General features: G+C 58.3%; 7 protein-coding genes across 13 annotated transcripts in view; 5 read left to right on the forward strand and 2 right to left on the reverse strand.

The window, feature by feature from the left end:
- Window positions 1–2,362: 2,362 nt before the first annotated feature.
- Window positions 2,363–4,986, forward strand: LOC129784636 (cytochrome b-c1 complex subunit 10). The gene is made up of 3 exons (XM_055806824.1): window positions 2,363–2,467; window positions 3,154–3,288; window positions 4,717–4,986. Exons 1-2 carry the CDS (start codon window positions 2,418–2,420, stop codon window positions 3,272–3,274), a joined length of 171 nt encoding a protein of 56 aa, XP_055662799.1. The 5' UTR covers window positions 2,363–2,417; the 3' UTR covers window positions 3,275–3,288; window positions 4,717–4,986.
- Window positions 4,987–10,202: 5,216 nt separating this feature from the next.
- Window positions 10,203–28,423, forward strand: MBD3 (methyl-CpG binding domain protein 3). Of its 5 annotated transcripts, none has more exons than XM_055806822.1 (9): window positions 10,456–10,690; window positions 11,743–11,890; window positions 15,333–15,389; window positions 18,112–18,271; window positions 20,020–20,157; window positions 22,639–22,729; window positions 23,223–23,400; window positions 24,664–24,861; window positions 26,502–28,423. In XM_055806822.1, the coding sequence occupies exons 4-8, from the start codon at window positions 18,170–18,172 to the stop codon at window positions 24,854–24,856; spliced, it is 702 nt and encodes a 233-aa protein (XP_055662797.1). In that variant the 5' UTR covers window positions 10,456–10,690; window positions 11,743–11,890; window positions 15,333–15,389; window positions 18,112–18,169; the 3' UTR covers window positions 24,857–24,861; window positions 26,502–28,423. The 5 variants fall into 5 exon arrangements, with proteins under 5 accessions (XP_055662794.1, XP_055662797.1, XP_055662796.1 ...); XM_055806821.1 differs by having other exon boundaries at window positions 11,743–11,857; XM_055806819.1 differs by lacking the exons at window positions 10,456–10,690; window positions 11,743–11,890 and adding an exon at window positions 10,203–10,273.
- Window positions 28,424–36,528: 8,105 nt separating this feature from the next.
- MEX3D (mex-3 RNA binding family member D) lies at window positions 36,529–46,913 on the forward strand. The gene is made up of 2 exons (XM_055806448.1): window positions 36,529–37,171; window positions 45,480–46,913. Exons 1-2 carry the CDS (start codon window positions 36,661–36,663, stop codon window positions 46,745–46,747), a joined length of 1,779 nt encoding a protein of 592 aa, XP_055662423.1. The 5' UTR covers window positions 36,529–36,660; the 3' UTR covers window positions 46,748–46,913.
- Window positions 46,914–47,057: 144 nt separating this feature from the next.
- On the forward strand, window positions 47,058–64,185 carry LOC101912519 (unconventional myosin-Vb-like; the record flags this gene model as incomplete). Its single annotated transcript, XM_055805172.1, has 35 exons — window positions 47,058–47,223; window positions 51,154–51,263; window positions 51,689–51,851; window positions 51,959–52,103; window positions 52,239–52,395; window positions 52,586–52,726; window positions 52,960–53,041; window positions 53,255–53,362; window positions 53,521–53,633; window positions 53,733–53,998; window positions 54,159–54,240; window positions 54,491–54,631; window positions 54,706–54,828; window positions 55,195–55,278; window positions 56,149–56,246; window positions 56,392–56,478; window positions 56,560–56,671; window positions 56,912–57,123; window positions 57,301–57,457; window positions 57,536–57,775; window positions 58,543–58,752; window positions 58,926–59,019; window positions 59,179–59,306; window positions 59,842–60,075; window positions 60,158–60,255; window positions 60,872–61,058; window positions 61,276–61,369; window positions 61,555–61,710; window positions 61,882–62,033; window positions 62,321–62,410; window positions 62,615–62,765; window positions 63,207–63,477; window positions 63,558–63,732; window positions 63,834–63,914; window positions 64,027–64,185. Coding segments are annotated over 35 exons (5,067 nt in total), but the record flags the coding sequence as incomplete, so codon positions are not given.
- A 6,984-nt stretch (window positions 64,186–71,169) lies between these two features.
- On the reverse strand, window positions 71,170–108,032 carry LOC101912697 (protein unc-13 homolog A). The gene is given in 44 exon segments (XM_055806628.1): window positions 71,170–72,997; window positions 73,272–73,431; window positions 73,508–73,600; window positions 76,120–76,267; window positions 76,401–76,481; window positions 76,679–76,735; window positions 77,957–77,986; window positions 79,006–79,044; window positions 82,558–82,681; window positions 82,821–82,973; window positions 83,129–83,217; window positions 83,502–83,579; window positions 83,864–83,947; window positions 84,485–84,628; window positions 84,762–84,858; window positions 84,946–85,072; window positions 85,321–85,406; window positions 85,610–85,743; window positions 86,072–86,206; window positions 86,360–86,449; window positions 86,587–86,655; window positions 89,346–89,496; window positions 89,746–89,909; window positions 90,014–90,129; window positions 90,578–90,747; window positions 91,121–91,262; window positions 91,527–91,754; window positions 92,024–92,243; window positions 92,555–92,602; window positions 92,604–92,627; window positions 92,943–92,948; window positions 94,266–94,344; window positions 95,227–95,276; window positions 96,254–96,347; window positions 97,902–98,510; window positions 100,640–100,850; window positions 101,420–101,455; window positions 102,119–102,173; window positions 102,265–102,338; window positions 102,504–102,627; window positions 102,802–102,919; window positions 103,129–103,228; window positions 103,572–103,601; window positions 107,921–108,032. Coding segments are annotated over 44 exon segments (5,178 nt in total). The 5' UTR covers window positions 107,943–108,032; the 3' UTR covers window positions 71,170–72,708.
- A 21,846-nt stretch (window positions 108,033–129,878) lies between these two features.
- On the reverse strand, window positions 129,879–131,702 carry LOC114013062 (uncharacterized). Its single transcript, XM_055805173.1, has 3 exons — window positions 131,685–131,702; window positions 130,146–131,044; window positions 129,879–130,057 (listed from the first exon to the last, which is right to left on the reverse strand). Exons 1-3 carry the CDS (start codon window positions 131,700–131,702, stop codon window positions 130,015–130,017), a joined length of 960 nt encoding a protein of 319 aa, XP_055661148.1. The 3' UTR covers window positions 129,879–130,014.
- Window positions 131,703–131,712: 10 nt separating this feature from the next.
- Window positions 131,713–134,255, forward strand: part of NFIC (nuclear factor I C) — a 42,791-nt gene continuing 40,248 nt past the window's right edge. For all 3 annotated transcript variants that reach the window (XM_055805110.1, XM_055805112.1, XM_055805113.1), the window contains exon 1: window positions 131,713–132,114. In XM_055805110.1, the coding sequence (XP_055661085.1) occupies window positions 132,112–132,114 (3 nt within the window). In that variant the 5' untranslated portion in view covers window positions 131,713–132,111. The remainder of the gene's footprint in view (window positions 132,115–134,255) is intronic.

Here is a 134,255-nt window from a genome sequence, read left to right on the forward strand (position 1 = left end):
TGACCCCCCTGCACGTGGCCTCTGGTGAGGGTCTCCAGCGCGCTGCCCATCACCGTGGGATTTGGGCACTTACCCCTGCTGTGCTCAGTGGGGTCCTTTACTGCCTCTGGGTGCTGCTCTCGTGGGGCAGGGTGCCTTTTAGCCCGGGTTACACGTGGCAGGGATCTCTTCTTAATTTTTATTGCTGGAAAAATGTGCGTTGAGAGTGCGGCCCCTGCCTGGCTGGAAGGAGGGGGTGTTGCAGCACGGCGGCTTGGGCAGCATCCAGTGAGGGTGGTACTGGCAGGGCGCAATTTGGAAATCGGGTCAAACTCACCCAGCCTGTACCAGGAGCCCAGCACAGACTGGTAATGCGGGAGACAACGTGGCAGAGCATTGACGAGGGTTTAAACCTTGCAAGAAGAGGCTGGATCCAGTACCAGGAGACAGCCCAGCCTCGTAGGTGCTCACCCTCCCAGACTCATCCATGGGGGGAGGCTCTGCCATGGCGGGGATGAATCATGTGGGATCTCCATCACCTTCTGCCAAGGGCTCAGCCCTGGCCACAGCATCTTCAAACCACTGCTGTGGGGCTGAATCATGTGGGGTCTCTCTCCATCACCTTCTGCCGAGGGCTCAGCCTTGGCCACAGCATCTTCACACCACTGTTGTGGGGCTGAATCATGTGGGATCTCTCGCCATCACCCTCTGCCGAGGGCTCAGCCTCGGCCACAGCATCTTCAAACCACTGCTGCGCTGTGCTGCCCGGCCAGGCTCTCCCTGCTCTCAGCCTCCAAGCTTCACCGCGCAGGTGTTGCCCCCCTCATCGGCAGGTATTCCCCCCCAAATCATCATAGCATCAGCCCTCGTGGTGGCTGGGTTAGCCCTCCACCAGCAGCTCGCTCAGTGCGTTAGAGACAAACTTTCAGGGGGAACCAGAGCTGCATCCAGGAGCACCGAGCCCTCGCGGATCCTCTGGGAGACCCTGGTTCTGAAGAGGAGATGCTGCCTGGGAGCATCCCTCCTTTCTCACTTTTGTTGCCTGTGCTGCTGCAACTTGGGACTTGTCCACATAGGGCTGAGCTGGAAAACCAGTCCAATAACTGGGCAGTGGCTCTGGCCACCAGTTGAATCTCCCTAAACCCTGGCTGCCCTTCTCTTGGCAGCGAGCAGCTCTGAGGCCGGGCACTGCCCTTCCCGAGCTGCACCGAGTTCATGGAATGAGGGTCCTTTCGATTCTGTGTCTCCTGGTCTGGGCTGACCCTCATCCTCTTCACCTTCGCTGCCTTGATTTAAAGAATCAATTAGCAATATTCGAGTGAGCAGAGGTTATCTTTATTCGGCAGCGCTGGGTGCATGGGGGATCACTCCACCAAAGTCATGCACCGCGAGGGGATTTTTCAGTCCCCTCTTTATACAAGCAACTCATACATATTCATTAATTTTCCATGAATTCATTTACATATTCATTACAATTCCAGGAACTCATTTACATAGCTCACTAAACTAGTGACCATGATTTAATTCCTTGTCTTTGCCACGTTGTATAAACAACAGGAACTTAGGACCAGATAGCCTTTTTAAAGGTGACAAATCCAAGGACTTAGCAATTAGTACATCCCTCATGTTAGCAAGAAGGGCCCTTGGATGTTTCCCAACTTTCAGATAAACGTAAGTACATCATCCTATAGATAAGTGGTACATCATTCATCATTCACCCTCCCTTGCGCCTCGGTGGCAGTGGCAGCCCAGCCGCAGGCAGCCCAGCGCTGCAGGATCCCGTGTCCCCCGGGATTTTCTGGAGGTTCACGAGGGGCTGAGTGGCCCCGGAGCGAGGCCTGGGGAATGTTGTGGGATTGGTGGTGGGTTTAGGACCCTCTGCTGAAAAAGCTGGCTCAAAACCCCCGGCCCTGCTGGGAGAGGCTGGGCCGCAGCCGGGAGGGTTCGCAGAGATACTGGGGGGCTCAGCGTGGGGGATGAGGGGCAGCCCCAGTGCCATGCGGGGCCAGTCCCACCCTCTGGGCTCCTGTCCCCCCTCCACCATGTGGACAGCCTGTCTGAGGGCTCCTGTCCCCCCACCACCATGGGGACAGCCTGTCTGAAGGTTCATGTCCCCTCTTCAGTGTAGGGACAGCCCGTCTGAAGGCTCCTGTCACCCCACCACCATGGGGACAGCCCCTCTGAGGGTTCCTGTCCCCCCTCCAGCACGGAGACAGCCCGTCTGAAGGTTCATGTCCCCTCTCCACCATGGGGACAGCCTGTCCCGGCTCCGGCCGGGGCCGCACGCCTGCGGGCCGAGGCGCGGGCGGGGCCGTTGCCATGGCAACGCCGCCCGGCTCAGGCAGCGCCGCGGGCACCCGGCCCAGCTCCCGGGGTCCTTCGAGGCGCGGTGGCGCGGCCGCGCGTGCGCAGCGGGGGGTGACTTTGAGGGCGGCGGGATGCTGAGCAAGCTGGTGGGGCCGCGCTACGTGCAGCTGCTGCAGAACTGGTGAGGCCCGGGCCGGGCTGCGCCCCCCGCTGCGGCCTGCGCTGTCCCGTCCCCTCCCCCGGCCGCGGCCTGCAGCCCGCGCTGTGTCGTGTGTGTCGTCGCGTCCCCACTTCCCCGCCCGGTGCTGCTGTCCTGTCGTGTGTCGGCCCCCCCCCCCCCCCGCCCGGCGCTGTCGTGTTGTCTTCGAGCCCCCCCCCCCTCCCCGGAGCTGTCCGTCTCCCCCTGCCCTGTCCCCAGCCCCCCGCGCACTGAAGGGACATCCCGAGCTCCTTGCCACCCCCTGCGGCTGGTGCCCCCCACCCGTGTCCCCGTGAGGGCCGCTGGCCCCGGGCTGGGGGGGGGCGCAGGGGTCCTCCCCCGTGCTCCGGCTGCTTGAGTGTGGCAGGCCAGGGCAGCCTGCAGGCCGAGTGAGGGGACACGGGCTGTCACAGTGGGATAGTTAAATAAGTGTCTTTTCTTACCTTGGCAATGCCCTTTTAAATAAAAGCATATTAGCCTCTTCCTGTTAAGTGTCTTGACCACTCTGGGCACTAATACTTTTCTCTGTGTGAGATTCAAGACATCTGCCGGGCATTTTTCTCGATGGCAATGACTTTCCCCGGTACCTCCTTCAGCACTTGCCCAACCTTTCCCAGTGGAGAATTAATGTCGTTTACCTGCACGTGTGTGTGTCTCTCTCTTTTTAGGACTCCCACCCTCATTACGTGGGGTGGTGTAGCTGGTACTGGTTTAATATGGTTCACAGACTGGAAGCTGGTTCTTCAGTATGTTCCCTACATCAGTGGCAAGTTTAAAACTGAAGACTAAGCTTCCCTCTAATGGTAAGTTTTGTTTGTGCATCTCTTTGCTTAAGCGGTAGCATGACATTAATGTGTCCTCTTTGGCCAGGGCACAATCTTATTGTTGGTCCAAACCAGACCTGCTCAGTTTGATTGTTCAGGGCATTTTTTAGGGATTTGTTTTGTTGTTTTTTTTTCATCTGGCCTTACAGAGCACCAGGAGGATGCAAGAATATGTTTTTCAAGTGATTATTTTGCAAGCAATGGATTTTTCACAACTTTAATAGGTTCTTGAAGTTAAATCAGGTGTTCTGCAGTAATTTGGAACTTGGCCGGTCTGTTTACTTCTGTTCCCTTCCGTTCCTAGGTAGAACAGCTTCAAGCTCATGACTAGTTTTGTTGCTAGGCAAATTCAGACTCCTTTCTGTTCTTTGTAACTGTTATCAAAAGTTGAACGTTCAGAGCTGGTTGCTGTGTACCACAAATTAATTGGAAAATTGGCTTTCTCACAGTTTTTTTCCCCCCTTCTTTAATTGCATATGAAATGTGCTGTTCTGAATCTTCTATAAGACTGACCATCCACAGAGCTAGAGCAGCTGTTGGACAATACCTTGCTGGGCTTCTAAATGCGTATCTGTGTGGTAGGCAGGCTTAAAACTTTTTTATTCCTTGCCACAGATAGAAGGCAGTTTGGAAGATTTTTGCTTTGCATTAAAGGCTGCTGATGGGTAAAAGGTCCGGAGGAAACTGCATACATTTCAATACTTGTTTTTTCTGGTCAAAATAACAGTTACATTTAAATGCTGATAAAGTAAGATACTCGCCTTCAAGCTACACGGGATTTTATAGGGAAATTAGTGTGTCTGGAAGTCACAGAGCAAATTGTTAGTACTTTTGTAAGTCTCTTTTTCCAGAGATACTTGCTGCAGTTTAAACAATTTACTGTGTCTTCCCCATTTTCAAAATACATATCACACAGATCATTTGTGTAACCAAAGGATGAAAGAAACCTTTTGTGAAAGTCAGCTGCACTTGTAGCATCTGGAATGACTGTAGATGTTTACAGACCAGTCAGTGGAAAAGCTTTTGAGTTATGTAGAGGCAATTAAATTCTCTAGTAAGGGCTTTCTGTACTTAAAAATTGTCTTAGCCAGTAGTAAGTTGGATCAGGGATACATTCCTGAGAGCACAGCTTGTGTTCTGTGTTTTGAAGCAAGAGCTTTGTTGTGTCATTGTGCATAAATCATCTGGGAAGAGGCGTAGAGAAAAAGGATGTTTCTTTGGTGGCCTGTGATTTCTTCCAAAGAGACTATGGGCCTGCATGCCTGCGTTCTGCTGCGCCTGTACTAGCTTCTGTCACAGAAACTTCTTGCCTGGATACTGGAGGCTTTTGAAATCTGCCTGTTAGTGTTGGCTGCTGTAGCACTTTGCAGGAAGCACTGCTTAATGATTGCTTTGTGTTTATTGTAGGAAATTTATTGCTGGATAGAATGTTTTGGAGCCATCCGTCCGCTGAGATCCTGCTTTGAGGTGAACTTGAAATGCCCAGTACAGATTCTGCAACAGGTTGTGGTGTCCCCCTCTCTCCCATGAACAGCTGTGACCGCTTGATTGTGAACGAATTTAATTTTACTGACCAGCCTGTCTAGTACTTTTCCTCTGATCACTTTCACAGCAGATCTTTGTCCTAATGGGAGTTACTTATAAACCTGATGTACAAAATAAACCAAGTCAATGATATTTTGGGGGTTTTTGTGTTACCTTCGTAGTTCACATTCTTTAGACTAGACTCCTGGTTTGGGTTATGTCTTTTTTTGGATGTGTGCCTGAAGGAAGGCCTGCTGCGTGTTTGCGTCTTCCTGGGCAGGTTTCTCAGGCATCAGCCAGTGGCTGCTGGATTTGATGAGCCTTTTGTTTGTCCTCAGATCCTTGTTGCTCATCGCTGTTAATACTGCTGTAGTTCTTCATCTGTTCTTGGGGACGTGTTGATTTTAAGCTAATCGTTCCTAGATCGGTAGCAACTGTGGGCTCAAGTGTGCAACCAGTATCGCGGAATTTCGTGGTAATGCACATTCCTGAGGTTTGTTTCTTTTTAACATCAATCTGTGGACCACGTAAACTGTCTGATTGGGTACACACCATTTTAAAGCAGTGTGCGCTGTCTGAAGAATGGCTAGCTTTTCTGACTTAATCTAGGGCTCAAGGAAGGCAGTCTGCAAACCCTGGGAGGTTTTCTGTCTACCAGGGTGAAAACCAGTGGTTTAGAGAGCTGCTCAGTTACTTTCTTAATGTGGGTTTTGAGTAGGAAAAGAGTATGTATCAATACTTTATAGGTGTAGTTATATTTGCCAATGTAAATTGGTGATGAAACAACCCACTACCAATACCCTTTAGATGAAAAAGTTTTTAGCTGTTAGGAAAAGGAAGTACAAGGATTATTTTTGATCTGGTCTCTGCATCTAAGTCACGGCAGATTACTTGGATTTAGGGGGGAGGGTGCATCCCTTTCTGCAAAGACCAGAATTTGCAAATAAACCTCTCTCTGTGTAAGAACAGGATCACTTGTTTTCTCTCTGTTTAGTGCCAAACTTCACCTTGTTATAATTTTCTGGTTGTAATAAAAGGTTTGAATCTCTTTAGGGAAAAATCTCAGTTGTAGCAGCTGTGGTGCTCGGGTGTCACCTTCAGGGCTGAAGGTTTCTGAGTGATGTTTCTATGGAAAACTCATGGAAAACTCTTGTAAAACCTGCCTAAACAGTGGCACTGTGCAGGATGCTTGAACTACTTTTTAGCAAAATAATTTCTTTAGCATTGCTTCAACAGCACCACCAATAATTAATTGGGGAGGGCAGGGAATATAATTTTCACGTGCAAAACTCACCTTGCTGCCCTGCTGTGTCCCATAAGATGGGACAAAAGCTTATGGCTGAATGGGATAAGCGTGCCGTTTCCTCAGGCTGTCCCACTGCCCTGCTGCAGCAGTGGTCCTGAACTCCTGGCTGACTCCCAGGAAGTTTTTCTCGGTGGCAATGCTTGACAGCAACAGCCTTACGCTATTTATAGCGATATTGATCCATTTTCAGCCAAAGTACGCCTTGGAAGTGGTCATTATATTAGCTTGCGCTTGCATGTCATCAGGGTTGCGAGTTCAGAATCGAACAATTAGAGTCTCTGCTCTTACTTTCCTGTTTAACATGTCTAGACAGGATGGGCATATTATGCTGCTGCCTTTAGAAATGACCTAGTTTTGGCTTGTTCCTGTGGGGTGGGAGAGCCTCTCTGCTCGCATGGCTGAGAGCTTTTCAGGCCTTGAGCCGAGGGTCTGTCTGTGTTGCCTGTTCCTCTAGGGACCCTGATCTCATCTGGCTGCAGTCCTCGTTAGTGAGAGTTACCTTTAGTGAAGCCCCAGCGATAACATCGTGCACGGCAGATAAGATTAGAAGATACTTAAAGGAGAAAAACATGCCTAAAATACCAACCTGCACAGGCAGGCACTGCAAGAACCGTACAGGCTTTAGATTTGTTTGCCCTTTGGCGATTGTTTAGCTGCTTGTGTTTTCTGCAGCATTTCAAATGATAGCTTTGTCTCTAACGCTAGGATTAGTGTATAACTGATTTAATTTCTAGTATTTCTCCTTCCACAAGACCAAGCACACTTCAGAAATATGCTATTACAAGTATCTTGTGCATTCTTGGGCAAATTTCTGTTAAAATTCAGATAACTACTGTTCAAGCATCATGAGTGATCTTTCTCATTTTTAATATTGTAGCATTGCCTCTTTTCTGACAGTTAAATATTTTTCAGAATGAGCTAACCAAATGTCACATACATTTGTTAAAAGACAATGACCCGACAGAGAAGCTTCTCCTGCAAAACCTGGCGAGTTCCACTGGAGGGCACAGTGGCAGCTGAGCTCACAGGGCTTTGGATTTGCAGAAATCAAAAAGCATCTTCAACTCTGGGTTAACGATGTAACTTCAAACCCAACTCCAAGAAAAGGAAAGCTCGCATTCCTGCCTGCCGTTCTGGGGCGTCTGTCCATGCTGGTACCTCCACTGTACTTTCATCAGGAGGGGTATGAGTGGAGATGGGACAGGGCAGTTGTCATTGCAACCACCTCAGCACTGTCCATCTGCTACATTCAGCCCTTGTCTGTCTCTTCTCCTGGACCAGCCTCAGATTATGCCCCTCTCCAGGGGCTGGTAGGTCGGGAACTCCCCAGTGAATCCTGCTCTGGAATAGGCTCCTCTCTTGGGCCTGGGATATGTGGCTGCGGAGTGGGAAGCTTTCAGCTGGTTACCTGCAGGGCTAAATTGGGGTGTTTCTCCTGTCAGGATATCCTGTGGCATGCTTCCATGGCTGACGACAACTGACCTGGGTGATTTTTGGATTATCTACTAGTTCTGGAACAACTTGGGCTTTCTGGCAGCTGTATGCGCTTTCAGCTGGTGGCAGTGTCTGCAAGTACCTTCGTGTCTGTACCTTGGGCTCAAGGGAGAGTTCCTACTCAAACATTTCATGTGGTCGTAGGCGAGTAAATGTTTTCCTTCTATAAGCTGTTGCTGAGCCAATTATCAGTGAAAACTGATTTTCGAACTCCTGCTACCCTGAGCTTGAGGTTCAGTGGATGTTTAAGAGGTCACCTTCTCCATTCCTACCCCACAACGGGATCCGCTCCCCAGCTTTTCCAGTTTATTCTTATTATTCTGCCATTGAGGCACATTTCACGGTCCCTCTACATCATCTGTTTCTGTGCTTGACTTCTCAGTTCATATATCTGGAAAAAAAGAAATTCGCCTCCCCTCCTGCAATACAAGCCCAGTAATTCTTTCCCTTTTATGTATTTGAAGGCTATTATGAGATCTCAGCTGTTTTCTTGAGACTAAACAACCCTTTTCCGTCAGGTAATTTTGTAGACAGCCGATGATTTTCATCACTCTCCTCTTGGCTTGCTTCCAGTCACTCCCTGTCTTTCTCAGAATGCAGCATCCCAATGTGAATGGTGTCTTGCACGATCTCATTTCTTAGTGAAAGGTTTGCTCTTTTGGGGGGCTTTAATTTTTATTTAGCAAAAGAGGATAAAAAAAAAAATAGTGGTTCGTGTGAAAGAGAGGGCTACCAGGTTTCCATCCCTGGTGGCTTGGAGCAGGGGGGTGAGATATGGGCAGGACTCTGCTTCTGCTTTTGCTCCCAGGTGTAGTTGCCAGTGGGATTGAGGGGAACCCCGCAGCATGTGGGGGGTGCTGCAGTCTCGTCCTTACTGAGGTCTGCGCCCAGTTTGGCTGTTTGCTGTGCTCAACAAGAGCTAACTGCATCCCTCTCTGCCTCGCTTTGCCTTTATAGGCTCATTTTTAATCAAGCTGTATTTCACTAGAAGTTTTTGGCTAAAATAGTATGAGTTTGGCTGGGTTACAAGGTGTTGGTTTTGGGTTTTTTTTTTGGGGGGGGGGGGTGGTTTTTTGGTTTTACAAAAAGGGAAAGTGGATTTACAAAAAATAACGTGCTTTTGAGCAATACTGGCAATTGGAACTTTTCTGACCTGTGTGTTCGAGATTGCAGGATATAACAGTGGTAGCAGAGCAAAGTATTTCATAAGTGTGAGCCCAGGAGACCAAGTTAAACACAAACCATCAAAACCAAAACAGAAAACAAGCGAGAGAGATGGAGTGCCTTCAGGGCAACAGAAAACTGTATTGATTAAATTAAAGACAAAATTCCCACCATCTCATATCTTAAATATAAAAATCTTCCTGTACAAAGCAAATGTAACCCAGCACCTACAGGCACACCCAGCTCTTGGAAGTAGTTTTCAATTTGCACCCCAGAGTCTGTCCAACTTGCACCCTGTGCGTGGGGGCTCTGGGTTTTCTCCCACCCACGACACGTTGGCGTATCTTTCCTCGCACTCCCTGCTGTTTTCCAAATTTTGGAGCTTGGGACAAATGAGCAAGCCCTGTTTTAAAGAAAAAAATAAACCCGAACAAGTAAATACACCAACAGCTTATCACACAGGTGAGGGCCGGAGGAAGCAGCGGAGGTTCAAATGGACTAAAGAAAAAGTTGGAAAAGCGGAGCGGTGCCTGTGGCCAGGATCCCTGGCATCGCTGCTGTTTGGAAGCCTGATGGTGATCGCTTTGGCACTGTTGGTCGGTGCAGGGTTCTTAAAAAAAATAATTACTATTATGTCATTCCTTCGTTGGGGGAAATTACAGACTCTGACATGCTTTGGCCACTCTGGTGTTTTCCAGCACGTGGGTTCGGAGAGGGTGAGCGATGCCAGTCACTCCGGGTGCTGTGGTGGGGTTTGGCCATCCGCCGTAGGTTGTGGTTTGCATTTTTTCTTGGAAAAACTTGTCATTGCTTTGTCTTTGCATCATCTCCTCCGGAGCAGGTTTCCCTCTTTCTTGCTGGACTTCCTTTTGGACACTGTTCCAGGAGAGAGGGTTCCGTGCACTGCGTGGAGCCACTGCTGTGGAGGAGGCCCCGCGAGGGGCCGTGGTGCGGAGCCCACCGGCCCGGGGGAAGGTAACACCGGGCGAGGCCTGGCTCTGCCAGTGGCCCCTCCGTGGGGCCACATGCCCATGGGGCCGTGTGCCCTGGGGGGGTCCCTTCCATGGGGCCATGTGCCTGTGGGATCCCTCTGTGGGGCCGTGTGCCCATACGGTTACCTCTGGGGGGCCACGCAGCCAGGGGTCCCTTCTGGGGCTGTGCCCCTTCCGGGGGGCCATGCGCCTGGGGTCCCCCCTCTGGGGCCGTACAGCCCTGGTGTCCCCGTGGGCTCATGTGCGCCCGTGTGCCCCCCTCCGTGTGCCCCCCTCCGTGGGGCCGTGTGCCCGGGGGTGCCGCCTCCAGCCGTGCCCCGGTGCCCCTGGAGCGGGCCGGGCTGCCGCGCCGGTGCAGGGCTGCAGGGGGCGCCAGCGGAGCCGCGGGCCGAGCCGCCGCCAGTCCGGCCGGGGCGGGCGCGGGGAAGATGCCCAAAGCGGCGCTGCCGGGACACCGGGGGGGGCCGCGGCGCCCGGCGCTGGAGTAAGGCGGGGGCCGAGGGGGAGGGGGGCGCCGCGGCTGGCTTCCCGCCGAGCGGGGCGGTGGGGAGGGACTATATTGCCGCGGCGCGCGCGGGCGGAGGGATCCAGCGGAGGCGGAGCGGTGGCAGGGGCGGGAGCGGAACCGTGGGGGCGGGCGGAGCTCAGCGGCCGCCTTCGGCGCGGGGAGGTGGGAGTACCGCGGCGGAGCGCGGAGCCAGGGCCCGGCGGAGGCCGCGCTCGGCGAGGGCGGCGGGCGGGAGCGGGACGAGCCGCGGCCCCGGCGCCGCCTCCCGGGGCGGGGGGGAGCGGGGAGCAGCCGCCGGCGGGAGGAGAGCGCGGCGGCCGGGAAGAGCCGGCGGAGGCGACCGGAGCCCGGAGGGAGCGGCGGGCCGGGCCGCGCCGCGATGGAGCGGAAGAGGTGGGAGCGCCGGGCCGGGCCGCGCTGCCCCCGGGGGTCCGGGCCGCGCTGCCGGGGGGCGGGGCGGGAGGCCGCGGCGGGGGGTCGCTGGGCCCTGCCTGTCGCTACAGGTGGACGTGCTGGGGGGGCTGCTGAGGGGACACTGGGGCTGGGGAGGGAGCACAGCTGGGGGGTACTGAAGCCCGGGGGTCTGCTGCAGGGGGGGGGCACTGCTGAGGGGACACTGGGGCTGGGGAGGGGGCACGGCTGGGGGTTACTGAAGCCCGGGGGTCTACTGCTGGGGGGGACACTGCTGAGGGGACACTGGGGCTCGAAGGGGGCATAGCTGGGGGGGCACTGAGGTCCGGGGGTCTACTGCTGGGGGGGGAGGGCACGGCTGAGGGGACACTGGGGCTGGGGCGGGGGGCAGTGGGGCTCAATGGAGACACTGCTGGGGGGACACTGAGTCTCGGGGGGGACACTGCTGGGGGGCGGCACTGAGGCTCGGGGGTCTGTTGCTGGGGGGGCCACTGCTGACGGGACACTGGGGCTGGGGGGAGGGGGGGAACCACTGGGGCCCGGTGGGGGCACTGCTGGGGGGACACTGAGGCCCGGGGGGGCACTGCTGGGGGTGCACCACCGTGGGGGGCTCTGCGCTACCCCCCGTCGGCCCAGCTGTCAGCCACCCAGTGTGGAGGGGCAGCGGCCTTTGGGGGGACCCCTGCTCATCCGCTTCGGGGGGCTGCTGCCAGGCCAGCACAGGTGGGTTATTTTAACGGCAGCCGGGCGAGGTGTGTGTGAAGTAGCCCCAGGCGCGAGTGGCCGCCCCGTGGCTCCGTCCACTGCTTTTTCTGTCCGTTGAGGAATTTGGGGGAGCATCAGAATTTGGGGGAGCATCAAAAAGAAGCACCTGCCCGCGGTGGTGGCTGTTGCTGTAGGTGGGAGTCGAGGGGCTGGGCTCAGGATGCGCTATCCTGAAAGAATTGCTGGTGGGGGAAGCATGTGGCTGGGGAGCCACTTGCTCTGCCTGCAGGATTGCTATTAATACCCGTGTGTGTCTCATATGGCTGTAGGTGGGCCATATGGATCCTTCCTGCACCCATAAGAAGCAGCCTCAGTGCACCCGTGAGCTGATGTGTGAAACTTAGGTCCGTCGGGAGCTGCAGGAGCGTCGCAGAAGTTATCCAGGTGTCCTTATCTGGCCTTTCTAGTCAGCAAAACGTATGCGATCAACTCCTGCGCGTGTTAGATTGCATGGGTTTTTTTTAAAAAAAATCAGATTATGGTGGTGAGGCAAGCGTGCCATGCTGGGTGGCGGGTGAACCAGCAAACATCATCCTGCAGAGTGTAAAGCTGGAGGTGCTGGCTCCGTCACTGCAGCTAGGAGTCTGCAGGGAGAAGAAAAGACCACCAGCAGCAACTAGAGGAGGTGCAGCTGAAAGCTTTAAAGATGTCTGTTTTGCCAAGAACTTACTTCATTTGTAAAGTTGTGGTCTTGGAGCTGAACTTAAAAAAGAGGGGGAGAGGGGATGTTTTTTAGCATATTTGTTGTTCCTGAGTTATAATGGATTTTCCCTTTATATCAATTTGGACAGAGATCAAAGGTGTAATAGGGCCCTGCTGCACTAATTTTTGGTTACTGTTGCATTTTGCTGTACCTTAGAGCAGAAAAAATGTGTGTGGCAATTTATTAATCCCTCTGCTATTTCTGCCTGTTGTTTACCTGGATGATTTTTTTTGTCTGGCTACCCTGAATGTACAGATGCAGTAAGTGCTTGTGGAAAATTGCATGCATGGTTTGGAAACGAGCGCTCATGTCTGCAATAACCAGCCTTGAGAATTAATGCTGAGCCGAGGTGGTCAGCAGCGGGGTGGCGGTTACTGCTTTTTTCCAAACCGTTGTTTAGGGCTGCTGTGCTCGTTGTTTGGAGATTTCCTTCTGTAACCCTGAGTACTAGCAGCACGTGCTTTCTGCGTGAATGTTTCTGTCGAGTTCTGCTTTGGGGGTGGCAAGACAAATGGGGTTGTGCCGAGTATGTTCAGCCCGTGAGATTTGAGGCTGTGCGAGCCGATCACTGGCTGGAAATTAAACCCTCCTTGAGGTGTAAGTCTCTGGGCAGATTTTTAGGAACAGGCCTATAACCTTGTGCTTACCAGCTGTTGATTGTGCAGAAGTTTTTCAGCTGGAGTGTGTTCTCTCATCTGCCTTTGGCTTGTTGGGAAGCCCAGGAGTGCGGTGGGGCTTGTGGGCCAAATTCGGAGCGAGCAGGAAACATGCAGGGATGCAGGATTTCAGGAGGGGAAGTGTATCAAGGATGTTGTTGAAGTGGTGGGTCATCTTTGAGAGAGTTTTAGCTACAAAGGCTCTCTTCAAACTCAGTGTTCTCAGCTAGGGGAAGGAGAATTTAGTGCTGCTTTGTGTGGCTTTTCTTCCTAGTGTTTTTCTGCTGAAGGTTTGATGGCGAAGTGTCTGAGAAGTTTGGGATTGCTGCTCATCTCTACTTCAAGGAGTTGCTGATAATTGCTGTTCTGGAAGACTTGACTAATCTCTTGGGTGAAGCTTATTTTGTTGTGAATTTCTTACCTATGTAGCACCTACCTAAAAAGTTGAAGAAAGTGTTTTTAACACAATCAAAGTGTATTTTGGTCTATATACTTTTTTTTTTTCAAAAAAAAAAATTGTGAAGGAGAATGCTTTTACTGGGCCTGTACTTTGGTCCTTTTTGGTTGTTCTGTTTTACCTGCAGCACCCCCAGGGAAGTTGTTATGATACTCGAGATGAGCCTTATAAAAATGTCTGGTTATATTTGGGCTGGTTCCTGTGTTATGGGACTGCCACTCAGGTTCTTGTTTGGGGGTGAGGTGCTTCTGGAAATCTGAGAGAGTTTGTGTGTATCAAAGTTCTTTGTTCTGGTGGGTTTTGTGTGGTCGGAGCCCAAGTTGCTGAACAAAGACAACCCCATTGCCCTGTGGGGCAGGGAGCATCCCTTACACGCCACTGCTGGCAGCGGTGTGGGGCCTCCATGTGCATGTAAATATTGCTTGGGACAGCTGTGCTGGCAAGGGACAGCTCGATTCCCCACGGCTGCTCCATGCAGGGCACCCGTTTACGGAGGGATGGGGAGATGCTGCTGTTCAGATTTGTGAAGTTGTGGGGTGGGTTATGGCAACTGGAGATGTCGCCTGGTCTTGCTTGTTCACACCAATGCTTTTTATGTGCTCTGGTGAAAGCTGCGAGTGTCTGTGCTGGCCTGTCCCGGGATAACAGAATTGTTGGAGTGTGGGACCACTGAGGCAGGACTTGGCGCAGATGCTGCAGGAAGGGGGGACCAGCAGTGGCAGTCTGTCAGGTGTCCCAGAGTACACATCTCTCCGTAGGAAGCAGTGTTGTGCGCATACAGTACCCAAAGGGCCCCCCACGCTGCACTTTGCCTGGAGTAGAGATGGGGAGAGAAGTGCAGTGGGGGGGAGGCTGGGGTGGGCTGTGACTCCCCAGCTCTGTGCAGGAGGAAGCACGATTGAAAGAGGGAAGGAAAAAACATTTTGCATTATACCCATCACCCCTCCACCGAGGAGATGAGGCTTTGAGTATATGCTGTTGATCACCCTTTTTACCTAGGCTGTTCCTCTCTCCATTTTTTGTAAAAGGCAGGCGACATCTGGGTTTGTTCATGGCTTTTTTTTTTTTTTTTTTTTGTCTTTTGTCCTTTGCTTTCTAAGTTGTGCAGATCCTGTGTAGGCTAAACGGGGAGAGCGGAGGGGAGGAGACTTGTGTAATGAGGGAGGAGGGGAGAGGGCCTGGGCTTGCGGTCGGTCTCCCCTTAAGAATATAAGGCAGGAAACAAAGGCTGAGCTGCACATGGAGAGCAGCAGGCACCTGGCAGCTCCTGGCCTTTCAATAGGCTGCCAAGCATTCAGCTTAGTCTGCGCCCAAAAAGTCTGTGAATAATAAATGAGGGTGGCTTGGGTCTGCTCATACCACCCCTCAGTCCTCTTCGGTTCGTTTTGTTAGGCGGGCTGTGCCAGCAGATAATGTGTTGGAGCTTTTGATGGACGAGCATGTAAAATCGTTTGCAACTTTGCAGTTGCCTTGCTTTTCGTAACGTGTTGAAGTGTGAAAGACCTTAATTCAGGAACCAAGTACAAGGCGATCGCAGTATCAGCGTTGTTCAGAAGAGGTTGGCTTTTGCAGCTTCATACCAAGGTGTGTCTCTTCAAAGTCTTTGCATATCAAAAACACGAGTGCAGAGCAAAGCTTTTGCTCTGGAGTGGAAGGGGGTAAATTTTCTATTTTGTGACATTTAAAGGGCATGTAAGCGTTTGAACAATGTTCAGAATCCGTAAGTGCTGGTTTACTGTTTCTGTGCCTTGTGGTGTGCAGCAGGCAATCGCAGCTGCTCAAGTTTTGTGGGTTTTTGGCTGCCCCCACCCTGCCCTTTGACCCTCTCCGGTGTCTGTAGGTGCCCTCAGTGGTGGTGTCCTACCAAGCACGCTGCTGCCGGCGGGGACCCCAGGAGCTCCAGAGCACACCGGCTGCTTCCTTTCTGCTTGTGTTTACTGAGCAACTTTACTGTCTGCTTTGAGTTCTAGCTTTGTTCCCCATTGTTCCAGAAATTATGCCTTTTTCAAGACATAATAAAAATTTTTCTTCTGAACATTTCAGTGCTTTTCCTTTGGGCCAAGCTTCCCCAGGAAGAGACAGGACTCTGAGTCATTTCAGGTGGGTTTTTTCAGATGTATGTGGACTTTGAGCAGCTTTTCAGATTTGTTGCAAAAATTACTAGAACACATACTAAACCAAAAAGCTGAAGGGCTATGTTCATTTAATATACTGTCTCTGAGCATGTCTGGCTCTGTTCTGAAAGTTACACTGTGCTTCTGAGTGCACGATTCACTGTAATGTATTGTTTTTAAAACTATTAAGACACTAAACCATAAACTGGAGCTGCAGATCTTGGAAGAGGAAGCAGTGTCACGTTGTTCATATAGCAGGGTTTTCTCCTGATGGCAGCGATGGCTCTGGCCTGAAAGCTGCTGGAGTTGGTTATTATTACTTTTTCTGGACAGAGGCATATAACTCCCTTTACATTTTTAAAAAGTGGTTTCAGATTTGAGTCTGGATCCAGTCTCTGTTCCTCTCTGCTTATTCCTACTCTGTGTGTCATCTTCTGGCCTGAGTATTTGTGCAGTTCTGCAGTGAACTGGTCCAGCTGAGGAATAACCAGTAATAAAGTGTTTCTTCCTCTTCTCCCTACCTTCTAAAGATGGATTATTCTCCCCATCTGGGTAACTGTACATTTGCATGAATGCTTTCATGCTTGAGCAGCGGTGGTGGCAGGGAGCAGATACACGGCAGGATAAGCAGCTTGGGAGCAACTGCGGCCAGGAGCTTCCTGAGCAGATGCTGTATGGGGGGTGATCACAACCTTTTGGTTATTAAGTCCTTTGAGAGACTTTTTCAGTTTTAGTATTATTTGTATTAACCTTGGCTTTCAGGTTTTTTGAGAGCATTTAATACTTTGGTTCTCTCTGTTGTTTTGGGGTTTTTGTAATTTTTTTTATTTTTTTTTTTTTGCATATACAGTCTGACTTGAACTAATTGGTCTACCAATGTCCCGTGCTAGAAATTGTATGCTTATGCTGTTTTTTCAGACCTTTCCCCTAATAAAGGCTTTGGGGAAGCAGCTAATGTGTGGAAAAGAGGCTTTTTCCTTTGAGTTTTTTTTTTCCATTGAGAAGACCCCAGAGAGACCGTTGGTATCTTACCAATGGGAACACCACCCCTGTGGCAGAGCAGAGTCTATGCTGCTGAGATAGTAATGCTTCTTTCCTCTCATCCTGTGAGGACTTTACTATTTCAAGTTATTCCTGGCCTTCAAGTAGAAACCTTGCAACAAATAGCCTGCATTTCTGACTTCAGGAGTGACAGAAGGTAACCTTAATTACAGAGCTCCAGCTGTCCTTAGAAAGCATCTGAACCTCATTGGCATTGATTTGTCTCTGGCAGGTCTAAGTTGCATTGATATAATTTCTCTCCTCAGTAGAAAAACCAGGGAGAGACTCTAATATGTAGGTGTTGCTTCCAGTCACCTGAAGTTCAATGCTTGGCATTTTGTGAAGTTACGAGTTGAGTTGTTGAACTTGCAGGTACCACCACGGCGTACGGTGGGTACCTGTCAGTGAGGTCTCCCTGGGAAGTGGCCTTACCTCTTCTCAGTGGTGGTACACCGAGAGCGGAGGGTGTTTGTAGGCGAGGGAGGAGATCACCCTGCTGCCATGCAGTATGGCTGAAAAAAATATTCAAACGCTACTAACAGCTCTTTAAAAGAAGAAAATGGATAAATAGGAGTGGGGTGGTAACTGGCATTTCTGGTTTTAAAATGCCTTTCACCCAACTAACCTGTGCTTGGTGTGTGGAGTAAGCTTCTCCTAGATGGGTACCAAGACTGAATATGCAAGTAGCAAGATGCAGAAAAACAGAAATGAGAGAAATTAAGGGAATAAAAAGAGGTTTTAGCATAACATTTAGCATTGTTATGATGCTAAATGAGAATGTGAAGAATACTTCATGCTTACAGTTCTATACTGCAGTCATCACACATTAATTTATTTTTGCTTTATGCATAAAAAAATAAAGAGCTTACCTAGCAGTGCTTTTTGAAGTAGTGCAAAAGGTCATGTTCTATTATTAAAAAAAAAAAAAAAAAACCAAACACAAAACCAGCAACAGTGAGGAGCTGGAGTAACTGTGCCTCCTTGCCAGGTTGTAGTCTTTCCTGTGAAACCAGGTGTTTAAAAAGAATCTCTCTTCCATTTTGCCGCTAACGGAAAGTTTTCCAAGGTTTTGACCTCTATCTTTGCATCGCTGGAGCTTTGTAATTCTTTGCTTTGCAGCTTGTCAGCAGTTAACATCAGTTGTTCCTCCTCGCTCCTGTGTAATCCTGAAGTGTTCAGAATGCTTCCAAAGACTTGTGGTCAGCCCTGAATGTACTGTTCAGGGCAGAGGGGGAAGGAGTCCAAGATGTTTGTGGTGCTACTCAAACTTAACACCCCTGGGAGAAGAAGTTAGACTTGAAATGGGCATTTATTTTTTGAGACAACTGAGTGATAAGTGCATCAGTGCTGGTATCTCCCGTGGCACTTACTGTGTGAATTATGCTATGTTTGTTTATACCTGGTCTGAATCTTTCTTTTCATGTATAAAAACATTTTAACATGACCTGCACTTAAGTTGCCTCTTCCACAGTAATCGTGAGAAGGAGTTATATGAAAGCAGTAATATCCATTTAGAGTTTAATGTGAGCTTTATTCTGGGAAGTTCAGCTTGTGTTGTTTTTCATGAAGGAAATAAAATTTGCCTCTCCTGAGTTGCAGCGAGTGCTGGTATTGAAGTCCCAGAGGGTTTTAATTTTCCTCCTTGTTTCTCTTCTGTGTTTTTTCAGCCCAAGTGGTAAAAAGTTCCGAAGTAAGCCCCAGCTGGCACGCTACCTGGGGAGCTCGATGGACCTGAGCACTTTTGACTTCCGCACAGGAAAAATGTTGATGAATAAAATGAACAAGAACAGGCAGAGGATGCGCTATGACTGTTCCAACCAAGCCAAAGTAAGATTAAGAGGCAGTGGCAGCTTTCTCCTTTCTGTCTTCTATTGTTCTGGCCTGACTGCCTCTCAGAACAGTATCTGTGATAGCGTGAAAATTAAGCATTTTGTAATTAATGTGTGTAACTCGAGTTGTATGAGATAACATCTCTGTTACGAGGTGTTGGACAAATACTGCAATTCACTGATTCTTCCAGGGTACTGACACCGTGGAAGAATATTGCGGAACTGCTAAATCTTCTGTACAGAAGGGCTGGAGGGAGGGCTGGCATCTTTCTCTCTTCCCCTTCCTGGAGTGTGAGATCACCTTCTCCAGCAGGATCTCCTCCAGAGCCCCAGATCTCCAGCTGACTCCTGTGTCTGTGCAGTGGCTCCGCTCTGTGCTAGCGTTTGCTCTGGGCGAGAGGAGTGGTGTGGGGCAGCAGGGATGAGGAGATAACGCAGCCTCCTGCGAGCAGCTCCCTGGAACTCTCCATAGGCCATGCTGGTCTCTGCTTTGGAATTGAGCTAAGGAGGGCATGCATTGCGGGCAAAAAGCTGAAGCGGCAAGAGGGTGGCAAGGCCTGTTTGTAGAACAAAATAAGAGTCCAATTGCCACCTGGTAATTTTGATTGCTCAGGTTTAGTCAGGATTACAGTGACATTGGTATACTGCTTGTCTGGATAGATGGGCTCAAGGCATTCTTGAGTATCTTCCTTGGATGCTAAAAGCTTTTTCAGAACCCAAAAGCTTATTCCTGTGCACCTAAACGTTAAATGTGGAAAACAGCCTAATGCTTGTTTTCTAAATATGTCAACCAGTCAAGAATCATCATCATCAGAGTGATTAGAGCATTTTCTTATAGCGCTAGGAGCTGTGGTGGTATTTTAAAAGAAGCATGCCTTCGCTGCAGAGACCAGCAGCTAACACACATCTCACAGGCTAAAAATTCTGGCCAGGCCTTCTAATAAATGTATGAATAGTTATCATTGGCTTATAAATGGATTAGCACACAGATGGTTCAGAATATTTGTCCTGAATACATCTTTTCTACATCTCATGAATAAATATGTTAAGCAGATGCGGTGTCTGCATCCTCAAGAACAAAGTGTGTCCTACAGCCATTTCAAGATTTGCATGTTAGATCTTGGGAATGCGGAACAGTCTTCCTATGTTTCCACTAACATAAAACGCAGTCATGTAGTGAAAAATTGATTGTTATAAGCTCCATTTAAAAACTTGAGGTTTGTTAAGAACTGAAGGTAGAAAAAGTGATCAAGGTTCCACCTGTATTGATTTGCTTGTTGGTGTCCACAACTGGATTTAAACAGAATGGTTCAGAAACTCTGGATTCACAAAACGCTTTCTAAATCAGACTTCATGATTTTTTTGATTATTACAAATATCATGTCAAAATCCTTTGTTCTAGTGTTCTACAAGTGGCTCATCAACGTGCAAACTCAGTGTTCTGACTTCTAAATTCTGTCAAATTTGTGTTAAAACCTGTGTGTATAAACTAGAAAGAGAGGAGGCTAGCATTTTAAGTAGAATGTGAAAGAGTGGAAAATGTTTGATTTTGATAGGTCTAAGGCAAGATTTGAATGTAGTTATGCATTTTTAGCAGTCTATCTCACATGGCTTGAGATCAGACAAGTTTTCAAGTCCATGTTCTCTGCTCTTCCCTGCTGTATATCTTTATGGCTGTAGTAGTATTTCAAAAACTTGAAAATATTTTTTGTGGGCTCTCCCCCTCCTTTTGTTTGAAATTTTTAGGGCAAGCCTGATTTGAACACAGCACTGCCTGTTAGGCAGACAGCCTCCATATTCAAACAACCCGTCACAAAGATCACAAACCATCCCAGCAATAAGGTGAAGAGTGACCCTCAGAAAGCTGTGGACCAGCCCCGGCAGGTAAGGCGTGCAGCTTAGTAACTTCTCCAGGACCACCAAACTCCAGATTTTGCTGCTGGGAGGGTCCCAAAATAAACTGCTTTAATTTGTGATGCTGAACAGATAGTCCGTGGCAATCTGAAGTCTCTCATATTTCAGAAACAATAACTTACAGCGCTCCCAGCTTTTACAATTGAGCCAGACCCCATTTCCAATATATAGTCGATGTGCTGTCTGCACTGTGGTTTACAACTAGACTCCAGCCTTCGTTTAGATTACAATTCTGTTGCAGTTAAGCCTTCATTTCCTTAATGCTGAAATCAAGTGTTATCGTACAAATTTAGACAGACATCATAACTACTTTAGGGGACACTCACATTGTGATTAGAATCACTATCAAATGTTCCAGTTGTATAGGAATTCTGTGTTTCAAGAAATTCCTGTTCCTGTACAGACCACATACAATGTGGTGTTTGTGATGTAGTGCAAGGGATTGTGACCCCTGCGTGGGCCTTTTTTTTTAGATGCGTGTATCATTAGTAGTTAACTCTACGTGTATGAATAAGGTCATAAATCCACTTGGGATGTTGTTACAATACAAAATCAAAGTGGTTTTCTTATCATACTGTGATGCTGTGTCCTGTGCAAAGCTCACACCAAAGGGTTCTGTGAATCCTTTCCTGTAACGAGTCCATCTTTATGACTTACGGAAACGAGATGTTCAGCTTTATTAGTCTGTTCAGATGCTGTCATCGGTCTCGTTTATCAGTACATTTCAAACTCTTGTGGGTCTAGCGGAATTAAAACACATCAATCCAAGAAGGAAGGTGATTTTAACAAAATAAATTTCAAAAATACCCTATAAACTACCCCACCTCTCACACTGAAAACTTCTTCTGCGTACTTAAACTCTACCTTTGTGAAATGTGTGATAGGTTCCATTTGAAATGGAGTTGGGTGGTTGGTTTTGTCGTGGTTTTTGGTGGGGTTTTTTTATGTGTTTTGGGACAGGGTTTTTTTTGGTAGGGTTTTAGCATGGTTTCCTAAGGAGGTAGAGCGTACATGTTCATAACATCATTGCTATTCCTTGGCTAGTTAAGACAATACAAGATGACACTAAAGATACGGTGTTGATATGCAAAACTTTTGAGCTGAATAGAGATTTGTATCCCTGTTGTGGAAGATATTGCTATGTGAGTACAGATTGGTGTGTGAATGCGATCTGTTAGACAGCAGAGATCAGCTCCAGTAGCAAAACTGTTGTAACCTGACCTGTGTGCTTTCGCTGCTCCCGTTACTACTTGTTGTAATGCAGCTTCCTAGACTCTGCTTGTGCTTTCCTTATGTAGTCTTTCCTTGTTTATGGTGGCACTGGAGTCCCTTTTCTGAGAAAAGGTCCTTTAGAAGATTTTATCTGTATATGTATGTAGATATAACAAATATATCTATATACACTGTATTGTAATATATATACACGTACTGGTTTGTATATTTCATTTTCTGTGATATAGCATAGAATAGGGCAAAATTGCTCTTTTTTGTGTCCTTCTCTGCATTATACATCTAAGGGTCTGTTGAATTACAGCTTTGAAATATTTTACCAGACTGCAGCATATTGTAACCTGGTCAGCACAACTCCCAATGTTTCTTCAGAATTTGAAAGCAGTGCTGAGTCCCGTCATGTGCTGGCTTAAAATTCACCTGTTTGAAAGGTGTGGCTAGAGAATATCCAGCCCGTGTGCTTTAGCTGGGACTGTCCCTGTTCCACTTGTTGGGAACTGGTGATCGGAAAAATAGTGTGGATTCGGTTGATTTTGGCAGGATCAAAGAGGATGTTTGTGGACTGCTTGGGGTAAATTGTTGGTTTCTCAATGCCTAGATAAAATTGCTTTCCTGCAAGAGGAATGGTACTGTAGCTACTCATTTGTCATCCTTACACACATAAGTTAAAGAGTTGAAGGTGTATCTAGGTAAGGTATCTTGACTTCCCACCAGGCCATCCACTCACACGTGCCTAAGCTTGAGGAGAACCTGTGATTCAAAATACAGTAAAGGATCAGACATGGTTGTTGTCGTGAGAAACAGCTGGGGAGGAATGAAGTAACGCTTTACCTTGGGAAGAGCTTGGATACAATTCTTGCATTCCTTAACTTCTGTGGTGTATGTGGGACAGCAAGAGAGGAACGGGAGTGTAAAAAGGGCTGTCCGACACTACGTGCACTGACATGAAAGCCAGCAAGCCTTGCCTTGCTGTTCCAGTTCAGAAGCAGTGAAAGTACCGGTCCCTGCAGAAAAGAAAGTCTTTTTCAAGGCAGCAGATGAGGACAGAGTTGTTGTGAGCATAGTTCCCTGCCATCAGACGTGGCAGACCCCTTCTGTAGTAAATCCAATATAAAATTGTCTGCAGCAGTGTTCTTCCCTCTTTTGATACTAAGCAGGTGCTTTGTGCAGTTGTCGATTCCATTTCTGTTTTGTGCCAATAAACACTTTCTTTGATGTCAGCTCTTCTGGGAGAAGAAATTAAGTGGACTGAATGCTTTTGACATTGCAGAGGAGCTGGTGAAAACAATGGACCTTCCAAAAGGTTTACAAGGTAATCAAGAGTCTGCCCTTAACTCCAGGGGTGGCGTTTTGATACCAATCAGCAGTGATCTGAAGGTATTGTGTTTGACCTCCTTGTTCTCCAGTGCTTGTCGGTGCTGGGGCCCGTTCCTGCTTCAGCAGGAACTGTTAGTGCTTTGGCTGGAAGGCTCGGTGCCCTTCATCCTGAGGAGATGCTGAAACAAAGCTTCTTGACTTTTTTTTGTTGTTGTTGTTCATTTTGCAGAAGGAAAATGGAAACGGCTTCCATTCCCCATTATTTTTTTTATTTGTTGTAACAAAATCAGTAATTCATCTGATTTAAACAACATCGGAGAGAGTTGTACAGCTGCTGTTAGAAATGTTTAGGAGTGGGATTTCATTGTGTTAGATTTCTAAATGACGGTGCGTGCTTTGCCATTAAAACTAAAATAATGCCCGTTGTCCTGATGCGCTGTTCTTTTGTCTTGTGCAAAGCTGATCACGGCTCTTCCTCCTGCTTGCAGGGGTTGGACCTGGTTGCACTGATGAAACCCTTCTCTCTGCCATCGCTAGTGCTCTGCACACTAGCACGATGCCGATCACTGGACAGCTGTCTGCGGCCGTAGAGAAGAATCCTGGAGTTTGGCTAAATACCTCACAGCCACTTTGCAAAGCATTTATGGTGACAGATGAAGATATTAGGTATTAACTAGAAATATCGCTTACTGTCTTGGAACAAGATTTCTTGTGGTAAAACAGTACCCTTTTTTATTTTTCTTTTGTTTTCCCCAATGGCAAGTTATAAATATCCGATGGAGCACTGTGGCTTGCTGAATTAATTTGGATGCCTCTTTATCAGTAGAGTAGAAAAAAATTGTTACACAAAGCTGCTGTCATACAGGCATGTACTTGAAGCCCATTCTTTTTTATTTTGACCGTGCTCAGTTACTCTGAGGTTTCAGGTTCATGTTTGTTTTTCATGTCAGAGTACGTCTCCTTTTAATGAAAAAGGCGTCTGAATTGGAGTAACCTTGATTAAGGCACCTCTAAGCCAAGAAGGGATTGGAGAAATCCTGAGGAGTGCGATTCGATTCTCTTCACCTTACTGTGTCAGCACAGGACCAAATAAAAGCACTAACTGCTGCGGTGGCAGCGAACAAGGATGCAATGTATTTAGGTATAGCTTGCTTTCAGTAATTAATTATATTGCTAAATCAAGCCTGGTCAAATCTAGCTTTAAGCACTTGATAGAGAACTGAATATAGCAAAGACACTAACCTGAAAGCACGCTACTTTGCATTCATTAACAGCATTTAAAGGTAGTACTTGTTTTGGCTGTTTGACTGATAAATAGGATGCCTTTTTTTGTGCTGGATTTATACATGAATGGCCAGGGAAAATGGTCTTTTTGTAACTTTATGATTTCCTGTGGCTGAGATGAACCAGGAGTCCCGTGAGCCACTGACTGTTGATCACTTCTTTACGATGACTTTGACACAAAAGGAGCTGTAAAATTTAAGATTGTGGCCCAAAAGGGAAATGAGCAAAAAGATTGAAATGGTCAGAAACTTAATTTTCTCCAGTTTCATTATTGGAAATCTGAGCAGGGTAGGTTGACTTTTTCTTGTTTAAATTAATATTAGTACTAGGAGTTAAAAAAAAAAAAAAAAAAAAAAAGTCTCGAGTCAGCTGCTAGATTAAGCAAATTTCAGCCAGAATTAAAAATGCTGCAATCAATGCTAAGGACTTGTAACGGGAAATATTGGACAACCTTTTTTAAAGTGTTTATTTCATCTTCACTTATAGTATAATGCCAGGCAATTTTTTTAAATATGCATTTCTTACAGAGGGCTCTTTCAAAGCCGTGCTTGTCTGCTGAGCCTCATGCATGAGTGATTTAAGATTAATTTCCCTTGAAAGAGCCAGCTTTGAGGGTTGATGTTGGTGTTCGTTGATTTGGGGCAGGAAGCAAGAGGAACTGGTGCAGCAGGTGCGGAAGAGGCTGGAGGAAGCCCTGATGGCTGACATGCTTGCCCACGTAGAGGAAATAGCAAGAGATGGGGAAGCTCCTTCAGAGAAAGAAGGAGGCGAGGAAGAAGGAGAAGAGGAAGAGGAGGAGGAGGAGCAGGACCATGACCAGGAGATGGAGAATGTATAGTCCAGGTAACGTGGCAGCATCCTTTCTCACCTTAAACTGTACTACATTAAAGGCAGAAGTGTTTTCAGAAGGGCCTGTAGTATATATTGACAGATCTGCTTTTTATCATGCACTTTTAAAGGTGTAGTAGCCATGCTTTCAGCTACAAATCAAGTATTTTGATGAGTAATGTCTGGTGAGTGCTTGTGTGGTCACGGAGTGTTCTGGGCCTTAGGGCTGTGTCAGATGGGCTGAAAGCGTAACCAGTGCGTGCCCGTAAACACTTGAAAGATTCTGTCTTGAAAGTGGATCAGTTCTTAAAAATTCATTTACTTGTGATGTCATTTTTTACCCCCCTATTTATTTATTTATTCCTGCCTGTGATAGGCAAGAGGACACTGTGGGCAGAAAGGACAGCTGACATCTCGTGGACTCAGATTCTCCCTCTGCCTGCCTTTTTCTCTCACTTTTGCATTTTCTTGCAGGGTATATTAGAGGGCATGTTTATGGAATTTTCTAAATCATATTTACAGAAAGTTAGAAAAAAGGCAAGCTGATTACCAAAAGAGGGAAGTTGCTAAAAAACTTATGCGTGGTGGGAATTTCTAAACTGAAAGCAACAGAAGAATATATATGTTTAAACTCTGGAAATGTCTGAAAAGTTTAAAGTTGTGTAACGATATAACTGCAGGATGCACAGAAACGTGCCTTTACGTTCTGCATCCTTTGAAAGTATCACAGGGGGCTTGCTGCTTGTTCTCAGGTGTGTCTCTGACTTGCACTTCTGCAGTGGAACTTTTTAAAGGTGCAATTAGAGTCTTTTTTTATTGTCTTGTAAGCCAAAATAGCTCTGAATAATGAATTTTTACAGTGTAGCCATGCAGAAAAAGGCAGATCTGTAAGGCCAAGTCAAGATACACCAACAGGAGTTCCCTTCGCTGCTGCGTGTTGCGCTGGGCAGGGACAGCACCCCATGCTACGAAGCAGTTTTTCCTTGCTGTGTTCCTTTGATGTAACCCTAGCCAGGAGTGCTGTGCGTGTCGTCAGCGGAGCTCATGCAGTGAGATGAAAACAGAACTTGCTGATTTGAATTTTTGATCGTTTTAAGTTTTAGCCTAAGAAAAGCAATTAGTGTTCTGTCACTGAAATGGGGTAGGCGGTACCCTGGGTGCTTCCATTATGCACATCCAAGAGCCTGTGAGGCAAGAGTCAAGAATGTGGAGGGGGGAAAAAAAAAAAAGGAATTTTTAGCACGAATAGCAGAGGAAAAGAAAAGCCTCTTTGGAGGGAGTGGCAGCTGTATTTCAGGTAGAAGGAAGAGTGATTTATGTTAAGTAATCCTTCAAACTGGAAGGTCGATTATAACATGAAATCTGTTTGGCCTTTGGGAGATACCATCTTATATCTTGGGCTTTCTATTTTCCTGTTTTACCACACCATGAACGGTAGCTTTATTTGGACAGTGAGTATCTTGCATTCCTTTCTACTACAAAGGTCTGGCAACAGCAAAGAACCAGAACAAACTGCTGAAGGTGAAAACCAGGAGATAAAGAAATGAATGGATATGTTATGGCGGTGGTGCCTTATTCATTTAAAGGCCGACTTTCTATAAAGGTATAAAAAGTTCATACTGACTTACAAGCTCTTTTTTTCCTCTTTCTTCTAGGGAGTTCCATCTAAGAATTCCCAGTATAAACCCTATCAGCAGGGTCAGCACAACTATTTACAAAGCCAAGAGTGTCTGCCGAGTAAATTGCACCAACAATCCAACTGTACCTGTGACCATTTTGATGTACACTTCAGGAAACGTTGAGAAGCTGATGGTTCATTAATTGCTGGGTAGTTTTGAAGATGGAACCTGACTAAACTCTACTCCCCTTCCTTTTTCTAAAGGGGTAGGGTAATCGGAAATGCAAAAGTGGGAGGGAATAAAGGAATATAAAATAGTGGGAGGGAAAATACAAGGAACCAAATTTCCTGTCTTTTTTTTTTTCTTTTTTTGTTGTGGGTCAGTGATAGGTGATACATTTTTAAACTTTTCTATCAAAGTACCTTTTAACAATGACCCATAGAAACACTTTTCTCTCTTAACACAAGTGAGAGAGATGCTGTTTCACTCCTTGGCTACTCTGCTGTAGGCTACCTGTTTGTACCAGACTGTAGGGAGGTCATTTTATGTTGTGGGTTGTCATTCCATGTGTCAATTTGGGTCACTGAATTTCCTTTTCCTCGCAAGACCACATTGGTCTTGGAAGTGTAGTCTCAGAGATGAACTGCCAGTGCCTCCTCCACCTTTGGTGAGTAGGGGGAGTTACGCTTGAGGAATTGGTCTTACATCAATGGCAATCAGTTTTGTAGTTAGTTCCAGCACCACACTGAAGGCACTACCGTGCACGTTTTTGATATGGAGCTGTGTGGATGTCTTGAGTGTAGCCGAATAAAGTTCGAAGATAAATATACCCACTTTGTGGTATATTTTACTTTGGGTTAAGTCCAGTCAGAACGACCTTCTCAACTCAGAATGGAAGGATGCCTCATTTCTGACTGACAATGAGGAAAACTTCCTCCTTTCTCTTCTGGTGCCAAGAACCCTGACCTCTGTTTCTGTGTGTGTGGAGGGAAGGGGATCCATTCCAATAGGTGTGTCTACACATCTACTTCTGTGTGCAGTAATGTTCTGACCTCTTTTAAAACAAGAAAGGAAAAAGTTTGATTTTTCTATAATTGATATCTTAAAAACGAATTTAAAGCTTTTTATTAAGTATTAAATCTTTCTTATTTGCATGTGCAGTGAAGTGACCAGCATTTTGTGTCCAAAAATGAAATGATGTGAAACCTGCCTTAATGTGTTTATAAGTATTTGGCTTCACCGTGGGTACCTTGATTGATTCTTCAGTCTCTTCTAGTACATCTGTGAGCACATTGGGGTAACTTGTGGCTAAAAATGAGTTTACCTGGGGAGGGAGGATAGGGAGAGGGGAGGAGAAGATGGGGAGGAGGTGAGAGTTTATAGCTTGGAGGATGTGCTGACTAGGTTGCAAAAGTTATTTTAGTCTTAGGGTATCCATTGCATAATTCATGCGTGGACGTCTCAGCTGAGAGTACAGTATAAACTGGTGGATTAAATATTGTGCCACTAACCAATTGTACAAGTTGTTGGTATCCCAAAACTTGGGGAAGAAAGTAGCTCCCAGAGCCTTTATCATGTAAGAATGATTAGCAGTGACAGCAAGGGACCAGGGGGATTGCCTGGAAAGTAATAGCCTTTGGGAGTAGTTCAGCTTAGTGATCTGAATAGGTTTTTGCTCCTTGAAAAATATCCCATGGCAAAGTGATTGATACTATATGAACTCTTTTCTTAAAGATTTGAAAATACAAAATTCTTTGCTATCGCTCATTTGGAGTACTGCAAGAAGACTGAATTGTACTTTGCTGCTGCTCTACCAAGTCTTGCTTTGGGGAACATTACCTGGTACTGCAGCCAGTGAAAATGATTTTCCTTTTTGAACAGTCTGTTACGGTTATTATTCTGTAAATCTGTCCTCTTGTAATTCATTGTGTTGAATTAAATGTTTCTCACAAAGCGGAGATTCTCCTAGTCTGCGTCAAGCCCCTACCCGGAGTTTTTGTGCTATGCCCCTTCCAGTGATTTCAGCGGACACGCTCTTGCATTTTTTTGCTGAGGGCTCCATTCTGAGATTGGGATCTTGAGATCTGGGACCTGGCAGAGGGGCGTACAGAGTGGAACTTGTGGAAAGCCAGTCCATTCTTGCTGTAGAGCCATCCTGTGTCCTCACCAAGGAAGAGGCTGCCAGGGTGTCCCGTCTAGGGGGCAAGTTGCTGATACAGTCCTTGGAATCTCAACTCTAGCGGTTTTTAAGCCGTACTAGGGGTGTTCTTTTGACCATGGCAATCTCATTTTGACACGACTTCCTTTTTAAAACTTGTTTAGTATCTAGTGATGGCTTTGCTTACTTTTATTTGAACCTGAATATATTCAAAGCATATGTAGCACCAGAACTTAGATGACTGAGATGTTGATACTAATATTGTGATGCGTTGAATATCAAGTTTAAACTGCTGGCAGCTTTATGTGCCAACTCCTGCGTTTTCACCACTCTACTTTCCCTGTCAAGCTCTCTTTCTTTCCTTCAGTCCTTTAAAAAGTTTGTTAATGTTTTCATTCGTGTGGAGGAGTTGATTGTTCAGTGTACCAAAAAGGGCCCCAGGACTCTGTCGCATCCAAAGAAACATAAATAACTACCTGCTTATCAAGACAGGTAAGTAAATAAAATATTCCTTTTAAATGAACCTGATTTCTTTCTGGCCTTGCTGCCATAATAACTGGATTAGTTTGTCTTACCACAGCCTGCTGCCGTGGACGTGACTGATGGGCTTAGAGTGGTCTGCCATCATTGACTGTGTCCCCAAGATGAAGAAAGCACTTGTTACTTGAGGTATATCTTGTTAAGCAGATGATTAGTAGAGAACATACTTAAGAAAAGTACTTGAGTGGAATTAGGGCAAAACTCTACCTTCTGTTAATATGCAGCAGTCGTTGCATGGGAACTCGTTAACATGTTGGTGTCCGTTGTTCCGTTGGAGGAGTGCTAGTGAGGGGATGCTTTTGAAACTGGGAGTTCTTTCCATCGATGATAATGGCACCTTCCTGTTGCCCTCAGATACTATAAATGTAAGTACTAAGGAGCTGCAGTGTGAAATAGCCTTAGGGTTGTCCTGCATGCTGTTTGCACAGGTAAGCTATTCTGATTTTTTTTTTCCTACTAAAACAATAGCACCAGTATCAATAGTTACATTGATACAGTTTAATCCTCTTTGGAGGGAATAGATAAGAACATTTTAATGGTCCTTATGCAGCTTCACTAAGGGGTAGGATCTTGTCCAGTACAGCTAAGGTTTTGCATCTTTTTCTGTAGACTGTAATTTTGGATGCATACCACCCGAGTTCAAAAAGCTACATTTCTTATGCTGTGTCATGCTCAGTCAGGTTTTTCTTGTTTTATCTGGAAACAGCAGCCTGCCTCATTCTAGAGGGCACTGGTTGGAGGAGATGCGGAGGTGGTTTCGTTGATGTTGGTAGATAGGATGAAAACCCTCAAAATGCCGTTTTACTCTTCAAAGGGAACTTTGTAAAAAGCGACTCCTTGTTGTTTAAAACTTCCGATTTTATCTTGTACAAAGTGTGTTGGAGCTGTTTCATTAAGATGGCTCAACTATTTTTTTTTCTCTGCTTTGTTTTGCAAAACTAACATAGTTAAAGGGAATGTAACTGTCTCCCTGTTTGTATTACCGGCGTTATTTTTACTGAATTTGAGTTGGATGAAATTTTGTGCAGTCAAAAAAAAGTAACGAATTTACATGGATATTGGTACAGTCTGGATTTGGCCTGCAAAACTTTTGTAGGTGGTTCTGCCCAGGAAAAGTTAGCTTGATTCACATCTGAAATTGAACTTGCTGAACTGGCTGTTGAGCAAGAAAAGGGAGGAGTTTTCTTGCTTGTAAACTGAGCACATCAGGAAAGGAAAACAGTCATGAGTGACATGGCTGGACTCCGGGAATGTAGGCATGTTAAACCCTGTCTATGGAGGCTTCGGTGTCATAGCTGCGAGTTGTTTTCTAGTGATAATATTACATCCAAAATATTTTTGAAGTTAGAATTCATGGGTAAGAGTACACTCCCATGTGAAAGGAGGCTAGCTGAAATGAACTTCCCAAATCAGAAATGTGTTTTCACCAGTAAACTGGTAAGTGTGGGAACTGAAAACACCCGCTGCGTACGAGGCAGACTGCTGAATGAAAGCTTTTCATCAATGCCGGTTTATCAGCTCCTGGTTGAGGTAGTTTTGCTTCTTTATAGCTTTAAGAGATTGTCCTGCTGCTCTTTTCTGTAAAGTACAAAAATGTTGAATGCGAGTATGAGTGAAGAGATTTTCTAAGAGAAAAAAAAAAAAAACCAAACGTATTTTGCAGCTGTCTTGTTGAAAACTAGTCTTGTACAAGCTGGCCATGGTGATTTGAGGAAGGGAGGGAAGTGACAGCAAGCTATCCTGTTAGTGAAATGTTTCCTTGTGTCAAATGAGTCCTGCAAAAGGCGCCCGTTTGCACAGCTCAAGGCTGCATCAGCATATGTTCAAAAGGCTTCAAATCTAGGGATGCTGCTGCACCTTGTACAGAGTGGCAGGGCCGTTCTGTCTCTGTGCTATGTGTTGTGTAGCCCTGTAGTAGCGATCTCCCTGGCTTAAGACTTTATCCTTCAGAACAGACAAGCTAGCTGTTCACCTGAAGCTTTCTTTCCAGCCTTATTTCTGTTGTTGGATATTACTTCTAATCCTCTCCCCTTAAATTTCCTGACCTAATACGTATTCATCCCTGTCTAACTTTGTCTTAGCTCCTGCATGTCAACTTCTAATTGTTCTTTTAAGATCATTATGAAATATGTTCTTGCCTTTCTTCTCTGCTGTTTGCCATTGACAGTTGCCTTAGAGGTAACATTCCCACTGCTGTATGTGGGAGCGTGTTTTAGCATCTTACCCCCTCGATAGCTCTCTCCGATGATCGACAGCGTGCCCAACCCAGCGGCTCCTTCCAGGCTCCCCAGCAGGACTTGCAGGGTCAGAGCAGCTGCTGCAAATGGCAGGAGGCCCTGGGACCTCGAATGCAAAGTCTCGCACTTAAAGGAAGTGTGGCCGTGTCATCTGCGCTGGATTTTTTGCTGCCTTCTGTTTAGATCTCTTCCTGGGGTCTGAGGTCTGATAACCTGCCTGTGCATTCGGTTCTTCCTTTGATTCTATGCCTGGTGGCCTGGGTTTGGGGTTTCCCCTCACCTCTGCTCTTTACTACCTGCAGGAGGTAGATGAAGCAGAACATCGGAAAGGATAACTAGTCTTTCATCACTCTTGAGTCATGTCCTTTGTGTCGTGGAGAGCCCATTCTACCTAGACTGACTCTCCCGGTCCTCAAAAAGGAGGTACGATAACATGTTTCAAGGGGGAGGCAACAGGAGGATATTTGTTTAATGAAGAAAAAGTAAGTTTGTCAGGATTAACTCTCCAGTCAGACAATCCCGTTTATTTGGGATCATGCCCATAAGAATAGTCTTTAAGAGTCCGGATGCCCGTGCAAATCTTTGGATGATACCACTTCCTCACTATCAGATAAAATGCATATTCTTAGCTGTTGGCACCCTGAACAGACATTTCTGCGTACGCTTGGAGCTGCTTCGTAACAGACTTTTCCTTTGTCATTCGTCAAGGTTCCCAGTGTTGCACGTTTTAACTCCCCGCTTTAGATAAGCCATGAGAAGGCGCCTACTACTGATTCTGCAGCACAGAAAATAATGTCCTGTATGTGATGGAGTGAGCTAAAAACTTGGATTTGTTCTCAGATTAGCAGGGATCAACTCTGTTCCCTTGAGCTAATGAGGGAAAACCGTTACCCCTCAGTTTGACCCCATGACTGACCGGAGTATGTGAGGGTACAGCACAGAACAGCATTTGCTAAATGATGTTTACAGTGACAGAGCATTTATGAGAATGAGGAGTTAAAAAAAAGATTTCGGCCTTCAGAAGGACCCACCAAATTGCACTTGAAATTGTCACAGTTATTGGTTAGCGATCTAATTTAGTATTGATGAGAACTGGTACAACATGAACTGCTAGTAAGAAATAATGTTTACCGAGAATTGTAAATTAATAATTAATTCATTAAATACATCTCTTAACATTTAGTGGATTTTTCTTACCTTGCAGAGTCACACACGGAAACCATGCAGAATTGGAATAGTAGGGCAAGGAACAGCCTCTGAACTGGTTTGTCTCTAGCAGTGAGATGCGGGAACTCTTAGCTGTAGGAATCTGGCTTCATTTGCATATGCAAATTACAGGTCTTCTGATAAATAGACCCCCACATCTAAGCTTTTGGAAGGAGAGGAATACTAAAAAGTTACTACCTGGTTTCATTTGTAACTTGAGTCCAGTTCCTGGATTAGCCTGTCAACCACATTTTGTGGGGTTGAGTGATCCGAAGGGCTGTAAAACTTGAAAGCTTTGGTGTACCGTCTTTTTATTTTTCATGCTTTTGTCTGATCTGCAATTAATTCTTAGTTTTCCATCAAGTAGCTACTCCACAGCTTCTCTGAGGTCATTCCCTGAAAGTCAGCTTCTTTGCTAATTTAATGCACGCAGAAGAGCTGTTCGCTGGCGGCTGGTTTCCGCGCTGCTGTGGCCGGGAGCTCCATTAAGGAAACGTGGTGGTGGTAACGGAAAAAAGGCTGCTCAGCCGTTGGTGCCGACAGGATCACAGGGGGCCATGTTTTGAGTTATAAAACAGTTGGTCAGTTGCAGCGTATCTCTCTAATACAGTTTCTGCATGTCATGTTGACATTGAGCCTCATCACCTTGAGCTGTCTCCATATGTTGTTCCCTCAGTCAGCTACTTTGTGAGATGATTGATCTCAGACTTAGGTCATTTTTCAAGTTAGAGATCTTGTCAATCTGTCTGGCTCCACCTACATGCAGTGATTCAGCTCCTGATGTGCTGAAATATTCCCTTAAGCCTTCCCACACACAATAAGGACTTTTTTTTAATTCTTCTCCAAGCTGCACCACCTCTTCTGTGCTGTGCTCAAAGCCCGTGCTTTTTGCATTATGTTTGCATGTGCTTGAAGAACAGTGCAGAAAGCAGTTTGATCTCCTGAAGAGTGAGAGGGGCAACTACAATAGTTCTTTAAAAGTACTTTTTTCCCCTCTAAACTTTGGATCCCATTTGTAACATTTGGCTGATGTGCAGTGATTTAGGCAAATGGATAACAGGGGCGGGTGGGGTGTTGGTCAGTTTAAGGTTTACGATGGTCTATAAAAGGATGGGTTTTATAGGAGAATAAATATCCTAGCTAGGTTGTGGTAACGCCCGCCTTTGCACACCTGACCTGGAGTAAGAGTGGCTGTTGCAGAATTGTACCTGGGGGAGTTAGGCTCGCGTAGCGGCGGTGGTACTGATTACTCTGCTGTAGTTGCATTGCTCTGTTTCCCCATACAGAAAACAGCCCAGTGTCACACCTCTGCTTTGCTTTTAGTCTGGCGTTCCTTAATTCCCTGTTAATGTACAGGGATTGTGCCTTGCTAGGGAACGGGGAAACCAGCCGGAGGGATGGTCTTGGAAGCAGAAGTGCCTTCTCTCTTCTCTTGTGTTCAGGGAAGTTGGAACTTCTGTCTGGTTGTGCTGTCGTGCTAAAGAACTTCTCTGATTTGTATCATCCATTTTCTCTGTTAATGGAAGACAGGAGTCTCTTAAAGACCTGCTAATTACTCAGGTTAAAAAAAACCCAAAGGCAACTTCGTGTCAGGAGGGAAAGTAAGACTCCTAAGAAGGAAAATGCGAGCTAGTTCTGCTGAAAATGGAGCAGATCACAGGCATAAGATCTACAAACCAGGTTTGCCAAAAGCACTTAAAATAACAACTGGCAGTTTCTTTGGGTGGTGTTGGACTTGATGTAGTAATTTCCCCAGAGGACTGAACACAGAGTAGGCAAAAATGGCAGCGTTTGGGGACAGCACTGCAGGTCCCGAGGTGAGTTTGCACGGTGCAGCGCTTCTGGTGGGGGCCGAGAGACAGTGACGCGGTGGCCCGCGGTGGCGAGGATCATGGCAGTGGGTGTCAGACTCGCTGCGGGGACACAAGGAGCCATGCAGGCAGGTTCAGAGGCAGGTGTAGCCCTTTGGTGTTGGTGCAGGTGGCCCAGAGAAATTAGCAGAGACAGTGTTGGTCATGAGCAAGTTTTCTACATTTTCTGCAAAGGGGAGAAACTCAGAAGGGAGGAGTTGTGCTCTTCTGTCTCAAGTAATGGAAATGCCACTATTTTTAGAAGTTTAGTGAGGTGTTTCAACTTACTAGGTTAAATATTTCGGGAAGTGAGAGCAGGAGATGTCTCACCGCCAGCTTGCGTGGCTCAAATCTGCTGATTTTGCTGCATCTGTCCCCAGAGGAGACACTCCAGCCCGCAGTGGGTGCGAGCTGCCTGCAGCACGCCGGAGCCTGCCGCTCTCCCAGCAGCTCGTGGCGTGGGGAAGAGGAGTTTGAAGTGGGAGGATTCCCGGAGCTGTGCTCGTGCCATGTAAACACCCGGGAGTCTGGATGGGTACAGACGGACGGATCTCCATGAAGTTGAGCCATGAACACTTTGGGGGAAAACAGAAGTTGCTACAGTCGCCTGCGGCAGCCAGAAGGAGCTGGTGGGAGCTCGGTGCCAAGGCCTCCAGAGGTAAAACAGGAGAAGAAGCTGCTTGCTTGTTCTTGAGAAACTTCTTTGCACCTGGAAGACATTAAGTTGGCACGTAAGAGGAATGGAAAGGAGTCGGCAGTTCCTGGTGGCTGTTCTTTCGCTGGAAAGATCCCACAGAAGTTTAAGGTCACCCCCTGCGAGTATCAGAAGGTGAAAGTCCTTCCCCGTAGAAGTGTCACTGGCTGAAGGGCCAAACTTGGCACAAGGATGGGCCACGTGTTCATGCACTTGGGCCACTGACCAGGAGAGTTGATGTTTCCCAGCATCTGAAACATCTGCCATGGGGGTTCCTGGACCAGACACCGATGGTTCTTGCAGTTAAAGAGAATCCCAAGAAAAATGGCTGAATTAGTCCCGAAGGCAGCGACTGGGGGAGACAGTCCCGTGAGAACGGAGAAGATGAAGTCTGAGGACAGAGCCTGTGGAGCGCCTGGGCAGTTGAGGTGGCACCTGAGCTGATCATGGTCTCGATGCTGCGACAGTGAAGTCGTGGGTTGTGCCATCGCCACCGGGGTTTCCACAAGCTCCGTCAAGCTCCATCTGTGGAGGCTCCAGGTGGAACAAATGACTGGAGGTAACTTGTGCAGCGGGCCAGCCGCTGCCGTGGGGCCAGTAGCCCTGGCAGTGGTGGCCTGGGAATGTGGCGAGATCCCAGTGGTCTCGGGGCATCCTGGCTCTGAAGCAGCAGCTGCTGAGTCCTGCGGCGCAGGAGCTAAAGAACCAAGGGAGAAAGGTGGGAGACAGGGCAAAAATTTTTCAGTTCTGGAGCGACTCGGGAAGAGGGAAGCACCCTGGGGTGCCCCAGGAGCCGCTGGCTGCAGCTCTGCACCCCTGAGTGCGTGTGGCACGGGGGGCACTGGTGCCAGCGCGGGGCCTCCCCTTCTGGCCCTGGTGTCTATTAATAAAGGGGCTGCGCAGGGCAGCGCCCCCTCCTCCAGCCTGTGCCCCCTTCTCTGGCCTGCGCCCTCCTGCCGTGGGGGGTCTGGGACAGCAGCCACCGGGGTGGGAGCTGTGGGGGGAGGGAGGGGGCTGCCGCGGCTGTGCCCTGCAACCTGGCTGTGGGGCCCGTGGCCCCCTGCCCGCGCCCCCCCCCCCCCCCCCCCCCCCGCGTTTTGCCGTGGCGCGATAGACGGGGCTCGACCCGGCTTCGTGCGTTCGTGGGGACGGGACACGCGGGGGAGTGGGGCTGGGGGCAGGGGGATACGGGGGGTACGGTGTCCGGAGGGGGGCGGGGCTTGGGGCGGGGCGGGGGGGGCAACGGGCCGGGGAGCGGGGCGGTGGGACACGCGGGAGCCGGCGGGGCGGGGGCGGGGCCGCCCCTTCCTGCGGCGGGGCGGGGCCGGGGCGGGGCGCATGCGCGCGGCGGGGCGCGGCCCATTGTCGGGGCGTGGTGACGGCGGGGCGGGGGCGGGGCGGCGCGGCGGGTCGGGGGGGGGGGAGCGCGCAGGGAGGCGGCGTGCGGCGGGCACCGGGCACCGCCACCGCCCCGCTCCGCTCCCTCCCGGCCAGCCGCCGCTCCGCCGCCATGCCCGGCTCCATCTACCAGCCCGAGGGCGGGCAGCCCGCCCGCGGCCCGCCGCGCTGCCTGGCGCTGCTCAGCCCGCCGCCGCCCGCCGGGCAGGACCCGCCGCCGGAGCCCGAGCCCGGGCGGGAGCGGGAGGCGCCGCCGCCGCCGGCACAGGACGAAGCCGCCGCCCTGAGGTTCGCCCTGGACCAGCTCTCGCTGCTGGGGCTGGAGGAGGCGGGCGAGCGCGGGCGGCGGGCGGCGGAGGCGGGCGGCGCGGGGCCGGCGGAACCGGAGGCGGCGGCGGGCGGCCTGCAGGTGCGGGAACGCGGCGGCGGCGGCTCCCCGCCGGCCCCCGGCCCCGCCTCCCCGCCCGCCGCCTTCGGGAACTTCGCCCCGCACCTGGCGCCGGCCGGCGCGCTGCTGGCCGAGCCGCTGGGCGCGCCGGGGAGCAGGAAGAAGAGCGTGAACATGACCGAGTGCGTGCCCGTGCCCAGCTCCGAGCACGTCGCCGAGATCGTGGGCCGGCAAGGTAACCCCCGACGCGCGGGGACCCCCCTGCCCCCCGCTGCCTTCGGGCCGCTCTCGGGGCTTTGTCCCGGCGGCGCGGGGGCGGCAGGTTAACGCGGGGGGGAGGGCGAGCGGCGCCGCTCGGTGCCGGCCCGGGCCCCGGCGCTGCGGGGTAACGGCGTGTACCCGGCGCCACGCGTGACCGTGGGAGCCGCCGGAGCGCGGCGGAGGCTCCGGTTCATTGTACCCGGGCGCCGCCTCCCCCCCCGCCCTACTCCCTCCGGCTCCGTGTCTTGGCGTGTCAGCGCCGCTCCGTGTCGCGGGCTTTGGCTATCAACGATAATTAATCCACTGGGTAATGAGGGTGGGGGGGGCGCGGAGCCCCGCTCAGCTGTCACAAAGGGACCCAGGCACGCCTCGGCCCCGCTCCCCCGGGTGGGTGTGCCGCCGGGGCTTTGTCTCCGGGAGAGCCGCAATCGCCCCGGACCAAAGTTTCACCTTTTTAAAAAAAAAGAAAAAATTAAAAAAAAAAAGATCCCGTGGAGGAGAATTTCGGGGGGAAAAAATCGGAAAGGGGGGCAGCGGTCCGCAGGCATCCCGGTGGCGATGGCGAGCCTGGCTCCGGGGGGGTTCGGCCACGCAGGGTCAGCCTTGCCCCCGGCTTCCCCCCCTCCTCCCCCGGCCGGGGGACTGCGGGGCAGGGGGCTGGAGGGTCTGTTTTTCCTGGGGGGAAGCGGGGCGCTGGGCAGCCTCATTGTTCTCTTTGTTAGCCAGAGCCACGCTGCGATGAGCGCGGTGACATCATGCTCTGCGCTTCCCATTGGCCTGCGCCGCCTCCCAGCCGGCCCCGCGTCCGGCTCCCCAACTTTCCGCACACCCCTCACCAGTCCCACCACCCCAGGGGCTGAGCCCCACCCGGGGGCTGAGCCCCACCGGGGTACCCCAGCGGCACGGCGGAGCCCGCTGATGGCACCCGAGGAGCGGAGCTCAGCGCCGCGTCCTGCTCCGGAGGATGGTGCTGCTGGATGCGCTGGATGGGGACCTGGATGCTGTGGCCTCGCCAGTGGGCTCCATGCAACGCGGGGGGGCTGGCAGCTTGAGGGAAAACCCGTCACGGGGTCTGGACCACGTTGGCTCGGTGAGTCTGGTGAGCTGCTGCTTGGCACCCTGGCTGGCTGGGGCTGGGGGTTGTGCTGCGCCTCTGGCACCCCGACACGTTAAACGTGCACCCAGGGACCTGTCCCGGTTGCCCGGTGCGGGGTTCGGGTGCTTGCTGAGCTCTGTGGGCTCACGGCACTCCTAGAAGAGAGCTGTGAAAGCAATTAGTACACCAGCTTGAGGAGGGGGGCCGGGGGGCACCGTGCCCCACCAGTGGGCTCGAAGGTCGGCTGGTAATGGGCTGGAGTGACTCTCTCCACGGCATGTTCCTGCCCCTCTCCTGCTCTCGGCTTTTCTGCAGCTCGCGGCCCATTGTGCTGGGTGTTTGGCATGGAGGGGGGTGCTTGGGACCCCCCAGCCCTGGTTCTGCTGGCAGGAGGTGTGCTTGGGCAGCATCCGAGGGGACAGGAGCATCTTTGTGCTCCAGCTCCTCTCCGGTAGCTGCATTGAATCAGGGGTGTGTGAGGGCAGGGCAGCACGAGCAGGGGCGATGCTGTGGTCGCCCGCAGCTGCCTGCCTCGCTGGGTCTCGCACCAAGCTCGAGAACAGGCAGAGCCCATCTACCTGTCTCTTCCTCCCACAGCCGTGCTGGCTCCCGGGTCCTTCCGGTCCCCAGGTCCCTCTGGGCGAGTTTCCCTCGGCAGTCCCATGGCAGCAGGGCTCTGGCTGCGCAGCAGCGTGGGGCTGAGTCTGGGGGTGCTTTGGCAGGCCTGGCATCGCCCCGCTGGTGAGGTGTGCCAGGGCTGGGCTGGCCTCCCTCACTGTGTTCCTCCGTCATCCCCTCTTTCCTGCGCTGCCCAGCCCGGGGAGGGCTGGCACGTGTGGTGCTGCCGAGCTTGGAGTGTGGGAAGGGCTGAAGACGGGGGTGTTGGGTGCCCTGGAAAGGTCCTGAGTTGAGGCTGGCTGTCTCTCCCCACAGCTTTGGGACTGGTCCTGCTGTCCCCAGAGCCTGGTGGCCTCTTGCCACCATCAGGGCGAGGAGGGACATCCTGGGAGGTCCCAGCTTTGCCTGTCGGACCAGCACGTGGCTGTCCTGCGCGGGCTGAGGTGGGGCAGAGGCTGTTGGACCGACATGATTATCTCAGAGTTCTGTTTTTTCTTCAATTTCTTTCCTCCAGACCTGCTAATTTAACCCTTTCCAAAAGGGATCAGCAGCAGCACCTCAGCATGTCAATCTCTGTTGTGTAAAAGCTGATCTGTGTTTTCTTGACTGGGCTGGAGAGGCTGTTGCTACGACCTCTTGTCCGGATCAGCATCTGCCAGCCGGGATCTGCAGCGTTTCTTCTCCGTGCCCGGCTGGCTAGCAAAAGGCAGCATGGCCTGGCGGGGTTACGTGGCCGTGCCTTTGCGTGCAAGCCCGTTCATGACTCCTGCCATGGGAGGGACCATCTCCAAAAAGTGCTGTGGGCAGTGGTGCGGGCTCAGCTTGCTGACCGGCAGGGCGAGCGGTGCTGGGCACAGAATCGCTGTGGAAAGGGGAGACGGGAGCGTGGGGCGGGCTGGACGTCAGAGTCACCCTGGTTCTCCTGTGTTGGCACCGTGCTGCCACCGCTCCCCGGTGTCCCAGCTTCAGAGGTGCATTTCCAGCAGCACCCCAGCGAGGCCAGGGGGGTGACGGGTGGCTAGCGCAGCCAAGAGCCCCCCAGGCTCTGCTCCCCTCCCACGCCACGTGCCTCCCGTGGGACCCAGCTCCTTTCCCGGGCTCTGCTTCCCCATCTGCGACATGCAGGGACTGTTGGCAGCTTTGTGAAGGATTTGGGAAAGTTGCTGTTTATGCAAGATGCTGGGATGCTTGAAGGGGAGATCCAGGGAAGGATGAAATACAGCAGCTCTCCTCCCTGGCAAAACGCGGCGGGTGTTTCAGCGCTGGGAGGATGCGCGGGGAGACCACAGGCCCCAGTTTCTGGGCCAGCCCGAGCATCTGCAAACTTGCAGTGGATTGCTGAGGCCGCCGTGAATCCTCTTGTTATTTCTGAGACCTGGGCTGCTGCTCTCTGCTCTTCTCTGCCCATCACGCTGCATCCTTTGAGGCTGGCCCAGCTGCCTCCGCCCAGCTCTCCGAGTCGCAGCAGAGCCAGAAACTCCTGAAGTTGGTCGCGCAGATTGATCTGATCGCTGAAGTATCTGCCTGCGCGTCTTGGCTCTGGCACGATCTTCTTCCTCTCTGGCCCGAGGCGCGGAGCCCAGCCTCCCTGCCTCGCTTTTCCCGGTGTCTGGAGAAGAAGCAGCGAAGGTGTGATGTGCTTGCCTCCTGCAGTGTGGTTGCAAGTATGAATTAATTACTGTTTGCAGAGAGGTGGGAAGAAGCACCCGGCAAGAGGGGAGGTGAGATACAATGGAGGTGCAACATCTTCTGCCCCTGGCCCTGTCCTGGTGCGTCCTGTGCCGTTCGCCTGCAGCGAAGGGGAGCGTGAGGGCTGTAACGCTGGGTCGGAGCCTGGGAGATGCTGCAGAGCTGGGGAAGAGGCAAGGCAACATCTTTCTGCAACGGGTAGCAGGCTCCAGAGGGCTGGGCATGAGGCATCAGCTGGCTCCTGGGCTGCGGAGGCTGTGACAAACACGGTCCTCCTGGTTAATGCCATCAGAGGCTCCTGCTTGGGTTTTTGTAGCTCCGAGCGGGGCACTGCAGCTGCAGAGCTCCTTGGGCATACGGAGACGTGGCCTGGCCAAGGGGATCAGCTGGCTTTGCCTGTATTAGGTGGAGGAGGCAACCTTCCGTCGGAGCAGGTGCTGGACGTGCCGGGGACCAGCGAGGGGGTGAGCTGCACCAGGTCTCTTCTCCCTGGGCTGGGGAACGGCCGGAGCGCAGAGTATGGGGAGGCACTTCCCAGCCTGTGCTCTGTGGGTCTGCGTGGGCTCCTGCGACGCTCGCAGCCCTGATCCAACTGGGGCTCCTGGCAGGGGGCAATGTCCTCTTTGGTGGTGCCCAGGGGGCCTTCAGGGGGCACAGCCTCCATCACCGCATCATCCCGGGGAGAATCCTCTGGGATTCTGTTTCTTGTCCAAAACTGACGACTTCCCAGCCCAAGGGCAGGTGGGATGGTGCAGCCGGGGCACCGTGGCTCTGCAAGGCGGCTTTGCGGAGCAGAACGTGCCGGCAGCTGCACGGGGTGGGCAGAGGGTGGCTGGGAGCTGGTGGCAGTGGGAGGAAGAGTGTGGAGACAGGAGGGTTTGAGAGGAGCAGCCGGCTCACACTCTCCCATTGGTGCCGTCTCTGCAGGCAGAGCTGGGTGACGATGTGAGGGGCTGGGGCTCGGTGGGGTTGCACATGCTTGAGACCCCCAGAATGGGAATGTTGGCTCGCAGCTGAGCACGGCCGTGGGTTGTGACGAACTTGGCCCCACAGGGACTCTCAGCTCTGTAACGTGGGGACTGAGCCACCCCCGGGCCCTGTGAGACCCAGGCTGTGGCGTTGAGAAGGGTCTGTTGGGGCTGCCCCCCATCCCCCGTCCCCTCACCCTGCTTTTGGGTTTTTGGTTTGGATCTGAAAAGTGATTTTAAAGCTGTCTTGTTCATAGCCGTGTAGCAAAGTCTGGCACCTTGTCTTCCTCCCCTCTCGTCATTAACGCTGCGTGCTGGCCCTCGGCAAGGTTAGGACCTGGGGATGCCAACCGTAGGACGTGGGGATGCCAACCACTGCCACTTGGCTGAGGTGAGGTGCTGGGTCCGGCGGTGCCAGGGCGAGGTGGTGGGTTTGCCGGCAACGCCTGGTGGCCCCCGCTCCAGCCCCATTCCGGTGGGATGGATGGTGGTGCCACAGCAGCATATCATGGGGATGCAGCCATCTGCGATGATGTGCTCAGGTTGGGGCTTGTGGGGACGTGACTGAAATACCTCGTACTGGTGTGGATCGTTCCTCCAGTTGCAGGTTGCTGGTTAAACCGCCTGTGCTGTGCGGTTTGGGTACATCTGGCTTTCGGGGGGCTTGGGCATGGTGTGACAGCGTTGTGGGCAGGTTGTACTGCGGTGACGGGGTGTCCTCACCAGGTCCTGGTGTTGCAGACCTGTTGCTCACTGTGCCGGGGGCAGGTTAGGTGCTTCGTTGAACGCTACCCCGGGGGGGCTGCGCATCCTTCCCGGTCCGGGCGTTTGGGACCTGCTGCTTCCCGAGGGTCCCCGTGGCCGAGGGGTGGCTGGGGGATGGGGTGGTCCTGGCTTGGCCCCCACCACATCCCTGACGCAGCCATCTGGGAGCCCTCGCCGGGGTGTTGCAGTGATGGAGGCTCCGAGCGCGGTTCCTGGTGCAGATGCCAGCACGTGGCCTCGGGCAAGCAACTTCCCCGGTGGCTGCCTCCTGTGCCATGAGGTTTCCCTGCGTGGTTCTGCGGGCAGGCAGGGGGGCGAGCCAGCACCCCCACTGCCGTCCTCTTTTACGCCAGGATTAGAAAAACCAGCTCTGACCCACAGTGCGATTTGCTGTGCCATGGGTGGCCCCAGCAGCATCTGGCAGCCGCGGGTCGTGTGTGTTTTTCCTGCCCTGCTTGTCTGAGGAGAGTGGAGCTGGCCCAGCCGGGCACCCCTTTAGTTTTTAACCCAGGTTTCCGGCTTTGCCCCTAGGAAGGGCTGGCAAGGAGCAGCAGGATATGCTCTTCCTCCATTTTGTGCTGCCGTAGCATCAGTTCGGTCCCACCAGTGCAGCCGGCGTGGTGGAGTGGGGCGAGGAAAAGCCTCGCTGTGCCATGTCCCCCATGGGACACGCTCCCAGGCAACTCCTGTTTGCAGCTCCTGGCGGCTGCCGATACCTTGGGATCTTGGAATTGCGGCTTCCTGCTGCGAAGGGCAAATTTTGGACCTCGGGTGCGAGGCTGGTGTGCAGGGCAGCACCGGCAGAGCCCCGTGGTGGCTCCCAGGGCGGCTGCCCTTGCCCGCTGCCACCACACTCATCCCAGTTTGCCAAGCAGGGGGAGAGCTTATAGCAGGTACCAGAATAAATCGGGGAGGAAAACATGGGAGTTGGAGGCACCTCGCTCTGGACAGCCTCTAGAAGCTGGCACACACTTAAAAAAAAAAAAAAAAAAATCACTTTCGATGGTTGCTGGTTGTGCCCCAGTGACTGGGCTATTGCTTTCCCCACCATCTGCCCCCAGCCACAAATACACCTTCCAGTTGTTGTCCTAAATTAGGAGAAGCCTGGACAAACCCTTCTCCACCCACATTCCTGCTCCGTGCGTCCCCGCAGCCGCTCGGTGGCTTCCCCAGCTCTGGGGAACGGGCAGCATCGTGTGTCCCCAGTCCCCAGCCCTGCCTGGCCAGGCTCGCACCGAGGGTCAGACATGGGCTTGTCCCGCTGCCCCAAGCTGGGAGCAAATCCTTGGGGCAAGGCAGGGTGGACGTTGCTTTGATTGCATCAAGTGCTTGGAGGTGGCTTTCCAACGTCACGTGCTTGGAGGTGGCCTTCCAACGCTGCCAGCCTGGCTTGTAAGAAATCCGGAGGGTTTTCCCCCCGTCGGAGGGAGATCTCAGCCCCCCAGGTCTGTCTGGCTGCTGCTCTGCCTGCTCCGTCCCAGACTGCCCCTCCCGTCCGCCTGTCGCCATCCCGGGACCCTGCAGGCAGCAGCAGGGTGGGTGTAGGGCTGCAGCATCCCAGGGCTGCTCTCCAGGTTTTTTGGAGGCAGTGTCCAGAGAGGCTGGTGTCCTGCTCTCAGAGGGGTTAGCTCTTCCAAAGAGCCGGGCTGTGCCCCCTGGGACAGCTGCAACTCGCTTATTTTGGCAGGTTTTTTATTTCTTGTTCTTCATGATGCTTCATACCCCGGTAAATGCCCTGCGCTGGGGTCCGCAGGAGGAGTGTGCCCCCCGTGCTCCCAGCTGGTAGCGAGCATGGGTTGCTTTGCCTGACTAGGACAGACATCCCTGAGTGCCATGTGCCACCCCCTTGGCCGGGTCCCTTCAGCCTTCCAGGGCTTTCCCTTCTCCAGCTGGAAGAGCAGCCCTGCCCTTCCTCCAGGAGTGTCTGGGAAGAGGAGGAGCAGCGCCCAGAGCGAGCCCTTGAGCCCTTTGCAGAGGAGCCGGCCAGGGCTTGTGGCTGCCGGGACCGAGCTCTCCACGCCGGCGTGTGGCTCTTGGCTCGTGGGGCTCTGCTGGGGCAGCCTCCAGCCCCCCAGGCTCCCTACTTTGCTTTGGTTAAAGCTCAGGGTGGGGGGTGGGAGGCAGGGGGGGTCACTCACCCTCGTGTGCCGGGAGCGGAGGGCAGCCGGTGGTGCTGAGCTCCTGGCTCATGTGGATTTAATTAAGCGCATGCACAGGAGCGGGCAGAGCGGATGCAATTAGCAAGGCTGGGGTTGCGGGGAGCAGGGCTGCACCGGCGGGCGAGGGCAGTGGCAGCCACCCTGGCGTGGGCAGGAGCCTTTGGCCAGCTGGGCACTGCAGGGACTTGCCCACGGAGCCCAGCTTGCCCACGGGAGAAGAGGGGCAGGGGCTTGCCCAGGGTTCTGCGAAGTGAAGGCAGAGCTGGCAGCCCAGTCCCGCTCTCCTGCAGCCCAGCCTGGGCTCTGCCTGCTGAATCATGTTCCTGGGGCGGAGGAAGCAGGTCTTTCCAGTACGGGGAGAGCCGGTGTCCTGTGAGCACCCCTGCCCCAGCCTCGCTGCCCTGGGCTTCCCTCCCTGGGGGCAGGGAGGGGGCGGCGGGGGGGCTGTGCCGCCCGGCTGCAGGGTGCCCCGGCTCCGTTGCTGCTGCCGTCGGGGTGCAGCTGGGGCTGTTCCTCGGGTTTAGCTGGTGGTGAGAGGTGCCGGCACACCTGCAGGATCCCACTTCCCTGCCATCCTGCACCTCCTTGAACACCTTTCATGTAAACCCAACTCCCCCTCCCCACAACAGCCCAGGAGGTGCCCCTGTGGCTGCTGGCCCCGGCCCCTCTGCCCACGTGTGATCGCAGCCCCCCGGAGCCAGGCTGCACCCTGCATCCCGCAGGTCCTCAGTCCCCGCTGCGGCACAGGGCAGGCAGTGGCAGAGGGTCACGCTGGAGCCTGGCATGGTGCAGCGCCCCAGCACCACACTGCAAGCCCCTGGCTGCCTTTGAAGCAGGGGGGACCCCCTTGCTCCAGGGGTGTCGGTGCTGCAGGTGCAGAACCCAAGGGACCCGCTGGTCCTGCATCTCACTGTCCCGGGCAGGGGGTCCCTGCGCAGTCTCCGCTTTGACGTGTCATTTTATTTTCCCCTTCTCCTTGCTCTGCAGGCTGCAAAATCAAAGCTCTACGTGCCAAGACCAACACATACATCAAGACGCCAGTCAGGGGCGAGGAGCCCGTTTTCATCGTGACTGGGAGGAAGGAGGACGTGGAGATGGCGAAAAGGGAGATCCTCTCGGCCGCCGAGCACTTCTCCATGATCCGGGCGACGCGCAACAAAGTGAATGGTCTGACAGGAGCGATGCAGGGCCCCCCCAACCTGCCGGGACAGACCACCATCCAGGTGAGGGTCCCGTACCGGGTGGTGGGGCTGGTGGTGGGGCCCAAGGGAGCCACCATCAAGCGGATCCAGCAGCAGACGCACACCTACATCGTGACGCCCAGTCGGGACAAGGAGCCTGTCTTCGAGGTGACGGGCATGCCCGAGAACGTGGACCGGGCGAGGGAGGAGATCGAGGCGCACATCACCATGAGGACAGGCTCCTTCATCGATGTCAACGCCGACAACGACTTCCACTCCAATGGCACCGACGTCTGCCTCGACCTGCAGGGCAGCACGGCCAGCCTGTGGGCCAAGGCCCCCCACCCTGCCCACCGCCCCTCGGCCGCCCTCCGCAACGACAGCCTCAGCTCCCTGGGCAGCGCCTCCACCGAGTCCTACTACAGTGGGCGGGTGGCGGACGCCAGCCCCACCAGCCCCTACAGCACCAGCAGTGGCTTCACCTTCAGCGAGCCCCCGGCCCCGCTGGGCTCGGAGGAGTGCGACTTCGGCTTCGACTTCCTGGCCCTCGACCTCACGACGCCCACCACCATCTGGTCGCCCTTCGAGCGCTCGGCTAACCCCTTGCAAGCCTTCAGCAGCTGCTCCTCCATCAACGGCTCGCAGAGACGCAACAGCAGCGCGGCCACACCGCGCCACTCGCCCACCCTCCCCGAGAGCGGCGGCGTGGCCCTGGACCACCCCTTAGCCCGCCGCATCCAGAGCGACCCCGTCAGCACCTTGTCCTGGCTGCCCACCCAGGGCTCGCTCTCCTCCTTCTCCAACAGCACCGGCTACTCCTCCTCCTCCTCCTCCCTGCCCGGCAGCATCTCCGCTGCCTCGGGCTCGCCCACCGACTCCAGCAGCTCTGACGGGCACCGCAAGAGCTCCCGCGAGTGCATGGTGTGTTTCGAGAGCGAGGTGATCGCCGCCTTGGTGCCCTGTGGCCACAACCTCTTCTGCATGGAGTGCGCCATGCGCATCTGCGGCAAAGCTGAGCCCGAGTGCCCCGCGTGCCACACTCCCGCCACCCAAGCCATCCACATCTTCTCCTAGCCGTCTCCGGCTCGCCCGAGCATCCCTCCCCTCCCCCCCAACACAGCTTTTTAAGGACTTGAAAACTGTTGAAATCAACCTTTTTATTTAATAACGGATCCGATGGGCGCACGGGGTGGGGGGGGGGCAGGAGAGGCTGCTGCTTGCTGGCTGGAGAGGCGGAGAGGGCAGGACGGTGGGGCGGGGGGGGGTGGCCGAAAGCCGGGGGGTCGGGAGGGATGGGGGAGAAGGGGCCGACGAGGACGATGAGGAAGAAGGGGTGTGAAACTGCAGAGAAGAGGAAACTCCGATGTTTACAGAATAGCTTTAACTCTTTGCCCAGCTGTGGCGGCTGGGAGGAGGAAGCCCAGCTGTTCTTCACCAGTCCTTCCCAAATAACAGTATTCAGTTTGCAAAGTTAAATAAACAGAAAGAAAAGGTCCGGTTGCACTTTTTATTTGAGGACACGCAAGGGTTGTCTTTTATTTTTTTAAAATCATTCTATTATTATTATAATTTTTTTGGTCGTCGTCTTTCTTTTTGTATGTAGTTATTTTTTTGGATGATTCTTGACAGTTCTATGAATACGTATATATATATATTATTTTTTTTGTAACGCAGGTCTATCTTCTATTTTGCCAATGTGAAGACTGCCCGAAAAACATGCGATGAGAGGCTGGGGGGGCATGGCTGGGGGGGCCAGGCCAGGCGGGGGGGATGGAGGGGGCACAGTTACCATGCCATGTTGCAAAACCCAGACAGATTTCCATCTCCTTCTTAATTTTGTGGTTGGTTTTGTTTTTTGGGTTTGTTTGTTGTTTGTTGGTTTTTTTTTTTAGTTTTATTTTTTTATTTTTTACCTCTTTATGTATATGTAGGGAATTTATAGGAAAATATGTACTTTATTGAATAAATTTTAAAAACTAAAATATATTTTATTTTAAAAAGAAAATAACGGACCTTTAACCTTACATGGCTAAAGTACTGATTATATATTTGCTGAGCTGACTTGACGGTTATGAAAATTGTATCAAGAGTTTTATTTTTTGACTTCAAAGCCTTCTTAATAAAGACTTTTTACTATATATGCATTCATGTGCTGCCTGCGGTGTCTCGCTTCCTGCAGCCTCTCGGCGCCTGCTCCAGCATCCTCAGAACCAGCCCCGGTTTTGGTCCTCCTGGCCATGGGCTGTGATGCGGGATGGGGGCACAGACCCCTTTCCACAAACCTCGCAGCCAGAGTAGCTTGGGATGGGGCTAAGGCACCCCTCCAGCACCCCAGGGTCCCACTGCTCCCCTGGGTGCTCTGCCAGACTCCCAAGGCAGCTGCCAGAAGGTGCTACCGGCCCTCGAGGGAGCGGACCCTCCCGAGGCTGCTGGGGGGCACGTTCTTTCCCCCGAGTGATGCATCTCCCAGCTGGGGAAAAAAGCAGGTGCCAGCTTGGATGCTGGGGACAGGGACCAGAGCCATCACTGGGGGGGACATCTGCCCTCTCCCAGCAGGTGGATTTGTCCCTCTTCACACCGAGTGACCCCACTGTGGGTCTGGCTGCCTCCTTGTCCCCACAGGTGCTCCTGCTGCCGACAAGGCGGTGCTGCTTGCTGCCCCCCACTTCTCGCCCTGCTAGGGCGTTCCCTTGTCACTGTCCCCAGTCACAGCCACCTCCGCATGGCAGCTGGCTGCCCAGGCTTCGTCCTGGCTCTGTGGGGCTGGCCAAGCCACCACGGGCAGTGGGGACCCAGAGACAGTGACATCCCTGGGTAGTGAGGACCCACAGGCAGTGACATCCCTGGGCAGTGGGGACCCAGAGACAGTGACATCCATGGGCAGTGGCACCCATGGAGGGTGGCACCTGCTGTAGGGACCCACAGACGGTGACATCCATGGGCAGTGGCACCCGTGGAGAGTGGCACCTGCTGTAGGGACCCACAGGCAATGACATCCATGGGCAGTGGGGACCCAGAGACAGTGACATCCATGGGCAGTGGGGACCCACAGGCAGTGACATCCCTGGGCAGTGGGGACCCAGAGACAGTGACATCCCTGGGCAGTGGCACCCATGGAGGGTGGCACCTGCTGTAGGGACCCACAGACGGTGACATCCATGGGCAGTGGCACCCGTGGAGAGTGGCACCTGCTGTAGGGACCCACAGGCAATGACATCCATGGGCAGTGGGGACCCAGAGACAGTGACATCCATGGGCAGTGGAGACCCACAGGCAGTGACATCCCTGGGCAGTGGGGACCCACAGGCAGTGACATCCATGGGCAGTGGCACCCATGGAGGGTGGCACCTGCTGTAGGGACCCACAGATGGTGACATCCATGGGCAGTGGAGACCCAGAGACAGTGGCACCCACAGGCAGTGGCACCTGCAGGGACTGGCACCCATGGGGACACATGGGCAGCAGCACCCAGACAGCTGTCAGTATACCTCGTTACCAACCTCATTACCTCGCTGCAGGTTTTCCTCGTTATCAGGGCTTCTCGGGGGGGGGGGGTGGGGGGGGGGTGGGGTGGTGCGGGGCTTTGCCGTGGGGCTGCAGTGATGCGTGGGTGCTGGGAGCACCCTGGGGGGGGAAACCTGTGGCGCAGGTGATCAGGGGACAGGGTGCCCTGGATGAGGGCAGTTTGGGGGGTGTCCTAGATAGGAGGGGTCTTTGCACACCCTCGATGGGCTCTTGGGGTGTCCCAGCTAGTGGGGGAGTTTGGAGTGACCTGCGTGGGTGGGGGGTCCCAGATAAGGTTTCTCAGGGTGTCCCAAGTGGGATTTTGGGGTGCCCTTTATGGGGATTCTCAGGATGTCCTGAATGGGGGGGTCTCAAGGTACCCTGCAGAGGTGGGGGGGGAACCAGTCCCAGGAGCTCCCCTGGCTCGGGAAGGGCTGTGGGGTGGAACGGGAGGTGGAGTGGGGCGGGGACCTCTACTACCCGCCCCTCCAATTAGTGGCAATTAGCTCCCATAAAGGGGCTGTAGGCATCAGGGGTGGGAGTGCTGGCAGCAGTGGGGGGCTGCCATGGCTGCGGGGGGGGCCATATGTGCAGGTGAGGGGGCTCAGGGGGTCCTGGCCTGGGGGGGGGGGGGGGCGGGCTGGAAGGGTCCCTACCGTGCAGCTGGGGAGGGGGGGAGCCCAGCCCGCGGGTCTGGGGTGCTTGTGGCAGACTTGGGCAGGCAGGAGGGGATAGGGGGGTGTCATGTGCCTCCCCTGAGAGCTCAGCACCTGGAGCAGCTGTGGGTGCTGTGGTCTGCGTGTCTCTTAGGGCCACCTCCCCACTGGTCACCTGGCTGGATGACACCTTAGGGGGGGTGCCTCAGCCGTGGGCTGCCTGCCCTGTGTGGGTGCTGCAGCCCCCTAGGCTGCCCGTGGGGCTCCCTGGCACACGGGGACCCATGGCCTGGCAAGCACAGCACCTCACAGGGGTGCTTGTCACGGGTGAGGAGAAGGGCTTGGTGCTGCCTGGGCACCCATCTCTCCTGCTTCTTGCCCAGTGGGCGGGTGGGATGCTCTCATCTCCAGGACCCTGGCCCAGATCGTCCTCGGTCCAGCTCTGCCTGTCGGAGATGCTCCTGCTGCGTGCAGGCAACAGGACAGGCTCTTCCTCCTTGCTTCTGCTGCTGCGTATCAAAAGTGATAGCTGCAGCCGCAGGGCAGGCCCTGGACGTGTCCTCTCTCCCAGGGTGATCCCTGTTTGCCTGTGAGGCTGGAGGGTGCTGAGGTTTCCGCGGAAGTCAGAGGTGCAGCATCCCTCACTGTGGGGTGACTGGGGTGCTTGCCTGGGTGAAGCTAGGAGGTTCGTGTGCTGAAGGCAGAGGGACTTGCCTTATCCCATGTCACTGGTTAGACTGGGACAGAAGTGGCTGCATGAGTGGCTTAGCCCGGCCCTGAGGTTATGGCCCAGCACGCCCCACTGGTGCCATACTGGTACCCTCGGAGGGGAGCGAGCGAGGGGCGAGCTGGGCATGGTAGCGGGGATGCTTTTTTGTCCAGCTCCTGATTTCAGACTAAAATCCGTTCGTGCCTTGCTGGGAAGCTGTATGTCATGCAATTTTTGCTCCCTCCAGCGGCTACTGCTCATAAAAGATAACGGCTTCCTCCTGCTGCTCCTCAGCAGAGCCCTGGACCCTGAGCCCCATCCTGCCCAAGTTAGTCCAACCACAAATTTGGATGCTCCGCTCTTCTGACGACTCCTTGGATGTGAACCCCAAGCCCAGCCCTTCCTTCCCTTCCCCCTCTCCAGGCTTCCAGCCCATTCAGTGCTTGTTTGCTCAGCTCGCCCCACTGCAGCGATGCTGAGCATCAGGCTGACCCCCGAAGTGAGAACCGTGGGGCGGGCTGCCGTGCTTGGCCTGGTGGTGGCCAGATGCTGTCCCTGTCTCTTGGCTGTGGCACTCTGCAGGGGTCCCCTCCCTCCCATGTCCCCACAGGGTGCCCGCGTCTGGATCCCTGACTGTATCGAAGTCTGGAGGGCAGCAGAAATAACCAGAGGCTACAAGGAAGGAGATGCTGTTCTCCACCTCCGCCTGGAAGATGGCTCGGTAAGGCTGGAGCTGTGCAGCCCAGTGGGTCCCTCCTGTGCTTGCCACATGGTCGGGCATCCCCAGATGGGACAGTTCACCTCTGCGCTCCCAACCCAGCCTGGAGTCCTCAGCAGGATACAGGGGGGCTCAGACGTTGCCTGGATGTGTTCCATCAGGTGACCAAGCAGCAGCCCAGGCCACTGTGGCTGTGCTTGGTTCACTGTGTCCCGTGTCCCCTGCCTGCCCAGGGAGCTGGTCCTCACTGCCTGCTCCTGCCTGACTTCCCCGAAGGTCTCCAGCTTGGCTTGCTGTGATTCCTGGTGACTAACAGCCCAAGCATGGCCTGCAGACAGTATCTGTCCGGCTCCTACAGACCCATCCCGCCTCTGTGGGGCTGGCCGACCCTGCTCAGCACTTAGCCTGCTCCATCTCCATCCCTGCAGGCACTGGCCTACCCCATTGAGTTCCAGCTGCCACCTCTCTGCAACCCTGACTGCCTCTCAGGTGCCGATGACCTGGTGGCCCTGAGCTACCTGCATGAGCCGGCTGTGCTGCACTCGCTCCGCCGGCGCTTCCTGGAGGCCAACACCATCTACACCTACTGTGGTGAGCCCGGTGCACCCCCTCCTACTCCCCACCCTGTCCCACTTCCCCTGGCTCCCCGGGGCAGATGCCCGTCCTGCCCTGCCCTTTGCACAGCCATCTTCCTCCAGGTATCATCCTCGTTGCCATCAACCCCTACCAGCCTCTGCCCATCTATGAAGAGGAGGTGATTTATGCCTACAGCGGCCGTGAAATTGGGGACATGGATCCCCACATCTTTGCTTTGGCGGAGGAGGCGTACAAGCAGATGGTGAGGTGAGAGTGTGATGTGGGAGCATCCCTGGGGTTGCACTGGGGAAGGTCTGAAGCCCCCCATGGACCATGCCGTGCCTGCATGGAGCAGTCCTGCTGCGTCACAGGCTGTTCCCAGCTCGTGTCCTTCTCCGGCAGGTTTGGGAAGAACCAGTCCCTCATCATCAGTGGGGAGTCAGGTGCAGGGAAGACTGCATCGGCCAAGTATGCCATGAGATACTTCACCACCATCGGGGGCTGCCTGTACGACTCCAACATGGAGGAGAAGGTGCTGGCCTCCAGCCCTGTCATGGAGGTGGGTCCCTCAGAGTCCCCAGGCTCTGCATGGGGATAACTGGGGTGTCCCTGTTCTCCTCGTGGCCTGTGCCCCTGATGTGATGCTCTGTGTGTCCCCCACTGTAAAATGGGTGGCAGCAACTGAACTTCCCCAGAGCACCTGGAGATCTGGAGCCAGCTAAAACCTCCTGCCCTCCTTCCCCTCCCAGGCCTTTGGGAATGCAAAGACAATGAGAAATGACAACAGTAGCCGCTTTGGGAAGTACATCGAGATCGGTTTTAGCCAAGCTCACGTCACAGGGGCCACCATCAAAACCTACCTGCTGGAGAAGTCCCGTGTCACCTTCCAGGTGGGCCTCTGGGGTGGCATGGGGACAGGACTGAGTGGCAGCCCCAGTCCTCAGAGCAGGAGGGTGCTCTTCCTGGGCATCCTTCAGGGGTGCAACCCCAGCACTGCTGAGTCAAGCTGGGAGAGGGGAAGGTGTCCCTTGTCCCCAAATCTGGGGCTGCAAGCACTGCTGCAGATGAGCAGGGTGGCCTGAAGTGACCTGGTTTCTCAGTGATTTTTCTTGTTCATCCACAGGCACAAGCGGAGAGGAACTACCACATCTTCTACCAGCTCTGTGCCTCCGCCACCCTGCCCGAGCTCCAGGGCCTGGGTCTCTGTGAGTGCCTCTGTGTCCCCCCCCACGAGTCCCATGGCACAGCTGGGTGCCAGCCCACCCCGTGCTGGCACTGCCCAGACCTTCCTGCCCCCCCTCCACTGGGTGCTGGAGGGGGCTCTGCTGCTGCTGGGCACCCCAGGGTGGGATGAGGACAACTGGGAGCCCTGTGGGGCAGGTTGTGCTGGTTCCCAGTCCAAAACATCTCACCCGCAGGTGGGGCAGAGTCCTTCCACTACACCCGCCAGGGCCAGTGCGCCGTGGCACAGAGCACCGATGATGCAGCTGACCTGGATAGCACGCGGCATGCCTTCTCACTCCTGGGTACTGTCCTGGCCAGGCACGGTGGGGAGGGGGTGGGCAGGGCTGGTCCCCAGGGCTGTTTTTCCTGCTGCCCTCACCCCCATGCTGGTGTGGGAGTGCTGGTGCCAGAGCCGGTACTGGGGAGCCTGGCTAACCTGGTGCCTGTGCTGTGCCTGCAGGCATCCCTGAGGCTGAGCAGCTGGAGCTGTTTCGTGTCCTGGCTGCCATCCTGCACCTGGGCAACATCGTGCTCAGAGGGAGGGACCGCCGTGGGGACAGCTGCTTCGTGGAGGTGGGCAAGAGCTTGCTGCCCCCACCCTGCGGCCCAGCCTGGCCCCTGAGCTGTGCTGGTCTCAGCAGTACCATGGTGACAGGGTCTGTCCCTCTGCAGCCTGCTGATGAGGCCCTGGGGCTGTTCTGCACGCTGCTGGGCACTGAGGCATCGCAGGTGATACGCTGGCTCTGCCACCGCAAGCTGATCACTGCTGGTGAGACCTACGTGAAGCCCCTCTCCAGGCAGCAGGCGCTCGACTCGAGGGATGCCCTGGCCAAGTATATGTATGGGCAGATCTTCAGGTGGATGGTGAGCAGGGTCAACCATGCTCTGCGGTCACTGGAGGGCCACCACAACTCCATTGGCATCCTGGACATCTATGGGTAAGAGCAGTTCCCTCCTCCTGGGCTGCCTGGAAGAGCACAGTCCTGTTCCTGCATCAGCTGAGGCTGTAGGACTGCAGCCACCAACAGCTCTGGTGGGGACTTGGGGCAGCGCCCGTGTCCCTGGCAGCTGCCTCAGGCAGGTCTCTGCCACCTGCAGGTTTGAGATGTTTGATGTCAACAGCTTTGAGCAGTTCTGCATCAACTATGCCAACGAGAAGCTGCAGCAGCATTTCAACCGGGTGGGTACCACAGAGATGTCCCCTTGCTGGGGGCTGGTGAGGGTGGGCGCTGCATACCCCTGCTGCGCTGCTGCTTCTGGTGCTTTCTGCCTTGAATGTGGCTGCTGGGGCTGGGCACGGTCCCCTCCTTTCTCCCAAAGTGTTCCTGCTGCAGGAGAAGGGTGTCTGACAGAACCCAAGCCACTGCCTGGTGGCTGGCCACCTCTGTCACTTCCTGGCTCAGTCCTGCTCTGCTGTCCCTGCCCTTTAGCATGTCTTCAAGCTGGAGCAGGAGGAATATGTGACAGAGGAGATCCCTTGGGTCTTTGTTGACTTCTGTGACAACCAGCCATGCATTGAGCTCATCGAGGGCCGGCTTGGCATCCTGAACCTGCTGAATGAGGAGTGCAAGGTGGGCAAAGGGGTGCTGGGAGCAGGCTGCCACGGCCACCCGGAGCTGTCCCTTCTGACCCATTTGCTTTTTAGATGCCCCAAGGCAGTGATGGGAGCTGGGCCCAGAAGCTTTACCAGACGCATCTCAACAGCTCCTACTTCCAGAAGCCCAAGAGGTCCACGGATGCTTTCGTTGTCTGCCACTTTGCTGGCAAGGTAGGGGAAGCTGTGGCAGTGCAGGCAGGGGTAGGGAGAGCTCTGCACCAGTGGGCACCCATCCTGTCCCATCCAGAGCTGATGGCTGTAGCTCCTGCAGCCTTTCAGGCTAGGGGATGGATCCTGCTGGCTCTGCAGCTGAGTGCTGGGCTGCAGCCCTTTAACTGAGGGTAAAAATTCTGAAACCCTCTGCTGGGTCCCATCAGTAGCCTTGCAGCAGGGCAGGAGCTAGGCGGTGTGGCCACCAGCCCCGACTCCTGCAAGGACTTCTTCCAAAAAGCATTTGCCTGTGTCCGAGCAGAGCCCTGCAAAAAACAGTCTGGGAAGATGCAGGCTGATACTGGGGCTTGCCTGGTCTCCCACCAGGTGGAATACCAGTGTGATGGGTTTGTGGAGAAGAACAGGGACACTGTCCCCGAGGAGCTGGTGGGGCTGCTGCGAGCCAGCAAGGTAAGAGCCACCCTGAGCAGGGGCTGTGTAGGGCAGAGCCTGGCTAGCTTGTGGCCCTGGGAGCCTGGGTGGAAGGACTGATGGTGCAGGAGCATACAAGCCACGCAGGATAAATCCCTGTCTGATCTGCTGGCACAGCCCCGTGCAGTGCTGGCCATGGGCAGGGTGCCCTGAAGTGTGGGTGCTCCCCACCTTGCCTTGGGCTTTCCTACCTTGGGGAGCATCTTGGTCATGTCCCTGATGCAAGGGCTTGGAGGGTCCTGCTGCTTCCAGGTCTGTAACACTGTCACTTGTCCCTTCTACCCTTGCGTGTCCCTGGTAGAAGGTAAGGGACATCTTGGAGGGCTCTCAAGCACGCCTGGGGATGTGTCCATGGTTCACACATAGTTTTTCCTGGGGGAAGCAGTAGGCAGGGGCACAGCTGAATCCGGCACATCTGGGCTGTGGTGGGTCAGAGGATTGTGCACTGGGCTGGCCGCTGTGGAGCTTTTGGTCCCTTGGGGCTGTTTTCTGGTGGCCATGGCGCTCTAGGTACTGGGTGGTGCTTGCTGCAGGGTCTGCCTGGCTCACAGCTCTGCTCTGTGCAGTCTGCCCTGCTCACTGAGCTCTTCCTGGAGGAAGGGGATGGCCCCACGTCCCTGCAGTCCCGCAGGTCCGGCAGGCCCAGGATGGCTGGTTGTCCCAGCCACAGATCGCTGCCCAGTAGCCAAAAGAGCAAGAAGAATTCCATCTCCAGCCAGGTATGGTGGTGGTGGTGTGTGGGGAGAAACGTGTGCTGGCCCTAGACAGCTGAGGCAGCCCCAAGGGGGACCTGTGTGTGCCCTACAAGCCCCAGGATGTTCCTGACCACGCTTGCCTTGTCCTTGGCAGTTCAGAGCCTCCCTGAACCAGCTGATGGAGACGCTGAGCAGCACCGTACCACACTACATCCGCTGCATCAAGCCCAACGATGGCAAGCAGCCCTTTGTGTGAGTGCCCGGCCAGGGAGGGGATGGGTACGCTGCAGGGCACCGCTGTCCCTCCAATCTGTGTCCCTCTTGCCCTGCTCCTACATAGCTTGGAGCATGCCAAGCTGGCTGGGACCCAGCCTAGCTCAGCACCTTTTTGCCCCAGGTTTGACTCCAGGCGAGCAGTGGAGCAGCTACGAGCCTGCGGAATCCTGGAGACAATCCAGATCAGTGCCTCAGGCTACCCCTCCAGGTATCCCCCTGCTTCAGCAGCACCCTGGGGGTTCCCCCACCTCCAGCCACAGCACCTCTGATCCCCCTCTGTCCCCCACAGGTGTACATACCAGGAGTTCTTGGAGAGGTACAGGGCTCTGGTGAGCAGAGAGGAGCTGATGGGCACTGACGAGAAGCAGACCTGCAGCCTTGCCCTTGAGAGATTGCTCCGAGTAAGGGTCCTGCTGGGGGAGTGCAGCTGTGGTACCAGAGTATCCCTTGCAGGGGGGGGGATGGGCACCATTCTCACCATGTGTGGGTGCCCGGTGGGATACAGAAGTGGATGAGATGAGGAGGAACTCAACCTCCAGGAAGGTTGGATGAGGAGATTAGTGGTATGAGGAGCATCACTCTTGGGGGAGCCTGGCTGGGGTACACTTTGTCTCTGGGACTGACTCTACCCTTGCACACAGGACCCCAGCAAGTACCAGTGTGGGAAGAACAAGGTGTTTTTCCGGGCTGGCCAAGTGGCTCACCTGGAGGAGCTGCGGTACCAGCAGATGAGGGCAGCCTGTGTCCTGCTGCAGAGGCACCTGCGGGGCTGGCTGGCACGGAGGCACTTTGGACGGGCACGTGCCGCAGCGATCTGCCTGCAGCGCCATGCCCGGGGCATGCTGGCCCGCAGGTGAGCGGGGATGGGGCTTGGGGGGAGCAGCAATGAGCTGAGACAGAGCTCAGCCTTGGGGTGAGCTGGCAGCTGGGCTGGCGTGGGGCTGCGCTTGGACCTGGGTGTCCCTGTGGTGTGGGCTGGGCTGTGGGGGGCATTGCCACCCCCCTGCCCAGCGCCCTGCCCTCGCTGCAGGTTCACCAGGATGCTGCGAAGGACCAGGGCTGCTGTGGTGCTGCAGAAAACTGTGAGGATGGTTCTGGCACGACGTTTCTACCTACGCATGTGCCAGGCTATCATCACCATCCAAGCCTTTGCCCGGGGCATGTTTGCCCGACGTCTCTACCACCAGGTAGGAACCTGGCAGGGCAGCAGGTGTCCCCATCCCGCCTGGGGACACTGTGCCACTGCCCCATCTCTTGCTTCACAGATGGTGTGGCACCAGAAAGCCGTGGTGATCCAGGCTGCTGTCAGGGGCTGGCTGGCCCGAACCCGCTACAGCCGCCTGCGTGGGGCTGTCATCTACCTGCAGTGCTGCTACCGCCGGGTGCAAGCACGCCGTGAGCTGCGGCAGCTGCGTGTCGAGGCACGCTCCATTGAGCGTTACAAGCAGCTGCACAAGGGCATGGAGATCAAGGTGATCCAGCTGCAGTGTAGGCTGGATGAGCAGGTGGGTGCTGGCTTCATCCCTGCGTGGGGGTAGCTACTTTTTGCTGACCACTTCTTACCAGTCCCTGTGTAGCCAAAACCATGCCTGCTGGTGTCTTCAGTCCTCTCCCAGCCCTAGGGCAGGAGCTAACCCTGCCTGACATGTGCTTCCAGGCAGGAGTTGGGTCTCATTCCTGGATTTTCAGTGCTCCCTGTGGATGCAGGGATTGGTGGCCCTGGGGGTGGGATGGGCATCCTCCTGGGTGCTTGGCTGGGTGCAGCCTTGCAGCACAGTGTCATGTGCTGGGAGCAGTTCCAGCATGGTGTGTTGTCCCACCGTGCTCCTGCTGGCAGCATCTGCTGTTGCCATCTGGGTGTCTCTGCTTCAGCTGTCACCACTCCCTTTCTGGGGGCGTCTGTGGAGGGGAAGGGAGGGCTCCTGTGCTGCGATCCTGTTTCTGGGGGTAGGGGGAAGCAGGGCTGGTAAATCCTGCTGTTGAGGCTGGCCAGGTGGTGGGCTGCAAAGCTATGGCAGAGCTCATGCATGGCTCCGTGTGGGATGGCATGTTGTGGAGAGCTGTGCTCCCAGGTTTGAGGTGACACCAGAGGTTCAGGGATCAAACAGATGGGTGGGATATGTGGTACCCAGGTTCCTTGCAGAAGGGAAGCATGCATGGGTTAGGAGTGTATTATCCATGAGTATGCATAGACGTTTACTGATGGGAGACACGTAGGGGTATGCCCTTGTTCTCAGCCACCTGCCTGACATGCTCTGCTCATTGGCTCAAGGCCCAGGAGAAGCAGCAGCTGATGGAGCAGCTCTCAGAGCTGAACGCTGCCCATGCTGAGGAGGTACAGCGCCTGCAGGCTGAGGTGCAGCGGCTGCGGGAGGATACGACCCGTGATGCCCAGGTCCAGCAGCTGCAGGAACGGCTGGCCGAGCTGGAGAGGCACAGCATGAAGAGCTGCCTGGTCCAGGAGGTTGAGGAGCTCAGGCAGGTCAGTCTGTCCAGGGGATGCTCTCACTCTGCTGGGGCTCCATGGGGCTCTCCAGGGAGGTGGCAGCATGCTGTGCTTTCTGCTGGGGGGGGGGTCTCTGGAGGAAACCTCTGGCAGCCAGGGCTGGCCCCAGGCAGGGCTGTAGCTGTACCTGCCCCTCTGCTTTCCCACAGCGCTTGGCAGAGGTGGAAGCCACGAAGCTGCAGCTGGAGGAGGAGAAGGATGCCCTGATCCAGCGTGTGTTGGAGCGGTCGCAGGATCTAGAAGGTAAGAAGGATCTGCTGATCTGCTCATCTCATTCCCCTGGGTATGGGCTGGTCCTGCAGGCTTGGTGTGTTCCTGCATGTTCCCTGGCAGAGGGGACGTGGCTCTGCTTGTCCCCACTCCCTGCTGTGTCTGTCCCCACAGAGCAGCACCAGTGTGCAGCACGGGAGAGCCAAGGGCTGCTGCAGGAGCTGGAAGAGGAGCGGGCACGCTACCAGAGCCTGGTGCAGGAGTACACCCGCCTGGAGCAGGGCTATGAGAACCTGCGGGATGAGATGGCCTTCCACAGGGTGAGGGGCTGGCAGGGACACGGGGGGGCTCAGGGCACCCCCTCCCTCAGCTCAGTGAAGGGAGTAGGCAGTGCTGTCTGGTTCAGGGCATGTTCCTGCGGCAGAAGTGGGCTCCCCAGCTCACGTGCCAGGGGACCCCCAAGCTGAGGTGTCCTCTCGAGGCTGTCGCTGCTCTGCCCCAGCAGATGTTTGGGGTGCAGGGGAGCAACGTTGTCCTCTTCCCCACTCAGCAAACCACCTTGAGACGGTCCCCTTCCTCAGAGAGCTTCCTGGGCTCCGAGAGCAGCTGCTTGTCCTCCATGTCCACGGCTCCCTCACGAGATGTCACTGACCAGCAGGCTGAGGCTAGTGGTGACACTGGTTGGGACAGTGGGGTGGGGGTCACAAGTGGGCTGTCCCTTCCCCTGGTGATGGTGACAACTGTACCCTGGGGCTTCTGGCTGGGAGCTGGTGCCATCAGGGAGGGCTTCCTGTAGGCATCCTGGTGCTGGTGCCCAGCACGGGCTGCTGTGCCAGCCCCCGTCTCTGCACCCAGGGGCAGGAGGAGCGGTGGCAGCTTGTGCCAGAGGGGTCGCGGCTGCAGCCCAGCAGTGAGGCGGTGCTGAACGGTGGTGTGAGCCAGGATCCCTTTGAGAAGGCATACCTCCTCCTCCTGGGGCAGCTCAATGCTGCTAACGAGGAGCTGGCCCGGACCCGGGAGGAGCTGCGGAGGTCCCAGGCTCCTGTGGAGCCAGAGGAGAGGAAACTGTTGGACTTCTTCAAGCGCAGGGTGAGCCCCTGTCCCACTGCTGAGAGCAGGATGAGACCCAGGATGGCAAGGCCAACCTCATCCTGCTCCTCTCTCCCTGCAGAACTTCACTGAGATGCTGGGGCTGGGTAAGAGCCCGGAGAAGGTGGCAGTGGATGATGACCTGAAGCATGCGTACGATGCAGTGCAGGTTGCTAATAAGTGAGTGTGGTCCCAGGGAGGTGGTCCCCAGCTGATGCTGGTGTCCCCACAATAGGCTGGTGGGGCTTTCCCTGGTGTTTTGGCCAGCCAGGGCTGGTGTGACAGCTGCCTGGCCTCTGCAGTGGTGCTGGGTGGCTGCACATCCTCACTGGAGCAGCCATCTCCTCCAATGCTCTGGGCACTGTAGCCCCAGGTGGGCTGCGAGAGCAAGGGCAGCCTGCCCCTCACTGCCCAGCGGGGTAGGGGGTAGCCCTTGCTTGCTCTTCCCTTCTTTCCAGTGCACCCAGCTGTGTTTTGCTGGGGGACTGGAGCAGCACACCTTGCTCAAGGCACAGCCTCACCCACTGCATGAGCAGAACGGGTACCCTGGGCTCAAGAGGAGCCTCCTAAGAGGAGCAGGCTGGTGGAGCCTGTCCCTGGGCTGGGTGCAGCCAGAGGGGAGATGCTCTACCAGTCCAGCTGGGTCTTGGCTGCCCTGGAGGGCCTGGGCAAGGGGGGAGTCCTCAGCTCTGAGGCTTCAGGGGAGGAAAAGCCTCCTTAGCAGCCTCCCTGCAGGATGGGGTGAGGCAGCTTGAAGGAGGCTGGTGCCTCAGTTTCCCCTGGTGCGTGTGAGCAGGCTGCTGGAGAGTCAGCTGCAGGAGGAGAAACAGCAGCACAAGGAGGAGGTACAAGGGCTGCACCTCGACATCTGCTCACTCAAGCAGCTGAGCCAGCAGCAAGCAGCCCTCATCCAGGACCTGCAGTGGCACCAGGGGCAGGAGGGGCTGCAGCAGCATGTCCTACAGCTCAGGGAGGAGAACAGGGTAAGGGGGTGGTGATGGGGGGTGGGTGGACACAGGCAGGACTGGGCTTGGGGCTGGCTCCCACCCCCTTGCCCTGTGGTGAGCTGCAGCAGCCCCTTAAGGAGCGGTGCAGGGGACCCTGATGCATCCTCCCAGCTCCGCTTCGCTGGGTGGGTACTGGTGGGGGCCTCCAGCTGAGGGAGGCTGGCTGAGCCCTACCAGGGTTGTGCCTGCCCAGGAGCTGGCCCAGAAGCTGGAGAAGCAGGAGAGGATTACACTGAAGCTCCAGAAGCAGCTGAGAGCCTACACAAAGCAGACCCAGGAGCTCACAGGCAAGTGTCTGCATGAGATGGGGACATGGGGCTGGTGGGAGCATCGCCCAGCCTCGCCATGAGGAGCGGGGTCCCCCCAGACAGAGATACTGGGGAGTATCTGCTTGGACTGAGCTGAGGGATCCTGATCTGGGTCCCACGGCCCAGGACACAGCAGGATTTGACCTGTGCTCCTCTTTCTCCAGTGAAGAGAGAGGCCACCAGGCCAGCACAGGAGCTGGCAGCATCTGCTGCGGTCCTGTCCCAATCCCCTGTCGTCCCACCTCTGTCTGGGCTGTCCCAAGCCATGCTGGCATGGAGGATGGAGGATGAAGGGCGCATTATCAAGGCCATCATCACAGGTAGGGTTTGGACAGATGGGGACTCTTTACCCCAACTTGGTCCCTGCTAGGGTTTCTTGCCGACCTCTGTGTGAGCTCATCCTTTCAGTGTTGCTGGGGCAGCATCCTGCCTGGTTCAGGACCAGTTTTCTGTAGCTGCCTGGATCTCAACTGTCCTGTTTTCCCCTGCAGACTATAAACCACAGAGCTGTCCTGGGGCACTTCCAGACCTGCCAGCCTACATCCTCTTCCTGTGCTTCCGACACGCAGACCACTGCTGTGACGAGCTGCGGGCTCGCTCGCTCCTGGATGCAGCCATTGGTGCCATCAAAGGGATCATGAAGGTGCTGGGCTTGGGGGTGTGGGGTGGGCTGAGGAGCAGGAGCTTCACTGGCCAAGGCAGAGGTGGTGCTGGGGCAGTGACATGTGCCTGGCTGCAGTGTCCAGCCTGAGCATCTCCCAGGGTGAGGGGGCCCCTGGGTGCCGCAGGTGTCCTGTGAGAGGGTCCTACAGCCCTCGCCAGGCTGCAGCTAGCTCAGTGTGGCTCACAGGGCTACCGTGGGGTGTTAGGGCTTGCTGCTGTCACTGCCAGAGCCCTGCTGACCCTGGTGCTCTCACTTCCCTCCCACAGAAGCACAGCGATGACTTCAATGTGGTGGCACTCTGGCTTGCCAACACCTGCCGACTCCAGAACTGCCTGTGCCAGTACAGCCAGGATGAGGTAGGGCTGGGCTGCAGGGGGTCTGCCACCTCCCTGGCGAGGGTGGGAGCTCAGTGGGGACAGGGTTTGTCCCCACCTGGGGCTGCATCCTCTTTACCCCAGCCCAGGCATACAAGGATGTGCGGGGCTGATGCTGCTCTGTGCTTGCTTGGGGACCTGGCTGTCCCCTGGTACTGCTGGCTCTGACCCAGCCTGTGCCCACAGAGCTACTGGCAGGGGAACACAGCGCAGCAGAACAAACATCGCCTGCAGAACGTGGACCCCCAGAGCTCCTGCCATAGCCTGGGTGCCCTGGCTGTCCAGCTCTACCAGCAGCTCATCCGCACTGCTGAGAAGTGCCTCAAGCCCATGATTGGTATGGCCAGGGCTTGGGGGGTGCTCGGGGGATGCTGGATCAGGGAGGGAACGCTGTGCTCGGCTGTGTCAGCTGCCTGCTCTGTTACCGGGGCTGTGCCCAGAGTGGGAAGGCAGGCTCTGAACCGGGGGATGCCTTCTACAAGGGACCATCTGCTCCTTGAGCATCCTGGCTTGCAGGAGGTGGTTGGGGAGCTAAAGGTGGGCTCAGCACCCCAGGGACCTTGGGCTACATCCATGGGGAGCTCTATTCCCCCATGCCATACTCTGCAGCTACATGGAGCAGGGCCAGTCCCTGACCTAGCCTTGGCCAGCTATCCTGGAGGTGTCATTAGCCCCTGTATCCCCAACTGGGACACGGAACCAAGGAGCTGTGTACTGGTTGCTTGAGGCACAACGCGGGGTCTCTGCCTCCTTACAATGAGCCTTTTCTACCCTTCAGTTTCAGCGATGCTGGAGAGTGAGCCCATACAGGGCTTGTCCTTCTCCTGCCCTCCCCGCCACCGCCGGTCCTCAGTAGCCTCTACCCACACCCTGCCTGAGCTGCTGCAGCAGCTGGGCTCCTTCCGTGCAGTGCTGAACCACCACGGGCTGGCCCCCAGTGTGGGGCACCAGGTCCTGCGCCAGCTCCTCTTCCTGGTCAGTGGCACCACCCTCAACTACCTGCTGCTGAGGAAGGACACGTGCTCCTGGAGCCGCAGCATCCAGCTCAGGTCTGTGCCCGTGCAGGATGGGTATGGCTGGGGGAGATGGGGCATGGCCTGTGCCACCTGTGACCTGCTGTCCCTGGCAGGTACAACATCAGCCAGGTGGAGCAGTGGCTGCGGGCAGAGGGGCTGCAGGAGAGTGGGGCCCGTGAGGTGCTGGAGCCCCTGGTCCAGGCTGCCCAGCTGCTGCAGGTGAAGAAGGTGACTGAGGCGGATGCTGGAGCTCTCTGCAGCCTGTGCACGGTGCTGTCACCCCAGCAGGTACTGGGTGGGGATGCGCTGCGGTGGGGACCACACCATACCCAGAAGGGTCTGGATGTGCCCAGCCCTTCCCTGTTCATGGTCCCCTCTGTCCCTTCCAGGTTGTGAAGATCCTCCGGGCTTACACCCCGGCTGCTGGGCTAGAGGAGAGGATCAGCCCAAGCTTCATCAGCAGGGTTGAGGTAAGCAGAATTGGGGGTCTAGTTTGGGGGGGGGGGGGGAGGGGGGCAGGCTGTCCTGTATGACCCCCCCCTTACTGGAGCAGCCCTGAATGCAAGTGCTGTGTCCCCACAGAAGCAGCTGCAGGACCAGTATGGAGGGGGACCCAGCCAGCTCCTGGTGGACACCAGCCACCTCTTCCCTGTGCACCTGCCCTTCACTGCCTCCCCCCTGCACCTGGATGAGCTCCACATCCCTGATGCTCTCAACCTGGCCTTCCTTGTCAGGCCCTAGGCTGCTCTCCGTGCCCCACTGAGGGGTATCTGGACCCCCTGAGGGGTGGGATGGCTTCAAATCCTGGGGGGACAGCACTGTGTGCCGTTCTTCTGGGAAGTGACTGATTTATTGTAACTCAAGTGTCTTTGTTTGTGGCACAGCCAGGGCCCATGGCAGTCCTGAGCTGGGGCTTTGGCCACTTTTTAATTATTTGAAGCTAATAAAAGTCTTTGCAGATAATTCTCTGTGGCCCAAGGCTGTCTGGGGTGGGTGCATTTAGCTCGGGGAGGGTCAGTGTGCGAGGTGAGATGCTGAGCAGCACCGGGAGCTGTGCCATGCTGAAGGCCACTGTGCCCACCCAGGGTCCGGAGCAGCTCGCACCACCCCAGTGGCATCACTGGGGCTGCCCTAAGGAAGGGGCTCAGCCCCGTGACCCCCGGTGCTGGGGCGCTGCCTCGAGGGGACCACAGGCTGGGGAGCTCAGGTGAGAAACAGGCAATAAAGGGACCAAGTTTCCAGGCACTTTCTGGCTGGTGGGTTTCTTTTTTTTTTTTTTTGCTTATTTTCCTGTTTCCCCCTAGGGAGGCTGTTGCGGCCACCGAAGGCGCAGGCAGGCGAGGGGAAGAGGGTCCTGCCTGGCAGGTGGCTCCTCCATCACCGCTGCTGGGGTGATACCGGGCTGTGCAGCTGAGCGTGGACGTGAGCAAGGGCAGGATTGTCCTGAGGCTTGGAAGGGCTTTGCACTGAGCGCTGTCCCTGCTGCAGGGGACGCTGGTTGTGTTCAAGGCTAAGGGGTGGCAGCCCTTGTTGTGGTGTGCGTCCAGTCCCCCCCCTCAGCCCCCAGGTCTGCCTTTGTCCTGGGGGCTCTGTGCCACTTTCTGCGTGGGGCCGTGTCCATGGGTCCTGCAGGGACCTGTCTGTCATAGCTCTCCTCAGAGGGCTGCTTCCCCTGGGGGGGGACGGACAGGGGAGTGGTCCTCTGGCAGGGGCTTGGCCCTGGGGGTGGGGGGGGGGGGGGGGTCTCGGTGCCCTTTGGGGCTCGCTGGTTCTGACCTGGGGCTTCTGCACCTCTTGGGTGCCATTTCCCCGTGTTCCCTCCCACACAGGCACGGAGCGGGATGGAGAAACAACATTTAATGGAAAACAATAAGACTTGCCAAAATATCAAACTTGCTAAATTTCCCCCCCCCCCACTCTTTGCTCCCACTCCCCCCAGTACAGAACAGTCCTCCTCTGCTTCCCCCCTCTCCCCATCCCTCATGTGGATTTAATCCCCCCAGGTGCTGGCTCTGCCCTTGCTGGGGGGCAGGAGCCAGGTGTTCTGCCTCTTGCCCTGCTGCTATGGCGCTGCAGGTGGGGACGGTGACAGGTCCCAGTCCATGTCCCCCCACAGCTCCTGGGGCTCCATCTCAATGGTGTTGAACACCTCCAGGCTCACCAGGGAGTCCGTCATCTCGGAGACGCTGTAATCGCCATCAAACAGGTCTTCAGGCAGGGAGAGGGAGCTCAAGTCACAGCAGGGCACAGCTGGGCTGGTGTCCCCAGGGGTGGGGACGCTGCTGGGACCCTCCTGGATGTGCCCTGCCGTGTCTGAGGATAAACCAAAGAGCCTCAGGGCCTCCTGAAGAAGCACCTCTTCGGGCACATCATAGCTGTCTTCTAGATCCCCAACCACTTGGTTGTGGGGGGCAGCAGAGGGGCTGGGGGGGACATGGCTGCCTGGGGGTGCCGCCGCAGGGGTGGCCGTGCTGCAGATGGTCTCTTCGGGCTGGCCCTGGATGAGCTGGGAGCCAGCGATGGATGTTGGCAGCACCAGGGGCGCCGGGGCCACGGCTCCCCCCTTCTGTGCGTCAGGCACAAGGTGTGGCAGTTGGCCCCGGGGGGTCCCGGAGTCCCCCCGGGCACCCCCCAGCAGAGAGGTGCTGCTGTAGTTGGCTATGGCGGTGACTGGTGGAGGCAGGATGCTGCTGGTCCACTGAAGATGGAAGAAGCGGGGATCAAAGTAGCATCCGCACGGAGCCCTCTGCAGCCCTGCGTGGGTGAGCGGGAGCCGTGCTGAGCTGGGGGGACCCTCCAGGGCCACCCCCCCACCCAGCCGGCCCCCAGCGCTGACATCCCCCAGCCCTGCACCGGGTGTGTGGGGAGCTCCCCGTGGGGTGAGCAGCTGTGCCGGGGGGACAGGGTCGCAAATTGCGGGTGGGGCGTGAGCCTTGGGGAATTCTCTGGAAATGGGATTTCCTGGGCACACACCAGCAGGCGAGGGCAGACACACTGGTGCAGGCTGCTGAACCCCCGCCCTGTGCGGAAACTGCCAGGGAAGGGGGGGTGGGGGTGTGGGGGTGCCGAGGGGACAGGGGTGCCAGAGGGGACAGAAGTCTCCGTACCTGCTGGGGGCTCCAGGGGGACCTCGGGTGCCCAGGCTGCAGGGGGGGGCTGCTCCTGCTTGGCCGGCTGGGACGGGCTGGCGGAGCCTGGAAGAGAGACAGGAGCGGTGGCCGGGGCTCGCCTCCACCGGTGCCCCCGGGAGCGTCCCCGGGCTGGGCGGCTGGGTCGGTTCCTACCTTGGGGGCAGAAGGATTTGGGGAGCTCAAAGTTGGGAAGCAGCTGGAGCATCGGGGGGCCCCAGGGGCTGCACCCCGAGAGCTGCAGAGGTGGGAGCTGCAGCGGGGGCCGCACCATGGTCCCTCCTGCCTCGGCTGCCAAGGACTCTCGGCCGTAACCAGGGTGCAATGTTGGGGCGCCCCGTGTTCCAACGGCCCCGGCGGCCCCGCCCCCCGGCAGGGCAGGGGTTAAGGGGGCTGCAGGCAGCTCTCGGCGTGGGGGCAGGTGCCTTCGGCTGGAAGCCTCGGTCCCTTCCCCGAGCTGGGACACCCTGGGGGTCAGCGGGACGGGGAGGGAGCCCCATGCGGGGGCGCTGGGCCGGAGGGGGGGCTGTGCGGGGGGCTGTGGGGCCGGCAGGTGTTGCACCAGGGGGCAGCGGAGGTTTGAGCTCCAGCCCTCGCGGTGGTCGGGAGCCTCTGGGGGAGGAGGAGGCCGGTGGGGAGCGAGGCAGTTGTGTGTATCCCGGTGGCAATTCGCAGAAATCCCTGGATGGGGTCGGGAGCCCTTGTCCTGACGGCAGTTTCCACCTGCCGGACACCAGCTGGGAAGAGCCTGTGGCTGTGCCGAGCTGGGAAATTCCTAAAACCGGTGGGAGATGAGACCTTCTTGTGGCAAGGACTCAGGGCGCCAACGACAAAAGGTGCCCGCCTGGTCCTGCTCGTTGGACACGACTCGTGGGAGGGGGGATGGTCCCGGCCTCCGTGGAGCTGCCCAACAGCAGCCCTCTGCTCAGGGGATGCAGGTAAGGCTTGGAGCATCTCAACACTTGGAGAAACAGGGATCGTCAACAGAAAAACCCTGACAGCTCTTTTCCTTTCCGACTTCTGCCTCTGACAGGCAGAGACAGCAACCGTCCCCTGCTCTTTGGACTGCTGATTTGCCTTCTCGCTCAAGTCTAGCACCCATAAATGCACGGGGAGCTCTGGGTCCAACTGACAGGAGCAGATCAGGCCGCAGGGGATGAGGCAAAAGACAAGCATCTCTTGAAGGAAGAAAAACATGCCACAGAACATCTTCTTACCTTCTTATAGACTAGGTCAATGGGACACCTAGCATTGACATCTACAAAGTCCACTTCAATTGTCTGGTTCAGGAGCACTGCACACTTGGTCATTGTGTCTGGGAACACTCCCTCCAGCTACCAAAGGGTTGCACGGGTTCAAGAAGCAACTTTTCTGCTCAGAAGTGGGTTATCATTTGGTTATCAAGATGATAGCACTCACGTGCACCCCAAAACTCTCTTCGGTATGATGCTGTTTGAGGGGAGCCCGCTCAGAGGACTGGCCCTGGGGCAGGTTTGTACACACAGCCATCGCTTCACAGGTGACATCTGCCCCGAAGCGCTTGCATATCCTTCGAAAAGGAAGGTTACTGCAATGGAAGAAGCAGCAGAGAGATGGTTTGTCAGGAGATTTGCTCTTTCCAAAGGAGGCAACAGCACGTTTTGACAAAAGGACGGAATCATTTAATTCCCATGGCCAGTGGTGCCAAGCAGAGCTTGCCTTGGTTTTCCAGGTGGAAAGCAGTAAGGATGGAGGAGCATGTTAGCAGAGCTTAACCAGCAGTGGTTAAGCAGGAGGATATTCCACTCAGCAATTTTATCATTTGCATTTGGTAAAATGCAGTGGGAAAGCCAGGTGTCCTGGATTCATCTGGGATAACGTTAACTATCTTCTAGTAGCTGGTACAGTGCTGTGTTTTGAATGTAGTGGGAAAATAACGTTGATAACACACTGATGGTTTAGTTGCAGCTGAGTTGTGTGTACCCTACATCAAGGACTCTTCAGCTCCCCGTGCTCTGCCAGTGAGCAGGTGCACAAGGAGCCAGGAGGGAGCAGGGCCAGGACAGCTGACCTGAAGTAGCCAAAGGGATATTCCATCCAAATGGATATTCCATACCATGGAGCGTCACGGTCAGTATATAACCCGGGGGGAGCTGGCTGGGAGGGGGCGATCGCTGCTCAGGGGCTGGCTGGGCACAGGGTTGAGCAACTGTATTGTGCATCACTTAGTTTTCTTGGGTTTTTTTCCTCTCTTTTTGTTAGCTCCCCTTTCATTACTATTAGTAGTAGTAGTATATTTGATTTTTATTTCAATTATTACACTGTTCTTATCTCAGCCCATGGGTTTTACCTTTTCCCCAATTCTCCTCTGCATCCCACTGCAGGGGGGCACTGAGCGAGGCTGCCTCGGGGGTTAAACCCCACCCCACCCCCAATCCTTTTTGGTACCCAACATGGAGCTCAACGGGTTGTGATAACAACAAATCTGACTAGAACGGATCTCTCACAAGTATTTATTATAGAAGTTTAAATAGTCGCTTGTCACAAGGTTGACTTATTGTCTCTCAGAGCTGGTGTGTTTGGCCTTAAAGCCGCGTCGTGCATTGCCTTGCTCACAGTGGTTGTCCCCTGTGGTGCTGTTCATCACCCGTGGGAACTGGACTCAGGTTATCACGTTGTTGGACTTCATGATACTGGTTTACGGTACGATGGAATAGGAGATTAATCTGGTGTTGGTGCTGCGCATTGCTGTCACCACCGTGCTTTGGGAGCCATCTCTTGGAAACTATTAATAATTACAGCTTTAACCTCTTCCCTTTGGAGAGGCAGCCCATGGTGGGGGACACCTCTTCCCCACCCCTGCCAGTAGCGGTTGAGAGTAATGAAAATTTGGAATATTCTTGGGACGTTAAAACCAGCGTGGTCCTGTTGCTAGGAACCATCATGTTGCTGAACGTTTTCCAGGTCTTGCTTAGGGTTAAACAGCTCTTTAAGAACATCACCACAGATCTGTGCCTTGCAGGGGTGGCCAGTACACCTGGAATTGGTGTCCCCAGAGGTGGGAACACAGCCCTACTATTTGGCATGGACCGATCAGACTGCCTGGGAACAGGGAGAAGCTCTGGAACACCTGCAATACATGGATGATACCATTGTGTGGGGCAGGAGTTTGTGAGAAAAGGAAGGAAATAATCCAAATCCTTCTAAAATCCAGTTTTGTCATAAAACAAAGTAAGGTCAAGCAGGAGATCCAGTTTTTAGGAATGAGGTGGCAAGCAGAGATTGTCACATCCCATTGGATGTGATCAACACAATTCCAGCAGCATCTCCACCAGCTAGTAGGGAAGAAGCACAGGCTTGCTTCAGCGTTGTGGATTTTTGGAGAATGTACATTGCAAATTATGGTCTGCTTTTAACCCCCTCCTTCAGGCGACCTGGAAGAAGAATGATTTCAAACGGGACCCTGAGCAACAACAACAGGAGAGAGTTCACCCAGGCGGCAGCAGAGCTGAGGACATCATCCCCCATGTCCCCAACTTGACCCCCTACCTCTACCACCTCCCTGACCTCTCTGAGCATGGGGCAGAGGGCATCATTCCTGATGAGCGAGCGGCTGTGGCAGGTGGGTGCTGTGGACATGACCCTGGATGGGTTTGCAGGCATTGTGTCCTGGGGGGTGTCCAGGTGGGACAAGGTGGGCCCAAGCACCCTGTGCCAGCTGGCGCCCCCAGTATAGAAGAGACCCCTCTGCAAGTGGAAGGTAAAATTGTCCCGCCTGCTCCTCCAGCCCCATTAGGGCGAAACTAATTGAGGAGCTGCCAGCCCTTCGGCGGGGGGTTCCCACGACCCATCCCAAGTGCCCAAACCTTTTGGGATAAATAGTAGTGATAATCTTTGCATACTGTGGTAAACGACAGCTGTTCTCTCTCTTCTCACACTGGCACAAGAGCCCAGGTATTGATGATTAAAGCTAGGAATGAAGCTGCGTTAATCCAGAAAGCCTTGAGAAAGGGTCTGTCCATCAGGGATCACTGGGAAAAGCAACAGTTCCCAGTAGCCAGGACAGGGTTGGACTCAATAATCTTTAAAGGTCCCTTCTAATCCAAACCATTCTATGATTCTAGTAAAGCTCGGCAATGGCTCCGGGGCTCTCAGGAGGGCAGCAGGGACCTGCGTCCATCAAATCTGTTTTTTGGGAAGAATGTTTTGGGAGACTGTGCCAAAAGCCTTCCAGAAGCCCAGGTAGGTGATACCTGTAGCTCTTCCCTTGCCCACTGGTGCAGTCACCCCACTGTGGAAGAGCACCAGGTGGGTGAGGGGTGCATTTGCCCTTGTCGAGGCCATGTTGGCAGCCCCTGATCCCCCCCTGCCCTCTCAGGAGAAGTCTTGTCCCGGTTCCATTTAACCCCTGTTCTGCAGCTCTTGGCTTTGCAAAGGGTGGGTGCACCAAAGAGCAGCCCTCAAGGAGGCTGAGCACCCCCAAAGCTGCTGCAGCATCCCTGGGCTGTTTATCCTTGGTGATATCCTGAAAGGTGCAAGTGCTACACTGGGGTGGGAGTGGTGATGAAGACCCCCCTGGGTGCCTGCCCTCCCACCCCTTCGCCCCCAAAAGCCACAATGAAGGGTGTGCTTTTTAATGTCAGTTATAATAAAATATTTTTACAGAGCCCAAAAAATTCAAAATAGTGCAAAACATCTCACTGTCATGCATCCATGGTAGCCGCCGCTGGCGGTGCCGCACGGGGTGGTACAGACACACAGGCATCGGTGACACGTGTGCTACAGGAGCAGAATTGGTCGGTTCAATCACATGCCAAACAGGACAGTTTGGGGAGGGGGCACAGGGCCAGGGACACCACGGTCGGGGGGTGCAGGGCTGCACCCCAACCTGGCCGGGTGGGAGCAGCGGTTAGAAAAGGGGTGTAAACATTGAACAGAAATGAGAGAGGAAAGCTAAACCCTTTGGTCCCAGACAAGCCCCATAGAAAAAGGACCACGGGGGCCAGTTGGGGTACCCTGTTTTGGGATGGGGAGGGGGCTGAGAGAGCTATATTGACTTGTGGGGTCATCAGGCCTCTGTCTTCCCCAGTACTTAGGGCAAACTGGCCAGCTGGGGTGGCCACCCCTGACACCACACACCCTGGCCTCCTGGACACTTGCACGAGACACGCACACCACTGATCACGCAGAAATGGTGGTTAATGGGAACTCGGGGTGGGGGGGAGGTCCTGTGGGCTGGGGGTGGGAAGGGTCTTGCTTGCACCAAGGAGGTCTCACGGGTGCTGCTGCACTGCACAGGGATGGCTGGTCCCCACTGGCCAGAGCAAAGGGAGATGGGTCCCTCCGCTCCAGTGCCCCCAGCCCTTGCCCCCAAGCCCTGGCACCCTGGGGGCAGCAGTGGGGCAGCCCACGGTGGCGGCATGGCAGGGAAGACAGGATAGGGGCCGGGGGCTGCTCCCTGCCGCTTCCGGCCCCAGTGATACTGCTGCCAGCCAGGGAGGGGACACTGCAGGGCAGGTGGGGGCTGCACCCCCCACCCAACAGCCCCAATAGCCCTTCCGGGTGCAGGACACAGCCTCGTCATCCGGCTGCCCCCTGTATGTACAGCTATTTACATATGTACAGGGTGCTCAGCAGGTGGGAGCCTCCCTGTCCCTCAGGGTGCCCGATGATGCTCGAGGGATGGGGACAAGGGGCTATGGTGCCTTCCAGCCACTCACCAACACCCCGGGTGGGATGAGACACTCCCCCAGCCCTTTCTTTATGTCACTCGTGGAGGGTTGGGGCTGGGTAGGACAGGGTGGGGGCAGGGATGGGCCATTGGGGTTCCTCCACCTCAGGCAGGCTGGCAAGGGGCACATCTGCCCCATCACCCAGGCTGGGGTCCAGCCCTTCCCTGCAGCCCCACCAGCCCCAGCACCTTCCCATGGGGGTGGGACGGGGGCACGGCTGTGCTCTGCCCCGCTGTCACCCAGCCAGTTTGGCCAAGGGAGGGACAGGGTGGGTCTGTCACTGGAGCCACATCCCCCCCTCACCCACACCAGGGCTGGGAAGGAGACTCCTCTCGTGGCCGCACTTATGGCTTATACATGGCTGGAGGATGCTGTAGAAAAGGTGCCAGGAGTGGGGGGAGAGGGCTGGGGGGGCGAGAGGGGGTTTAACTGCTGCCCTCCTCAGCTGAGCGTGTGTCCGACTTGAGCTTGACAAACTCCTTGGCCACCTCGTCGTTGTTGCGCTGGGAGAGGATGCGGAGGACGGTGAGGCCGGTGTCATCCATGTGGATGCGGCGGCCCAGGGGCAGCCAGCAGGCACAGCCGGGGCGCTGCAGGATGTCACGGAGCTGCAGGACAGCGATGCCCACGGTCCGGTCCTCCCGGGCGAAGCAGTAATCCTTCACACACACCTGCAGCTCGTAACACTCCGGGCCTGTCTCCGTCCCCAGCGTGCTGCAGGGGAGAGGCAGTGTTGGCATGGGGAGTCACACTCCCAAGCCCCTTGGCTTTGCAACAGCACCTCACACGGGTGCTGCCTCCCCCTCCCCCTTAAAAAAGCAGGCTTTTTCTGCTTTTTCAATCCCTGCTTTTATCAATTAGAAAATAGCTAAAACATCCCCTGGGGGATGAGCATCACTGGCAGACCCCGGGAGAAGGGGGTCCCCACATCATGGGGACACATCCCCCAGCCCGCTGACACCCCCCCCAGCCCCATGGTGCCACTCACAACTGGAAGCTCTCGTTGTACTTGGGGGCCCAGCTGTTGTTCTTGGATTTGGTGGCAAATTTCCTCTTCTTGTCGCTAAGGTGGGGCCCGATGATGTTGACCTCGATGAAGGGCCGGAAGATGCCCGACGTCTGCCACTTGAGGTCATTCGCAGCCACCACTGCAAGGAGGGGACACGTGAGGCTCCTGGGGCGCTGCCACCTGCCACAGCCTGCACCCCGTCCAGCAGTACCCACCTTTGACGGTGACTTTGTGTTCGCCAGTGCCGGGGTGGGTGAAGAGCTCCACATGGATGGACACCTCCCCGACCGGGTCATCCACACCGGAGCCTGCGTGGCAAAGGTAGGAGACATGAGTGCCCGTTTCCGCGGTGTCCCCGATGTCCCCTGCCCACCACCAACCCCACTGGAGGAGGCAGGTCACCCACCATGAGGCGGGAGGGGGTGGGCAGTAGGAATTGGCCCAATGTGGCCTCTGCCAGGGTTCTGGGGACAGCAGCATGGGTGCAGCAGCTGTCTCGGACCACCAGAGCTGGCACAAGTCTGGGGCACGGCAGGACATCGCCAGCGCCAGGCTGACTCTCTGTCATCCCACCCTATGTTGGCCAGGCCCTGTGAGCCCCCCCTTGCCCAGGGGCTGAGGTGCCCCGGTGGGATGGGGCAGGGGGTGGTGGCCCAGCTCCCCCTGCTATGGGCATGGCGGGGGGGGGGCACACAGCTGTGAGCGAGGGCACAGCACTGGGCAGGAGGGACCCGACCTGCCCGCTCCTGTATCCCCTCAGGGACCACATCAAGCCCTGGGGTCCCCGAGCCAGGGGAATTTGGGTGACCTGCAACCAACAGCCCAGCCCTCCCCCTCCCCCCCCAAGAGCTGTGCATGCACCCATGGGTGAAGGAGGGGGCGCAAGGCAGAGGAAGGGGCTCTGTGGGTCAGATGGGGCCAAGGAGACCAAATCCAGCTCAGCAGAAAGCTCCCAGGGTGGAAATGGCAGTGTGAAGGAGGACACGTCCCCACGGGTCACTGCACGGCCCCCAGCACGAGGGTGCCAGGAGGCTGGTGATGGCAGCCCCTCCTCTCCATCCACCTCCATCCCCCTCCCCCCCCGGCACCCGCCACCCAGGCAGCGCCGCATGCTGAGCCGAAATGGAGGCGATGGCGGGTGAGGAGGGGGTGTCGGGGTACGGGAGGCCAAGCAGGGGGTGCAGTCCTGGCCCCTCGGCGGGGTGCAATGGAGACCAAGCGGGGCCGGTGGAGCTGGGCGCATTCCTTGCACCCTGGGGCAGGTGGACTGAGCTCACCGGAGCAAGGCTAGTAAAGGTCCTTCTGGCAGCAGGGTGGGTGGGAGGGGGCATGGACACGGTCCTGGCCCCCCCCAGGGCCACAAGTCCCAAGGGGACCGCTCCCTGGCTTGCAGGGAGCTCGTGGCAGGCGCCCACCCCCCGGCAGCAGCACCAGAGACAACATGGGGGTGCCCAGAGCCTGCAAGCAAAGGCAGGCACCCCTATCCCCACGGGGCACAGCCCCCCACCCTGGGCTGGGGGGGTGGTCAACACAGCTGAGCACAGTTCCTCCAAATTCAGCCCAAAGCAGCCCTGGGAGCACAAGTCTGTGGGCAGGGGGCTCCCAGCCCTGCTCACACCGGGGGTCCCCCCAGCCGGCAATGCTGGGATGGGGCTCCTGGCCCCCCGGCCCGCAGTGCCGGGACTGTTACTAGCCCAGGCCGACGGCAGCAGGCAGGCGCAGGGGTGGGCGAGCGGCACACGTACCCTTCTCAGGATAAATTTCTTCACTAAGGGTAAACCTAATGCCTTTCCCACCATGAACTAGTGGGAAGGAGAGAGAGAGAGAGAGACAGAGACACAGCACGGAGCAGACGGAGAGAGGAGGAAGGAGACGACGTGCGTGGGGGACGGGAACGGTGAAAGAAGGGGGAGAAAACAGAGAGAGAAAGAGAGATCAGATCTCACAGACAGGACGGCCGAGCATCCGGACAACACTGCAGCGACATGGGAGCACCGGGCATCACCCAGCTCGGAGCCCACCGGGTCCCGGGGCTGGAGAGCACCCAGGGGTGCTGGCACCCCCCAGACCCAACCCCACGCCCCTGACACGGCTGGCACAGGAGGCACAGACAGGACAGATGTCCTTGGCAGGAGACGCACAGACAGCAAATACACGTCCTACCCCCCCAGGACACAGACAAGCCTGGCTAGGGCAATACGCGATGCCCCATGACCGCCACCAAGCATCTCTGTCCCCTCCTTGAGCAGCCAAGGGACAAAATAAAGGTCAGCATTTAGAACCTAGGGGTAGTTCTGCCCTGGACATTGCCCAGCACCCTGCACCGCACCCAGCACCCTGGACTGATCCACATCACGGGGTATGTGGGCACCCAGCACCCAGGACAAGCCCTGGCACAGCATCTGGCTCCAGCCGATCCTGCGGGAGGTCCAAGCCCCCCAGCTGGAAGGCAGTGCTGGACCAGAGGTGTCTGCTGGGGGCTGGGCCAGCCAGAGGGGACAAATACTGTGACAGATGGTCAGAGGGTGCCCTTCTCCCCCACCCACGGGCCCCATTTCTATGCCAGCCCAGCCATGCCCCGGCACCGGGGACACGCTCTTCTTGCTGGTGGGGGACTTGGGGGTGCCAGGCTGCCTCTGGGCACCCATGGCCCCTCCTCAACTGCAAACCATGGGAGGAAAAAGCCCTCCCCACCCATCCCTCTAACCCCTCTGCAAGCCTGGCTGGGACCCCCAACCCCACCACGATGGAGGCAGGGTGTGGGGCAGCCGAGCCCATGGTGGGGGATAGGGGGGCCTGGCTGGGGGGCCAGGGCCGTGCAGCCTACCCTGCGAAGCCTGTGTCTGCACGAAGGTTTTGATGAGGAGGTCGGTGGCCTGGGTGTAGAGGGACAGGGCGTAGCGCAGCGACTGCAGGTCGGGGCTCTTCTCCAGGAACGTCTTCTTCAGCCCCACACCACCAGCATGGAAGTATTGCTGGAGGGGGGAAGATGACCACAGGGTCCTCAGCAGCTCTGCTGGACCCACCCCCACCCCGGTGACCCCTCAGGTCTGTGCCTCAATGCCAGAGCCCTTGGGGACACCCCTTTGCACCCCAGCGCGCCCTCACCTTGATGGTGTCCAGTGCCAGCTCCACCACGGCACATTGCTTTGGGGTCAGGCTCTTGGCTTCCTCCCGCACCATGTGGTCCTGCAGGGCACAAATCCTGCTCTCAGCACGGGACCAGGGCCCCACTCCCCTCGCCCCAGCTGTGCCAACAAACAAGCACTGGTGCAATCCGTGCAATAGCACCAGTGCCAGCCTGCACCGTGCCACCCACCCCAGCACAGAGAGGAGCTCGGACTGCCTGCCCCCCCCCCCCCTTAACCCACCCCCCCAGCCCTCACCTTCAGCTTGGAGAGCTGCCCCAGCTCCTTGGCTGCGTTGAAAATCATCTGCGTGCCCTGCAGAGAGCAAAGGGACAGGAAGGGCCCCAGTGAGCGGCCGGGATGGGGGCGCCATGGTCAGGCTGGGCACGTGGTGCCAGGAGCTTGCTGCAGCTCCGGGGGCTCCCCCAGCCCCCCCAGGCTCCAGGGGGCCAGAGGGGTGCTCCTCAGAGAGCCCCAGGGACCACCAGCCATGCCAGGTATGGTAATGCAAGTGTGGGGCTGGCAGCCCCCCGTCCCAGCCCCTGAATTCTCAGCACAGTTGTGTGGTTGGGGGCTTGGGGACCCCTGGGCAGGACATCAGGGACCTCACAGTCTGCTCAGCACAGGCAGCTTGGCCCAAGGGTCCCATCCTGTTCCCTGTCGTGCCCAAGCACCCGCTTCTGTGCCCAGCAGAGCCTGGCACAGCACATCAGTGGCACCGCATGGACAATCATACGACATTGGGGCAGGGGAGCAGAGACCGAGTGCAGGGGGACAGCGGGCATGAGGAGAATGCGGCGCAGTCCCCCTGTACCCCACGGTGCTGGCAGCCTAGCCAAACACCCTCCTGCCACCCAGACCCCTGCCCAGTCCCAGCCCCAGAGAGGTTTCTGGCCCCTTTGCACCCCAGGATGGGAGCCCCCACTGGCCTTCACCCGTGCCATGCCACCCCGATGGGCAAGGGCCACGAAGCCAGCCCATGGGACCCACCGGCACGGCTCCTGGGGGCGCAGCCCCATGGCGTGGGCACATCCCGCTCATCTCCCAGGTTTGGCACCCACTTACCAGGCTGAGTGCGAGCTCCCCTTCACAAGCCCTCCAGTGTACAACATACTAAACTGGGGCCCAGTGGGGCAGAGCCAGCAATTCCCACCTCCTTCCCCACCCCTCCCCCAGCACCAGTAGCTCCAGTCCCTCCCAACAAAGAGAAACCCCAGCATCTAGCCCACTAATCGTTACCTTCTGGCACCCTGTGCCCTCATTTTGTACCCCCCCACTAACTCTCTCACCTGCCCACCCCACCCCCAGTTCTGTCCCATTAATCCTCCCCTTGCTGCCCCTATCTCCTCCCACCGCTGAACAGGTTGGGAGCTGGGGACACTGCTGTCACCCAAACAGAGCACTACAGGACACTGTACTGAGCTGGGACACACCCCCCCCCCCCCCCCCCCCCCAGCACACAGGACAAGGGATGGGGAGGAGGCGAGAGGAAGGGGGACCAGAGCCAAGTGGGGAGCAGAAGAGCCATGTCCTTACTTCAGTGTGACTGGGCAGCTTCACCCTGCTCTGGAAGAGAACAGCAAGGGACAGTTACTGGTGGCCCCAGCAGTGGCCAGCCGCGGGTCCGGGCCCCCCACATCCCCTGGTTGTGCAGCCTCTGGCCCTGTACACTCCTCTGGCTGCACCCAGTTCTCTGCTGGTGCCACTGGTTGGGCACCAGCTCACACCTGCAAAGGTTCAGCCCCGTGCGTTTGCTGCTGAGCCTGCGGCCAGCACGCCAGGGCTCCCCCTGCGCGGGGGCAGGATCGCTCCCACCTCCTCTGGGACTGGGAAAAGAGCAGCAGGCGGCGGAAAGCAGCTCACCCAGCACGCTCCGCAAACTGGGGCAGGACCCAGTGTCCCCTGGGAGAGGAGGGGGGAGCCGCAGGCATTGCCCAGATGGATGCCAGCACTTCCCGAGAGCCAGGTTTTGGCTGGGCCCCCAGCCTGGTGATGGGGAGCCCCCAGATAGAGGGGAGCCCATGTGCCTGGAGAAAGCCCTTTTGGCAAGTTTTGGGGCTCAGTGAGCCTTGCTGAGGCCCCCAAGCATCAGGGGGAAGCGGGCTCAGAGGTCCAGGGGACCTCAGCAGCCCCGTGGCCCAATGTCCTGAGGGTCACCTCTTCCCGAGCCCCCAGCAGCGGGATGGATTTGTGCTGGGGATCTCCCACGCTTGGGCACCCCGTCCCCACGTTGTCCCAGCCCTGGCACCTGGAGGGGTGCCGAGAGCTGCGGGGCAGCATCCCCCCCCATCCCTGCCTGGGGGTGAGCAACAACCCCCCCACACCCCCACCCACCCACAGGGGCTACAGGTGACACGACACCCACTCCCTGCCCCGGGGCAACACACAGAAACAGGTGACTGTCCCCATCCTGCCCCCAGACAACACGGCACACCCCAACAGGACACCACGCCACGCAGGCAACGGCACATCCAGACAGCACGACAGAGGCAGCACGGACAAGCCTGGCCCTCCACAGCAGGCGGGTGTGGGGCCACGAGCGTGGCCACGGGGCGATGACACACATGGAGCCCACAGCTATTTACCTTCTCTGTCCCCTTGCCATGTTTTCTCAAGAGCGTGCCCTGTAGAAGCAATGTCAGAGGTTGAGTGGTGGGGTGGGGGCACAGCACGGGATAGGACATGGGGGGGTGGAGGGGCGCAGGGCAAGGGTGGGCACACGGGGTGGCCGCAAGCTGGCGGCAAAACAGCACAGAGCTCCTAAAGGACAGCCAGGGCCAAAGGGGGACTGGTCCCCACTGGGATACTGGGTTAGTGGGGGACTGGTCCCCACAGGGATGCTGGGTCAGTGGGGGACTGCTGTCTTTGGGATGCTGGGCCAACTGGTCCCCCCTGGAACGCAGGCTGTTGCACTGATGGGGAACTGGTCCCCATACTGGGATGTTGGGCTTATGGGTAGCTGGTCCCTGCTGGGATGCAGGGATGCTGAGGCCATGGGGGACTGGTCCCTGCTGGGATACAGCGATGCTGAGGCCATGCGGGACTGGTCCCCGCTGGGATACAGGGAGGCGGCAGCCAGCTGGCTCTGCATGTGGGCATCCTCTGGTGCCCCCATATCCCCCCCCCCCAGCTCTGGCAGCTGCTTACAGCGCTGGGGGGGAGCGGGGGCAGCAGCACTTGGGTTTTGCACACAGAGTTCTGGTCCATGCAGTGCTGGGCCCAGTGACAACCCCACTCTGACCCAGGCCCAGCGGTGGCAGAAGAAACAGAGTAAAGTGGGGCAGCAGTACCAAGTGTGGGGGGGTGTCCTAACCAGGCTCGGGGAGCAGGGGGGGCTGGGGTACATCTGAATCAGGAGGAGGCAGCAGGGGGGTCAGCTGGCAGGGAAGCCTGCAAGAGGGACAAGCAGCACAATTAGGGCCAAGTGGGGCCACCAGAAGGGTTTCTTGCCCTGGAGGGAAACTGAGGCACGGGGTGAGGGGTGAAAAAGAGGGCTCTGTACCCCACAGAGCTGACACACACCCCCCACACACCCCCGGTCCCCTGGCAGCCCCCACAAGGCTGGGACATTGGGTCCCCAGGAGGTCTGGGGGGAGGCTCAGCCCGAGTCTCTCCAAACACTGCTGTCGGAAACAAAAGATGTTGGGGGACAGGGGACGGGTGTTTGTCCCTGCAGGAATCAGCACCCAGCAGCCACCCACCAGCACCCACACCACTGCTCCTCCTTGCAAAGGCACCTGTGGTCAAAACAGGGGTATGGGCAGGACTGGGGGTGGATGTGGCTCGTCCCTTGCCCCACAGGGCATAAGCCCACGGCCACAGACTGAGCCGAAAAGGACAAAAGGCAACGGCTCAGTCAAAGCCATGCAAGGACCCAGCAGCAACACCGAGAAGGGAACCCAGGAGCCCAGGCTCCCAGGGCCGCATCCTGACCAGGGAAAAAGTCTCACAACTCATGCCAGCAAGCTGCCCCACTGATGAGCGACCGGGCCAGGGATGTTGTGTCCCAGCGAGACGCTCCCCTCCGCCGGCAGGGAAAGCCTCTGCCCTCAACCCCCACCATAGCCACACTCCAGCCAGGGCCTCAAGGGGAAACTGAGGCACAAGGGGTCAGGAAGAGCAGCCCTGACTGCCCAGCACACACCGCTCCCCCTGCTCAGGTCTCCAGTGGTGCTCCACATGGAGCAAGAAGATGGGATCAGCCTGGGTTTGGCTGCCCTGGTTACATGGCACTGCTCCACTGCCGTCCCCCCGCCACACACTCCATCACCAGCCCTTGCGCCTCCCTGCATCCAGGCACCGCAAACCTGCTCAGGACCTTCCCACCCCCCGAACCCAGGTAGGGCCACGGGCAAACGGCCGCCAGGAGCCAGTGCCAAGCGGGCAGCATGAGGATGGGGACCACAGAGGTGGACCAAGTCGGGAGCCAGAGGAGGGTGTGGGCAGGACACGGGCAGCCACACAAGACAAAAACCGGCGAGGCCAGGACCGACACACAGCGGACAGACAAACAGACAGACAGGGGGCTGCCGTACTTACAATCATCTGCCATTGAGAAGCGAGCGGAGCAATTGGAGAGAACAACCGTGACATGAGTGTCCACCCCCTCCTCCATCCTCCCCAGCCCCAGCTGCCCCAGGCTGGGTCCCAGCCTTGGCCGCCCTCCCACCGCCACCAGCCTGGAGGGACGGCAGAGGCAGGGGTGTCCCCTGTCTGACGTGCCACAGCACTCGGTGTTGCTGCCCTGCCACCGGCACCGCAGGTCTCTACAACCCCAAACTGGCCCCATCCCAGCCTGCCCAGTCCTTCCTCAGCGGCAGGGGGCTCTGCCCCAGAGGGGCTCAGCTCCAGGAAGCCAGCGGACCCCATTCAATGTTTGGCTCCGACACGGAGCCCCACGCTGCCCACCTGGCCCAGCCAGCCCCAGGCTGGAGCCCAGAGCCACCCTGGGCCAGTTGCCTGTGCTGCAGGGAGCAGCCCCAGCGCAGCCCCCTCCGAGGGCTGCCCCCACTCGGGAAAACCACCCAACGGACCCACATGCCCATGCCACCACCTCCGCCCTCAGCACAGGGCTTGCTGCCTCCAGAACACGCCACATATGGCTGGGAACTGACAGGGACAGGGAGTGGGATGGAAACTGGGACCCAGTGGCACCAGCTCCCCTGCTAGATTTGGCCACCTTTGGCCAAGGGTGTGCGAGCCTGGCCTGGAGTGATGCAGGGCTGACCTGAGCCAGGCTCTGGGCTGTGACAAGGTGCCAGTGAGGTGGCACCACTGAGGGCTGACCGGTCACCAGTGTCCTGTCCCCTACAGACACAGCATGAGGAGCCCCGCAGCCCCAGAAAGGTGACACAGCAGCCAGCAGCTCCAGAGACTCCAAGTAAGAGCCTGAGCCCAGCTTTGTGACAGTGACAAAAGCCACGAAGAGTGACAGGGACAGATATGTGGCTGGCTCAGAGCCCTTGGTGTCACCCTTCCCTGCCTGAGCCCAGGGAACAGCCGCCTTGGAAAGCTTTGGGATGCATGGCTACGCGCGGGGAGGGCAGACACAGCGATGCGATACGGAGCCTCGAGCCTGTAGGCAACCTCCCTCTGAGGAGGGACCATTCCCAGGCTTTGCTCTGCTCCCCTAGAACCTGTTCAGCTCATGAGCAAGGAAGAGTTCAGTCCTGTCCCCCCAGCCCCACAGAGCCAGTCCCCACTCCCCAGCCCCACAGCAAGGCCAACGTGGTGGCTCCCCGCAGACCCCGAGCCTCCTGCTGAGCCTCCTGGTGGGGACCCTGCCCACAGCCGGTGCTGGTGAGCGTGGCATAGGGTGCTGCCCCAGCTCGGAGGGAAGGGTGGAGAGGAAAGGACCAATGCTCCCTCCTGGTGCCACGATGGAGATGCCAGGAAGGTCCTTTGGCAAAGCCAGCCAGGAGGGTGCTGGGCTGCACCGAGCTGCAGTGATGACCTTTCCCTCCTCCATCCCTTCCCTGGCCGTGAGCTGGGGGCAGGTTTGGGGAGGCCGACGAAGTCCCCACCATCTCAGCAGCCATGAGGGCACCTGGCCAGCAATGTCCCACACTGGCTCAAATCAGTCACCTGTGTCTCAGCTCCAGGGTCCCCTGTCCCCGGTCCCCCTCCCCGTCACTCACCGTCTGGTCGGTGAGTGGGGGCAGGACGATAGTCTTCTCCATCGTGTTCATCACCAGCTTCCAGAGCTCCTTCAGCACCCGCTTCAGCACCGTCTTCTCACAGATCTTGGCAAAGAGTGTCAGGCTGCAAAGAGGGGACAGGGCTGAAGGTGCACAGCACCCCTGACGCCACCCCTTGCCCAGCCACCCTGACCCTGCAGGTCCCCCACACTGCCAGGGCGGGCCAGGGCAGGGTGGGGGTCCCCGTTCCCCCACATACTCACTTGCTGTCCAGGAGGTCCATGATGGGCTGCAGGACATTGTCAGCATCCTGCGCAACGCTGCTGCAGGTGCTGGCAGGGACATTGCCAGTGCCCTTCACCTGGCCCAGGATGTCACCCATCTGCTTCACGCATTCCTCAATGTGTGGCTGGAAACTGGGGACCACAACACCCAGGCAGCTCAGCATCCCCCCCAGCCATGCCCAGGACTCACTTGGCCAAGCAGAGCCCCCTGCCTGGCCTCAGCCGCAGCTCCTGGACCCCCAAACCTCTCCTCGGCCCACCGCCCGCACCCTCTCCCCCAGGTGTACCTGGTGGCAAAGACTCGGCTCAGCTCATCCAGGACATTGTTGAGTTTCACCTGCAGTTCCTTGAGGATATCACTGGCTTCTGTGTCCAGCTGGAGGAGGGACAGGTTGGAGAAGCCATCAGGGTCCCTGGCCCAGCCCTGGGGGGGTGTCTCTGCACCCCATAAGGACCCCTGGGCCGGGTGAAGCCCATCCATCACCCAGTGTGGTGGGAGAGCCGGGTGCCATAGGGTGGGACAGCGTGTTCCCGTACAGGAGTGAGGAACTGGGGTCTGCTCCCAGCACTGCGGGGCCAGGGAAGGGGCAGCCTTTGGGGAGAAGGGACTGATCCAGCTCCTCCACAGGCCTCCCTCCTGGAGACCCCCTTGATACGCACCTCTTTCCCACCCATGGCTTCAAACATCTTCTCGAGCTGGACACGGAGCTGCTGGATGTTGTTCATCAGGATGCAGGGCTGGAGGGATGGCACGGAGAAGGGGGTCAGGACCACCAAATGTGGCTGGAACAGCTGCCCACCGCCCCAGGTCCCTCCCACCCTGCACTGGCGGGCACAAGGACAGTCCCAGCATGGAGCTCTGCCTGGCAGCATTTCAGGGACTGCCACAGGACAGAGCCCGAGGGCAGGACCCGCACCATGGGGACCAGCTCTGGAGCTGGGGTGACGGCTGGGGTCACCGCGTGGGGACAGTCGTGCCTGGCAGCACGAGGCAGGTTGCAAGCAGAAGGGAGATACGTCACCACTTTCTCTTTCTCCTTGGAGCAGTAGGAGGCGAAATCCTTGGAGATGATCTCAGCGTACTGGAGTAGCACGTTGCTGATGGTCTGCAGCCAACCAAGGGCAGCAACGGACACCCAGGCAGCAGCAAAGGGGAGGAGGGAAGAAGACCATGAGTTGCAGAGCAATGGAACATCCCAACACCTGGGTGCACCCTCAGACCCCTAGGCTCTCTGGCCCCACGGGTGCACCAGCAGCTGCACAGGCACAGCCGCTGGAAGCCAGCTCCGGCACGGCTGGTCTGCACGGGCAGCTCCAGCACAGCTCTGAAGGCATCACCGAGCCTGCCTGCAACTCCCACACTGCAGCAAGGCAGTGGCATTTAATTAATCTAGATTAATCTAACAAGACTAATTAACTAAATAACTCATTAATTAGCTAATCTGCTGTGCTAGCAAAGCCCGGAGACCCACAGGGTCCGTGGTGGCGTGTTTGCTTGAGCGCTGCTGTTCGAGGTGGTGCAATCCGTGCCCTGCGCCGCTGCCTGCGGCTGAGTGGGAGGCAGCAGAGCCCAGAAGCCCTGGTGGGACCGGGGTCCCAGGGGTGCTGCCAGCTCAGCGGCCCCCGCCCCAGCAGCTGCCCACCTTGGCAAACCTTCGCATGTAGTGCCCAACAATCTGGGGGTCGGGGCATTCAAGCTTCTTGATGATCTCGAAGCTCTGGTTGAGCTGGGAGAAGACATCCACCACAGAGCAAGAGAAGAGTGCGTGCTCCGACGTCTGCTGGAACTGGGGGAGGAAGAGGCGGCGTCAGTGGGGGCAGGGAGGGAAACTTTGGCCCCAGTTGGGATACGCTGGGCATCGAGGGACAAGCCCCTCGCACACCCCCAGCTCCTGTGCCCGCTGACAGTCCTGCTCATACCCCATCCTTCTTGTCCCGCTCCAGTGCTCCGTGCAGGAAATCCCGTGACACCTCTTCGTTCTCATCCAGCCACTGGATAACGAAGGGCTCAAACCAGCTGGAAGACAGACCCGTTCCCAGTGAGGCCAGCCAGCCCCCGGTGGGGGCAAGCACCCCCTCCCCTGCCCCCCAGGGCTGTACTCACGCCGGGTACTCGGGCACACGGCTCTTGAAGGAGGGCAGCTCAGTGACGTACTCGTTGTAGAGCCACTTCACCTTGAAGTGCAGGTTCATGTAGTCCGCGCTCTTGCATAGGCGGTGCTTGTCGTGCTCTGCACGGGGAAGGTGAGGGCAGGGGGGGTTGCTTCAAGCCCCAAACCTGGGGAGGCGGCTGCCCCGAGGATGCTCCGGGGATGCCAGGGTGATGGGGTAAGGTGGAAGCACTTATTCGGTGGGATTTAAGCCGGGCGTTGTGTTGATGAGGGGAGAAATGGGTTTACCCAGGAAACAGAGGAGGTGGGAGCAGAGTGCGGCTCCTGCCTGGTTTCCCTAGGGCTACGGGCGGCGCGGTGGGACTCACCCTCCATAGCGTATTTCATGTCTTGAGCGAAGAGGTTCCACATCACCTCGGCGCTGATCTTCCCCACGTTCAGCTCCTGGGGGAACCTGGGGCAAGGGGAAAGCACGGACACGGGGTGGACCAGCCCTCCACTCAGAGATACATCCCCTGCACACCCCCCGCCTGCCTCAGTTTCCCCATCTGTACAATGGACATTACAGCCCAGTTCCAAAGGACTAAAGCTACCAAGGCCACCATGTGAGCATCCCCCCGGTGCAAAGCAGGGTCCCCTTTCCCAGCACCTACTCACTGGTTCAGGCAGGGCGTGTAGGAATTCTTGTCCTCCTCGATAATGGAGACTATCAGGGTGATGAGCTTGGACCAGAAGTCCAGGTTTTTGATGCTGGGGCCCTGCTCCTCAGGGGGCACCTCGCCTTTCTTAGTCTGGAGTGATGGGGACACAGCGGAGGCTCCAGTCACCCTACCTGCAGGGCTCGATTTCATGGCAGGGCTAACAAGGTGGCAGGAGGGCTCTGGAAACACCCTGGAGGCCCCCACACAGCTCCCCCTTGTCTGACCCCAGTCTCAACCCCGCAGCAGTGGGGTCAAACCTTGCCCAAAGCTTAGGGCTCATTCTGCACGGGGCTGAGCGCTCCGGAGAGGGAGCAGGAGCATCACACGAAGGAGAAGGGCAGGGGATGGGGAAGGGCAGCGAGGTCCCCCCGCAGCGACTGGCACCCCAGTGCATCCCAGCTCCCCCCGGCCCACGCACCGGGTCCGTCTGGTACTCGCGACTGTACAGCTCGTGACAGTTGTTGAAGATGTACTCATAGGTGGAGTTGAGGCAGGCTTTCACGCAGTCCTTCACCACCTGGCTGGCTCGGGGGGGGCTCTGCAGCTCCTGGACCTGGGGGTGTGGGGAGGGAGTGGTGGGGGCAGCCCCATCAGCCACCCGGGGGCTACCACCAGGCCAGCACAACCCCAACCATGCAAAGAACTGGGGCTGGCAAGGGTCAGGCCCCCCACCAGAGGGATGGGGCGAGTGGGGCCCCAGTAGTACCTTCATCCGAAAGAAGGTGATGCTGGTCAGTAAATCCACTGTGGACTTGAGATCCTGCAGCCGTTCCGGACTGCTGGCAGGGAAGTTGTTCTGCCAAAGGGGAATAAAAGAGTGGAATTGCACACAAAACTCTCACAGGGGCAAGCAAAGGAGGAGAAAAACAGCCACCCGCTGTTCCAGACCTTATTAGAAAGGTGGGGAAACTGAGGCACAGCAGGGCTCCTTACCCGGTACATGGAGAGGTCGATCCGCAGCGAGTTGTGCAGCTGGTCGAGGAGTTTGACAAACCGTTCCTTCTGTGGAGAAATGCCCCGGAGCCGGGTAAACGGGGGAAAGGCGGCAGGGACCGTCCCCCCTCCCTGCTGCCCCTGGCTCTTTCTGTCCCCAGCCCCACCTGCACTGTCCCCCGCTCATCCCACTCCTTCCTGCTGGCCTGCTGGCCCTCCTGCCCTCCTTCCTCCATCAGAGCCCTGCGGGCAGGCACAGGATGCCCGCGGAGATGGGAGACAAGCGTGTCCTCGCTGGTGGCTGGGGCTCGGTGGCAGCTGTTGACAGCTCCATGGCACATGTGGCTGTGCCTGGCGTGGGACGGGATCAAGAGGCAGCAATGTGGCACGTGTGGCTGTGCCAGGCACGGGACAGGATCGAGAGGCAGCAACGTGGCACGTGTGGCTGTGCCAGGCGTGGGATGGGATCGAGAGGCAGCAACGTGGCACGTGTGGCTGTGCCAGGTGTGGGATGGGATCGAGAGGCAGCAACGTGGCATGTGTGGCTGTGCCAGGCATGGGACGGGATTGAGAGGCAGCAACGTGGCACGTGTGGCTGTGCCAGGTGTGGGATGGGATCGAGAGGCAGCACCGTGGCACGTGTGGCTGTGCCAGGCGTGGGACGGGATCGAGAGGCAGCACCGTGGCACATGTGGCTGTGCCAGGCGTGGGACGGGATCAAGAGGCAGCACCGTGGCACATGTGGCTGTGCCAGGCGTGGGACAGGATTGAGAGGCAGCACCGTGGCACGAGTGGCTGTGCCAGGCGTGGGACAGGATCAAGAGGCAGCACCGTGGCACGAGTGGCTGTGCCGGGCATGGGACAGGATCAAGAGGCAGCACCGTGGCACGAGTGGCTGTGCCAGGCGTGGGACAGGATCAAGAGGCAGCACCGTGGCACGAATGGCTGTGCCAGGCGTGGGACAGGATCGAGAGGCAGCAACGCGGCACGTGTGGCTGTGCCAGGCGTGGGACGGGATCAAGAGGCAGCACTGTGTGTCCCCTTTGTGTGTGTGTGGCTGGTGCCGCAGGGAGACAGGCTGCCCTCCCTACCTGCCCTGCCTGCTTGGACACCTCCAAGCCTGGGCTCGGGGCAGAAGGAGGAAGAGGGCGCACAGGATCGTGCCCCCTGGATTAAAGCTTTCAAAGAGCTCAGGAAAAAAGGGCAGGCAAAAAGCAGCTGGGCTCTTGCAGCGGTCACCCATCTCTGGGGCTGAGCTGCCTCAGGACAAGGCCAGGATAGACCCCAGCAGCTGGACGCCTCTGCGGGCTCCTCGCTCACCCAGCAGGGCTGCACAGGGGGATGTGGGCAGGAATCGCCCAGGGTAGAGGGGCTTCACTGGGGCTGAGGGGCTTCAAGTCAGCTCAGCCCAGCTCCCACCTAGGAAGCGCAGGATGCAAATCCCGCGTTGAGCTGCAGATCGGGGGTCAGAACTGAGGGCAAAGCAACCGACCTGCCCCAAAACGCTGTCGGGAGGCATTTCATTTTGCATCTCTGCTTGGAGGGGGGGTGGTACTTTAGACAACCCCATGGGCTTCCCATGAGGCTGTACCGGGTCAGGGCTGCCCCACAGGGCTCCAGAGAGCCCAGAGCAGCTCCCCGAGTCCTGGGCAGGGAGGACAAGGGGACGGGACGGGGCAGCAAGTCCCATGCCCGCCTGGCCGCGGCTCATGCCAGCCGGCAGCCTGCACTGGCGACCGCAAACCTTCGCCCGCCGGAGACGGCAAAGCCAGGCTCTGGGCCGAGACCGTGTGTCCCCGCCACCAAACGGCTGCAGCACTTTAAAACTGGACACGGCGGGAACTCGGGGATAAAGCGACATGGCCAGGCACTTTAGGACCCGACCTTAGGCTCTCTAAAAAAAGAGAAAGAAACAAGTTTTTAAAACCCTCCACGTTAGAGAAAAGGTGCTTTTTTTTTTCCTTTTTTTTTTTTTGCTTTTTTGCTTTTTTACAGTTTCCTCCTCTTGCGTGACCCAGAGGCACAGCTCGCTTGGCTCTAGCTGCCCCCTGCAACGGGAACGGGGAGGTGAGCCAAAGCGGCTGCTGCCCGGAGCTGCGCTCGGCCCTGGCTGCATCCCTGGCTACCCACTTGGCCTGACCTGGGGCTGGGCACTGATCCTGGCTCGTCCTGTGCACACCCAGAGCACCCACCTGCTGCCTCTGGGCTGACACGGGGGGAGCCGGGGCGAGAACTCAGCCCCTCCTCACCCACATCCCCCAGGGCGCACCTGGACCCGGCACAAACTCACCCAGCTCACTGCAAGTGAGGGCACCCAGCCGGCACCCATGGGTGCTGGCACAGCCAGGTGAGTTTGCAGCGGTCCCGGGGTGCGCCCAAAGATCACAGGGCCGTGCAAAACTCCCAGTGAGCTGCCGGGGTGGCTCCTTGCCACCTGCTTGTGATTTTGCCACCAAGGCTTCCCCCTCCTGCCACACCACCACGGAGCATCCCAGCCTGCTCGGACTCCAGTCGCAGTTTTACCATAATAATCTGGGGAGCAAATTTAGACCTTCTCCCAGGAAGGTGGTGGCTCTTTTCCTTCCTGAAAAACGGGAGCAGGATGAATTTTGGTGCAAGCAAGGCCTGACCCCCTGCTGCCCAGCTGCAGTTTGGAGCGGGGTGTTTTGCACAGCCTTTTTTCGCCCCCCGAGCCCCCCACCCCCTCCCAAGACAAGAGAGAGAAGAAGGAAGGAAGGCTTACGCACCATCGGACTTACCCCGAAATTGGAAGCAGCAAAGCGGTCAGAGGCTGAGACGTTGGTGGAAGCCGTGGTGTGGGCATAGTAGGCGTTGATGTTGGCTAGCAGGGTACTCATCACCGCCGGCACCCCCGGGCACATGTATTTGGAGGAAAGGCAGGCAAAATGCCTGCAGAGGGAGGCGGAAGGTGAGGGCGTGGGGCCACGGGAGGGGGTACCTGTAGGAAGGGGCGTGGGGTTTGGGGTGCACGCACGGAGAAAGGGAGGGAGGGGTGCAGAGGTGTGTGGCGAGCTAGGGGAGCACGTCTGCACCCACGGTGGGTGCAAAGGGCGGCAAGGGAGGAAGACACCAACAGCGATGCCCCCAACCCAGGGCTGGCACAGCCCCTTTGAGCAGGGGGGGGGGCAAGGGACTCACGTCATGGCCTGGTAGATGGACTCCACCCCATAGCGCATGGCAAACTCATCCACAATCTCCTGGGCTGTCTCATCGAAGTACACCTTCCAGGCGTCATCCCCCTTGGCGTCGGGGATCTTCACCACCCCGTTGTTTTGCAAATCCGTCACGAAGTGGAAGAGGTTCTGGAGGTACAAATGAGTCCTGTCAGGTCCCCAGGGCCAGCGGTGGCACAGTGGCATGGCTGGGGTGGGGGCCATGCCCCCCTGTGCCTGCCCGGGCTGCTCACCTCGTGCAGGCAGGTGTACTGTACGTGGTAGGGAGCCACCTTCTCCTCGCCTTTGATCTCCACGCTGATGTGCAGCCGGATGGCTCCTGACACGGCCGACTTGTCTGTCCGCTTGTCTGCGGGGATACAGGGAGGGGAACGAGACGTGAGGCTTCCCCGGAGCAGCTCCGCTCACTCCTGGCCCCAAAGAGGGGGAAATGGCTCCAGCGTGGAGGGGCTCTCAGGGCTGGGGGGGGGGTCACCCAGCCAGGCCAGGGTACAATGCAACGAGGCATTGCAGAGACGGGTTTGGCCATATCCCCAGGCACTACAGAGACATGGCCTCTTTGTGCCTCAGTTTCCCCTCTGCAGAGGGCTGGTGGTCCAGACCTCCTGGGCAAAGGGTTTTGAGGATGACCCTGGCAAAGCACTTCCATCCTAGTGGCTTTCAGTATTAGGTGTTCAACAGCAGACCCTATGCTATGATGCTGAAATAGTTTTCACGCCAGGGCTGGCGGCACACCCCCCAGGCGCAGAGGGCCGGGGGTCCCAGCCCGAGCCGACCGTGCTGGGGCAGCTGGTTACCGAGGTTGTACCAGACGTCCATCTCCCCGCTCAGGGTCCGGACCTCAATGATTGTCTGGCCCAGGAAGTCGTCAGACTCCCTCTTGAAGCGCTGCTTGACACGGGACTTGATATCATCATCTTCGTCCCAGACGCGGACCTTGATGCGGTCGGAGGAGTTATGGCACTCGCTGCAGGGGTGAGAAGGGACAAGCCCTCGGATGAGCAGGGAAACCTTTCCAGCCTCTCCCCAGCTTCTGTTTCCCTAAACAAGAGGGACCACCCCAGCACTGGGCAGGAACTGGGGAAAAGAGCTGATGTGGGGGCCCCAGCCCTCCCCGGCGGGCTCAGCACCATGCTCAGGCAGCTGCAACGCAGCCTGGATCAGCCCCCATCACCAGGAACCAAACCCTCCATGGCACAAATTCGGCACTCCCAGCAGCACCCTTCCACCCTCAACTGGGGCAGGATGAGGCCCCAGCTGCCTCCCTCCCAACTCGCCAGGACACACTGACAGCCCAGCATGACCACGAGTGGCCAGGAAGGCGCCAGGGGTGAACTTACAAATGGAAATTCTCCTCCCAGACCGGGTTGAGATTGCCATAGATCGTTTTAGTCCTTTTTTTTGTCTTTCCAACCTGGACAGTGACATATGGGTCACTGGAACCCGTCTTATCCTTTGCTTGCAGACCCTGGGCACAAACAACTGCAGCACGGCCACACACACCCAGCCACGCCAGGCACACGCGTGGCACATGCAGAGGAGAGAACAGAGAGAGAGAGGAGTCAGTGCCACGGTCACAGAGATCCCTGCAACAGGCACCTTGTGTCCCCTGGCAGAGCTTCAGGGGCTGGAGCTGGTTTGCAGGACGAGGGGCAGGAGGAGGGTTGGAGCACGCAGCATCCCTGTGCAAGGGGACAGCCACATGGTCCCCCAGCACACACAGTGCCAGGCGCAGCCAGTGCCTACCCGTGATGCTGATCTTGGCTGACCATTTGGAGGTGCCATCCAGGACACTCTGCTTCACTGCCTTCATCTGCTGTGTGTGCGTGGTCTTGGTGACCCCAAACACCTCCTGGATCAGCTCAAATATCTCCGGCTTGTTGCGCTCCCGGATCTTCATGCGGTCCTTGAGCACCATGATGATATTCTGGGTCCGGTCCTCTGCTCCGTGCTTGGAGCTTTTCTCTGCCGCCCCTGGAAGAGGACAGCCATGGGTGAGATGGTGGAGGTGGCGGGGGTGGGCAGCACCTAGGAGACAGCCAAAAGCTCCCCAAGCCCACCACCACATATGAATGAACTCAAACCTGGAGGGGTCTACACCCTGCCCAGGACAGATCTGCCCTCCTCATTGCTTCCCGCACGCCTACAGCAGCTCCCTCCGGGCTGCTCCCTCCTCTCTCTCCAAAGGGATGGGATGAGGGATGGGATGAGGAGGGATGAGGCTGCAGGCAAGGGCTCCTTACTCTGCAGGCAGTCAGCATTGAGCAGGTCCTGGCACTTCTCATGACACTTGACGCCGCACTCGGCACAGCGCATGCCCTGCCGGGCGATGCCCCAGAGCAGCCCCTCACACTCGTAGCAGTAGGTGGGGGTGGTGGCTGTCCACACCTCAAAGTTGTGGGGCGTCGTGCAGGAGATGGGGTACACTAAGGCTTGCAGGGTCTTCTTGTAAACATGGTTTTTCTGTGCAAGGACAGGAGAGAGAGGAGGACAAAAACTCAGGCACCGCACCGCAGCTGAGCCATGTGGCAGGGTGCAGGGACCCATCCATGGGTGCTGGGCCACGTGCAGCGTCACCACCGGGCATGGCCGAGCAGGGCAGAGGACAAATACCACCACCCTCAGATACAGCCGTGAGCATCCTGGCTGCTTTGGCATCGCTGCAGGAGGATGCTGGCGTGGCACAGACCCCGCAGCACCACTGCTGGCACGGCCGGCCGGAGCTCAGCCCCCCTGCCACAACCACCCCGCGCCCAGCCAGCCCCACCACCTACCAACTCTTCGTTGTTCAAGGTGCTCGAGGCCAGCGCGGACGTGATTCCCCGCTTTCCTGGACTGGACCAGGGACTGTGGGAAAGAAAAACAGTTCCCAGATCCGGCAGAGCACTGGGTGTCCCTCCCACGCTCTTTTGGGGTCCCAGGGGCCATAAAACATGTGGGATGGACCCCCACCCCAGACAGGGGTGGGTGTGGGCTGCATGGGCTGGCAGCAGGGACAGCCCAGTGCCCAGCGATGCCAGTGCTGCAAAGTGCCACCCTGTTGTACAGTGGGACTGGAACCAGTTCAGCAGCCCACAGCGTTCCCAGTTCAGGCTCAATGAGGCAAAGCCTCTCGATGTGTGTCTGAGACACCGGGGGGAGACTGGGGTGGGGGGCACTTACCATTGCCTACGGGCAGCCAGGGCCGGCGAGGGGGGAATAAAAGGTCGTTAGTGCAAGTCACCCCACAGCAGGGCAAGTCCTGCCCCCTCCCCGCCAGAATGAGTAGGAATGGGGGCAACACCAGCCCCTCACCCAGCGCTGGGCCCTGGGGGGGTTGCCACCCCAGCCACAGCACTGGCTGCCAAATCCCAGCAGGGAAAGGCAGAGGCACCACCGGACACCCGCCCCCTGCCCACCCCATCACAACCCACCACCCCAAAACCCCGACACTGACACAGCACAGTGCAGAAGCATCAGCAGCTGCCCGAGTGGGCTGGGGGGCACTGGGGTGCAGCAGGATGAGAGAGGGCAGGCAAGTTGGGGACAGCGTGGAGGCACCCTGGGGAGGGCAAAAAGTGGAGGCGGTGAGGTGTAAAGAGGGGGACGGAGGTGAAGGGCACCTAATCATGGGTCCAAAGGGTGTCTGGTTTCCATAACCACTGTCTCTTGTCACCAAGGGGGTGACAGCAGAGTATCCCTGGGCAATACAGCCCAGGGCTGGATGGCACCCCAGCATGGGGACGGGGCTGTAGCAGTGCAGTGACCATGGTGGGGACAGAAGCATAGGGTCTGCACAGCTCGGGAAAGCCAGCACCACCCCTGCACTGGTACGTGGGTCCATCCGGCCAGCACCAGCGCAGCCGGAGCCGTGGGGAGCCTGCAGCACCTAGGACGGGAAAGGACCGGGGACACAGCACCGGTCAAAGAACGGGAAACCGGCTGCAGCTCCGGGAAGCCTTGGGCTGATGCTTGGTGTAGGGACAGGGCCCTGGAGCTCCGTTAAAGAGAAGCACCCCCAGATAGGCAGGGTCCAGCTGTGCCATCCTCCAGGTAGGGAGGGTCCAGCTGTGCCATCCTCACAGCTGCCCACCGGGAGGGCCAGGGCCAGGAGGCCCCCAAAACAGCCTGGGACACCCCCACCCCATGCTGGTGGGGCTGGAGGAGGCTGGGCAGGGCTGGCCAGCAGCACCCAAGGGTGCTCTCTCTTTAACCCCTCGGACCGCGCTCACCAGATCGCTGACTAGAGGGAGAGATTTGCGTCCAGGCTTAATGTCGGGCATGCTGTTAATGCAGCGCAGAAACCTTACTGCTGCCCCACTGCCATCAGGGACAGGCAAGCCAGGCCGGAAAAAAAAGAAAACAGAAAACACAAGCCATGTTAGAGGCAGCTGGGGAGCCGGGCACCCAAGCACCGGCCGGGACGGGCGGGCGGCACAGTCTAGCGGGGCGCAGCAGGAGCGAAGCTGGCAGCTGTGTGGTGCAAGGCGTTAGGAGGAACCTCACCAAATCGCTAACTAGGGGGATGGGTTTTCGCTTGCGTATGTCCGGCATGCTGTCTATAATGATCAACCCACCTCCAGGCCTGCAAGAGAGATGAGAGTCAGCGGGGAAGGGGAAACCGAGGCAGGAAGGGACCCCCCCTGCTATTGCCCTGTGTTCACTTGGGACTTGGCAGACTGGACTGCAGAGCAACCCCCGGGTGGGCTCAGACCCACCGTGGGACCCCCATCCACACCACTGCCCCAGCCAGGGCAGGGATCACTGGGTTGAAAACAAGCGGGGAAGAGGATTCTGGCAGAAAATCGTGGTTTTCCCCCCGTGAAGATGTTTTGCTTCAGTGGTGTGAGAGTGAAACGCAAGGGGGAAAACAGCCCCTTTGGCTCAGTTAGCTTTGGCTTTGCAGCATGAAGCGGGAGAGCCGGGGTTTCCCTCCGGGACACCGAAGGTGACCACCAAGCTGTTCTGCTGCAAGAGAAACTGGGGCAGCACGGCTTCCAGCCCTGTCCACAAGAAAAACACGGCACGTTCTGGTGGGTCCTCAAGGAAACCTGCCAGGTTCTGCCTGCAGGGCCGCCTGTGAGGCAGACATGGGGGCGAGAGCCACAGCCCATCCAGGTGAGGGGCTCGGGGTTCCCCATGGCACCCCTCAAGCCCCAGATTATGGGAGAGAAGTGGGAGCTGCCACCCCAGCTTGGTCCCATCTCAGCCCACTCACCTCCTCACTGTCCCCTTCAGCAGTGGCTCGCAGGGACACAGAGCGGTGGCATCTCTGCTAGCTCCTCCAAAAGCACTAAGTGACCAGCGTTCAGACCAAACATCTGCCCCCCTGCCATGCCCACAGCTCAGCAACGCTTCCCCACACCCATCCCCTGACAAGCTCGTTAATCACATCCTAACGAGGAAGGCAGAGCAGCCTGCGAGACCCCAGGGGGGGCAGAAAGTACCAGCTTCCCCCCATACTCACCCGCCTTTGAACCACAGGGATTTAGCTTCTCCATCACCTTCCCCGCGAGCCTGCAAGACAAGGGGTGACCGTCACGGGCGCAGCACCGAGCCCCCCACACGTGACAGCCCCCCCAGGGCTCGGCGCTGCTGGCAGCACAGCACCCACAGTGCTGGGCAAGTACAGAAAGGGTTTAGAGGGTGGATGGAGAAAAGCATGTTCCTAAACCGCTGGGGCTCTTCCCAGCGAAGAGCTGGCACCCGGAATAAAGTATCTGCAAGAGGCCGAGTGGGACAAGGGAGGGGCAGGCACCAGCAAAGGGGCTGGGGATGGCAAAGCAGCAGGGATGGCTGCACGGTGCAAAAATTCAGGGCTGGGGGATGGGAGAAGCGTGGTTGGAAGGCTCAGCAGGTCCGCACGGACCCGCAGCCAGTTGGGGAGAAGTGCGGGGGAAAAACCAGAGCAGAGCGGGGAGCGGGGGTGTGCAGGGACCCTCCTGCAGTGCCACACACAGACACACAGACACCCGCACACAATGCCAGGTTGCTCCTGTTGGTCATGCTTACCTGCAGGCAGGCTACACCCCTTCCCTGCAGGAAGGGGAGACGCGGGTGCAAGGGCCATGGTGGTGGACAACTGAAAAGAGAAGCGGTGGGGAGGGGGATCGAAGCCCCAGGGGGTGAATCCAGAGCCAAAACAAAAAGAAAAGATGGAGGATGGAGTCTAAAAACAGAACAAAAAATTGTCAACTCAATACAGGGGAGAAGGCGGAGGGGCTCACACCAGCACACCGCATGCAGCACACACCGGGGGAAGGGTCCTCAGCACTCCCTGCCCCCTGTGGGGTCCCACCTGGCATGAACGGGGGTGTGGGGCCACGACTATTGGGGCCCCCCGGGGTCCCCACTGCCCTCAGGGGGTGGGATGTCCATGGGGTCAGGGAGCAGATGTGTCTAGAAGATGCCCGAGCACAGGAAGGGGCCGTGCCCCCAGCCCAGCAGGCAGCCGGTGCTGGGACCCGGCGGTGGGCGGCCACAGGGTTGCTCACCTCCTGCAGCTGCATGCAGACCTTGTTGAAGGCTCTCAGCCAGTTGGCTTTGGCTCGGGCTTTGGGGTCCTGCACCTCCACTTCTGCCTCCTCCCTGCAAGCACACACACCTTGCTCACCCCCCAGCACACCACCGGGGAGGGTGGGACTCAGCCCCCCACACCCCAGGCAGGACTGAGGCTACAATTAGGGATCCTGATGGGCTTTGAGGCAGCGTGGCCATGGCAAAAACACCCTCTGGCTGCCACAAAGGACTCTAAAAAGGCAGCAAGTCTCACTGCGAAGGGCAGCGCAGCCAAGCAGCGTGGCAGGGAGAAGCCAGGAATTCCCTCTCCCTTTGAAGACTCTGCCCTGGGCACCAAGGAGACACGGAGGGATCCCTCCAGGAGCAAGGGTCAGGGGACCACTGGTGACGCAAGCATGTGGATTAAACACCCTTCACCCCTCATCTCCCCAGCAGGACATCCTCTGCTGCTTCCCACAATGCTGGGACATCCTGGGATTAAGAGCTCTGGACACTCCAGTGGCTCCAAGCCCAGGGGGACCTGCCAGCCTGGACATTGTGAGGGTTTTCTCCTCTTTTGCAAAATCAAGATACAGAGGAAAAGAAAATAAATCCTCCAAACATACCAGCCTCCTGGAGAGCCTGGTGTGATGTGACACTGGTGATGGGTGCCCACAACCAGGCTGGGACAAGGCCATGGGGAGCTCAGGAGATGAACCTGCCCAAACCAGTCCTATGGGGTCTTGCTTGTGCTAATCTGTGGTCCCCAGCGCTCATCTGGAGTCCTCAGCACTCATCTGGGGTTCCCAGCACGGGACCCCCCAAGTCCCCTGCCCTGAGAACAGGCACCACAAGCAGACATGAACTAAGGCCACTTTCACCAGGGCTCTAGGTAGCACTTGGGGCTAAATATGTATTTTTTGAAAAAAGCTCATTACATATTCTTTTAATTTAGAGACTCCCCTGCTCCGGTCTATAATTTAAACTAACTAGAAGACCGAAAAAGCCCATCACGTTTTCCCCCCTGTGCAGAGCAGCAGTGCTCACCGAGCCATGAAAAAACGGATGTGTTCAATAATTAAAGGCAGAGATTGACATATGAATTATTCACATGCTGTACCAGGGACCTGGCCACCAAATTATTCATCTGTATAGCACAGGAGGCCATGGGCGAGCTTTTACCAGTGGTCTAGGGAGAGGATTGACTCCTGTGATGGAAATTTCTTCCTCTGACCATGCCGAGCTCCAGGGAGCCAGCAGCTTGAGCCAGAGGGGAGGAATCGCAGCCCCAAGCCCCCACTTCTGCCACCCCCAGCTTTGTCCCAGGTTATAATATACACACCTGCGCCCTCGGTAGCCCTGGCAGGATCTCAGACACCTTAAGCTCTGCCCCTGCTTAGTGCAGCACTGCTGGCTGGGCCAGGGCAGCGTGCCCGAGGGGGCTGACCCACGCCAGGGTGACACAAGGTGGTCTCCCACCCTAGTGCCCCAGGCACCTGGAAAAGCCCCAGACACTGCAGGTCCCTGGAGCTGCCTCTTGGCACTGCAGCACCAGCACCAGACCTGGCCACCTCCAGTGCACCCTCAGTGTCACCAGGTACAGTGCCATCCCAAGGATGCTACAGGTCAGCATCTCCCTCCTACCTCTCAGCTGGTTTCAGGGGCTCAGGCTCGGGGGCCACCTCTGGCAGGGGAGCTTCATCTGCTCCCCGCTCGGCCTGGGGGGCCTCTGGGGTTTCCTGGGGGGCAGAGGTGTCCTTCTCCTCCTTCCTCTCCTCTTTCCTCTCCTCCTTCCTCTCCTGCTGCTGCGGCTTCAGCTGTGGGACCAGCTGGGGTTGCTGGGGTTGCTGCTGCTGCTGCTGCTGCTGTGGGACCTGTTGCTGCTGCCCCGGGGGTTTCTGAGGTGGAGGGTAGGCATCACGCTCGGGGGTTTCATAGGTGTCCTGCTCCTGCAGGTCCTCCTCCTCCTCCTCCTTGGGGTAGCCTTCCTCGTTCTCGCTGTAGTCCTCATTGAACTCTTCCTCTTCCTCTTCCTCCTCCTCCAAATAGAGATCCTCATCATCCTCCTCCTCCTCCTCCCAGCGGGGCGAGTCCTTGCGGTAGCTGACAGAGCTGTGGCAGGAGTGGTAGGAGTCGCCGTCCCGCTCATCCAGCTCCGAGTCCCGCAGGCTCTCATTCTCGAAGTCCTCGCTCAGCTGGGAGCTGCCCTGGCTCAGCTCGGCCGACGAGGCGTAGCGGCTGCTCCCCGTGGGGCTGCGGGCACGAGGAGAGACAAGGACAGGGCTCCCGTGGGTCCGTGCCACAGCCCTGCCTGCCCCGTGTCACCCCAGCCAGAGCCCCGTGGTCCCTGCCCAGGTGAGCTCCAGGCTCCTCATCCTGGGAATCCAAGGCACAGGCCCAGGAGACTCCGTGGGCTGGGACGAGCCCCCCAGGCTGGGGCACTCGCAGGGGTCCGATGTTCCTGCCTACGCGTGGGCTGAGCATGGGGACATGGGGGACACGGTGTCTGTCCCCTCAGCTCACCCTTGCCAGGGGTGGGGGCAGGGCACAGCCGGGCAGCACCCCCAGCCAGATCCTGCCCCCTGGCCAAAGACCCCGTCTTGTCCCCAACCCACAGACCTGCCACCCAGCCTCTACCCTGACATCCCAGCGCTCCCTGCGGACCTCCTGGGCACCCCCTCTCCAAGAACACCCCTTCAACCCCGTCACTCCCATTAACCACATCATCCCTACCTGGGGGTCCCCTCTCCACTTTTCCTGCCAGGCCAGACCCCTTCCCAACCCCCCCCATCTGCCCCCTTGGTCCCCGGCCCCTCCAGCATCCCCCTCTCACAGCCGCCTGCACCTGGGGCACCAGCGGCGCAGAGGGGGTCCCTGCGTCCCGGGGGGCTGCCGGGAACGGGCCGGCCGGCCGCGGGGCTCCGTGGGGAGAGGCTCACATAAGCAAACATGCAGACAGGACAGGGACATGCCTAGGAAGAGGCCGACACCACGTCTCCAGCACCGGCAGCCAGGGCTCAGGGTGGGGGCAAGGGGGAAGGGGACAAGGGGACGGGATGGCTCAAGGTGGCCAGGCCAGGTGGTGGGGAGCCAAGGGACAGAGCAGTGAGGAAGGTGCTGGAGGATGCCCAGGCTGGTCCCAGCAGGGAGGGGCACTGGCATCATCCAGGTACCTTGGGAAGGGGGACTGGGGGGCACAGGGGTGCAGGAGACACAGCTCACACCTGGAAACTCCTCACCTCCCCAGCCCGAGCCTGGGCAGAGCTGGGAGAGGGGCCCTTGGCACATCACGAGGGTCCCAAATCACCCTGCAAGGCTTTTGCCCAGCCAGGGGCTCCCTGGGAGGTGACCAGAAACAGAGGGTGGCATCTGAGTCCCCGAGGCCCCAGGTCCCACACCGGCTGGCGTGACAAGAAACAGGCAGCAGTGCTGCCAGACAGTCGCTGTGCCGGCGAGTGGGAGCGGGATGCTGGGGCATCACCACCGTGAACCGGGATGCAGCAGCAAGAAGGGGACCACCACGGGGCCAAGAGATGCCTGGAGCATCCCAACGCCGCTCCTCTCTGCAAGGCGATCCCGGGGCGGGGAGAGGGGTACCCTGCAGTGGCACGAGGCCACCCTTGCCGGGACTGGTGTTGGCCTCACCACGGCTGCAAGGACCGACCACAGCACTCTGCGACGGCACACGGCACGCGACGAGGTAGCGACCCACCTATCCGATAGGTCTAGGGACCGCCTGCTCTCAAGGGAAGGCTGGCGGCTGGTCCGCCTGCTCGACTCGGAAGCGGACTCAGCGTCGCTGCGTCCGTTTGCGGCAGAGTCTACGCTACCATAGCGTCTGCCGGGGAGGAGAGGAAGATCATCAGCAAGGTTCCAGTGCCACGCCGACGCCGCCTGTTGCGCCCCAGCATCCCGGGCTGCCGTGGGGATGCCGGCAGGGAGGCTCTGTCCTGCTGGATGGGGCTGGCACCTTGGGCTGGACGCTGGTGAGGAACTGGGTCGTGCTGCGACCGCGGGGACAAAGTGCCGGGCAGGCATCTCTTCCTGCGGCTCTGCCTACAGCCACCTCTGCGTCCCCAGCCAGGCCACAACCCACCAGCTCTGCTCCCAGCGAGGACAGCTGGGGCTTGGGCGTCCCGAAGCCCAGTGAGGACAGAAGAGGGCAGTGACCCAAAAGAGCCTGAAAACTTTCCAGTGAGAAGGAAAGGCTTGGAGCCAGCACCATCCCCCTCTTCCTCACCTCAGCATCCTTCCCCCTGTCACCCACCGCCCTGGGAGCGCCGTCCCTGGCATCGCCCCGGGGACCCACTGGCCTTGGCCACCTGTTGGGGCGGGCATTGAGAGAGCAGGTCCCAGGGGGGAGCTGGCTGCGCCGACACTACCTGATGGGACGCTGGTCTGAGTAGTCCATCTCGTAGCTCTGCATGGAGTCGGTGTAGGAGTCGCGGGAGCTCTGCTGCTGGTGCCTCATGGGGTACTGGTGGACGGAGGCATTGGGCTGGGAGGTGGTGTAGTACGGTGGCGGGATACTGTTGCTGGTCTCGCTGCGATAATCGCTGTCCCGGTCATCCACTGTGCTGTCAGGGTCATCGTCTGCAAGGGGCCACAGTGAGCAGGACAGGGGACAGCCCCGCGGCTGTTGCAGCCAGGGATGCCCCAAATCTGCCCTGTGCCCAGCACAGCCCCGCTACTACCACCACCGTGTCCCCACCACCGTGGGACCATGCTGGGGAGATGGACCCGGGAAGGGGTGAGGGGCAAGCTGCACGTGCTCCCCTCTGCAGAAGGGGGTTTGGGGGGATGAGCGGAGGGTGGGAGGGGAAAATGGAATATACAGAAGGGGGGGAGAGGAGGACGGAGTGCGGGGACCCTCCCCCTGCTCAGTGATGTCCCACCACAGAGGCAAAGTCTGAGCTGCTCATGGCCACCAGGGCACCCTGAGGGCACCGAGCCTCCTAGTGCCATGTCCCCCCCAGTCTGCGGAGACAGCCCTGTCCGGGACAGGGTGCTCAGTGCCTCTGTCCTCAGCCAGCATAGAGCCACGGTGACAGGCTGGACCTGAGCTCCAGGTCCCCCGCACTCCGGGCCAGGCTACGGCACAGCAAAGGGGGACACGCTGGGGACCGCCAGGCTGGGAGGAGAGGCGAGGACAGGATACTTACTCTGCTGTTCTCCCCAGCCAAAATAATTCCAGTTGCCTACAAAAAAAAAAGGGGCAGAGGCAATAAGGGTGGAGGCAGCTCTGGGGCAGCAGCAGGAGCTGGCTGGCAGTTACCAGCATCTCCCAGCCATGGTGGCACCAACCCAGGCTAGGGACAGTGCTATGGCTACACATGGTGGCACTGAACTGCACAGGGGACAGGTCCCTGGGCTGGGCACAGAGGCACTGAGCTGCGCTTGGGACAGTGCCAGGCTCTGGGTGGCCCTGGCATGATTACAGAAGGAGAAACTGAAGCACAGGTTGGGACAAACCGAGCTGCCACCCCAAATACCCCAGACTCCTCTGCCAGTGCCCACACCAAACAGCCTCGCTGCCCCTTGCCCAGCCTCCCTGGGGGACCGTCCTTACCAGCCCCATTGCCTTGCCCCCCGCAAAGCCCCCCCTCCCCTACAACTTAGCCCCACGGGAGGGCCCACACACTGTGGGGCAGGGAGACAGCAAAGAAACACCAGCAGACACAGGAGAAAGGGTGAGAACAGGGACGGGTGAGGGTGTGGGTGAGGTTGAGCCCCACTTGGGTTGGGGTCCCATGCCCCAAGGTGGGCACAGACCCTGCTCCTGCGCATCACTGATGTGGGGAGCTGGGGAGACGGGGCAGTGGGGGGGTCCCGCAGCAGGGCAGGGACAGGGTAGCACTTACAGCACTGGGAGCTGTGAACAGGCAGAGGCTTTTCCTGCTCCTCCTGGAAGGCATACTGGGAAGAGACAGGCCACTGAGGGCTGCCTGCTCGCAGCACCACTGCTCCCTGGCCAGCCCTCGCCCCAGGTCTGACTGCACTGACTTACATCGTCCTGGTCCCGCATGGCATTGAGCTGCTCCAGTTTCTTGGCCCAATACCTGGCCTCCTCCTCGGGGATATCTGCAAGGGCAAAGACCCCAACTGATACACAGACACATGCACTCATGCAACAGCCCCCACACACAGCTTTTGGGGCTACAGGATGAGACCCCCGAAGCCCATGAGCTGGGGCTCAGGTAAGGAAGGATGCACCTTGGTTCTGGGGTGCCCAGAGATGGTACCCACCCAGCGGCAGCTCGAAGCGAGTGTCAAGGAGGATTCGGTGGAAAGTGGGGTCCTTGGTGCCTGAAATCTCATTGTCGGTCATGATGACCTGGGAGTCGAGTGTGAGCCATTCCCCAGGGCCCTCCTGTGGGGGGGGAAAGGGGGGGTGAGGAGAGCTGCCAGGGACCCGCTTTGATCTGGCCCAAAGCAGGGTCCTCTCCAAGCAGGGATGGGGAAGCTCGGCCCCTGCTGACGGACAGCCAGGGGGGGCTACATGCCCCTCAGGGTCCAGCGGAGGTGAACGTGTCTGGCTCCCTACCTCATTGGACTGCCGGATGGTCCGGAGGGGGATCCACACTGTCCCCACCATGGTGTCCCAGATGAGCCCCTTGTTCCACACCTCCACCGTCAGGCCCAGGTCGAGCCGGTTGATCTCACTGAGGAGGGGGAAAAGGTGCCAGGTCACCCCCTCCCCAGCAGCCCCCTGGGGCCACCCCAGCCTCTGCCTGCCCCTCAGCCCCAGGACTCTGGTGAGCCCCCCCAGGCTGGGTCCAGGGGAAGCACTGGCAGTAGGGGACCTCCCCCTGATGGGGGGTAGGGGGGAGCAGCAGGGGTGGGGACCTCGCGGTGGCCCCTGGACACTCACAACATGAAGTCCTGCTCCCAGGAGGGCAGGTTGCCCCGCACCGCGATGGTTGTGCTCTTGACATTTTGTACCTTCAGTGTTACGTAGGTGTTAAACTTCTCTGTGGGAGCAAGCGGAGGGTGAAGTGGCCCCCGGAGTGCCCCCCACCCCAGCTATGCCCCCCCCACACTGCCCTCAGCAACCCCCAGCCCCAGTCAGCCAGGCAGGATGGATCCTACCACTGATGGGCTTGGCTGCGAGCCCCCCCGTCCTGCTCAGGGCACCCCCACCGCTGTGTGTGGCCCCCTATCATTGCCAAATGATACCTCCAGAGCTGAGGCCGAGCCTGGGGTCCCCTCACCACCCCCCAGCCCTTCCTCTGACCCTGCTACATCCAACCAGCCCCAGAAGCGAGCCCCAAGCCCCAGCCCCCCGGGTGGGCAGGCAGGTGGGGGGCCACTTACCTTGGGGCCCGTCGAACTTGGCCTTTTTAACTGCAGGGATAGAGAGGAAGAGATTCAGCCTGAGAACCCCGTGCGGGGGGTTGGGGACCCCCACCAGGGTTCCAAGGGTGTGGCAGGACCCCACCTGGCCGCTGCCCCACCACAGCTGCAAGGTGAGGAAAGGATCCCTCCTGCTGGTGTAAATCAGGGGTCCCCAGTGCCAGGCGCAAGGGAGGGGGATCAGGCGTGAGTGGGAGGTGGGCACCAGAGGGTAGCAAAGGTCCCCCCCAAAAAAACCTACCACTTTGGAACAACTTGCAAGCCCAAATGACCAGCCTTCATCTGCTGAGGGAATGTTTAACTCCCCTCACCCCCCGGCTTGGGAATTCAGATCCACTGGGGGAAACAGATGATGTTACAATACACGCCCCAGGGGGAAAGGGGGGGTTCGGGGGACCCTTCCCCCAGCTCCCTGCTGTAGGGCACCAGCCCAGCTGCACCGGGGTTAAGGCTCTCGCCCTCTCCCAAAGTGCTGACCCAGATTTCCTACAGAAAACCGGGGTGGGGGGGTGGGGGTGGGGGGTGGATAGGGGGGCTGTAACCCTCCCCTCCCCACCCTCCGGCAGCCCCTGGAGGGTGGAGATGCTCCCCCACCAACTCTGCTGCAGCAACGACCCCCAAACCACTCCCCAGCCCTGTCCCCCTCCCAGGGGCTGCCCATTGAGGACCCTTCCCAACTGGCTGATTGCATGGGGCGGGGGTGGGGGCTGCATCTGGGCCAGATCCTGCTCAGCACCACAGGAACAAACGCCCCCAATTCTGGCTGATCCTCCCAGCTTTGCACCAGTGCTGCGAGCGGGAGGTGCAGGGGGTGGCGGCACCAGGTTTTGCCCACAGTGGGGAGGGGAACGGGCAGAGCCTGGCACCGATGCTGGCACTGCTGGGGGGTGGCAGGGGCGAGGCACGTCCTCGGGGCTCACAGGAGGGGACCAGGCAGGGAGGGAATGACACAGCACCCGGAAAATGGTTAAATGACGCGGGTGCCAGCGGGTGGAAGACCAACGTGACCGAGGAGGGATGAAAATAGCCCTGGCGATATCAAAGGTAATTTGATTTCAGAGATGTGCCACTCGCCAGCCACTTATCACCCGCTGCCAGCGCCAGAGGGGCCGTGGGGCTGCCGCCAGCTCCACGTGCCCGACGGGCTTCGAAGGAGGCAACACGGCATGGGCAGCCCCACCCTAGCCCTGGGGTACCCCTGAGCAAACTGGGGTGGGGGCTTACACTGCTCTCAAAATAACTGGGGACCCTTGGGCTTGGCCGCCGGTCCTGTGCCGCCCCAAGGGTCCCACATTGGGCATCTTTGTCCCAAGGAAGGCGGCCAGCGGTGGCCCTGCAGCTGTGTTCCCTGTGAATTGCAGGACTCTGGGAGCTGTGGCCTCACTCAGGGACGGGGGGCGGCGGGGGGGGGGTGGGGGGGAGGGGGTGGCGTTCACATGTGTGGGGCTGGTTCAAGGCCAGGCATGAGGCTGCAGGATCCCAGAGACCCCCTAGTGTGGCCAGGTTGGGAGCTCAGGGGACTGCGTGGGGACGGCCAGCATCACTGTGTCTTCTAATATTATATATTTTTCCCTATATGTATGATTTTATAGATTATAGATTATCGTTATTATCTTAGATACAGTAATTGGTACCAGGACCTGCCTGTGGGGCATACCCAGAGCGGCACAGGGACCCCTGGCACGGGAGCTCGCTCTCACCCCAGACCCAGACGCACCCACTGGGGCCGCCTGCTCCGCCAGCCGCTGCCTCCAAAACGAACTGGGAGAGCAGGGGAAGGAAAAGCTCCAAAAATACCCGAGCTGACAGGAACAAACAATTACCCAGGGAACACGTGGCTCTCCTGGCTGTCATCTACTGCTGGGGAAAAGTCGTGCTGCCACCATCTGCGGCTGGTGGCCCTGAGAGGGCTCTGCTGCTCTCCTGGCCACTAATGAGTCCCCAAAGCTGCTGCAAGGGTGGCGGGTCCCAGGGTGCCACCCTTGGGCTAAATTCAAGCTGAGCTGGGGACAGTGGGACCCCCCTGGGGGCTGGGTGCTCCCGCAACAGGCTGGAAGACCCAGAGTGTTCCCCAGGCTGGGTAATCAGCCTCTTCTCGGGGGTGTTGGCCAGTTGGGGAAACTGAGGCAGGAGGCAGCTGGTGGGGGTTGCACTGGCCACAGCGTAAAAACCAGGCTGGGCTGTAAACAGCCCCCCAGTGTCCTGTCTGCCCACCCACCCTCTGTCCATCCAGCCATCCCTGTCCTTCCACCCATTCACCCGTCTGTCCAACCGCCCATCCCTCTGTCCATCCACCATCTCTCTGCCCACCCATCCTTCGACCACCCACCCACTCACCTGCCTCTCCACCCACCCCGACCCCCCCCGTCTGTCTGTCCGTCCCTCCACCCCCTCCCTCCCTCCTTCCATCCTTCCACCCAGCCCGCCACCCACCCCTCCGTCTACCTGCTCACGTCTCCCCACCCCTCCATCCATCTGTCCTTCTGTCTCTCCATCTGTCCCTCCGGATGCCCCTCCACCCGCCCGTCCATCTGTCCGTCTGCCTCCAGACACCCCCGTCCCCCCACGAACCCCTGTCCCCGCTCACCCCACACCTCCCAGGGCCCCTTCAGCCAGGCACACACCCCCAGCACGAAGCTCTTGGGGGCTGCACATGGCCCTGCCCCCCCAGGAGGGGCAGGGGAAGGCTGGGGGAGGCGCTGGGGTGGCACCTCCACCCCTGCGACCCCAAAAATAGGGTGACAAAAGCAGCTGTGACTGTGGCAAGCGGTGACGGGGCAGCGGGGGAAGCCCAAACCTGCTGGGAGCCGTTTCTCACCATCCGCCCCCGACTTCACTGAGGGTGTCACCACGTGTGACAATCCCTTAAACTGCAGTAAGGACATGGCCCTGCCCCTGCCGGGGGGGGGACACCCCAAATCTGGGGCTGGCAGGTGTCTGGCTGGGGGCCACACGGGCTTTGGCACGGCTCCTGGCCCCCCAGCTCCCTGTGTGCGGTTGTGGCACTACCTGGAGAGTGGGGGCTGTGACAGCACCTAAGGGACAAGGACACGGGGGGGGAGCGGGAGGGGGCACAGCCCCCCATCTCGCTGAGTTCAGGCAGCAGTGGGGGCGCCCCCGTTTTCATCCTGATTTCTCCTGGGCAGGTGACACTGGTAGGGGAATCCCAGACAACCTGTGTCCCACCTTGTCCCCAGCTGCCACTCTGCCACCTCTGCCCTGCCACCCTGGGACCCACAAGTGCCACCCCCTCCCCATCAGGCTGTCACAGGGCCTAAAGAGGGGAAAGGGACCCCCCCAGACTTCTCCCCCAACCCACCCCCCAGACTGAGCATGCAATCCGGAGTAACCTGAGACTGTGGGATTCACCTGGGGTGAGGGGATCCCCTCCTCCCCTCCCTGGGTGGTCCCCCCATTTCCCCCCAGTAGGGGGTGGCCAGCACCCCTGACCCGCACGAGACCACCATGCTCCCATCCTGCCCCCCCAGCATCCCCATGCTCGAGGTGGGGCAATGCCTGCAGGGACGCAGGGGGCTGAGGGGGAGGTGTAATTTGGGGGGTGGGAGGTATTTAGGGCTTTGTAGGGGGGAGTGGGGAAAGACAGAGGGGTCTGGGGGTGTTTGGGGGTTTTTGGGGGGGAGGTGGGATTACGGAGGTGCTTGGGGATAGATGACGCTTGGGGGTGTGTTTGGGGAGGGGGTGCTGGAGGGATGGGAATCGGGGGGGTTGTGTGGGGCGTTGGGGGATGTACGGGGCGTGTTTGGGGTGGGGGGTGTTTGGGAATGGGGGGGGGGGCGGCGTCTGCAGGGTGGGGGTGCCGGGAGATGGACTTGGGGGGGCGTGCAGGGTGCTGGGGGTATCTGGGGAGAGATGGGAGGGGGAGGGCGGACGGGTGGGGGGAGTTGGGGGTGGGCACGTGGGGGCCTGCGTTTGGGGGGGGGAGGGGTAGGAGGGAGCTCGGAGGGGGAGTGAAGGCGGAGAGGGGGGGCGGGGGGAGCCCCCTCCCTGCCGAGCGCTCCCTACGGCGGCGGGGGCGGTGAGGGGGGGGGTTGCCCCTCGGCGGGCGGGTCGCGCCCACCCCACCCCACCCCACCCCGCGCTGCTTCCCCACCCCCACCCCCGAGTCCGGCGCCGCGCGCGCCCCCGCCGGTTCATTCATAAATCCACGCGACGGTTTTTGTGAATGGAGCCGTTCCCACGACCCCCTCCCCCCGCCCCAACCCCGCCAGCCCCGGTTCCCCCCGCCCCCCCCCTCCTCTCACCGCCGCCGCCGGGCAGCCCCTAGCCGCAACCCCCCGCCCGCCCGGTACCTCCGACGCAGAGCAGCGACATGATCCCGGTGGCGGCGCCGGTGCCGGGGGCGGGGGGGGGGGGGCGCGGGGGCCGCCGCTGCCGCCGCCGCCCCGGTCCTAGCGGGCGGCCATCTTGCTTCAGCACCGGGGACAGCTCCTGACGTCACCCCGCCGCCCCCGCCTTAAAGGGGCCGCCGGGCACCGCCCCCCCCCCCCCGCACCCAGGGCTGGGGGGCCGGTCCCCGCCCCAAGGGGTGCAAAGCCCCCTCCTGTGCACCCCCGAGGGGGGGGTGTCTTGAACGGATGGCCCCCACCCCGGGGGGGTCCTGCCCGTGTGGCCCCGGGGGGTGTCTTGTCACGCCCGTGGGAAGGGGAGCGGCCCTGCCCCGGGGAGGGGGAGGCTGTCCTACCTACATTGCTCCGAGGCGGGGGGGGACACCTGTCCTGCGACATAGTGCCGGGGAGGCTGTATGGCTTGTACAGCCCGAGGGGGCTCGGCCCAAAGCGGGGGGTGGTTTCAGGGTGCAGCGGTTACCCCACACCGGGGGCAGGCAGGGAGGAGGCTGCAGCCCCTGGGGACAGGAGGCAGCAACGTGCCACACTGGGCTTGTTCTGAAGTGGGTCGAAGCAGGTGGGGGTAAACTGTCATCATCCCTCGCCGAGAGGGTCCCCTCTCTCCTCGCCACCTCCGAATGCCACATCCCAAAGAGATGCTCTATCTGGGCACAGTGGTCCTGGCTGAGGGGCTGGAGAAGCTGTCATGGTCCCAGGGAGGGACCAGCACCCCGGCTCCAGAAGCCTGATCCTCATGGGAGGGGTCCTACATGGGGGTTTAAAGCAGAGCCCCCAACTCCATCACCTGGGAACATGAGCTCAGTCAGGGTTTCATCCTGAGCCTGCCCCCGTCTGCCTCCCTTCTTGCTGTGGAGCCAGGTGATGGACTCAGTCTTCCATCCTGCTGCTCGCAATGCCTCCGTAGTGTAAGCAAGGGTGGCACTATGCCACCCCCATGGGATCATCACATCTTGCAGGGATCAGCAGAAGGTGGGATCGGGGACACCAGGGGACAAAAAGATACCAAGGGAAACCAAGGCACAGGGCAGTGAGGGCACATGTGCAGAGCTCTGTGGGACCCAAGTGCCCTGGTCTGATCTCGTATGCTGGCCCCTGGTCGCTAACGTGTGGCCACAGTGGGGCAGCAGGGACTGGCCCCCCATGAAGTGGTCATGGGCCTGGAGCAGGTCAGCCCCCTACCAGCAGAGGAACTGGGGTCACTGGCGGCAGCAGCAGGAAGCACAAAGGATGGTCATCCTTGTGCACCAGCATGCACACACGTGGTGCACACCCACCCCAGTGTGTCTGTGGAGCCCAAGCACACACAGGTATGCCTGCGCACATCCACATGTGCACGCACATCTGCAGCAGCACCCATGTGCACATCCACACCCTCAGCCACGCACACGTACCCACGCACACATGCACGTGGACACACACACCACCACCCCACCACCCCCCACGAGGCAGCAGCACAGGCAGGGCCACCCTGGGGGCAGCACAGCTGCCAGCTCCCTCCCTCCTCTCCAATGACAACACCCCAGGCATGGGCAGGGGGCAGTGGGGGGCGCCCCAGGAGGTGATGTGGCAGGCTGCAGAGCCCTGCCTGCCAGGGGAACCATGGCACGGAGAGCTGGGCTTTGCACCTGCACATCCCTGGTAAGGCAGAGTAGACGGGATCATCACGGGCAATGGGGAGATGCTGAGGCAGTCCTGCCCAGAACCCCTTGGCTGGAGCAGCTGGCTCAGCCCATCCCCTTCCCCACCACCACTGCTCCCCTCGTGCTCTGCTTCCCAGCAGCTCTGCCCCAGGGACAGTGGAACCAGCCCACACCAGGGCGGGTGCCAGCACCTGGCATGGCAGTCAGCACTGCAGCTACCTCTCCCTGCCTGCCCTGGGGGTGTCACCCCCCTTCTGTCTCCCACTGGCAGGTGGAAAACATTTCCAGACTGACAGAGTCAGGGCTTCAGCCCATGGTGGTGGAGCAGCTCCGCTAAACCAGGCTGGCCGCATGGTACTCCCTCATCCCTGGCAGCATCCCATTTCCCACGGTGCCCACCCCCATGACCACCACCCTGACAGGGCTACAGTGCCCTGCAGGAGGTGCAGGGTCCCCCCAGATCCTGCCAGGGCCCTTTCCCCCAGCCAGGGACATGCCAGGCCCTTCCCAACTCCACCAAGGTCTCTCCAGCCCCCGATGTATTTTTGGGTGCTGTCTCGTGTCATCTCCTCCCTGCTTCTGCCAGCGTGGCAGCCCCAGGGCAGGAGAGCCCTGCTTTGAGCAGGACACGTCTCCTCCACTCACAGTCAGTGCATCGCCTGCATGTACCAACACCCCCACAGAAATGCACACAAACACACGGGAGTGCTTGTGCACACGCATATTGGTGCGTGCACACACACGTTATCATGTGCCGGCACACGCTGCTTTAAAACCATGCACTTCAAGCAGTCAACAATTCTTAAAAAGGAAGCTTTTCCTCACTCAGCATGGTCTTTCTGCCCTCACCTCCACCGTGGGGTCTGCACCCACTGCTGCCTGATGCCACCCTCCAGCACCCTTGCCCCAAAGCATCTCTCTTCCAGCCCTGGCACCAAATGCCGAGCTGCTCCCATGGCTCACCATTGGCTTTATTTTCTGCCCCAAGACCTCATTGGCATGAAAACAAGTCTCATCAGAAGAGGAAACGTTCAGAAAAAGCTCCTGAGTTCTTTCCCCCCCAAAAAAGCCTGCCTTTTTGATCAAAAATGAGGATTAAAAAATTGTATAAAAAAAAATCAGAATCTCCAGGCCTTGAAATTACTTATTTCCAGGAGCTGAATTCCTGCAACCTGCCTCTCCCACTGTTTCCCTCCTGGCACAGCCATCTCCCACATCCCTTGGCACTGTGCCTGCAGCAGTGCCCAAGCCCCCCAGCACCAGCAGGGCCTAGCACTGGCAGACCCCAGCCAGCAGGATACTCCCATCCCCAAAAGTTTCTCATTTAAATCTCCCCAAATGTCATCAAATCTCCAGCTCAGCATAAAACCAGCTTCACCTGTGGGTCCTGGGCCTTGAAAGCCAAAAAAACCCAAACCTCCTCCATTCTCCCGTCAAAACCCTGGGTCTCACCTGCCTGCTACTGGCATCACCAATGGGTCACTGGGTGCCAGGGATGCCCCTGGCAGCTGATGCATCTTTGGTAAAGCCATGGGGAGGAGCTGGGCTCTGCCAGCATGTTGGCTGGCAGCGTTGGTAAAACAGCAGGCAGGAGGGAGGGCAGGGGGCGAGGGGTAGTGGAGGGCACCCAGCAGGGTCTGGAGTTTGTCCCAGTGGGCAGCACCTGGAAGGACCCAGCTGCAGCTGGGGATAATGGAGCCATAAGCACCAGTTTAACCACATGCAGAGGTGATCAGCCCACAACCCCCAAACCCCCAGTAAAGTTGTAATTACTGGGAGGGTGGATACTAAATCCATCTATATTCATGGTGACATGGACAACTGACAGCCTCCAGTGCTCGCTGGAGGTCGGGGTTCCCTGCAGCAGAGCCCAAAGTCCAGGAAAGCTCATCCCTGGGGGCAGAGCGGGGCTCAGGGAGAAGGGGACAGGCATGACCCCAGCTGGGATCCTTTGGGGATCCCTGAAGCACACGTGGCACCAGTGGGGCCCAAAGGACATCACCCCCAGGAGCCTCCGACATCCTTGGGGCCGGGTCACTCTGGGACCAAGCCAGGGCAGGGGGGCTGGGACCCCCCAGCCAGGAGCTGCCAGTGACCAGGTTCTGCCACCACACTGCAAGCAGAGATCAGCCCCCACAGCTCTGCTGGTCCCCAGCCCCCCTGTCCCTCAGATGAGTGTCCCACCCGCTTCATCCCTGAGTTTCATCAGGTGTGAGAGCCAGAGCACGGCTCCGTGGTGCACGTGTTGGGAGCACACAGGCAGACAGTGGTGAGGGGGTGGCGGGGGGGGGGGCGTCCGTCAGCTATGCAGGGACATGGTTCTGTACCTCTCTGGTTTCAAGGGTCCCTGGCGCTGGGGCTTGGGGGTTGTAGGTGGCACCTGCAGCAGCCCCTTTGCTGGGAAGCCAAAGCCAAAGCAACCCCCAAAGCCTCGAAGACCCTGCACATCCCTTTGCCTTCCCACCCCCGGGGGTCCCTGCGACCCCCCGGTGCAGGTGCCATCCCGCAGGCGTGCCCGGCTGCTGGCACAGCCTCTGCAGCGCAGTGACCACCCACCAGCCCAACCGAGAGCGGCCAGCCCGCCTCCCTGGGGCAGCGAGAGTGCTCCCAGGCAGGGATGATTCCTCGCCTCCATCCAGCTGCTTCTCTCCAAGTGCCCTCCATGCCTGGAGGCTGCTCTGGGGGCTTTTAGGGGTGGGGGAAAGAGTCTGTGATGGCACCGGGCATGGGGCATGGTGCTGGGGGCCTCCTGGAGTAGCCGGGAGGGGATGGCGGCGCTGGGCACGGCGGCGGCACTGGTGGCCGAGGGCTCGGTGAAGTGGCAGCTGTGCTACGACGTGAGGGCGAAGACGTGGTGGATGGTGAGTGGGGGCGGCTGGGTTGGGGGGTCAGGGTCGGGTCTCGGCCGCTTGGTTTTGGAGGGGGAAGGCCAGCTGCGGGGCAGAAGCAGGACATCGGGCCAAGGACATGGGGGTTCTGCCGCAGCCCTGGCTGGGACCGAGGCGGGGAGGGCTGGGACTCAATCCCCCCACCCAGGCTCATCTGGTCGGGGGGTTTCCCTGCATCAGGGGTTTCTGCTTCCTCTTGCTGACCTTGGCCTTGCCCCAGGTCCCAGCCAGGCCTGGGGCTGTGCTGGGTTGTCCTCACCAGGGCTTCCCCCAGGTGCTTTTCTCCCATCAGTGTTTTACGGAGAAAAACTCGCTGTGGACAGGGAATATCTCCCTACTGGGCCGTGAAGGTCTCGCCCAGTCTCTGGCCTTGGGCTAGTGCCCATGGGAGGACCTGGACGTCTGTCTGTCTGTCCCCCAGCACCCACCCTGGCTCAGGGCAGGGGCTGGGGATCACCTTAAGCCGGACTTAAGGCCGGTTGGGGCACTGGTTTGGGGAAGGAGAGGAATCCCTGCACAGCTTTGCAGAGGAGGTTGATCCAGGGGCTGTGGGGTCCCCGGGTGTTTGCAGCAGCTCCTCAGCACCCGTCTCGCTTTGCAAGGGAACCTACGGCTCTCCCAGGCTGGTACGCGAGATTTCTGGGAAGCAGATGGGCTGAGCGGATTCCTGCCAGGAAGCACCAGCCGCTGCCACTGCAGCAACTCAGGCTTTCAAGGGAAGCCCAAAAGCCCCGGCTGTGAGCAACACAGGCAGGGACAAACCCAGGGGGGGACATTTGGGTGTCCCCTGTCCCTGCGCAGGGCTGGCACCTGGCATCATGCCAGCTCCATCAGGGCTCAGGCGGGGGGCTGAGGAGGGGGGACAAGGGCAGATCCTGCCCTGAGCGACCCTGCCGTGGGCGGCTGCAGTTTCCAGGGCAAGAGGCTGGGCCAGTATCAAAGGGCCGTAGGTGGAGGGCACTGGCTTTTTGTGTCCCCCCCCGCAGCCCCCTGTGCTGCAGCAGGAACACGGCGCCCCTTTGCTCGGGAGCACCCACGCTGCCCCGGTGGCCCCGTGGCCCTGCCTGATGCCTCGAACAGAGCCGGGGCTTCAGAGCGAGAAAATTGGGCCTTTGAGGCGGCCCCCGCAGCCCCACGCTGCCTCCGGTCTCGGCCACCGGCATGGAGGAGGCAGGTCACGCCAGGACACGGGGGCGGCAGCGACACTTGGTGGGCCAGAAAGGGGGCTGGCAGGAGCCCAGGGGCTCTGTGGGGGGTGGTTTCGGGGTGTCCCCACTGCCGGGTTCCCCATGGTGCACCCACACATGCCGGCTCTCACATGGGCAGGTTGTGCCGCTCGCCGTGGCGTTTGCAGGGTTTGTGGGAGGGGAGGGGTGCCTGGGGAGATGAGCAAACACAAATGGGACCCTAAATCCTGAATAAGGCTGGTCCTTTTAGCTCCCTCAGCCCCCATCTCCCACCAAGGTGTCAAGTACATCAGCCGTCTGCTTTTAACCCCTAAAATGTTTTGGGAACCCACCTTCTGCGCCCGCACGCCTGGGCGATGCTGGCAGTCCCCAGGACTGTCTGTCCTCATCCTGGGAGCAGCAGCGCTCAGAAAAAAACACTGTTTTGCTGAATCAGGGCTAAGTGGAGATGCTTTCACTAGAGACGAACAATGTGGGATGCTGCAGCCTCTCCCTGGCTCCCATTTCAGGCTCTCTGGCTGGGAAAGTGCCTTGGCAAAGGTTGGAGCATCCCAGGAGCTGGTGCACAGTCAACACCCGCTCCCAGCACCGATTCTGCCCCACGGCCGCTCACCACTGCAGCCGGCTGGGTGGCACCAGCCAGGTGTGAGCCCCTCGAGACAGGCGGGTTGTCTCGCTGCCACACTGCGCCCCAGCTTGTCGCATTTCGCGTTACCCTCTATAAAACAGGAGCAAAGGTTGGAGCTGATGCAAAGGGACGCACCCGGCGCCCGGGCTTTGCATCAGCCCCTCCCAGCACGCCCCGCTCCCAGCGCGCATCCATCAGGCAGTGAAGGGCGCGTGATGGATTGACCAATGGAGAAAAAAATTAATCAGGCTGGAGGTAGCTATGAATTACGCAGCTAAAAATACCTCTGCGGCATCTCCTGCCAAGACGTCCCTGAGCAAAGCACCAAGGAGCCTGAATCTCTGCTGACACCCCATCGATCATCCCCCCTCTTCGTGGGGCTGGAGCAAGCATCTGCACACGAGTGTTTCACGGGCTTGGCTGGCTTCGGCACAGCCGATTTACTGCGAGCCCCGGCAGGGATGCAGGGACGCAGGGATGGAAGCAGCGGGCCGATCCGTCAATGCTAGCGCACAAGTCCCTGAGTCAGCAGGTATCGAGCGCAGGGTGAGGCCATCCATCTCGGGGAGGCTCAGCTGCCTCGGCAGAAAGGGAGGAAAGCTGCTCGCCAGCGCTGGGCATGAAAAGGCTCCTTTGGGGGCTGCTGCGGCAGTGGGTTGCAGCCCAGCCCTCCGCCACAACAGTGGGGTGAGATGCACCACGTTGGTGCAGCCACCCACCCGTGGCACCCATCCCTGGCGGCTCGTCGGCCCCTCTGTGGCCACCAACCCTTGCAATGACAAAGGGTGCTGGGATGGTCACCGGTGGGTAAAATCAGGATCCGGCACCCCCCCGCCACAGACGATGCCTTGGGAGACGGGGGTCCTGGGGGGGGCAGAGGTGAAGTGGTGTCTGGGTGGCATCGCAGCACCCAGCCTCTCCGAGCCCTTCCCTGGTGGCGTGGGGCCGCAGGGGTCATCGGAGAAAGGGTTTCTGTCCCCCCAGTACCCGCTGCTGCCCCAGGTCCCCCCAGCGCCTCGTGGCCCAGAACGAGGGGGTCGCAGCCCCAGCAGCCCCCACGGCGAGGGCCGAGCTGGCGGGTGGGTGCCCCGTGGCCCCCGCAGGACACGGGCTGTGGGGTCCCCGCGGCCGGGGCTCGCCCGTGGGCGACACTAGATGGCAGCAGCAGAGCGCGCACGGCCACGGCCACGGGCAGCCCCGCGCCGGGCGGGGGGCTCCGGGGGGCGGGGGCTGAGCCTAGGGACACCCCGGCCCCCCCCTGCCGCCCAAGTTCTGCCGGGCCCCCCTCCCTCGGTGGGCTGCGGAGGATGGGGGCCTATGGGGCAGGGGGTGTCAAGGTTTGGGGGCGGCTGTGGTCCCGAGGGTGGGGGTGTGGGGGCGTTTGGGGCATCGGGAGGAGAGAGTGGGGTGCGGCGGGACACGGGGACCCTGGCGTGCTGGCACCCAGTGTGTCCTGGCACGCTGTCACCTTTGCTGCGGCAGGGCGGGGGGAGCGGGCTGTGTGTGTCTTCCTCCCACCCCAACACACGCGCTTGTGCAGAGGTGTGCACACACGTGCACCACACACAGAGGCACACACATGTGCTGGCATGCTCCCACCCACGCAAACACATGTGCAAATACACATGCGTGCACACACATGCTCCCATAAACACACACACCTGTGCGTGCACACCCACAAGTGCATACGTGCATGCACGGAGGCACACACATGCTTGAAAACATACACACGCATGCGTATGTCCGTGCACAGCCATGCACATATACACATGAACACGCGTGCATGGGCACAGGCACACAAATGCAGGCAGGCTCACAATTCCATGCACACACACCCCGACACGCTCAGGCACAGGCAGGCGCCTGCACACACCTGTGTGCCCTCTGGTGTGCACACATACCCACGCATGTGCGCAGAGAGGCACACGCGTGTGCACACGCATCCATGTAGGCACTTACACATGCGCACACATGCGCACAGCCCTTCCCAAGGTTGCTTGTTAAAAAGTACCCGGGTAGGTAAATAGGGGGCAAGGCTGGGTGCCACTGGCCAGGGGGCCAGGGCTGGGGCGGCCACATTGGGGGGGCTCAGCCCAGCTGCTAATGACCCACGGCTGGTGCCAGCTCTCTAATCCGTGCAGAGGTTCAGGACAAACTGTACCAGCGATTATATAAACTGACTCGCCTCTATTTATTTAATTCCCTTTTATTTATTTACCGCTCAGCCAATTGAAGGCAGGGGAGTGGTGCATCCCCCAGCCCCCTCCCAGCCCGCTGCGGTCCTGGCTGCCCGCCAGCCGGCACCAAGGGCTGCCGTGGGCCCTGGCACACGTGTCGCCCTGCCACCGGCCTGCCTGTGCACCCGTGTTCCTCAGCATGTGCGTGGTGGTGCCCTGTAGTGTGTGCTGGGGGGACACAGCAACGCACATGTGTGCACACACAGACAAACATGCATGCATGCACACTGACGTGTGAGCATGCATGTGAGTGCGCACACACAGGCATGTGCCCACATGTGTCACATCCACGTGTGCAAGTGCATCCCTGCACAAACACACCCGTGTTTGCACGCCACGCCAGCACCACGCAGGGGGTGGTTGGCTCTGCCAGCTCCTGTCCCCCAAACCCAGGAGGTGAGATGAGGACATGAGGCCCCAGTCATGTCCCCAAGGGCACAACAGCCCGCTGGGGCCCAGGCTGGGAACGGGGAGGGGGGCAGTTCCTGTGGGGAAGGCACAGGATGTGCTCGGGGTCCCCCATGTCCCCTGGCACATGGTGGCATGCTGGCTCCCACCCTGACACCCTTCTCCCTTGGGGCTGGCATGGGGGGGCTCGGGGAGCAGCTGGAGGGGTGCAGGGTGAGGGACACCAGACTCTGCACCCCCCTCACGCTGGCTGCCCCCTCCCCATGGCATCGCCCACCCTTCCCCCGCCGTTACATAAAGGCGCAATTACAGGAAATCAAGGGGCAAAATGTCTCACTCGAATTAATAACTGACTTCCTGCGGTTGCAGATTCACCTTCTGCGCTTGTTCATACCCCCGCCCCCCTGCCCGCTTCGGTTAATGCTCCCCGGCACCGTTTGCCATTAACCAGCTCCAGTACCACAGGGAGGCTGCGACTGGGGCCCAGTTACCCCAGTATACCCTGGGCAGGGATATGGCGGGACCCCTGTCCCCATCCATCCTGGTCCTGCTTGGGTAGGAGTGGGGGACCTTGGGTCCCGTCCACTCTGCCACCGCCAGCCTGGTGCTGCCCTTGGTTGTGGCACCTCAACCACCTCCTGTGCAGGGGACAGGGCTGGGGACACAGGGAGGGCTCCGAGCCGAGAGCGGTGGGGTACAGCCCCAGCTCCCTCCTGCCCTCACATGAGGGACGTGGTCCCCTCCCCACCTCCTGCACCCAACTTGGCACAGCACAGTGACCTCCCCATCACCAGCATCACCCGTTCCCGGATCTGCATGCCCCTCTCCCAGCAGGCTCCCAGTGCTCCCCACGCTCCCGTTTTGTAACTGGGAGCAGGGCCGGGAGCTGGGGCTGGGCGTCGGGGAGCCGGGGCCAAGCCATTGTGCTGCGCCGACGACTCGTGCGGGAGAGCTGGTGCTCCCGGATGAACCCGGCTGGCGCAGCCATTTCCTGGTGCGTTTCTTCTATATTCCCCCCCCCAAAAAAAAACCAAACAAAATTCTTCTTAAACCAGTTAAGGTTGCTAAGAGACAACAATGTGCTTTACATGGTGCCTTATTGACAAAGCCCAGCTCTTAATAAGCTCAGAAAGGAACGGCAAGCGGCTTGGAAAGCCTACACTGCAGGGCCGGGAGCCAGGCATGGCAGCCTCTTTCCTCCCCACAAAATACCCTTAACCCTGCCCCTGGCACACTCGGGGAATGGCCCCACTTCCCCCACGGCTGGTACCCCACTATCCCCCCCGCCAGCTCCCCCAGGAGCCACAGGCACCCACAGGGACCAGCCGTGTACCGCCAGCACCAGCAGCGTTCTGGAGCCGCCTGCTTGGCACAGGTACAGTGCCGAAAGCCGCCTCCGCGCCTGTCTGCCAAACACCCACCGGCCCAGGCGCAGCCGGAGATGCTGTCGGCTTCCTCGGGTGGGGAAGAGGAGCCGGTAGCGGTGCTGGCTGGGCTCCGTGCTGCCCGGTGGGGTGTTGGGTGCCGTGAGCTACAGGTGATAAATCAGCCATCGGTGCAGGAGCAAAGCGTTTCCACACAGGGCAAAACTTGGCGTCTGTGGCACAGACGGCGCGGTTCGGGCAGGGAGGAGGGTCAGGCTGGGCTCCTTGGCGCAGGGTGCGAGGCAGGTGCTGAGCGCGCTGGGGCTTGGGCGAGGGCCCTGCCGGCGGCGTGTGCAGGCAGGAGCGGGCAGGGAGCGGGTGCCAGGCAGGGCTGGCAGCCAGCTGGCAGGGTGCGGTGGCTGCGGGGCTTTGCAAGTGGCGGGCACCACCCTGTAGCTGGGGGGGGAGGGAAGGGGGAAGGGGAGGGGGGGACCAGCCGAGGTCATCCCCTCTGCCACTTGCCCACCGTGCCTGATGCACCATCCCCAGCCTGCCACTGTGCCGGGTGTCCCCAGGGTACAGCGGCTCCTTCCCAGCCGGCAGCATGGCCAGCGGGGACCCCAGTGGGGACAGGCAATGGCCGAGGCCGGGGGACAAGGCACAGGCAGGAGGTGATGAAGGCAGCGAGGCCGGGATGCTGGTGGGGAGGACCTGGCTGGCATGGCACAGCGTGAAGTTTGGGGCACCCTGAGCTGAGGCCAAGCACTCTCAGCGCTCCAGTGTCCGGCTCCACTGCCCCTCCTTTGCTGCAGCTCCCACAGGAGCTCAGCACCCTCATTTCTCCCTCCACAGGTGACATGGGCTCTCCAGCCCCCACACTGGGGTGATCTGGACCCCCAGCATCCCCATGACTCCCAGCTCCAGGTGCTGGCTTAGCTCTCGAAACGGTGCCAAACCCAGCCTCAGCCCCACCGCGGCTCCAGCCCCTGGGGAAAGGGGGTGCTGTGGGGCTCCTGGATGCTCCCAAAACAGACCAGGAGGAAAAACCGGTGCAAGAGCACACGTGTGAGGAAGAGGAGGATGGGTGGGGGGATGGGTAGCATCCCACTTGCACAGGCCCCGGGCACTGGGGTGCCCGTCAGCACACTGAGCCTGGGAACGGCGATGGCTGAGTTGACTTTGGCTGGGGCGCGCGGCTCCCGCTCCTGCCTCGCCCTGCCGACAGCAGCTTCTCCCAGCGCCAGCCCCCGCACCCTGGAGGGGGGCCAGCACCCCCACTGCCCCTCGGCATCCTTGGGCACGGGGAGCGTGGGGGGGTGACAGACGCAGGCGGGGGGATGCCGCCCCCCAGCATCACCCAGAGCCCCCCTCCCCAGGAGGGCTGGGGTACCACCTCGCCCAGCGCCAGGGGCCGGTGGGGGCCGGGGGCCAGATCTGCGCCTGCCTTGGCCACGTCCCCAGCTTTTCAGCTTAGCGCTCAAATCAGCTTGCGAGGTGCCGGCTGCTTAGCACCCAAATCCCCAGCCAGGGCTAAAAATAACCCCCCCCGGGCTCGGCGGGTGGCAGCTAGCACGGCTCAGCACTGCCTTGGCACCGCCGCAGCAGCGGGGGCCTGGAAATGCCACTGCCGGGGTGAGGTGGGGGCGAGGACCAGGAGGCAGGAGCTGGCCCCCCCCGGTGCCCTCACTCAGGCACCCTTGGGGGTCTCGTCCCCGTGGCGAGGGGAGGTGGCAGAGGGGGACAGTGGCCCAGCAGTGCCACCAGTTCCTCCCACTGGCACCATGGGGAGCAGTGATGGGCGCTGCCAGCCTCGCCGGGATTTCCCCCCCCCACAGGGTCTCCACAGTAAACCCAGGGGGTTGTTTCAGGGGGAGAGTTTAACATTCTCATCCTCCCCCTGTGACACCAGTGCTGCTCTCACACCACCCCTGACCACCCCTGTCCCTGCCGGGCCACCCAGACCATGAGCCCAGCCAGCTGCCCATGCCTGTGATGAGTTGGTGCAGCCTCAGCCCCTAGGGCAGGTATTGGGGGGCGCTGGTGCTGGGACCCCTTGGCCGTGGGGAGGAGCAGGGGGTCACCACAACCACGTTGGTCATGCAAAGCTGAATTCAGGAAGCCTCAGCCCATGTCCCTGCAGACACCAGGGCCACCAGCAAGAGGTGCCACCCACCCTGGCGCCTTCACACCTGCGGGGACGGCGATGCCGTGCCCCATGCCCTGCTCTGGCAGCTCCCGGCTGCCTGGGCCGTGCCGCGCCTGCCTGCAGCACGCTCAGAACATCGCCGGAGCCGTCACCAGTTTAAAAATAGCGTCTCAGCAGAGTGCAACCGCGTTCCCTAAAAGCCATGTGGTTCGAGTTAGAGGATTAATTGGAAATGCTTATTTTGATTTGCAAAGTGATTGGATTTTTCCAGGGCATTTTGAAAGGAAAAAAGTCTGAATTTAATTATCACTATTCCAAAAAGCACCATGGGACCGAGTGTTTGAGGCTGTCTCATGTTTGCTTCACACCCCTCTCCAAAATGCAGGCAAGCCGCGGGGGATGCAGCGGGGACGTGGTGGGGATGCCTCGCTGCGCCCCACGCCCGCTGGCACACCGGTCCCCAGCTCCCGGTGGCAGGCGAGGGTCTGGGGGCTGGGGCTGTGCGTCACCCATCCCGAGGGACCCAGCCCCGCTGCGCCCACTGGCCGGAGAGCTCTCAGGGAGCCATGTCAGGCCCAGGTTTGGAAGGGTTTTCTTTCACCAAGTCGCTTTGTTTTTACCAAAACGGATTTTCAGCAGTAATTGCTTTTTGCCTTTTCTTTTTTTTTTTTTCAGGGAAAACATCATTTTCAATTACATTTCTCTGGGTTTCCATTGAAAAATGAAAAGCAAATGCTCTTGCACGCTGGCAAAACGTGGAAAAATGTCTAGGAATATTTTTGTCCAAATGAAAACAGTTTCAGTTCTTTTTCGAGATCTCTTTTTTTTCCTGAAAAGAAACCACAGTTGCCTTCCCAGTTATTCTAGTCGGACTGGTTTTGAGACCGACTTCCCAGTTCAGAGGCTGGAGCTGGGTTGATGGTGCTCGGGGCAGGCGGTGCGGGGCTCCCCAGCACCCCCCCAGCCTGTGCTGTCGTCGCACTTCCCACTGCCAGCGGGAAGACAGATTGGGAGCAGGATGAGACCTGGCCCAGCCCTGCACGGCATGTTGGTGGGTCTGGGGTCGCTGGGCTGGAGCAACCCAGCCCCCCACCCAGGGATGCGCCATGCGGGGCACTGGCGGGGTCCTCCCCAGGACTTTGGGGATGTGACCCGAACCCCACATTCATGGGACAGTTTGGGACCCAGGCATTGCACCGCGCCCCCCGAAGCCTAGCTGCCACCTCAGGGTGGGACACGGGGCAGTGGGGGGGTGCCTGGGGGGTCCTCCGGCAGCCTCTTCTTGTGCCCAGGCTATCAGGGTGGGGAATCGCCCCCCTCCCAGCCCAGCTTTTTGCAACCAGTTTGATTTCCCTGTGCGTTTGTGCCCTTTGCACAGGAAGCGGCAGCCGGGGGCTGAGGGGGGGTAACGGACTGATGCGGTTTGTCCAGGGGTCTTCTGCAAATGCTGGTGGGGAATGAGCCTGCACGGAGGGCCGGGATGCGGGACACAGCTTCGCACGGTGCCCGGCCACAGAAAAGCACCCACAGGGGCCTGCTCCCAGTCAAAGAACCCCTGACCTCAGGGTGTCTCCATCCCTCCAAAACACCCTTTATCTGGGGGCTCTTTCTGCTTCCAAGCCCCCCCCCCCCCCCCCCTTGGCAGGTCTGGGCCTCGGAGTCAGGTGGGGATGGAGAGGACACGCGGATGCAGGCTGGTCGGGCAGCGAGGTGGCTGGGGGAGCCGTTGGCTCTGCAGGCACTGAAGTCCTGCCAGGTTGGAGGAAGGGGAATACAAAAATCAACGTTAAACGTTATCACTGGGCTGAGATTTGGCTTGGCTTCCTGGCCCGTGACGTTGCCTTCCCCCTCCTTCCCACCCCGGGATGCCCAGGCAGGCGGGGAGCACCAGCACGGGCATTTTGGTGAGCAGCCACAGTCTGTCTCCGTTCCATGCCGTGCCTTCCCTGCTTGTCTGCCGGGGCTGGGCACCTTCCCCACTGCCTTGCCTGTGCTCGACCTCAGCGATGCTCCTGTAATGGTGCTTTGCCCACACAGCACCCCGCAGCCCATGGGCAAAGCGCCGAGCTGGCAGCAGGGTGCGAGACCCTGTGTCTCTGCCACAGCAACAGCCCTCACCCCGAAAGGCACAAAAATGTTGGTTTAACAAGATTCAGGATCCAGCAGGAAAATCCTCCCCCGCAGGTTTGATCTGCTCCTGCTGCCGTCACTGGCTAAAAGCCAGCACAGAGCCGTGCCTCAGTTTCCCCATTCCTAACAAAGGAGGGACGGGGCTATTTTCCTGTGGCTCATGGGAATGGGACAGCAGGGACAAATTCTGCCTTCAGCCCCAGCTGGGGACCGTAGAGCTCCTTCTCAGCCCCAAAACAGCTGGAGATTTGGGCTCAACCCCAAGGCAGCGCTTGGGGAGCAGCAGCCGGGAGGCTTCGGCCCTGCTCTCGCGGGAGGGAGCCGGGAGCTGCTGGGGAGGGAGAAGGAACGGGCCCAGCACCGACAGCCGGCAGCAGGATGTTTGCCAGCACAGTCACGTGCCTCCCGCCACATATTTACACACCGGAGCAAGCCAGCCCCGGTGACAAACACGGTGCCACTTGGGTAAACACAGCCCCTCTGAGGGGATGCATCCGTGGCCACCATAGGAAAAGACCCAAGAAACAAAAAAAAGGAAAAAAACAAATGGAAAAAAGCAAAAAAAAAAAAAGAGGGAAAAAAAAGCAAAACAAAAAGGCAAAAAAAATAGCCAAGCAGTTGCCTTAAAAAAATATTTTTTCCCCTCCCTTGCTGCAAAGAGGGCTGGGAGAAACGCCGGGAGCCGAACGCCCTGTTTTCTGTGCTTCCTATTAAAAAAAATAAAAAATAATAAAAAAAAAGCCAACAACCAGCAGCCCAAAGCGGGGACACAAAGTCCACTTGTCACCCGCCGGTTGCACCCTCCCACCCTGCGGCGGCAGCTGGGTGCCCGCGCGGGGCTGCCGGCACACAATAGCGGCTGTTGTTGCCGGAGCTGGAGCTGGCTGGGTTTCAGGGCCAGGCAGAGCATGTGCCGACAGCCGAGGGCTGGCGTCGCTGGCATTAACTCTCCAGGCCCTGCTCTGAGCCCCCCGTGCACGAAAATGGGGGGGGAACTAGCTGCCGAATCCCCCCTTCACCAGCACAGTGCAGATTGGGGAAACTGAGGCATGGGTGCCTTCGCCTGGGCGATGTGTTAGAGGGGATGGGCTCGTCCCTCCGCAGCCTGTGAAGGTGCCGCCTGCAGTCCCTCTTCCTGCAATAATTCCGGGTTTACGAGCCAAGTCTAGACCAGGACCGTGAAATGTCGTCGTCTCCCACCCCGTGCCTCCTTCCCAGGGCAATCCGAGGCTCCCCGAGGTCCCCAGTCCCCTGGCACCACTCGCCAACACCACGTGGCCAAATGGCACTGAAACAGCGTGATGGCGCCTTGGTCCAGGGCGATGCCCGTGCCTCAGGGGCACCCACGTGCCTCCCAGGTACCACCGCATCCCCCAGAGACCTTCCGGCGGGTAGCACAGCATCCCTCGGTGCTGCTCCACGCGGCCAGGCCAGCCTGGCCCCTGGGATGCCGCAGGCTGGGACCCCGCGTCACTGGGTACCCCCAGCCCCCTGCTCATCACCCGGGGATGCTGCGAAGGGGGGTGACCATGGCAAAGCACCGCAGCTGGCCAGGCCAGAGCAATCCCATCTGGATGCTTTGGGTGACGTGCCCCCCACCGAGCCCCGGGGCTGGCGAGTGCAGCTGCCGGCGGGTGCTGCCGCCTCCGCGCCCGCGGGGGCGAGCGCAGCCCCAGCGCCAGCAGCTCACACAACTGCCGCAACCACAAAAGCCATTTTTTTCCTCCCCGCTCGGCCGAGCAGCCTGGTCCCACTAATAAAAAAAATAATAAGGACATGGAAAATTCTATAATATCCCTTTCCAGCTTCTTGGATTTGGCTTTCGCTAATTCGAAGCAGACCCCGGAGGGGTGTGGGGGGAGGCAAATCAAACCAGAATCACAGCACGGAAAGCCAGTTTTCACAAAAAAAACAAAAAAACAAAAAAAAACCCCAAAAAACAAAAAAACAAGGCAGCAACCCCAACATTTGAATGCAGCAGGGAAGAAGAAAAAAAAAAAGTTTAATGTGTGCTTAAAAACAAACGAGGAGTGGTATCATTTTTAATTAGGAGCCTATTTCAAAGCCCTTATTACTTACAGTACGCTCAGCATCCGAGTAATTTTCCTCTCTCGTAAAATCGTGGCAGGGGAAGGGGGAAAGCGAGCCCTTTGTGCGGCCGGAGAGCTTTGCGAGCCGAATAGTCATGCCAATTTGTCTGCAGTAATTGGTTTAGCTATAGACGTAGGCTGGCAATTGATTAGGTGAGTTGCTAAACTTTTCCCGGCGAAGGGACCCTTCGCCCGCTATTACTTTTGCACATGGCTCCGGTTCGCCTTGCTGCGGGCGCATCCCTGCGCACCGGCACGGCTGGACGCTCGTTCTGGAAAACTCATAGAATTCTTTGCCATTCCCTTCAAACTTTCTATTTGCAAATTCCAGGCCAGTTTTTCTCCTCTGGCAAACAAACCCATTTTCCTACTGCAGCAAACGCCCCATCCAAAAAGGCCGCCCGAGGGGCCAGTGCTGGGCTCCGGCTGGGGCGCAGCGGGCACGAAGGCTGTGCTGGGAGTGATCCCCCAGGCCTGGCACCGGTGTCACACTGGAGCAACTGGGTAACGGTGATTTTCCATCGCAGCTGCCGGGGTGTTTGGCCCCCCATATTGCTCTGGGTCCCCGATTGTCACCGTGCACGGAGGGGAATGGGGGCTCGGGGCCGGGCATGGCGCCGCAGTGGCAGGCGGTGAGGCGGAGGTGCTGGAAGTGGGCGGCAGGAACAGGTAGCTCGTTACCTCCCTGCGCTTCTGTTTGCTTTGGCAACTGATTAAAATTCCCCCACCATTCCTCCCCCTCCCACTCCTTCTCCAAAATGCCACCGCCAGCCGCTTTTGTCCTGGCAGCTCCCGAGGACCCAACCCCCAGGGGACAGGGGGTGCCAGCTGGGTACCGGGGCGCAGAGCCCCAATGCGCTCACCGCACCCACCACCAGCCACTTTCACTTTCTGCTCCCCAAAGCCAGGGTGCAAGGCTTCCCTGCTCCTCCGCCCTCGCCCCCCCCCCAAGCAAAGCCACGTTTGGGGTGATTTTTCTGGTGTGTGTCCCCTTGGGTGCCGCTCCTGTTGGCACGTGGGTGTTTCAGGGACCCCCCCCTGGCATCAGGGCACTGGCTGGGTGCAGCGCGGCGGCAGCACCTGCCCGCGGCATGCCGGTGCAGAGCCACGCTGCCACACCGAGGAAGCCACCGGGGTCACGACACCGGGATGCTCCCGCTCCCAAGCCGAGCTGTCCCCTGCTGCCCGGCACCGAGGGGTGGCCGTGGTGGCTTGGTGGCACCACGGGGACGGTGGCAGGAGCCCCCATCTGCCAGGGCCGTCTGCAGAGAGGGGAAAAAAGCAAATCTGGATGCACTCACACCGAACAAAGAGACAGGGCCACGTTTCTCCCCATTCCTCCCACTCCAGAAATTTCCCCAAATACCCCAACACCAACGTGACAAACCAGCCCCAGGAGAGTGGACGCACTTGATTTTTTTTTTTTTTTTTTTTTTTGGGGGGGGGGGGAGGAAGGGAAAAAAAATCATGTGAGGAAACATTTCCTGGTTGCATTCAGGGTTTGGATGTTGGTTAGGGTTTTTTAACGAGTGAAATTTCAGCATTCGCATGAGTCCCCGGCGCCTCCGTCCACACGTGGCTGCAAAAACCCTGCTGGGGTGCCTGAGCCCCCCCGGGCTAGGGACGCCGGCACCGCGGCCCCACTGGTGGGTTTGAAGCTGTGTTGGCACCAAGTGAGGCCGGCGCACGTGGGGAAAAGGCGAAATCCATTTTGATGTCAAGGAACAAGTTTTTGGGTCAGCTGGGGGGAGCCTGGCCCCCCATGAGGTCAGGCTTCCCGGTGCAGCGTGGCGCAGGAGCAGGGAAAGGGCTGCAAAGGGGGTTTCTTACTGGCTGCGGTCAGCGAGCACTGGTTTTCACCAAATCCAGGGGGAAGAGGTAATGTTTGAGACAATGGAAAAAATACTGGGGGGGGAAGGGAAATTGGGGGGTTATATATATATATTTTTTTTTTTTACATCTAACCCGCAGCCAAAAAAAAAAAAAAAAAAAAAAGCCACAGCAAAAAAATCTGAAAAAACCTTGAAATTCCTGCAGAATAATTCACTGAAATCTGCTAGCAATTTTTAAACTGAACCCCCCCTTGTCAGCAACAATTTCACCAGTTAAAAACCTGCTTTATAAAGAAAGAGAAGAGGGAAAAAAAAAATCTTTTTCATTGCACGTTTTGGCTTTGAATTGAGCCGGGCCAGACCTCTGCCTGTTTGGGAGCCAGGCCAAGAGCCATATGCAGGAATAAAGTAAATAAATTCTGGTCAAAACCAGAATATTCTCCTTAAAAGTTACTTTAAAAGCAAAGAAAGGCAGCAACAAAACTGTTCCCAACGTGGGTTATTTCCCTTTTTCTCCCTCCTTCCCGGGAGGGATGCAGCTTGGCGGTGTCGGCAGTCCCAAGCAGTGCACCCAGCAGGATAGGGCCTTTTTTGCAATGGAAAAACCGTTTGCAAAAAATGCAAGAAACGAGCCCAAGCAAGAGGCTAATGAGGCTGGGGGTGTATTTTCCCATGGCGGTGTGGGGGGGTTATCCAGCCCCACGGTGCTCCATGGGTATCGATACCCCCCTGGGCTGAGCCCCCAAGTTGGCGCTGAGGCGTCTTAGCAGCACAAATCAACCATGAAATGCCCTTTAGAAAGACCCCCCAGGTTTGAGAAGGGGGCGAGCAGGGCTGGCTCAGCGCCACAGCCAGGCAGGGGGGCTTGGGCGGTGGGCTGGGGGCACCAGGCAGGGGGTCTTGCCCATGGGCACCTGGCTGGGTGGGGGCAGCCTGAGGGGTTTCACCAGCGTCTTGCAGCAACAGATTTCACTGGAGGGGGGGGAAAGGGGGTGAATTTCCACTTGTTCCCGGTGCTGGTTTCATGGATGGGTGGTGGGGAGCGGGCAGCCGGGCTGGGATAGAAACCTGAGGAATGGAACAAAGGGCCTGATCCCTGCCCCTCTGTCTCTGCGCCAAAATCGGAGTAACTCAGCGTCAACCCCCGGGGCTTCAACCCTTGCAAAAACCCACCAGGAGAAACAGAATCAGGCCCCAACCCTTCCCCCCCCCCCTTATTTTTTCATTTGAGGTAGCAGGGATGACCTGCACGGGAAAATTAAATTGGGTTTGAATTCCACGCCCCCCCCCCCCCCCATGCTGTTTACAGGCAGCCTAGGAACGAAACAAAACCAAAAAAAAGGGTTGTTGTATTTTTACTGTTTTTCTGCCTGGGGTTTACACTAGGAGTTGGGGTGAGGCTGGGGTGGCAGCAGGGAACTGGGGCTGGCTGGGACGAGCGGGGACGGTGTGGGCAGCGGGGGTCTGGCGGCAGCTCCCCAGCCCTGCGGCCCATCACAGCCTGTGTGCACCCCAGCGCCTGCACCCCAGCACCAGTATCCCAGTGCTCATACCCCAAAGCCTGCACCCCAGCGCTTCCACCCCAATGCCTGTACCCCAGTGCATGCACCCCAATGCTTGCCCCAGTGCATGCATGCACCCCAGTGCCAGCACCCCAGCACCTGCACCTCAGCAACTGCACCCCCAATGCCTGTACCCCAGTGCCAGCACCCCAGCAACTGCACCCCAGTGCCTGCATCCCAGTGCATGCACCCCAGTGCATGCACCCCAATGCCTGCATCCCAGTGCATGCACCCCAATGCCTGCACCCCAGCGCCTGCATCCCAGTGCATGCACCCCAGCAACTGTACCCCAATGCCTGTACCCCAGTGCCAGCACCCACAGCAACTGCACCCCAGTGCCTGCATCCCAGTGCATGCACCCCCAGTTGCCAGCACCCCAGCAACTGCACCCCAGCGCCTGTCTGCACCCCCAGCGCCTACACCCCAGTGCTTGCACCCCAGCTCCTGCACCCCAGTGCCTGCATGCACACCAGCGCCTGCCTGCACTCCACTGCCTGCCTGCACCCTAGTACCTGCACCCCAGCACCTGCACCCCAGAGCCTGCCCCCCCCCCAGCACCGAGCAAGCCCCAGCAGCAGCCACGCTGCGTGCCACAGGCCGCAGTGGCACGGTGGCCGCGATGCCGCCTGCGCTGCGGCGGGGCACAGGTGCCACTTGCTGCACTGAGCTGGTTTCAGCCCCGGGTCACGGCTGTTACGGTTCGCACAGGATCAGTCCCGGGGCCCCGTGCTGAGCCAGGAGATACGGGATGAATTCGGGGGGCTGCAGCGCGTGCCTGTAGGCCCCTGGAAATCCACCGGGGTGTCTCGGGGACGAGGCCAGCAGCCCTTCAACCCCGGCTTTGAGTCATCCAGGAAATACTTGAACAGCATCACAAAAATAAATAACTACAGCAGAAACCCTCGGCCCCGCCGTCCCGCGTCCAGGCCCTTGCAGAAGCAAAAATAAACCCCCGACCCTGCTTTTTCACCCCCCACCCCAGCCCCCCAGCCCCCCCTTTTTTTCTCTCCTCGCCTGCCTGGTGCTGGGCTCAGCACCACCAGGCCATTGCCCCACTGCACCGAGCCCGAAGCCGAGCATCCGCGTCCCCTTCGAATCCCAGGAATCGCCGCAGCAAAAGGGAGGGGGGCTGCCAGGCGGGTGGCAGCCCCGGGAAACCGAGCAAAATTGGCAAATTCTTCCCCGGGTTTATTTTTGTGCCATATCTCACCCGGTGTCGGGGCAGAAAATGAAAATTGTATTCCGTGAGCAAAGTTATCGCCGAGTTTACATTCCCGAAGGCTTATGGAGCTGGGATGAGGCGAGCGAACTGCTCATTTAAAGCCTTTTTTTCAGCTTTAAACCAGGGAAGTGGCTTTTTTTTTTGGAGTGGGGGGGGAAGCAGATGGTGATTTAAAAAAAAAAAAAAAAAGTTCTAGAGCTGGTAAATATAAAGATTTTTTTTTTTTTTGGATAGAAAACTGGAACAAAATTAGCTCTCATTTCCATAAGGCCGATCGTCGTACTTCAGCGTCTGACAAACAACTTGAACAGCAGTAAAATATACCCGGCAAACACACAAATTACGCCGTGTAACCTCCAACATCTTGGTATGCGCACGGTGGGTTTAGCAGGCAAAGGGGATAGGGGGGCTGGATAAAATAAACCTCCAGTGGATACAAAATCCCTGTTAAAATCGAGCTGATCCCTTGTAAAAATGAGCAGGGCTCGCCGAGTCCCGTCCCTGTCCCCCCCCCCCCAACAAAAAAAATAAAGAGGGAGAAAATGATGAAATAAAAACTAGGGGGGATGTCAGCGTAGCTTGCTTTAATTTTTATTTTAAAAATATATAATGCATTATTTAGCATCTTATTTATCACACTGAAATCGTTTGAGCACAAGAGACAGAGATTATGTTGCTGTTTGTTCAAGACTACGAAGCGTGCCTAAAAATACCGACGTACAGCACGCGCTTCGCCCCTTAATAAACTGGGGAAAAAAAAAATATATCTCATTTTTCTTGCCTTCCTATAGAAAAACATGGTTATTTGAAAGGATTAAAAGATTAAAGGATTACTCGATAACAAGGGTTAAAAATACAGGTCCAGACACAAAAGGGGTCGATGGAAAGGCAGGGAAAGGCTCTCCCGGCTCCTCTCCCGGGCCAAGCCCGGATCCCAGGTCGCTCCTAACTTTCCAAGCGGGATCCGGGGGTGGGTGGGGGGGGTGGGGGCAAGGCCCCTGCACCCCCCCAGCCCCCACGCCCCGGGGCTGCACCCGCTGCAAAGTGGACTGTGGCTTTAAGAGAGACCTGGGGGGGGGGCTGGGGGGGGGAGAAAGGGGGTGCTGGAGGGCACACGGGGAGTTTGGGGGGGGGGTGATGGTGCTCAGGGGGCACAAGGGGAATGGGGGGGACAGGGATGGGGCACCCTGGAGGGGATGGGTGATGCGCGCGGGCGTGGGGGTGCTGGAGTCTTGGGGGGAGGTGGGGGGGTGACAGGGGAATGTGGATGGGGTGTCCGTGGGGCAGGGATGGGGGTGCCGTGGGGCAGGATGGGGGGTGTCTGTAGGGCAGCGATGGGGGAGATCGTGGGGCAGGGATGAGGGTGTCCGTGGAGCAGGGATGGGGGGTGTCCGTGGGGAGGGGGTGCCGTGGGGGCAGGGAATGGAGGTGACAGAGGATGGGCGGTGGAACGGGTGGGTGTCCGTGGGGAGGGGTTGCCCATGGGGCAGGGATGGGGGTGCCCGGGGATTGGCGGTGGAGCAGGGGGGTGTCCATGGGGGAGGGGGTGCCCGCGGGCCGGAGCTGGCGGCGGCAGCGGGTGGCGGCGGGGCCGGGGGATGCCCGGGGGCGGGGGGCCGCTCGCCGTGGCTCCCGGTGCAGGGGCGGGCGGCCGGGGCCCGGCGCTGCCCGCGGCTCCTCCCCGCTCTGCGGTAGCTCCGCACCGGGGCCGCGCCCCCCCCCTCTCCCCTCCCCTCCTTTCCTCTCCTCTCCTCTCTCCTCTCCCCTCTCCTCTCCCTCCCCTCCCTCCCCCCCCACGCGCGCCCGGGCAGGGCCGGGGGGGCGGCCCCGCGCCTCCCTCCGCAAGCCCCCCGCCCCGGGGGGGCCCGCGCCGCAGCCCCCCGCCACCTACCAGCACCGTCCGTGGGCCGCCGCCGCGCTGCCGGGCGAGCGGGGCCGGAGCCTTCCTCCTCCTCCTCCTCCTCCTCCTCCTCCTCCTCCCTCCCCGCCCCCGCACCGGGAGCGTCCCCTCCGCAGCGCCGCCGGTGCCCCGGGCGAGGGGAGGAGGCAGAGGAGGAGGAGGAGGCGGAGGCGGCGCGGCGGGCGGAGGCGGCGGCGATGGGGGCCGGGGCGCTGCGGGCTGCGAGGAGGAGCCGTGCCCGGCCGGAGTTGGGCCTTCGCTGGGGGGGGGCGGGGGGGATGCCAGCCTTGCTTTTCCATAGGCGCAGCCCGGCCCTCCGCCGGCCCGCTCCCCGTTTTTTTTAATTTTTTTTTTTAATTTGGAAAAAAAAAAAAAAAGACCCCCCCTAATATTTTTTTTTATTATTCCCCCCCCCTTCGCTTTCCAAAAATAACCACCGCGCCCCCCACCCCCCCCTCCTCCAGCCCCCCCACCCCCCCCTCCCAGCGCATGAGGTCGGGCTGGGCGCGGGCACCGCCACCACCCGCCGGCCCCGCCGCCACCTACCCGCAGCCGCCCCGGAACTCGCCGCCGCCGGCCCGGCCCGGCCCCTGCCCCGCGGCGCGGAGCGGCCCAGCCCGCAGCATGGCCCCCCGCCGCTGACCGCCCGCCCCGCGCCCGCCGCCCTCGGGGGGGGGGCTTCATCCTTCTCGGTTTTTTTTTTTTTTAATTTTGAAATTTTTTAATTCTTGCGGGGGGGCGACGCTCGTTTGGTTGTTTTGTTTTTTTTTTTTTTAATTTTTATTTTCTCCTCCTTCGGCTCGGTGGAAAACACACGTTTTAGAACAAAATACCAAAAAAGCCCACCCTCTTTGCTTTGCTTTTCGCAGCAACTTGGAAGCCCGTTAATTGCACTTGGCGATGGTAGGTCCCATGACACTTTCATTTTCTCTTCTACTTTCCTCTCCCCCCCCCCCCCCAACCCCCCCCACCCCCTCCCAACCCCCCCGTGTGCGTGTGTTTGCGTGTGCACCCACCAGCAGGACTTGGCTGCTGGGGAGGGGGGCGGCGGGGCCGGGGCGCTGCCGGCAGCGGAGTTTAATACGGTGCCCGACGGGGGGGGGTGGGGGTGGGGGGTGGGGAGGGGAAGGGGGGGGGGGGGTGCCGGGGTGGCGGAGGGAAGTTGCCGCCGTCTCTCCTCCCCCTGCCCACCCCCTCCCCGCGGTTGGGGGGGGGGGGCGGGGGCGGGGAGCCGCCCGGCGGCGAGGTCGTGGCGCGGGGGGAGCTCCGCAGCCCGCCGAGGGCTGGATGGAGCTGAAAATGGCCGCGGAAAAAGGGGCGGAGAGGCTGCCAGCCGCACCGACTTGAACTTGGAAGTGACGCCCGGGAGGGTCGCGCTCAAGTCCGCCCCGGCCGCTTCCCTCCCCGCACCAGGGCGAGGGTGGGCGACCCCCCCAAAAAAACCCCAAAACCGAAATCACCATCCTCGATGTAAGAATAAATATTTGTCTCCCCTCCGCCCCGTCCCCGCCGTGCTGGGCTTTGCTTCGCTCCCTGCCAGCCCCCGGGGGGGCAGCGCGACCCCTTCCCACCCCGGGGGTCGCAGGGAGGAGCGGCCCGGGGACCGCGCGCCGCCCGCTGAAGTTTGCGCGCAGCCGGGCTGGTGCCGGCGCATCCCGCGGTGCTGCCTTGGGGGGGGGGACGACCCCAAACCCCCGGGCGTAGCCGGGGACCGGCAAAAGTTGCGGGTGAAGATGAGTTGCGGGCGAGGATGAGTTGCGCGAGGGGCGCAGCGGGAATGGAGAAGCCTTTTTTCCCCCGTCGGAGGGAGCGAGGCAGAGCCGGGGGGGTCGCTGGGGGGGGGGTCGGGGGGTCGGGGCGGCCGGGCAGCGGTCCTTGCCTGCGCGTCAGGTCACTGCAGGGCGCAATTAAAACAAAATAATAATAAGAAATCCCCCAGCCCCATCTATGCGTGTGCGCGGGGGGGGGGGGGGGGGGGAATAATCGGGCAGCCCGGGGGGGGCGGCCGCCCGCCCGCCATCCTGTAGGGCTGAAACTCACTTTCACAATTAGGAGCCGGGGATTCCCTTTGTTTTTCTGTCCGTGGCTCTCGCCCTCGCTCGCTCTCTAATTAGGCTTTATTAAAGCCTGCAGAATTGCTCGGTGGCGGTGGCGTTTCTGGAGTGAGAACTTGCGGTTTGGAGTTTGCCGGGCGCAGGGCTCCGCTTTTTTGCTTTCTTTGTGCGCTGGGGGGGGGGTGTGTGGGGGTGGGGGGGAGCGGGGGCTGCCGGGGGTACTGCCCCCCCCCTTTCCCTCTCCGGTGGCACGGGGGGAGATGCTGCCGGTCGTTAAATAGGGGGTGTAAGGGGGGGGGGGGAGGGAGCACGGGGCTGGCCCCCCCCCGGCCCCCCGGGAGCGAGGTACGGGGGGAATCCCCCCCCCCCCCCCCCGACGCCGCTGCCCAGAAGTTGCACATGAATCTGCAGGTTTTTTTGCTCTCCCCGCGCCGTATTGGCTCCGTTTTATTAAAAAAAAATAATAATCATAATTAAAAAAAAATCAACCCCCCTAAACTAAGCCCGCGCTGGCTGGCCCCGGGCGGGGGCATGGGGGGGCTTGCTCCCCCCCCCCCTCCCCTCGCCCCTGCCCCCGCAGCGCTGGGCCCTGCGAGCCAAAGGGGGTTCCTACATCTTTAAATGGGATGTAATATTTTGGGATGGGCTTTTTTCATAACGTCACTTCATTCCTCGCTCCTTTTTTTTTTTTTTTCTTTCTCTCTCTCTCTTTTTTTTTTTTTTTTTTTTTCATTTTCTCATTCTTTCTTTCCTCCCTCTCTCCGCTGCCCGTGTCTCGGATGGAGCCGCTTCCCCTCTAACTTCCCCGCTGCCCCTGCCTGCAGGCTGGGCGCGGACCCCCCCCCGACCCCTACCCCCCCCCGGGCGAAGATGAGCCTTTTCCCTCTTTAAAACGGCCCCCCCCCCACCAAACAACAACAACAACAAAAAAAAGCGCTTTATTTTCCAAGGGGGGGGGAAGATTTTTGCTTTTTAATTTTTTTTTTTCTT

Source organism: Falco peregrinus, chromosome 5, assembly GCF_023634155.1.
Source record: "Falco peregrinus isolate bFalPer1 chromosome 5, bFalPer1.pri, whole genome shotgun sequence".
In the NCBI taxonomy this organism is placed as follows: Eukaryota; Metazoa; Chordata; class Aves; order Falconiformes; family Falconidae; genus Falco; species Falco peregrinus.

Excerpts from the sequence above, each read along its gene's own strand:
- LOC129784636 (XM_055806824.1), top strand. The coding sequence starts at position 2,418 with ATGCTGAGCAAGCTGGTGGGGCCGCGCTACGTGCAGCTGCTGCAGAAC. Across the intron at positions 2,468-3,153 it reads GTGCAGCTGCTGCAGAACTG|GACTCCCACCCTCATTACGT; the intron begins GTGAGGCCCGGG and ends CTCTCTTTTTAG.
- MBD3 (XM_055806819.1), top strand. The coding sequence starts at position 10,218 with ATGCCCAAAGCGGCGCTGCCGGGACACCGGGGGGGGCCGCGGCGCCCG. Across the intron at positions 10,274-15,332 it reads CCGCGGCGCCCGGCGCTGGA|TGCTTTTCCTTTGGGCCAAG; the intron begins GTAAGGCGGGGG and ends TGAACATTTCAG. Across the intron at positions 23,401-24,663 it reads GTGACAGATGAAGATATTAG|GAAGCAAGAGGAACTGGTGC; the intron begins GTATTAACTAGA and ends GATTTGGGGCAG.
- MEX3D (XM_055806448.1), top strand. The coding sequence starts at position 36,661 with ATGCCCGGCTCCATCTACCAGCCCGAGGGCGGGCAGCCCGCCCGCGGC. Across the intron at positions 37,172-45,479 it reads CGAGATCGTGGGCCGGCAAG|GCTGCAAAATCAAAGCTCTA; the intron begins GTAACCCCCGAC and ends CTTGCTCTGCAG.
- LOC114013062 (XM_055805173.1), bottom strand. Across the intron at positions 130,058-130,145 it reads TTTTTAACCCTTGTTATCGA|TTTATTAAGGGGCGAAGCGC; the intron begins GTAATCCTTTAA and ends TTTTTTCCCCAG.